General features: G+C 45.8%; 5 protein-coding genes and 1 long non-coding RNA gene across 15 annotated transcripts; 5 read left to right on the top strand and 1 right to left on the bottom strand.

The window, feature by feature from the left end:
* Positions 1 to 24,376: 24,376 nt before the first annotated feature.
* On the top strand, positions 24,377 to 58,659 carry LOC129050914 (RNA polymerase I-specific transcription initiation factor RRN3-like). 4 transcript variants are annotated; one of them, XM_054534713.1, is made up of 19 exons: positions 24,377 to 24,565; positions 26,097 to 26,202; positions 27,337 to 27,393; positions 32,244 to 32,333; positions 32,440 to 32,569; positions 32,660 to 32,761; positions 33,016 to 33,075; positions 34,025 to 34,088; positions 35,141 to 35,210; positions 38,540 to 38,638; positions 41,997 to 42,089; positions 43,791 to 43,929; positions 45,576 to 45,706; positions 47,407 to 47,537; positions 48,409 to 48,593; positions 50,392 to 50,500; positions 53,311 to 53,463; positions 55,394 to 55,481; positions 56,781 to 58,659. In XM_054534713.1, exons 1-19 carry the CDS (start codon positions 24,477 to 24,479, stop codon positions 56,940 to 56,942), a joined length of 2,058 nt encoding a protein of 685 aa, XP_054390688.1. In that variant the 5' UTR covers positions 24,377 to 24,476; the 3' UTR covers positions 56,943 to 58,659. The 4 variants fall into 4 exon arrangements, with proteins under 4 accessions (XP_054390688.1, XP_054390689.1, XP_054390690.1 ...); XM_054534714.1 differs by lacking the exon at positions 32,244 to 32,333; XM_054534715.1 differs by lacking the exon at positions 32,660 to 32,761.
* A 4,033-nt stretch (positions 58,660 to 62,692) lies between these two features.
* LOC129047377 (protein N-terminal asparagine amidohydrolase-like) lies at positions 62,693 to 96,431 on the top strand. Of its 4 annotated transcripts, none has more exons than XR_008514817.2 (11): positions 62,693 to 62,844; positions 70,384 to 70,486; positions 70,563 to 70,628; positions 70,932 to 71,040; positions 74,083 to 74,156; positions 76,806 to 76,859; positions 77,334 to 77,387; positions 78,389 to 78,486; positions 79,874 to 79,941; positions 85,182 to 85,255; positions 85,769 to 85,792. XR_008514817.2 is itself a non-coding variant. In XM_054534726.2 (11 exons), the coding sequence occupies exons 1-11, from the start codon at positions 62,764 to 62,766 to the stop codon at positions 96,179 to 96,181; spliced, it is 801 nt and encodes a 266-aa protein (XP_054390701.1). In that variant the 5' UTR covers positions 62,693 to 62,763; the 3' UTR covers positions 96,182 to 96,431. The 4 variants fall into 4 exon arrangements, 1 of the variants encoding a protein (XP_054390701.1); XR_008514816.2 differs by lacking the exon at positions 85,769 to 85,792 and adding an exon at positions 83,071 to 83,232; XM_054534726.2 differs by lacking the exon at positions 79,874 to 79,941 and adding an exon at positions 96,160 to 96,431 and having other exon boundaries at positions 85,769 to 85,834.
* Positions 94,113 to 123,829, top strand: LOC112131845 (uncharacterized). 3 transcript variants are annotated; one of them, XM_054534719.2, is made up of 14 exons: positions 94,113 to 96,159; positions 96,451 to 96,570; positions 97,633 to 99,351; positions 99,658 to 99,806; positions 102,049 to 102,136; positions 108,033 to 108,161; positions 111,542 to 111,641; positions 111,805 to 111,943; positions 114,903 to 115,004; positions 116,021 to 116,081; positions 116,191 to 116,363; positions 116,481 to 116,575; positions 117,737 to 117,810; positions 117,903 to 118,566. In XM_054534719.2, exons 3-14 carry the CDS (start codon positions 99,340 to 99,342, stop codon positions 118,014 to 118,016), a joined length of 1,236 nt encoding a protein of 411 aa, XP_054390694.1. In that variant the 5' UTR covers positions 94,113 to 96,159; positions 96,451 to 96,570; positions 97,633 to 99,339; the 3' UTR covers positions 118,017 to 118,566. The 3 variants fall into 3 exon arrangements, with proteins under 3 accessions (XP_054390694.1, XP_054390692.1, XP_054390693.1); XM_054534717.2 differs by having other exon boundaries at positions 94,114 to 96,159; positions 117,737 to 118,566; XM_054534718.2 differs by having other exon boundaries at positions 94,119 to 96,159; positions 117,740 to 123,829.
* On the bottom strand, positions 96,839 to 134,386 carry LOC129050917 (uncharacterized). 2 transcript variants are annotated; one of them, XR_008514819.2, is made up of 3 exons: positions 134,071 to 134,386; positions 127,661 to 127,767; positions 96,839 to 97,226 (listed from the first exon to the last, which is right to left on the bottom strand). It is a non-coding gene; the product is annotated as an uncharacterized LOC129050917 (long non-coding RNA). The 2 variants fall into 2 exon arrangements; XR_010137820.1 differs by lacking the exon at positions 96,839 to 97,226 and adding an exon at positions 125,076 to 125,357.
* On the top strand, positions 119,570 to 123,829 carry LOC129050912 (nuclear pore complex-interacting protein family member B13-like). The gene has a single exon (XM_054534711.2). The coding sequence runs from the start codon at positions 119,570 to 119,572 to the stop codon at positions 123,251 to 123,253; it is 3,684 nt and encodes a 1,227-aa protein (XP_054390686.1). The 3' UTR covers positions 123,254 to 123,829.
* On the top strand, positions 134,374 to 140,733 carry LOC129050916 (recQ-mediated genome instability protein 2). Its single transcript, XM_054534727.2, has 2 exons — positions 134,374 to 134,701; positions 139,572 to 140,733. The coding sequence occupies exons 1-2, from the start codon at positions 134,407 to 134,409 to the stop codon at positions 139,718 to 139,720; spliced, it is 444 nt and encodes a 147-aa protein (XP_054390702.1). The 5' UTR covers positions 134,374 to 134,406; the 3' UTR covers positions 139,721 to 140,733.
* The last annotated feature ends 320 nt before the right edge of the window (positions 140,734 to 141,053 follow it).

Raw genomic sequence — 141,053 nt, 5'->3', positions numbered from 1 at the left:
GGAATTGGCTCATACCAGCCCACAAGAACCAACCATTCTATTTTCTGGAATTTTGCAAGCCCGCTGGCATACATTGGTAGCTTGAAATTGGCCATCATGGGAATATTTACACCAAAGGAATCAGCAAATTGTTCAGCTTGGGCTTCAGTCCCTTGTAACTGCGTTGAATTTTCCTAGGTGTCCTCTGCACAGTTGTGTGATCTTGGGCATGTGTAGCAGAGGCTCTTGTTGTCCTGCTCATATCCAGAAACCCCATCCTTCAGTTACAAGGAACTGAAGTGAACATGGAACACTTGTAAGCAAACCCAGAACTTAGTGACTCACAGAAGGGAGGGAGGAGCTGCATGGACCAGCGCCTTGTGGCAGGAACTAGTGACTCAGTGACACGACACCAAGATGCTTTCTATGTCTGTTCATCTGTCTCCTCTGCTGGTGCCAGCATCTCTTTGCGACTTGGCTTTACTTTGTCTCACTACAGAGGAGCTACTCTGCAGAAGAAGAAGGAACTTGGAATAAGTAAGAAAAAAGCCCTTTGTTGCACTAAAGTCACTGACGCTTGAAGATTTAGTTGACATTGCAGCATAGTCATCCCATCCTGACTAATGTAGAGCTTTCCCTGTATTATGTATAATCCTCTTAACTACCTTACAAAGTAGGCATTGGTATTTTTACTTATCAGGTAAAAAAACTGGACAGGCGCAGTGGCTCACGCCTGTAATCCCAGCAGTTTTGGAGGCCTAGGTGGGCAGATCACCTGAGGTCAGGGGTTCGAGACCAGCCTGGGCAACATGGCAAAATCTTGTTTCTACTGAAAATATAAAAATTAGCCAGGCATGGTGGTGCCGCCTGTAATCCCAGCTACTTGGGAGGTTGAGGCAGGAGAATCGCTTGAACCTGGGAGGTGGAGGTTGTAGTGAGCTGAGATCACACCTCTGCACTCCAGCCTGGGCAACAGAGTGAGACCCTATCTCAAAAAAAAAACCCCAAAAAACAAAACAAAAACTGAGGTTCACAGAGGTTGAATAACTTTCCAAAGATCAGCCAGCTAGCAAGTGGCAAAGCCAAGATTCAAACCCAAATCTGATGGATTGTGAAGCCTGCTTTCTTGCCCCACCACCCTGGGATTCTTGCGGTGTAACTTAGGATCGAGAGGTGGAGGAAGAAGCCAGAGGAACTGACAAACAGAATGAAATGAAAGCGAATGTAAATTTAGCCCACCTCCTGCCAAAACTGCAACTGTGAAATGTAACGGATTACACAACGAGTCCTGAGTCCTGCGCTTTTTTCAGGCGATATTTTCAGACAAGCCATTCTGGAGCGTTTGCTAAACACCCTGGATGTGTCTTCAAAGGCCCCTTCCATATTTCATCCAGGCGGGCAGAGCGGGATGACAATGCAAGCTAATGCCCCTTCATGGGAGTCCAGGAGGATGGTTCCCTTTAGTCCCTTATTAAAGCTGCTTGCCCACTTCTGAGGGAGTGACGTTCAGCATCTGGACCAGAGGTCGAAGGGCCACAGCTGGGAGGGTCGCTCTGGAACCTTGGCCAACTGGCTTCTTCCCAGTGAGGCTTCCTGGCAAATTTCCCTTGCTTTCAGATGAAATAAATGCTAGTGTCCTCGCATGTGTTCTTTTTCATGAGAACTGCTTTCACCCCCTCTTCCTTCCCTGCCATGTTGACCCCTAGTGGGGTCCTACCTCTACCTACCATGGGTTGATTTTACCGCAAAGCCCTGAAGCCCTAGCACCCTGCACCCCGTCCACAGGTGCCTGGCCCAGAGATTGCCACATGACCCAAACAGGGCCAGATTTTGAACTTGGAATTGGAGAGACTGTATGTGGGTCCTTGTCTGTGGTGGAGGCTGCAGGAAATGAGGCTGGAGGCTGGAGGGACCCACATCTCCTGCCAACAGGAGGGAAGCTCATCTGCTGTGAGAAGGGAAAGGTGGGCAGAGGCAGAGATGAAGAGTCCATTTGAAACTCAAGAGCTTGGTTTCAGTTATACTTTACACTCTTGCTCTTCCAGTTACCTGTTCTTTGATTATAGTCTAATGGTGATGGGTGCAGACTCTGGGCCAGACCAAATACTGGGTTCAAATCCTGGCTCATTGACTAGGTGTGTGACAGCTGTTTTTGTCTTCTATAAAATGGGATAGACAGGCACAGTGGCTCACGCCTGTAATCCCAGCACTTTGGGAGGCCGACATGAGAGGATTGCTTGAACCCAGGAGTTCAAGACTAGCCTGGGCAATATAGTGAGACCATATCTCTACAAAAAAATTCAAAAAATTAGCCATATGTGGTGGTGTTTACCTGTGGTCCCAGCTACTCTGCAGGCTGGGGCAGAAGGATTGCTTGAGCCCAGGAGGTTGAGGCTGCAGTGAGCTAGGATCACCTCACTGTACTCCAGCCTGGGTGACTGAGGAAGACCCCATCTCAAATAAATAAATAAATAAATAAAATGGAATGAATAGGAATACCCACCTCAAAGGGTGGTTGTGAAGATTAAACGAGATACATGCAAAGTGCTGGAATAATACCTAGAAGGGATTAAATGCTTCATAAATGTTTCTAACAATGACAACAACAGGTTATTCTATCTAATAATAATATTAACAATAATTAAAGATCCTTTAGTATCCTTCCAATCAGTTGTGCTTCTATCACTTTCAACAAAAAGCATTAAGAGATGTTGGTGGGGCTGATACTCGAACCACCTCCATCATTCATTGGGTGCAGGGTCTGACTGTCAAATATACAGCACCAATGACCTAAGGGTTTACAGCTTCCCTCTGGGCAGGAAGTGAAGGCTCGTAGGGCCTTGTAAACAGGAAGAGGTGGGGCTTCGGCTTTAGCTTGGGGAGGAAGACAAGGCGGCCTCCTGGAGTTAAGAAGGTGGAGCTGGGAGCTGTGGCATAAGCGGAACCAGAGATTAAGAAAAGGAGCCTCCCTGCAGGGCTGAACAGGACAAAATAAGCAAAATGGTGGGTGGAGGTGAGGAGCGAAGGTAGAACTCCGGGGCCTATGCTCATGCTGTTCCGTGTAACTCTAGTTTTATTATGTCTGGAGGCATCTACTCAACTTTTATCAGCTGGAGCTCCCAGAAGCCACCACATTTCCCCACCAGGAGGAGAGCAGAATCAGGAGTTAGAGAAGTTGATCCCAAAGTATTGTTTGAGCTCCTGAATCCAAGTGTACTTGAAGCCAGTTCTACCCCTGGACTCTTCAGATATATGAACCAATGAATTCACTATTTGCTTAACTGTGTCCAGTTGGTCTTCTGTCTCTTTGCAACAGAAAGAGACCTGACCAATACCACCTCCAAAATAATCAGGCAAGAGGCAGGCGCCAGCTATATTTAAACATCTGAGACAATCCATTTGAAGCTTAAAAGGAAAAGATCCCAGGGCTGTGGAATCTGAGGACATGACACCCTGGAGAATCTTTCTGGACCAAAGAGGAGAATGGATTGCCAAGCTGCAGTCAGCAACCTCAATCCAAGTCAGGGCTGGGGCCCAGGTGGGAAAGGAGGGACATATACCACTAGGTGACAGTCAGGAATGGCAGAGACATAAATCAGGGCTCTAGGACAGGTACGTGTGTTTCCTTGGAGGAAGAAGAGCTGCACAGACTGACAGATGAGAAGGGCCCAGCCTGAGTCTGACGGACCCTGATTATTCAGGAGTGCTTTACTTTGTGTAGTGAGATTTTTGTTGAAAAGACGATGGAAAAAAGAAGAAAACCAGTTTTAGGCTGGGCGCGGTGTCTCATGTCTGTAATCTCAGCACTTTGGGAGGCTGATGCAGGTGGATCACCTGAGGTCAGGAGTTCAAGACCAGCCTGGCCAACATGGTGAAACCCTGTCTCTGCTAAACATACAAAAAATTAGCAGGGCATGGTGGCGGGTGCCTGTGCTCGGGAGGATGAGGTAGGAGGATCACTTGAGCCCACCAGGCAGAGATTGCAGTGAGCCGAGATCGTGGCACTGCACTCCAGCCTTGGTGACAGCAAAACTCCATCTCAAAAATATATATATATAAATAAAAGAAAACCAGGTTTTAGGTTGGAGTGCAGTGGTATGATTTCAGCTCACTGCAACCCCTGCCTCCCAGGTTCAAGCGATTCTTCTGCCTCAGCCTCCCAAGTAGCTGGGGCTACAGGCACATACCACCATGCCCAGCTAATTTTTGTATTTTTAGTAGAGACGGGGTTTCACCATATTGGCCAGGCTGGTCTTGAACTCCTGACCTCAGGTGATCCACCTGCCTTGGCCTCCCAAAGTGCTGGGATTACAGGTGTGAGCCACCGAGCCCGGCTGAAACTCCCATTTTTAAAACCATCCAGACCTCGTGAGACCCATTCACTATCATGAGAACAGTATGGGAAAGACCTGCCCCCATGATTCAGTCATCTCCCACCGGGTCTCTCCCACAACACATGGGAATTATGGGAGCTACAAGGTGAGATTTGGGTGGGGATACAGAACCAAACCATATCACTCATCTTGTATAGATGAGGGAACAGGCATACAGGGATCAGCCCAAGATTACACAGCTGATGGATGGGAGAACTTTAACGTGAACCCTGGTCAGATTAATTCACTTTCCATGATTTACAATGAGCATTTGACAAGTGCTTGTTGCACTGAACAGAGTGGCAATGCTCCCTGAAGAAGACCTTATCCAGGGGCCTGCACAGAGGAAGAAAGACTTGGGGAGTAATGGGCATTTTCTGGCTTCTAGTAGAAATAAATCCAGCAATATGCCTTGAAGTTGATGATGAAAGGGCTTTTTCTGCAGATATCACCAAACCTTGAGAATGCCTGGGGAGCTGTCCAGCGTTCTGATGGAGTACACAGCCAGGCTTGTCTGGCTACTTGGTGGAGACTTATTACTCTGGTGTATCATTCACTGCCCCTAAGATACCGTAGGGGCTGAACAATGTGTGCAAAATGTGATTCCAAAAGAATCAGATCTTCATTGAGAAATGCTTCTTTGAGATACTTAGCTGGATGAAGTTTGGGTCTGGGGATTGCAATCTAACCTGGAGATAGAAAAATTCATGGGTAAGACTCTACAGGAATTTGCTATTTCTTTCTGAAACTGGCCTTCAGATGAGGCTGTGTTTGACCTGTACATTGTTTTAAGTCAATTTGAGTTAAGACCAAATGTTTAAAAATTAGAAGTATTTACATTAAAAATGCTGATTTCAAGCTCCCCTTAAAAATCACAAGACAGGGCAAAGTGGGCCCACATTCCTACAGGACAACAAGCAGTTGAAAATGAGGAGCAGCCTCACTCTGTAGACAGAACCTGGGCTTTCTGGTTTACCACAGTCCCCACTACTCCCTATTGTGTTATGCTGAGGTGGCTTCTCTTATTTTTGTTGCTCACTGCGCATGATAGACATTCGAGTTTGGGATCCTTATTTTAGAGTCTAGGCTAAAACATCAGCCATTTTTGCTTATTATTATTATTGTTATACTTTAAGTTCTGGGATCCATGTGCAGAAAGTGCAGGTTTGTTACATAGGTATACATGTGCCATGGTGGTTTGCTGCACCCATCAACCTGTCATCTACATTAGGTATTTCTCCTAATGCTATCCCTCCCATTGCCCCCCACCCCTCGACAGGCCCCAGTGTGTGATGTTCCTCTCCCTGTGCCCATATGTTCTAATTGTTCAGCTCCCACTTATGAGTGAGAATATGTGGTGTTTGGTTTTCTGATCCTGTGTTAGTTTGCTGAGAATGATGGTTTCCAGCCTCATCCATGTCCCTGCAAAGGACACGAACTCATCTTTTTTTTTTATGGTTGCATAGTATTCCATGGAGTATATGTGCCACATTTTCTTTATCCAGTCTGTCATTGATGGGCATTTGGGTTGGTTCCGAGTCTTTGTTATTGTGAATAGTCCTGCAATAAACATATGTGTGTATGTGTCTTTATAGTAGAATGATTTATAATCCTTTGGGTATATATCCAGTAATAGGATTGCTCGGTCAATGGTATTTCTGGTTCTAGATCCTTGAGGAATCACCACACTGTCTTCCACAATGGTTGAAGGTAAAAGCATTCCTATTTCTCCACATCCTCGCCAGCATCTGTTGTTTCCTGACTTTTTAATAATCACCATTCTAGCTGGCATGAGATGGTATCTCATTGTGGTTTTGATTTGCATTTCTCTAATGACCAGTGATGATGAGCTTTTCTTCACATGTTTGTTGGCCACATAAATGTGTTCTTTTGAGCAGTGTCTGTTCATATCCTCTGGCCACTTTTGGATGGGGTTGTTTGTTTTTTTCTTGTAAATATGTTTAAGTTCCTTGTGGATTCTGGATATTAGCCCGATGGATAGATTGCAAAACTTTTCTCCCATTCTGTAAGTTGCCTGTTCACTCTGATGATAGTTTGTTTTGCTGTGCAGAAGCTCTTTGTTTAATTAGATCCCATTTGTCAATTTTGGCTTTTGTTGCCATTGCTTTTGGTGTTTCAGTCATGAAGTCCTTGCCCATGCATATGTCCTGAATGGTATTGCCTAGGTTTTCTTCTTGGGTTTTTATGGTTTTAGGTCTAACATTTAAGTCTTTAATCCATCTTGAGTTAATTTTTGTATTAGGTGTAAGGAAGGGGCCCAGTTTCAGTTTTCTGCATATGGCTAGCCAGTTTTCCCAGCACCATTTTAAATAGGGAATCCTTTCCCATTCTTGCTTTTTATTACAACTTTTTACCTAAACATTCAATAGGTTTCACTAACTTTTTGGAAATGAGGCAGTTGAGTCTAAGTAGGTTAAATCACTTATCTGAGGTCACATGGCAGGACAGTGCTTGTTCTGCAGTTAAGTGTGTTTCTTTTTGTTGACCATGAGAACATCTTCAACTGCCCTTTTTGACTTGGCCACCAGGGAACTTGGTGCCATGTTTTCAAATCCAGTTTGGTAACTGGCCTTCTGGCCTGTATATCTTTATTCTACCTTCCATCCTGCTCTGTTCTTCTGTTTTTACCTCTTATTCTAGATTATCTTTCTTAAGTCCTAATTTTAAATTTATATCTATAATCTTGTTATATATATTTCTTGGCATCTACTGTAAGTGGGTAGTGAACAAATAAACAAAATGTGATGAATTTTAGAGGACTAAGAAGCGCCTGAGTCACACCAAGCTTCATCCTGGATAATTTGTCATTGACCCAGACTGTGGTTCTGCACTCGCCAGTAACCAGGTTTTTTTTTTTTCTTTTTTTGCTTTTTGCCAACCATACATTTTGCTTTCGTGGTATCGAAGTGGTTTAAGCTTATGGCTTCCAGCCTGCAATGGCCATGAGGGGTCAGTCTGTCATCAGGAGGGGTTGGCAGACTCTGTTCTCAGATAGGCAGCAAGGATGGAGGTGGGGCAGGAGCAATTTCACTACCTGCCTGGCGTCTGGGTCTTGCTTAGAGAAATAATTCCAGGCTCTGCTGCTTTCGGCCCTGTGTCTCATGGTTCCACTGATTCCTGCAGAGATCTAGAGAGAAAATTTCCAGCTAGGAGTTTCTGGCTCGTTTGATTTTGAACGTTTTGAGTATTCCACCCTTACCCCTCCACCTCCACTCACTACTCTATAGTGTTTTGTTTTGTTTTGTTTTTTAAGAAAACAGTTTGAAAGCAAAAATAAATAAATAATTCAAAACAGAGGGGCCATTTTTATTTACTGTGGTTGTTTCAGGGTAGGGAAGGGAGCTTACACTTTTTTTGAACTCTTATTCTATACCAGCCAATGTGCTACATTCTTAGCTTAAAAGCCTGCTTCTCTTTGATTTCAGAATAACTTGGAAATAAATTATCAGATCCCGCATGTTCTGATCTTGGCTGTGAGCTCTAATTAAATCTCCCCTTCCTTGCTTCCTCCAGTGAGTTGTTCTCCCTTCACCTCCCAGCACAAGCTTTGCACATGTTGCCCTCTGTCCTACGAAGGTCCATCCCTTCCCAGTCTCCGTGTGACTCCGTCCTTCACACCCACGGTTCTCCACTGAAATGTCCTTTGAGTGCTTCTCAGATGCCTCAGTCTAAAGTAGATGATTCGGGGCTGGGTGCAGTGGCTCACGCCTGTAATCCCAGCACTTTGGGAGGCTGAGGCAGGCGGATCACCTGACATCAGGAGTTTAAGACCAGCCTGGCCAACATAGTAAAACCCCGTGTCTACTAAAAATACAAAAATAAGCTGGGCATGGTGGTGGGTGCCTGTAATCCCAGCTACTTAGGAGGCTGAGGCAGGAGAATCGCTTGACCCTGGGAGGCGGAGGTTGCAGTGAGCTGAGATCACGCCACTGCACTCCAGCCTGGGTGACAGAGCAAAACTGTCTCAAAATAAATAAATAAATAACATAAAGTAGATGATTCACAGAAACCTCTGTTCTTTTAGAGCACTCTTCAACACTTTTTATGCTTTTTATGTTTTATTTCTAATAAATATGTTTCTTTCACTATACCATAAGTATATTCCTTCTTCTAAGTTTCATTAAGGTAGAATCACGTAAGGCTTGTTTCCTGTTACATCCCTAAGTACCTAGCATGTAGTAGGCGTTCAATAAAAATTCATTGAATGATTGAACACTCAATCCCATGATTTGAGTGTTTTTTTGTTTGTTTGTTTGTTTGTTTGTTTTGAGACAGAGTCTTGCTCTATCGCCTAGGCTGGAGTGCAGTGGTACTATCTTGGCTCACTGCAATCTCTGCATCCTGGGTTCAAGCGATTTTCTTGCCTCAGCCTCTCAAGAAGCTGGGACTAACCACAGGCATGTGCCACCATGCCCAGTGATTTTTTTTTTGCATGTGTGTGTATTTTTAGCAGAGATGGGGTTTCACCGTGTTGGCCATGCTGGTCTTAACTCCTGACCTCAGGCCATCTGCCCTCGGCCTCTGAAAGTGTTGGGATTACAGGTGTGAGCCACCACGCCTGGCCTTTTGTAATTATTCTAACAGCTACTACTTATTAGGTGCTGACTGTATGCCAGGCACTGTGCTGATTTATTTATTTATTTTCAGGGATTGGGTCTTGTTCTGTCACCATGGCTGGAGTTCAGTGGCACAATCATAGCTCGCTGAAGCTTCAAACTCCTGGGGTTAAGCAGTCCTCCTGCTTCAGCTTCCCAAGTTAGCTGGGATTACAGGGATGTGCCATTACACCCAGCTAATTTAAAAAAATCGCTGATTTTTTTTTTTTCAGAGATGGAAAAAGAAAACAAACAGTTACTACTTATTAGGTGCTGACTGTATGCCAGGCATTGTGCTGATTTTTTTGTGTGTGTTTTTAATTTTTTTAGAGTTGGGGTCTAGTTCTGTCACCATGGCTGGAGTTCAGTGGCACGATAATAGCTCACTACAGCTTTGAACTCCTGGGCTTAAGCAATCTTCCTGCCTCAGCTTCCCAAGTAGCTGGGATTACAGGCATGCGCTATCACACCCAGCTAATTAAAAAGACTTTTTTTTTGTAGAGATAGGGGTCTTGCTATGTTTCCCAGGTTAGTCTCAAACTCCTGGATTCAAGTGATCCTCCTGCCTCCACCTCCCATGTGCTGGTGTTACAGACAAAAATTCAGAGACCATTGGCTCCCCAGGCCCAGATGCCCAGCCGCTGTCGATCGGTCAGCCGCCCCCCACCCATCCGGTGCGGCCTTTGTTGCCTCTGCACCAGACTGTGCCTTCCGCTCTCCACGCCTCTAAGAGCCTGGTTGTAGCCCCGTCCATCTCTGCTAGACACCCTGCAGCCATTTTTACTTCTAAGAGCCTGCCTGTAGTTTCTTTGGCTTCTAAGAGCCAACCTGCTGTCCCCTGGCCTCTCAGAACCACCTCCAGGTCCCCGCTGTCTCTCTGAGCCAGCCCCTGGTGCCTGTGGCCTCTCAGGGCCAGCCCCAGGATCTTCCTCGGGCCTCTCAAACTCAGTCTCCACCACCTGGTTTGGTTTCTGGAACCCAGTCACTGGCCCCCCAGGTCCATATGGGGCAGCCTGTATCTGCCCAGTCCTTTACTATTGTGGACCCACAGGCCTCTCAGGCTATCGAGGACTTGCAGGCCCTACTTCAAACGCAACAGGCCATCCCCAGCACCTCTGTAGTGCAGGAGAGTTCCCTGAGCCAGTCTTCAAGTGTCCTGAAGGTTCCTGAGATGCCAGTTGCTCAGGCTTTTGAGGCTCTGCCACGACTCAGCCAGAAACCATATCGGAAACCGTCTACCCTGGCCACCGCATTATCTGCCCCGATGGCTCAGCTTCAGCCACTGAGACCCAGCAGTCCGTCCCCACTGACAATGCTGCAGCCTCCGTGGCAGCAAAGAAAAGTCACCCTCTCTAGTAGGGACCAGATCCCAGCCATTGGCGTGGCTACTCAAACCTCTGCCAAGTAAGTGCCTTTGGAGGAAGAGTTACCTACATTCGTCCTTAATGGTTTCCCCATTTGTGTTCTGGTGGCTTCTTCAACCCTTCTTGTCCAAAAAAATAAAGTTAATGGAAGCAAAATGGTCCTGTCCTTTGGGGATTAGCCGTTTGGACATTGGTAGGTTTTTTAAACCTAGTACTCTGGATGAATGCTATTAAGGGTTTGCCTACTCTACCAGATAATGAAATCTGTTCTTTTTTATTTAGGCTTGAGAGAGAGAGTGGTGATTATATTCTTTTGGGAGCTATTAATATAAGATCTGGGAGTGGGTGAGGGGTTTGGGGTCTGCAGGATTTCTGAAACGATGATTTCAGGTGGCACAGGGATGTTGTGCCAGCATTAAATGATGTTGAGGCCTAGGGTGGGAAAGTTACCGGCTTTTCAAGTCTTTTTTTTAGTGCTCTTTATCTTAGGAAGAATGTCTTGGCTGGGTGCAGTGGCTCACACCTGTAATCCCAGCACTTTGGGAGGTCGAGGTGGACGGATCACCTGACGTCAGGAGTTCAAGACCAGCCTGGCCAACATGGCGAAACCCCATCTCTACTAAAAATAACAAAAATTAGCTGAGTGTGGTGGCAGGCAACTGTAATCCCAGTGACTCAGGAGGCTGAGGCAGGAGAATTGCTTGAACCCAGGAGGCGGAGGTTGCAGTGAGCTGAGATCGCACCATTGCATGCCGGCCTGAGCAACAAGAGCAAAACTCCATCTCCAAAAAAAAAAAAAGGAATACTCAAATACTCAACCTTTGCAATTTGTTTTTCTAAGTTTCCAACTCCCAAACTGAGATTCTACGTTTTTGGTGCCTGGCATTTCCCAAGCAGTGGAGCTCCCCATTGTGTAGATGGCCACGTCCTGGGCAGACTGCTGGCCAGAGAAGAGGCAGGCGCTAGGAGTGTTGGAAGGATTGGGGGTGGAAACTCATGCCCCAGCTTAATCTTTGAGGCTCGCATTGGTAGCCCACAGCAGCACAAAAATGCAGGGTGGTGAGGTGCTCCTGGCATCTAGTGGGTAGAGACTAGAGATACTGCTAAACCTCCTACAATGCACAGGACAGCTCTCCACAACACAGAATTATCTGGCCCCCCAAATGTCAATCGTATAAAGTTGAGAAACCCTATCTATATGACTCAGAAATATTTCCAAAAGAAAATAGAAAAACCCTGATCTATAATAATTAAAAATTGCTTTGTAGTGAGATACTTTAACAAATCTTACTTTGACCTTCAGATGACTCATTCCCTCTTAGATAGTAATGATATCTCCACTAGACCACGAGAATCTTACTCATCTTTGCTTTATTCTTCTTTGTATCTCGAGTTTGTATCATCTCTGAGTTAACACACACATATGGGGCATTTATTAATAATAATAATAGCTAACAATTTTTTATTGCATGTTTATAATATGCTACACATGGTACTAAGTGATTTTCAGGCATTTGTGCCAGCAGTCAAAGTTGGGCACCATTATTATCTCCACTTCAAGGATAGTAGATTTGATACTGAGAGGTAATTTTTCTAATGTCAGACAAATGGAGGAGCTGGAATAGATTATGTATAGTTGAAGTATAATATGTTCTAAGGGCCACACGCGGTGGCTCACGCCTGTAATCCCAGCACTTTGGGAGGCCAAGGCGGGCGGATCACGAGGTCATGAGATCGAGACCAGCCTCACCAACATGGTGAAACCCTGTCTCTACTAAAAATACAAAAATTAGCTGGGCATGGTGGCACTCGCCTGTAATCCCAGCTACTCGAGAGGCTGAGGCAGGAGAATTGCTTGAACCCGGGAAGTGGAGGTTGCAGTGAGCCGAGATCACGCCACTGCACTCCAGCCTGGTGACGGAGTGAGACTCATCTCAAAAAAAAAAAAAAAAGTTATAAGGTATATGTTTTAAGCTTTCCTTCTAAATTAAAGTTATTAATGAGTCTTTTTCTTAAGCCTGTTGATTGTACCTTGAATTGTAATATGCCAGATCGATCTTTAGGTAACTTCTCTAAAGCCTTACTGGCAGAAAGAGAATGAGAATCAGCAATTCTTCCACGTTCTTGTTTCACTCTAGATTACCATGTTTATAAATAACATCTCAGATATTGCCTTCCCCCCCACCCCAGAACTCACCAATATTTGTTTCTGCAGATTTAACTGCCAGCTTCATAAAAGCTCAAATCCTAAGCCGGGCGCGGTGGCTCACGCCTGTAATCCCAGCACTTTTGGAGGCCGAGGTGGGCAGATCACGAGGTCAGGAGATCGAGACCATCCTGGTTAACACGATGAAACCCCGTCTGTACTAAAAATACAAAAAAATTAGCCGGGCGTGATGGTGGGCGCCTGTAGTCCCAGCTACTCGGGAGGCTGAAGCAGGAGAACGGCGTGAACCCGGGAGGCGGAGCTTGCAGTGAGTCGAGATCGCGCCACGGCACTCCAGCCTGGGTGACAGAGCCAGACTCCGTCTCAAAAAAAAAAAAAGCTCAAATCCTTATCTTCATCTTGTTTTGGGATCCTCCATGTGGAGTCCTGACCTCTCTCAGATCAGTGGACTTACTAGACTGCTTCTGCCAAGTGTATCTGTTTCAGTGTTGGGACTATTTTCCAGTTTCGAATGATACATTATTCACTGCCAGAATTTTAAGCTGTAATAAACTGTGCTATTCCAAATGAATCTTGTTTTAAAATAAGTCGGTTTTTAAAATAGAGTTCTTTTGTGAAAGCATTCTAGCATTCCGATGGAAAATAATGTCTCACAGACTCTGGGTGGAATGTACATAAGTAATATTCTCATAAAAATGGACAGTGAAAAATGCAGCTCCTTGTAATTAAGGATATTTTCTTTTTTTTCTTTTCTTTTTTTTCTTTTCTTTTTTTTTTTTGAGATGGAGTCTCGCACTGTTGCCCGGTCTGGAGTACAATGGCGTAATCTTGGCTTACTGCAACCTCCACCTCCCGGGTTCACGCGATTCTCCTGCCTTAGCCTCCCGAGTAGCTGGGATTACAGGGACACACCACCACACCCGGCTAATTTTTTGTATTTTTAATAGAGATGGGGTTTCATTATGTTGGCCAGACTGCTCTCGAATTCCTGACCTCGTGATCCACTCGCCTCGGCCTCCCAAAGTGCTGGGATTACAGGCGTGAGCCACTGTGGCCAGCCTTAAGGATATTTTCTGAACTCATTATGAAATAGCTATTGGACAGTTAACACAATCAGTGCATTCTAATATGCTATAGTTTATATGTATATGCTCACAACTTCTGAGTTTTCTATTTTCCCAAAGATTTAAAATCTGATTTGGTTGCATATTTTCATGATAATCTAATAAACTTCATTTGGGACTGCCCTCCACTTATGATCTTTCTTTTTATATGTGGATTGTTTGTGTAAGATTGCTCTTAAAAAAGTAGCTGGGAGTGGTGGTGTGCACCTGTAGTCCCAGCTACTTAGAAGGCTGAGGTGAGAAGATCACTTGAACCTGGGAGTTCGAAGCTGCAGTGAACAGTGATTGCACCACTACTGCACTCTAGCCTGAGGACAGAATGAGACCATGTCTCAAAAATAAATAAATAAACAAAAAAAGATTACTCTAAAATAGTTTTAGTTTCCTTTTGAAATGTCCGATTATAGGCAAAAGTGGGTTTTTAAATGGTATAATACTTTGAGTGGAAACTTCCAAAATTTTTAGTTTTTTAAATATTTCTTCCCCTTTCTCTGTCTTTTACTTCAGTATTTCTGTATTTATAATTTTAATAACTCACACTGGAAGAATTTATGCATTGCAGATGCTTGGAATAAATAACTGGAAGGACATTCTAGGAGAAACAAGCCAGTCACAAAAAGACACATGCAGGACGAGTCCACTTGTGTGAGATACCTAGAATAATCAAATTCAGAGGGAAAAAGTAGGATGGGGGTTGCCAGGGGCTGCGGGGAGGGGGAAATGGGAAATTGTTGTTTACTGCCTGTATATTTCAGTTTCGCAAGATAAGAAAGTTCCAGAGGTAGATGGTGGTGATGGTGGCATAACAGTGTGAATTTACTTAACACCACTGAACTGTACACTTACAAATGGTTAAGAAGAGGGCCGGGAGTGATGGCTCACACCTGTAATCACAGCACTTTGGGAGACCGAGGTGGGCAGATCACTTGAGGTCAGGAGTTCAAGACCAGCCTGGCCAACATGGTGAAACCCTGTTTCCACTGAAAATACAGCCTGGGTGACAGGGCAAGACTCTGTCTCAGAAAAAAAAAATGGTTAAGTATATATTATGTTATTTGTATCTTACTGCCAAAAAAAATTGGGTTAAACTGGCAATTTATAAGCCATGTAACATTTAAAAATTTATTTCTGTTTTGTTGTTGTTGTTGTTGTTTTGAGATGGATTCTCACTCTGTCACCCAGGCTGGAGTGCAGTGGCTCGATCTCGGCTCACTGCAACCTCTGCCTCCTGGGTTCAAGCGATTCTCCTGCTTCAGCCTCCAGAGTAGCTGGGATTACAGGCACCCACCACCAGGCCTGGCTAATTTTTGTATTTTAGTAGAGACAGGGTTTCACCATGTTGGTCAGGTTGGTCTCGATCTCCTGACCTCAAACCATCTGCCCGCCTTGGCCTCCCAAAGTACTGGGATTACAGGCATGAGCCACCATGCCCAGTCTTGTAAATTTCTTTCTAAGTAATAATTCCATGCAACAGTTGAGCACATTCAAAGTGTACCAGGTGAGCACAGTTGTTTTAACTCTAGAACTACAGTTACGAACTTAGAGAAAAATCAGTTTTAATGCACAACAGAACAAAGACATTGTAGAGGATAGTGTGTTTGTATTTGCAGACACAGCCTACAGAAAAGCCTTTTCTCATGCAATGACTCATCAATACTAGTATGACTGGATTTTTTTATTATTATTATTTTGAGACAGAGTCTCACTCTGTCGCCAGGCTGGAGTGCAGTGGCACGGTCTCGGCTCACTGCAGCCTCCGCCTCCTGGGTTCAAAGGATTCTCCTGCCTCAGCCTGTATAGCTGGGACTACAGGCGCACGCCACCATGCCCAGCTAATTTTTGTATTTTTAGTAGAGACAGGGTTTTACCATGTCGGCCAGGATGGTCTCCATCTCTTGACCTCATGATCCGCCTGTCTTGGCCTATCAAAGTTCTGGGATCACGTGAGCCACCATGCTTGGCCATGTGACTGGATCCTATTTTGGGTGAATAGAGGTCATTTTTAAGAACTGTGATTAGTGAGTTTCAGGTGCTTCCTATGGTGTGCCTAGAAGCAGAAAATGCTTACCGTGAGAGAGAAATACAAACTGCTTTAATTTTCTGATTTTTTTTTTTTTTTTTTTTTTTTTTTTGGTAGATGGGAAGTTTTGCCATGTTGCCCAGGCTGATCTGCAACTACTGGGCTCAAAAGACCCACTCAGTCTGACTTCCACCTCCCGGGCTCAAGCAATCCTCCCACTTCAGCCTTCCAAGTAGCTGGGTCTACAGGCACATGCCACCACATCCACCACATCTAGTTTTTGTAGTTTTGTAGAGACAGGATTTTACCATGTTGCCCAGGCTGGTCTTGAACTCCTGAGCTCAAGTGCTCCACCTGCTTCAGCCTCCCAAAGTACTGGGATTACAGGCATGAGCCATCTTGCCCAGCCTGTTGTTTATTTAATACCTACTAAGTGCCAACTACCATAGAGGACATAAAGATGATTCAGTCTTTGCAGAAGTCATTTTCTTTCTCTCTCTTTCCTGTTATACAGCACAAAATTAATGGACTAAATAGTCCATCACTAGATAAACAAGCCCTAAGTAATCAGGCACTTGCTGCAGTTTTTACAAAGTTTAAAAAGCCATATGAAACACAGTATACTCCAAGTAATAAGAGGCAAATATGCGAAGTGTTACTGCTGGGGAATTTACGGACTATTCTCTTCTGTAATGTATCTGCTGTGGTCTGAATGTGTTCCCCAAGATTCATAAGTTAAAACTGAACCACCAGTCTGGTAGTATTAAGAGGTGGGGCATCATTAAGTCATGAGGGCATGGGATTAGTAACCTCATAAAAAGGTTGGCGGGAATGAGCTGGGCCCTTTCATTGCCCTTACATCCCTCTGTCACGTGAAGATGCAGCACTGGTCCCCCCAGGAGGACATAGCAGCAAGGTGCCGTATTGGAAATGGCCACCATGCCCTCACCAGATACCAACCTGCTGGTAACTTAATCTTGGCCTTCCTAGCCTCCAGAACTGTGAGAAAGAAATTTTTGGGGTTTTTTGTTTGTTTGTTTGAGACAGGGTCTCTGTCACCTAAGCTGGAGTGCAGTGGCACGACCTCGGCTCACTGCAACCTCTGCCTCCTGGGTTCAAGTGATTCTCCCACCTCAGCCTCCCGAGTAGCTGGGATTACAGGTGTGCACCACCACACCCAGCTTTTTTTTTCGTAGCGTTGTACAGACAGGGTTTCGTCATGTTGCCCAGGCTGATCTCGAACTCCTAAGGTCATACGATCCACCTGCCCTGGCCTCCCAGCATGCTGGGATTAAAGGCGTGAGCCACTGTGCCTGGCCAAAATTTCCATTTTTTATAAATAACCCAGTCTCTGGTACTTTCTTATAGCCACACGAACAGATAAAGACTGTACCTATCTGTTGGCTGGGCGCAGTAGCTCACGCCTGTAATCCCAGCACTTTGGGAGGCGGAGACAGGCGGATCACGAGGTCAGGAGATCGAGACCATCCTGGCTAACACGGTGAAACCCCGTCTCTACTAAAAATACAAAAAATTTAGCTGGGCGCGGTGGCGGGCGCCTGTAGTCCCACCTACTTGGGAGGCTGAGGCACGAGAATGGCATGAACCCGGGAGGTGGAGCTTGCAGTGAGCCGAGATTGCGCCACTGCAGTCTGGCCTGGGCGACTGGGAGAAAGAGCGAGACTCCGTTTCAAAAAAAAAAAAAAAAAGAAGACTGTGCCTATCTGTCTATCTCCCTCATAGGTCAGTTTCCACCTGATTGTAACCACATCAAGTATCCTAGTATATTTCCTATTTACAGAAAAATAAATGGGCAAATACTGTCATTTACAGAGAACCTGCTCTGTCCTGTACACTGTGACATATTTTGTGGTTTGTGATTATGTGCTGTGATCCTTACGATAGCTCTAAAATAGCTCAAAAAGTTATTCCCATTTTGTACATAAGGAAATTGAAGTTCTGGAAACATAAGGCAATTGCCCAAAGTAATAGAGTAAATGACAAAGCTAGGATTTCTTTCTTTTCTTCCATTAATTAATTAATTATTTGAGATAGGGTCCCTGTTGCGGGATGCAGTGGGGAGATCATAGTTCACTGCAGTCTCGACCTCCTGGGCTCAATTGATCCTCACGTCTCAGCCTCCTGAGTAACCGGGACTACAGGTGCACACCAACACTATGGCTAATTTTTGTATTTTTCTGTAGAGATCTGCCTAGGCTAGGCAGAGATTCTGGCTAGGCTGGTCTCAAACTCCTGGGCTCAAGCAATTCTCCTGCCTCACCCTCCCATATAGCTGGGACCGCAGGTGTGTGCCACCACTCCCAGCTGACTTGTTTATACCAGTGGTTCTTAATTGGAAGAGTTTTGTCCCCCAGGGACATTTGGCAACATCTGGAGATATTTTTGAATGTTACTGTGGGGAGGAGGGGAGTGCTACTGTCATCTGCTGGGTACAGGCCAGGGATGCTGCTGAACACCCCACAGTGCACAGAACAGCCTCCTCCCCACCCAACAGAGAAGTATCTGGTTGGCCCAAAATCTCAATGATGCCAAGTCTAAGAAACTGCTTTGTATTTCTCTGAGATACTGGGATGAGGAAAGCTCTAAATTAGTTGTCTTTGAGGATAATGTATGTATACATACACATATATGTGTATACATGTATATAACTAAAGATATATAGTTGAGATCTTGCATTTTTGTTAATGAATGTAGTTTTTATAAAGATAATTGACTCATACAATAATTGTTGACTCTTTGGAAAGGAAAAAGGACAAATGAGATACATGCTATTGGTTTTGTTATTTAGAAATTGTTCGTGTGGATCCTCCCTACCATTCAGCCATTTGCAAACCATTAGTTGAGCATAACTGAATCCCTTCTAGTTCACAGCAAAGATTCATCAAAAGCCATTTGGTATACTGTCACCTCATCTCTCTACCAGTGTTGATTAGATTACAGGAGGGTTACAGGAGGGCACCTTATCCAAATTGGCCAATGATAAATTCTTTTTTGGTACCGTACTATATATTTGTATCCTCAGAACAAATTCTCCTTTTCTGCTTAAGCTGGCTTGACTTCGTTTCTTTCACTAGCAAGCTAAGAGGCTTTGGCCAAGAGAACTACTCTAGGGGTAGTTGTAAAATTTCTCTCTAAGGAAAGGCTGCTGTTTTGAAAACACAGTTTAATGGGTCTTCTGGGTATATGATGATAGGAAAGCAAAATTCTGTTCTGGAATGAAGAAGCTGATTACATTGTTATATTACAAACAATATATTACTCAGTGAAGTGAAAGACCACACTGTGGGCAGAGTGGTGACTTTGCAGATAGCATGTTAATCCTTGCGTGCTTTTTGTTGTTTCTCTTTTTGGAGGGGGAGGGTCTTAATTTTCTTTGTCCCTCCCCCACCCCCTTTATTTTCTCTGGGGAAGGCAAGACTGGATAAGGAGGCTTTTATCCTGGCAAGATGAGTTGGCCCACAGGACAATTTGACTGAATAGAGGCTCCACAAAGAACGGACATGGCCAAAGAATTACAACAGGAAATTATGCTATTTAGTTTCAAGGTTTTCTTTTTCTCCTTTTTTTTTTTTTTTTTTGTTTGAGACTGACTCTTGCTCTGTTGCCCAGGCTGGAGTGCAGTGTTGCCATCTCAGCTCACTGCAAACTCTGCCTCCTGGGTTCAAGTGATTCTCCAGCCTCAGCCTCCCGAGTAGCTGGGATTATAGGCACCTGCCACCACACCTGGCTAATTCGTATTTTTAGTAGAGATGGGGTTTCACCATGTTGGCCCGGCTGGTCTTGAACTCCTGATCTCAAGTGATCCACCTGTCTCAGCCTCCCAAAGTACAGGGATTACAGGCATGAGCCACAGGGCCCGGCCAGTATTTTTCTTGTATAATGCTCAGAGTTTCCTTTAAATCTTTTTAAAAACTTGGCAGCCTTAGTCTTAGCTGTGCTTTGGGAAAATAAGGAGCTGCACTCAAGCTTAAGAAGATATTGCTGGAAGCGTACGTTGGCACAGCCTTCGAAAAGCTTCTTGGTGCCCTCCTGTAACCCAATCGGCACTGGCTAGAGAGATGAGGTCATATTGCATCAGATGGCTTCCAGTGACTCTTTGCTGTGGATAAGAAAGTCACTCTTTTTTTTTTTGAGAGGGAGTTTTGATGCCTAGGCTGGAGTGCAATGGTGGTGATCTCGGCTCACTGCAACGTCTGCCTTCCAGGTTCAAGTGATTCTCCTGCCTCAGCCTCCTGAGTAGCTGGGATTACAGGCATGCGTCACCATGCCAGACTAATTTTGTATTTTTAGTAGAGACAGGGTTTTCCCATGTTGGTCAGGCTGGTCTCAAACTCCCGACCTCAGGTGATCCACCCACCTTGGCCTCCAAAAGTGCTGGGATTACAGGTGTGAGCCACCACGCCCGGCCAAGAAGGTCACTCTTTATGCTCAACAAATGTATTGCAAATGGCTGAAAGGTAGGGAGGATCCAGATGAACAATTTCTAAATAGAAAAACTAATAGTAGCCAGACACGATGGCTCACACCTGTAATCCCAGCATTTTAGGAGGTCGAGGCAGGCAGATCACCTGAGGTCAGGCATTTGAGACCAGCCTGGGCAAGATGGAGAAACCCCGTCTCTACTAAAAATACAAAAATTAGCCAGGTGTGGTAGTGGGCACATGTAGTCCCAGCTACTCAGGAAGCTGAGGCAGGAGAACCGTTTGAACCCGGGAGGCAGAGGGTGCAGTGAGCTGAGCTTGTGCCACTGTACTCCAGCCTGGGCAACAGAGCGAGACTCTGTCTCAAAAAAAAAAAAAAAAAAAACCGTAGATATCCAATTTGTTCCTTTCTCCTTTCCTAAAAGCTTTTTGTGCCCCCCTCCAACCCAACAGTTCCACCCTAGAAAAATACTTGTACACATACATCAGGACGCGATACAAGAATCTTCAGGCTGGTCATGGTGGCTCACGCCTATAATCTCAGCATTTTGGGAGGCCAAGGGAGGAGGGTGGCGGGAGATCGTGCCACTGCGCTCCAGTCTGGGCAACAGAGGGAGACTCCGTCTCAAAAAAAAAAAAAAAAGCATAATGCTGAAAACAAACAGCAGTATAATATAGCATGGAGATAACTTTATAAAATGCAAAGACAAAAGTAAATATAGTGCATTGTTTAGGAGTATAAATATGGTAATTATGCAAAGAAAACTAAAATGACTTTTAAAAATCATGATGGTGACTGTTTTTGGGAGGAAAGCAGGTAGAGGTGGGATCCGAGAGCAGCACACAGTAAGTGTCAATTGTCCTAGTTAATGTTCGGCTTCTTAAATTGGGTGATATGTTCACAGGTGTTCATTATGTTTTTTTTGTTTTTTTTTTTTTTGAGACGGAGTCTCACTCTGTCGCCCAGGCTAGGGTGCAGTGGCACGATCTCGGCTCACTGCAAGCTCCACCTCTCGGGTTCATGCCATTCTCCTGCCTCAGCTTCCCAAGTAGCTGGGACTACAGGTGCCTGCCACCACACCCGGCTAATTTTTTTTTTTTTTTTTTTTGTATTTTTAGTAGAAACGGGGTTTCACCGTGTTAGCCAGGATGGTCTCGATCTCCTGACCTCGTGATCCTCCTGCCTCGGCCTCCCAAAGTGCTGGGATTACAGGCGTGAGCCGCTGCGCCCAGCCCATTATGTTCTTATAACTTACTTACATTAACATATTATTTTGTAAATGTCAAGCTTTTTTTCCCTTTTCTGTTTTTTAAGAGATGAGATTTTGCTTTGTCACCCAGGCCAGAGAGTGTCGTGGTGCAGTCATAGCTCACTGCAGCCTCCAACTCCTGGGTTCAAGTGATTCTCCCACCTCTGTCTCCCAAATAATTGGGACTACAGGCACGTGCCACCATACCTGGGTAAGTTTTTTAAAAGTGTTATTTGTAGAGACGGAGTCTGGCTGTGTTGCCTGGGCTGGTCTCACACTCCTGGCTTCAAGTTATCCTCCTGCCTCAGCCTCCCAAAGCTCTGGCATTACAGGTGTGAGCCACTGCACGCAGACTCAGACTTTTTTTAAGTGAAAGAATGGGGGTGTAGTGGGGAGACACACTTTGGGAGGCCAAGGTGGGAGGATCACTTGGGCCAGGGGTTCAAGACCAGCCTGGGCAACAAAGTGAGACCTTGTATTTACCAAAAATACAAAAAATTAGCTGGGCTTGGTGTTGTGGGTTTGGGAGGCTGAGGTGAGAGGATTGCTTAAGCTGTAGGAGCCCGAGGCTGCAGCGAGCCGTGATCGCGCCATTGCGCTCTAACTTGGGCTAGACAATGAGATCCTGTCTCAAACCAAAACAAAACAAAACAGATAATTGTCAAATTGCTGTTTTGCTATTGTTGCTTTTTGTTTTTGCTTTGCTTTGCCTTGGAAGTGAAGAAGAGATTCTCATTTAAACAGTTATCTTGAAGTATCTTTGTGAGCTAGGGTGCAATTATTTCCTCTGTCCTTGAGACAGATGATTCCCGTCCAACATTCCCAAGGAACTCAGTAAGGACCAAACAGAGACTCAGGAAAGACAGTTACTGATTTTACACTGTTGCAAAACAGAGCTATGGTTTATGTTTAACAAACTGCTGGCGGGGCGTGGTGGCTCATGCCTGTAATCCCAGCACTTTGGGATGCCAAGTCGGGCGGATCACTTGAGGTCAAGAGTTTGAGACCAGCCTGGCCAACATGGTGAAAATACATACTAAAAATACAAACATTAGCTGGGCATGGTGGTGCATGCCTGTAATCCTAACTACTGGGGAGGCTGAGGCACAAGTATTGCTTGAACCTGAGAAGCTGAGGTTGCAGTGAGCCGAGATCACGACACTGTACTCCAGCCTGGGTGACAGAGCGAGACTCTGTCTCAAAAAAAAAAAAAAAAAAAAAAAAAAAAAAAAAACAAATTGCTGTATTTTATTTTGTGAAATAGGGTCTAGCTCTGTTGCCCAGGCTGGAGTGCAGGGGTGCAATCACAGCTCACTGCAGCCTTGACCTCCAGGGCTCAAGCGATCCTCCCTCCTCAGTTTTCAAGTAGCTGGGACTACAGGTATGCACCACCATATGTTGCCCAGGCTGATCTTGAACTCCTGGAGAGAGATACATATAAACACAAACACACACACACACACACACACACACACACACACACACACACACCCTTTTTTTTTTTTTTTTTTGAGACACAGTTTCGCTCGTCACCCAGGCTGGAGTGCAATGGCACGATCTTGGCTCACTGCAACCTCTGCCTCCTGGGTTCAAGCTATTCTCCTGCCTCAGCCTCCCAAGTAGCTGGGATTACAGGCACTGCCACCATGCCTGGCTAATTTTGTATTTTTAGTAGAGACAGGGTTTTGTCATGTTGGCCAGGCTGGTCTCAAACTTCTGGCCTCAGGTGATCCACCTGCCTCGGCCTCCCAAAGTGTTGGGATAACAGGCATGAGCCACTGCGCCGGGCCCATACATATGCATTTTTAAAAATTTATTTATTTATTTCGAGACAGGGTCTCACTCTGTTGCCCAAGGAGGAGTGCAGTGGTGCTATCTCCCAGGCTCAAGCAATCCTCAGCCTCCCGCGTAGCTGGGACTACAGGTGTGTGCCACCACACCCAGATAATTTGTATTATTTTTATTTTTTAAATTTTTTGTAGAGATGGGAGTTTCACCGTGTCACTCAGGCTGGATATTTTTGTATTTTTGATAGGCCTGTACAGTTTCCAAAGTTGCAACCTTTTCCCCTCCCTGAGAGTAGGGGCAGCCCCTGCTCTCCGTCTACATCCTCCACAGTCCCGAGGTTTTGGCCTCTGTTTCCTCTGTTTCCTATGCTTGGAACACCAGTCGCTCTTTTGTTGGTCTGGCTGACTCCTGTTCCTCTTTTAAAAATTTAAGTTTGGCCGGGCGCGGTGGCTCACACTTGTAATCCCAGCACTTTGGGAGGCCGAGGCGGGTGGATGACCTGAGGTCATGAGTTCGAGACCAGCCTGGCCAACACACTGCAACCCCGTCTCCACTAAAAATAAAAAAATTAGCCGGGTGTGGTGGCATGCGCCTGTAATCCCAGCTACTCGGGAGGCTGAGGCATGAGAATTGCTTAAACCGGGGAGGCGGAGGTTGCAGTGAGCTGAGATCACACCACTGCACTCCACCTGGGCAACAGGGCAAGACTCGGTCTCAAAAGAATAAATAAATAAATAAATAAATAAATAAATAAATAAAGTCAAGGGGGTAACACCTCTTGGTAACTCTCCTGTTGTTTCTCATTCCAGCATCATCACAGCCTTGAGGCTCTGGGGTAGGTCACTTCGTGGAGCTCGTTTCCATGAGGATAACGTTATCTTGGGTGTCTATGAGAATGCTACATTGAGTATAGAGCCCAGGCTTCTGGGTCAGCCGGGTTCGAATCCCCTTTCTTCCGTGAAGATCTGGGTCAGTCACAAGTGCTTCAGTTTCTTCGATTTGACTGAGGGAGGCTTTGACTCCAAAAAATTAACACTCGAGTGTACCCAGCCACAGCTTAGCACATCCAGGGTGTTTCCACCCTTTCTTTGGGATCCTCAGGGCTGGATGGAGCCGGTCCTTCTCGTCTCTCCTTATACTCCTGCACTGGCGCTGGGTGGAACAAGTCCTCCAAGTAGACAGAGGAGCGGGTTTTGGCGGCGCTCTAGCCCGCCAAGAGCATACGCCCTCCCCACGCGGGGCTCCTGATTGGCTGAAGGTTGCGCTGGCACGCGCAACTTCCGGGACAGAGGCTGTGGCTGGAAGGAGCTGGGCATCCGGCGTGAGGCGCAGCGGTCGCGTTAGTTTGGCCCAATGGCGGCACCGTTGCTTCAGACGCGTTTGCCGGGAGATGCGGCCGCTTCGTTCTCTGCAGTCAAGACGCTGGGCGCGTCGAGGACTGGGTAAGATTCAGGCCGCTTCCTTCTGCGCGTCTGGGACCAGAGCTCAGGACCGCGCTTAGAGGAGTGGGTTGAAAGGATGTGGGACAAAGCTAATGGCGTGTAGTAGGAGCACGGGGTTGAGGGTCATCTCACGTTCGCAGAAATGAGTTCATTCCTCCTAACTGGGTAATAGACATGGATGGGGCCTGGAAAAATGAGTATGTTCTCTGTTCTGGAGGCCCCCTTTCCCGACTGTGTTTCCTCGTGATTTCCCAGGCCTGGGTGCTGCCTTCTGCGCCTTGACCCGTCTTCCTTCCCGCTTCTTCGTCCAAATTTGGAAGGGATTTCCCTGGGCTATTTGGTTTATCAACCGAACGTTGTCACTCATGGCAAATTGAATATTACATCTTTTTTGTTTGAAATTTGTTTCGACACACGTATTTGTTTAGCAGTCTTTGTTTTGCTCCACTTTTAAAATCCCTAACCCCCATAGCACTCTTGGCGTTTAACTTTCAGAGTCATTAGGATGCTATGTTTTTTCATTAATTTGCTCTGTGTAAGTGAAGCAAACCTTGTAAAACAATTAGCGTAATATGATTCATAATATTTATCGAGCTCCTGCTTACTGTGTTAAACACTGGGGACAGTGGTTTATCCAAAGACACAAATGTCCCTGCTTTCTACAGAGCTTACAGCATAGGGGGGAAGGCAGTACATAGGCCAATAAATAAACGAACACGATGATTTCAGTTATACAACAAGGTAATGGGGGGGGGGGGAGAAGGGAGAGAAGGAGTATTTGAGATTTCTCATGGGGAGGACATCTGAAATTTGAGCTTCCACTTGAATGAATACAAAAATCTAGGCCGGGCGCGGTTGCTCACGCCTGTAATCCCAGCACTTTGGGAGGCCGAGGCGGGCGGATCACCTGAAGTCAGGAGTTCGAGACCAGCCTGGCCAACATGCGAAACCTCGTCTCTACTGAAAATACAAAAATTAGCTGGGCATGGTGGCAGGTGCCTGTAATCCCAGCTACTCAGGAGGCTGAGGCAGGAGAATTGCTTGAACCCGGGAGATGGAGGTTGCAGTTAAGCCGAGATCACACCACTGCATTCCAGCCTGAGCAGCAGAGCAAGACTCCGTCTCAAAAAAAAAATCCAGCCACTTAGAGATATGGGAAAAGAGTATTACCAAGAGAGTGAACAGTAAGTGAAATGAGAAACAGCTTGGCTTGTTTGAAGAGCGGAAAAGACATTGTGGCTGTAGTAAAACAAGTTGTTGGAGATGAGGTGAGAGAGGTAGGCAGGGGCCAGATTAATGTAGGATCTTAAACATCACACTGAGACATTTGGATTTTTACTGTAAGTGCCGTGGGAAGACAGTTATTGGTTGCTGAGCAAAGGAGGGATTGTCGGTTAAGAGTGGAAGCAGGGAGACCAGTAAAGAGGCCTTAAGAATAGTCCCACTGAATTATGTTGGTTCAATAAATGTTGGCTATTATAATTTTTATTATTTTCATGAACTTAATAGCTTGTTAATCTTGGTTCCACAGGATTTCAAATATGCGTGCATTAGAGAATGATTTTTTCAATTCTCCCCCAAGAAAAACTGTTCGGTTTGGTGGAACTGTGACAGAAGTCTTGCTGAAGTACAAAAAGGTAAGAGAAGATAATGTGTGAGGTTTGCTTTTGGTCAGGTCAGAATACAACTATTGCTGTTATACTAAAGACCAACAGAAATAGCAAAATTAATTAAGATACCAGTTGAAATCAAATATTTAATAATAGCATGATGCCGTCAGTGCAAAATTAGAGTAGTAGAGTCGTTTTTTCCCCCACCGTCTCAAAAAAAAAAAATCTCTGGTCTTTGCTGAGGTTTCACCTCTTCAAATGCTTTATTTACAAAGCATCTTTTAACTTTAGCAAGTGCTAGAATTAAAAACAATTACAGCATTTTATTTGTTTATTTTATTTATTTATTTATTTGTGCCGGAGTTTCACTCTGTCGCCCAGGCTGGAGTGCAGTGGCGTGATCTTGGCTCACTGCATCCTCCACCTCCCAGGTTCAAGCAGTTCTGCCTCGGTCTTCTGAATAGCTGGGGTTACAGGCACGCACCACTACACCTGACTAATTTTTTAATTTTTTTAGTAGAGATGGGGTTTCACCATGTTGGCCAGGATGGTCTCGAACACCTGACCTTGTGATCCACCCGCCTCGGCCTCCCAAAGTGCTGGGATTACAGACGTGAGCCACCATGCCTGGCCTACAGCATTTTATTTTTTGTGGAGGAACTTACCTAAGCATTACTTTGGGACAGTAAACCAGTTCTCTGAATAGAGATTTTTGTTTTTGTGGTAGTTTAGAAGCATTTCTACTATATCTCAGCAATAGAGGGAAAATGGTAACTAACTGTATGTTTATATGTAATATCCATTTGTATCCATATTTGAGTGAATACTTTTTTAGATCCTCCTGAATTAGATCATTATAGCTGGCTGTTTTTTTCCCTCATGCTTTTTGAGAATTCGCAGGAGTGTCAACTAGTATATTCAAATGTCAATACAGAAATACAGCTAAATGTAGCTTATCATTTTCCTTTTTACAAGCCCTCTGGCTGCACTAACATGAGTGTTTAAATTTTTGTAGTCATTATTTTTTAATCCTCAATTGACATGTGAAAGTTAGTGTTCCTTTTATAATTTCATCTGATGTTAAGGTACGGTTAAAAGTCTTGCTGTTGATACTAAACAGGAAACAAAAGCATAACTTAATTCTTTCCCCTTCTTGTTAAGGGTGAAACAAATGACTTTGAGTTGTTGAAGAACCAGCTGTTAGATCCAGACATAAAGGTAATTAATTTTGTGTTTGATCATTAGCAAAATTATTGCCACTTTATACAGACATAGTTTGCTCTTTGGGTCGCATTCTGTCCTCCAGAACTTGCTCTCTCCATGGTCCTCCCTTATTTTAATCTGGTGGTTCTCAACCAGGGACAGTTTTACCCCCTAGAAGACATTTGGTGATGGCTGCAGATATTTTTGTTTGTCACAATTGGGAGGAAAGGGTGCTACTGGCATCTAGTGGGTGAATGACAGAGATGCTGCTAAACATCTCACAGTGCACAGGGCAGCCTCCCATAACCAAGAGTGATCCAGCCCCAAATGACAACAGTGTTGAGGCTGGGAAACCCTGCTGTAATGCTTCCTTTCTGTTAGATTACTACCTCTTTCCTCCATGCTGCATGCAACTCTCCTGTCTCTTTAAAGCTAAAACAAACCAAAGAAAAACCACTGATTCAGCATTTCCAGGTTCAAGATCCACCTATCGTGTAGTAAAACCTTAGTACATTTTGTTTCACCATTCTTCCTTTCCTGCCCAGTTTTGAAGAGAATAGTTCATTACCATGGCAGTGGTAGTTAGATTGCCTGGAATAAAATTCCAATTTTATTATCCAGTGTGTGATCTTGAGCAAATTGTTTTAACCTCTCTGCCTCTATTTTCCACTGTGTAAAACCAAGAAAACAATAGAGATTTAAAAAAATATGGAGTGTTCTGTTTTGCTTTTTAAGAGATGTGGTCTTGCTGTGTTGCTCTGGCTATTCACAGGTGTGATCACAGTGCACTACAGCCTTGAACTCCTGGCCTCAAATGATCCTTTCTCTTCAACCTTCTAAAAATCTGGGACTATAGGTGCATGCCACTGTGCCTGGCTTTAAACATGGAAATATTTAACAAGGATTCAATGAGCTAATATGCAAGAAGCACTTAGAACAGTCTCTGACTCAAAGTAAGGGCAGTAATTGTCATCTGTTGTTTTTGTTCCAGCTGACTGTGCTGTATCATTTCTCACTCACATTTAAGTACACTCTTCTTATCACTGTAGTAATTACCCTGACAGGTTACCCATGTTTTTTTTTTACATGCTGATTTCAGTAGACTTTTTTTTTGAGACAAAGTCTCATTCTTGTCACCCAGGCTGGAGTGCAGTGGTGTGATCTGGGCTCACTGCAACCTTTGCCTCCTGGGTTCAAGCAGTTCTCCTGCCTCAGCCTCCCAAATAGCTGGGATTACAGTCACCCGCCACCATGCCTGGTTAATTTTTTTATTTTTAGTAGAGACAGGGTTTCACCATGTTGGCCAGGCTGGTCTCGAACTCCTGACCTCAGGTGACCTGCCCGCCTCGGCCTCCCAAAGTGCTGGGATTACAAGTGTGAGCCACTGAGCCCAGCCTCAGTGGACTTATTTTTTTAAGCCTTGTATTCCTTGTATCAGCTGACACTTTTGGCCACCCACTTGTTAAAACTTCAGTGTTTCTGATCCTCCTGTCTTCTGATCCTTTAATCTCTTTTTTTTTTTTTGAGACGGAGTCTCGCTCTGTCACCCAGGCTGGAGTGCAATGGCGCGATCTTGGCTCACTGCAAGCTCCGCTTCCCGGGTTCAAGCGATTCTCCTGCCTCAGCCTCCCGAGTAGCTGGGACTACACGCGCCCGCCACCACCCCCGGCTAATTTTTTGTATTTTTAGTAGAGGTGGGGTTTCACCATGTTAGCCAGGATGGTCTGGATCTTCTGACCTCGTGATCTGCCCGCCTCGGCCTCCCAAAGTGCTGGGATTACAGGCGTGAGCTACCACGCCCAGCCAGTGATCCTTTAATCTCTAGTATCTCTCGATAGGTTCTTGATCTTAAATTCGGTGTTGATTGGGCTTCAAAACTTGACTCTTTTCTCACTCTGTAGAATCTTCTGTGTGATATCCTCATTTTCCTTCATGGCTTTGAAGTCTGCCTGTGTCCTAATATATTTGTGTCTGTAGCCAGGATTGCTCTTGTGGCCTCCAGACTTGTTTCATTTTTGTTTTTGGGGACCGGGGCAGAACAGAGTCTTGCTCTGTCACCTAGGCCATAGTGTAGTGGGATGATCTTGGCTCACTGCAATCTCTGCCTCCTGGGTTCAAGCCATCCTCCCACCTCAGCTTCCCGAGTAGCCATGCCACCATGCCCAGCTAATTTTTTTGTATTTTCAGTAGATTTGGGGTTTCACCGTGCTGGCCAGGCTGGTCTCGAACTCCTGACCTCAAGTGATCCACCCGCCTCAGCCTCCCAAAGTGCCTCAGCCTCCCAAAGTGAGCCACTGCACCCAGCCTAGACTTGTTTCTTAACTGTCTGTTAGATGCATTTACCCAGAATCATCATAGGTGCTCCAAACTTAGCATGTCCACTCTTGGCTGGGCTCCATCTTTAATGGCGCTTTCCCTGGTTCTCTCTAAGCACATAGTTGTTCCTTCATTGAGTCCGTTTCCTGCACTCCCAGATCTCTCTAGTTACAGATCTGGTTTACAAGGCCCTCCATGGTCTATTTGGTGCTTCTTTGTTCCCCAGATTTATTATCTGTTGGCTTGCTCACTATACATGCCAGCCATACTGAACGTCTTTCAGTTTTCTGAAAACATACTTTTCCTTCTGTAAGAAGTAGAACTTCCAGAAAAGACTCAACTGCGTTACTGTTTAAAGACAGCTGAAGCATCACTTTCTCTTTAAAGCTTTTCCTGACTCCTGCCTTCTTTCCCAGATACAAAGGGACATTTTCTTTGTGTTCCACTGTACTTTGTATCAGCAGTTCTCATTCTTGGTATTTTGACATACCAAGAATTGCACTAGTTGTGTGGAGTGTTGCAAGTAGAACTTTTTTCATCTTGAGACAGGGTCTTGCTCTGTCACCCAGGCTGGAGTGAAATGGGCCCGATCATGGCTCACTGCAGCCTCAACCTCCCAGGCTCAAGCAATCTTCCCACCTCAGGATCCCGAGTACCTAGGACCACAGGCATGTGCTACCATGCCTGGATAATTTTTCTAGAGACGAGGTCTCCCTTTGTTGCCCAGGCTGGTCTCAAATTCCTGGGCTCAAGCAGTCTCTTCCTGCCTTGGCCTCCCAAAAGTGCTGGGATTACAGGCATGAGCCACTGTTCCTGCCTGCTAGTAGAAATAATAATAGTTCAGTACTAAAGCATCAAAGTCTGCAACTGATTTACTTTTTTTTTTCTTTTTGAGACGGAGTTTTGCTCTTGTTGCCCAGGCTGGAGTGCAATGGCACGATCTTGGCTCACTGCAACCTCTGCCTCCGGGGTTTAAGCAATTCTCCTGCCTCAGCCTCCCGAGTAGCTGGGATTATGGGCATGCACCACCACGCCCGGCTAATTTTGTATTTTTAGTAGAGACGGGGTTTCTCCATGTTAGTTAGGCTCGTCTCAAACTCCCAACCTCAGGTGATCCACCCACCTCGGCCTCCCAAAGTGTTGGGATTACAGGCGTGAGCCACCACCCCAAGCCTGATTTACTTTTAAAAATGGTACAGTTTAAATGTTATCCTTATAGTTTTGTTGCAGCCTTTTTAGTGGAAAAGAGATAGGATAGATTATTTTATTTGCACACTAACTTAGCTTGTTTTCTACATGCCTTTGGCCTTAGTGAGCTACCATTAATGTTATCCTTAACAGTTGTGGACATGTGAAATTACCATAGTACAAATGAGTTGTGGTTTTACTTTATTTTACTGCCAGGCTACTCGGGATTTCATCAGAAAATGGTTGATCTGTGGGAGTTTGACACATGGATATGGCATAGTAAGCACTCAGTAGCTGAATTAAGGTGGAGAAAAGGGGACAGCTTCTTCTCCGCATATAGGGAGGCGTGTGGGACGGTGGACGGATGATAGCCTTGACCGAGATAGACAGGTTTGGACCTGCTTCTTTACTGGCCTCTTGGTTGGGCAGATTGCTTATTCATCGTTCTTAGCCTCAGCTTCCTGAACAGCAAAATGGGAATAACTAAACATCTTACAGAGTTTTTAGGATTAGAAGAAGATATATATGTAGAGTGTCAGATACCATGCCTGGCATATGGTGTATTCTCACTAAATGATAACTCCATATAAATATCCCTGTAGGTATGACCTTATGTTGCTTTTATTTATATGTCTAAGCCTTCCACAAATTAGGGGCTTTTTCTTAATGGTTTTTTTCCTGTGCAGTGTATATGCATGAATATAATTAATATAGTAATATTTTACATAATTGACACTGTATTTTATACATTGTGTTTCAAATTTAGCAGTTCTTCTCATGTCACTAACAATTATTATGAACAGTAATTTGATTGCCTGAAAAATATTTCATGGAGGAATGGGGCTCTCATTTATACAGAACAAACACATCATAATATATTTAAACTCAGCCACAGGTTTGGTTTAGAAAAGTTATGTTTATTCATGACCCCAATTGATCAGCCTAGACTGAGTTTTATCAGCATGCTTCCTGGTCAGCTTGAATATAGAGGAAATAGAGGTAGCTATTGTTCCTTTGTGATCTTCTAATATTTGAATCTGCTAGAGTTCTGCAGTTTTTAAAAGTCCCAGGTGTCAACATTTGAAGTGATTTCGCTTTTTCAGGGCAAACAAAAGTGATCAGGCTGAAGTATTGCATTTAAGTCTTTTTCCTGTGTATTAGAGTTACTAGATTACTTTTTTAAAACAGTTAAGTTTATTGTGACGTATTTTTCTGTTTTGATACCCAGTTTTGATTTCCTTCCAAGTTTGTGACCTTTTCCCCCCAACCTATTCTTGATAAACGATGGATATAAGCTAGCTGTAAATTTCTATTACCTTAGAGGATTTGTGATTTTGAAAGTACTCTTTGTTTAACTTAAGGATGACCAGATCATCAACTGGCTGCTAGAATTCCGTTCTTCTGTCATGTACTTGACAAAAGATTTTGAGCAGCTTATCAGTATTATATTGGTAAGTTCACCATTTATTTTACTGTCGAGTGTGTAATTCAGAACTTTGGTAATAGTATATGTTATATTAATAACATGCTGCTTTTATCTTTCTTCCCCCACTCTAGAGATTGCCTTGGTTGAATAGAAGTCAAACAGTAGTGGAAGAGTATTTGGCTTTTCTTGCTAATCTTGTATCAGCACAGACTGTTTTCCTCAGACCGTGTCTCGGCATGATTGCTTCCCATTTTGTGCCTCGTAAGTCATTAGTCTTTGCTTGCTTGGAATTTTCTTTTTTCTTTTTAATACTTCTTTACTAAAATACCACCTTCTCCTTATATATGAGAGACTGCTACGACGGAAGATTCCAGATGCATATTGGCACCAGGTGTGGTAGATATATGTTCCCCGTAATGACCCCTATGGAGGTGTCTAGATTCATTTGTTGCTGTGAGTTTTATGAGTTGTAATTTGCTTTATTGAACTCCTGGTGAAATCTAGGAATTTTTAGCTGTTTAAAAACTATAAAGTTGCTTTACTTTTTTTCAGATTGTGCGTTTAATTAATCATTGGGCTAACTTTGGATTATGGAAAAATAACTTTTTTGTATAGCTGTTCATTGTCTAGGTCAATAACTTTTTTTGTGTAGCCATTCATTGTCTAGATCAATGACAGAATAACATATTTTCTTTTTCCCTCAAAAGCCCGAGTGATCATTAAGGAAGGCGATGTAGATGTTTCAGATTCTGATGATGAAGATGATAGTAAGTATAAAAAGGTTTAAAGCCTGGGCACAGTAGCTTACACCCATAATCCCAGCACTTTGGGAGGCCAAGACAGGAGGATCACTTGAGGCCAAGAGTTTGAGACCAGCCTGGGCAACATAGTGAGACCTTGTCTCTGCAAAAAAAAACCATTTTTTTTTTTCAAATATTTTCTTAAAAAAGGCTTAAAGCAGAACTACGCAGGGTAGTGTGTGTCTTTAGTCACAGCGACCTGGGAGGCTTAAGTGGGTGGATTGCTTGAGCTCAGGAGTTCAAGCCCTGCCTGGACAAGATGGCAAGACATTGTCTTCTTTAAAAAAAAAAAAAAGTAAAGCACAGAATACCTGGCACCTATTCTAATAAGTAGACAGCAACAAATGACAACCTTTGATATAATCTTTTTGTTATATTTACCATTGATATGCAGTCAGTTGTCCTGAATGCATTATTTATATATTTAGTCCATTTAGTTTTCATTGATGGTTGTGGAGAAAAATCTTGAAATTATTATTTCTCTGATAAGTTATTCCGTTTTGGTTAGCATGTGTTTTTAGCTTCAAGTATGTCACTTTTTGTTTGTTTGTTTTTTGAGACAGAGTCTCGCTCTGTCGCCCAGGCTGGAGTACGGTGGTGTGATCTCGGCTCACTGCAGCCTTCGCCTCCCAGGTTCAAGTGATTCTCCTGCTTCAGCCTCCTGAGTAGATGGGACTACAGGCGTGTGCCACCATGCCCGGCTAATTTTTGTATTTTTAGTAGAGATGGGGTTTCACCATATTGGTCAGGCTGGTCTCGAACTCCTGACCTCAGATGATCCATCCACCTCGACCTCCCAAAGTGCTGGGATTACAGGCATGAGCCACTGTGCCTGGCCAGCATGTATTTTTAGTTTCAAGCGTGTCGCCCTTCAGTTTTGTTTTGATGCTCATACTCTCAACTTTTCTCCTTTCAGATCTTCCTGCAAATTTTGACACATGTCACAGAGCCTTGCAAATAATAGCAAGATATGTACCATCGTGAGTATACTTTTTCTTATTTTGAATGTTTAATTCTCAAGAAAATTGTACTTAGTAAAAATTATAAAATGTTAATAGTATTAAAGCTTGAGTCTTACATTGCATTTTTTTTTCTATCCACTTGAGGAAACATTACATTCTACAAAAAGTGGCATTTCCATTTTCTATTTATTCTCTTTAATTGTTTTCCAAAGTTTGTATGCGGATTCTCCCCCAATTTTTTATGGTGGTTGGAATTTTGCTTTTATCTTCAACAGATATGCTATCCAAAAATTTTCAGTGAGAAACCCCTGGGTGTGTTTGTGTCATGCCATATGAATAAAAATTGCACTTCTAAGAAAAGCTTTTCAGGTTTGTGGGTTTCTTTTGGAGGGGTGGACTTCTAGTTCCCTCTGTCCATTGATTATTTGTTAACTTAAAAAAATCCAACTTGATAATTTTTTCTGCTTTTAAAAATAATATACATGTGTAGTGGGAAATGTCAGCAAAAGTGCTGTTATGTTTCTGTGGGAGAGAAGCTCCCTCTTTGATTTGCTTTCGATATCAGAGTTAACAGAAGCTTATTTTCTCAAAGTCATTATAGATTTTCTCAGAAGCTATACATTGTAAGTTCCAGTTCTGGCCGGGCGCGGTGGCTCACGCCTGTAATCCCAGCACTTTGGGAGGCTGAGGCGGGCGGATCACCTGAGGTCGGGAGTTTGAGACCAGCCTGACCAACATGGAGAAACCCCGTCTCTACTAAAAATACAAAATTAGCTGGGCGTGGTGGCGCATGCCTGTAATCCCAGCTGTTTAGGAGGCTGAGGCAGGAGAATCACTTGAACCCGGGAGGCGGAGGTTGCAGTGAGCCGAGATTGCGCCACTGCACTCCATCCTGGGCAACAAGAGCGAAACTCTGTCTCAAAAAACAAAAAAGTTCCAGTTCTTTGAGACAGGGATTCCTGTTTGCCTCCTATATCTATCGATATTTGCTTTTAGAATGGTAGTTTTCCTTTTTATTCCTTTTCTAGAAAGTAAAGTTAACATGGATTGATTTAATTTTTTAAAAATAGGACACCGTGGTTTCTTATGCCAATACTGGTGGAAAAATTTCCATTTGTTCGAAAATCAGAGAGAACACTGGTAAGAAATCTTTTCATTGAGAATATCATGGAAAAGTTGTCTGTATGATTTCATTTTAGATGATATTAGGTCTTTTTCTTTCTTTTTCTGTCTTTATTTATTTATTTATTTATTTATTTTTTGAGACCGAGTCTCACTCTGTTGCCTAAGCTGGAGTGCAATGGCGTCATCTTGGCTCACTGCAACCTCGGGTTCAAGCGATTCTCCTGCCTCAGCCTCCCCAGTAGCTGGGACTGCAGGCGCCTACCACCATGCCCAGCTAATTTTTGTATTTTTAGTAGAGACAGGGTTTCACCATATTGGCCACACTGGTATCGAACGCCTGACCTTGTGATCTGCCTGCCTCAGCCTCCCAAAGTGCTGGGATTAGTGAACCACCATGCCCGGCTGATGTTAGGTCTTTTTCTTAAAGGTTACTTTGTCTTCTAGACTTTAAACTGATGTCTAAGAATTTGACTCAGATTCGTTTCTTATAAAGCGGCTACTGGGGATTCCCAGTGCCTTTTTCTGTTATTACGATGTGCAAGTCAAGGTCTGAGTTCATTTCAGGAATATCTGTAGTGGCTGCATGCTTATACGGACAAGAATTATTAGAAGATAATAGTTCATGTATTACTAATTGTACATGCCTTATTTTAACCTGAAAACAAAGCCTTCCATAGAAGAATTCTGCTTAAGTTTTTATACAATGTTCAGATCATCTGTGCAGTTTTTAATAATTAATAGTGGTTGCCTTAGTAGAATACCGAATCTAGTAGCATACAAAAAGAATTACGTACCATGACCAAGTGCGACTGATGCTCGGAATGCAAGATTGATTTTTTTTTTTTTCGGGGCGGCGGGGACAGTCTCTGTCTGTCACCCAGGCTGGAGTGCAGTGGCATCATCTCGGCTCGCTGCAGCCTCTGCCTCCAGGGTTCAAGTGACTCTCCCACCTCAGCCTCCCGAGTAGGTGGGACTATAGACATGGGGTACCACACCCTGCTAATTTTTGTGTTTTTGGTAGAGATGGGGTTTTGCCACGTTGGCCAGACTGGTCTTGAACTCCTGACCTCAAGTGATCTACCCGTCTCCACCTCGCAAAGTGTTGGGATTAGAGGCGTGAACCATCGTGACCAGCCGAGATTGAGTTAGTACCTGCAAATGAATTAATAAAATATTTTGTAGCAGCAGAACGAAGGACAAAAACCACATAATCATCTCAGTAGATGCAGAAGTGTGTGACAAACACCAATATCCTTTTATGAGAAAAACAGAAGGAAATTTTCTCAACCTGATAAAGGGCATCTGAAAAACCCACAGCTAACATCATATTCAATGGTGAGAGACCAAAAGTTTTTTCCTAAGACAAAGAACAAAACAAGGATGTCCGCTCTTGCTGCTTGTCTAGCCAAGGCAGTTAGGCAAGAAAAAGAATTAAAAGCATCCAGATGGAAAGGAAGGCATAAACTCTCTTTTGCAAGGTGATTTTGTATGTCATCCTAAGGAATTTACACACACACAAGAAATTTTAGAGATAATAAATGAGTTCAGCATGGTTACGGGACAGAAGACCAACATACAGTAACCAATTGTTCAAGGCGATTGAATAGGGGAGAATAGTCATTTCAACAAATGCTGGCAGAAGTGGATATGAACATGCAAAAGAATGAAGCATATGGATATCCATATACAAAAATGAACTCAATAAAAGCCCTACATGAAGAGTAAAAACTGTAAAACTGAGAAGAAAACAAGTACATTTTCATGATGTTGGATTAGGCAGTAATTTCCAGATTTGATGCCTAAGCACAAGCAACCAAAGAAAAAAATGCATCAATTGTACTTCAAAATTAAACGTTGTTATGCTTCATAGGACATCTTCAAGAAGATGAAAATAATCCCCAAATAATGGGAGGAAATATTTCTAAATTTTATGTCTGGTAATGGACTTGTATATGTAAAGAACTCTTATAATTGAATAATAAAAGGGCAAATAGCCCAATTGAAATGGGCAAAGGATCTGAATAGGCATTTCTGCAAAAAAAGCACATGAAAAGAAGCTCAACATCATTAGCCATCAGGGAAATGGTTTCACTTCATACCCACAAGGATGGCTATAATCCGAATGAGAAGACAGTAACAAGTGTTGACAAGGATATGGAGAAATGGGAACGTTGGAACTGTCATATGTTGCTGTGAGAATGTAAAATGGTGCAGCCGTTTTGGAAAATAGCCTGGCATTTCTTCAAGGTTAAATGTAGAATTAACACATGACTCAGCAGTTCCATTGCTGGGTTTATACCCAAGAGAAATGAAAATATATGTCCACAGAAAAACTTGTACATGGATGTTCATAGCAGCATCATCCATACTAGCCTCAAGTAGAAGCAACTCAAATGTCTGTCAACTGATGAACAGATGACAAAACATGGTACAATGGAATATTACTCAGCAATGAAAAGGAATGCTTTATATGTTACAACATGATTGGACCCTAAAAACATGCCAAAAGACTGTGTATTATATGACTCCATTGATATGAAAGGAATGGTTTACATGTTACAACATGATTGAACCCTAAAAACATGGATTATAGGACTCCACTTATATGAAATGTCTCGAAGAGGCAGATTCATAGACTAGTGGTTGCCAAGGTCTTCATTATTTAGGGGTGCACTAATGGATGTAGGATTTCTTTTTAGAGTGATTAAAATGTAACAAAATTGCTGGCTGGGCACAGTGGCTTATGCCTGTAATCACAGCACTTCGGGAGGCTGAAGTGGGAAGATCCAGGAGTTGAAGACCAGCCTGGGCAACATAGAACATGTCTCTCTAAAAGGAAAAATTAACCAGATGTGGTAGTGTGCACCTGTAGTTCTAGCTACTAGGGAGGCCGAGGAGGAAGGATTGCTTATCCCAGGAATTCAGGGTTGCAGCGAGCTATGATTGCACCACTGCACCCCATCCTGAGAGAGAGAGCAAGACCCTGTCTCTAAAAGAAAAATAAATGTTCTGAAATTGATTATGTTGATGGTCACATAACTGAATATATTAAAAACTTAAATTGTATACTTTAAGTTGGTGATTGTATGAGGTATGAGTTTTATCAATACAGCTACTTAAAAACCTAGTTATGCCAATTAAAAATTTCATTTACTGGAGATAATTGAAATGATTATACGGAACATAATACATGTAGAAACAGTATAGTTTTTGTATTGCTGGATAGTCTGTTTTTTTCTTTTTAAATATTTGAAACTAAAGGTCATGTAATTGATGTTTTGCTTACATAACTGTGAAACATTTATTCTCTGTTGAAATGTTTTATCTTATGTTTTCTGCTTTAGGAATGTTACGTTCATAACTTACTGAGGATTAGTGTATATTTTCCAACCTTGAGGCATGAAATTCTGGAGCTTATTATTGAAAAGCTACTCAAGTTGGATGTAAGTATTGAGTAATCTATTTTTATTTTTCATTTACTGACTTGAATTTGTTATAATCACAGTATGTGGAAACAATAGTCAGTGATAGAAAAGAATCCACTTGGCCAGGTGTGGTGGCTCATGCCTGTATTCCCAGCACTTTGGGAGGCTGAGGCAGGCACATCACCTGAGGTCAGGAGTTCGAGACCAGCCTGGCCAACATGGCGAAACCCCGTCTCTATAAAAATTAAAAAAAAAATTAGCCAGGCATGATGGTGGGTGCCTGTAATCCCAGCTACTCAGGAGGCTGAGGCAGGATAATCACTTGAACCCGGGAGGCGGATCTTGCAGTGAGCCAAGATCGCGCCACTGCACTCCAGCCTGGGCGACAGAGTGAGACTCCGTCTCAAAAAAAAAAAAAAGAAACCACTAGCACCATTCTTTGCTTCCTTTCTTTGAGTGTGTCTTGAACTCCATCTGTGCATGGGCTGGGCAGTTGTAGACAGTTCCTCCTCATGATTGGAGAACAAGGCGTTAAATACATAGTTATCCAAATGTAAAAGTATGGTTGTGGAAAATGCTATGAATGAAACATACATTATGAGTTAGAGAACCTGATAGAATCACAGTGGGGTCAGGAAGGGATTTCTAAGGAAGTGATTTTTCCTGTTTGGCCTTTCTTAAGGGCAGATTATAATTATAAACAGTTAAAACTTTGTTTAAGGAGGCCCGCACTAAGGTGCAGTGGGAATGAAAGGAAGTGGTAGATTCTAGTGACATTGTGAGGAAAGGTGAACTGGTCCTTGAGACTGGTTTGGAGGAGGGGAGGCAGACAGTAAGGGAAAGGAATCCTTCAAAGGTTGCTCACTGTGGAATCGAATCTTGGTGTTGCCATTAATGGTAGTTAGAAATATGAAGAGGAGGCTGGGCGTGGTGGCTCACGCATGTAATCCCAGCACTTTGGGAGGCCGAGGTGGGCGGATCACGAGGCTAGGAGATCGAGACCATCCTGGCTAACGTGGTGAAACTCTGTCTCATTAAAAATACAAAAACTTAGCCGGGTATGGTGACGGGCACCTGTAGTCCCAGCTACTTGGGAGGCTGAGGCAGGAGAATGGCGTGAACCCGGGAGGCGGAGCTTGCAGTGAGCCGAGATCGCGCCACTGCACTCCAGCCTAGGTGACAGAGCAAGACTCTGTCTCAAAAAAAAAAAAAAAGACATGAAGAGGAGGCAGATGGGAGAGTAGTTCCATCTTGGCCATGTTCAGTTGCTGGTGGGCAGCCTACCAGAGAATACTCACAGGCAGTCGTGGCTGCAGGTGGGGACCTGAGCATAAACCTTTGGAAAGATGCAGTTTAGGACAGGGGAGGAGAAGGGTGATAGAAGTATGGGGAAAACCAAGAGTCTGGATGCTCAGGAGGGATCTGCCGGAAGAAGGAGTTTGGTCAGCAGCATCAGATACTGCTGTCATTTTTAGAAGGATGAAAAGAGCAACAGTCCTTGGATTTAGTGGTTAGAAGGTAGTCTTTGTTGCTTTCTGGAGGACCATGTCAGTGAAGAGGCAGAAACTGCATTTCGGGAGAGGATGTGGATGGTGGGGAAGCAGAATTGGGGCTGTTAGAGGCCTTGGTGCAGGGTTGTGGTGGAAGGAGGGGATGGAGCAGGGCTAAGAGGCATGGTTTAGGAGTGGGGAGACGTGAGCAGGTTTGTGGACTGAGGGGAGAGGAGCTTTGGTGGAGGAAAACATTGATGCTATAGGAAAGCAGGAAGATGGAACAATAGAAGAGCTGGAGCTTGGGCTCACTGGTGCAGTGCTCACTTGGAGTTGCACCTCTCTGGCCAACTGTATATGTACTCTTTATAGTCTTTCTCTGGTATATACTTAAGGAACATTTTAGAATGTTTACAAAGAAGGTCAAGCATAGATAATAAAAAATGGCATGGTTTGAGTGGTATGTTAAGATATTTGAATGGTGATATACCAAAATAAATACTGCATCATGCACATTTGGCTTGCAGTTCATCATTTTTCTGCTCAATTGATTGACGATATGTTTATTACACAATGTGTCTGTGAGTGTCTTGTGCATAGAGATTGTATTAGTCCGTTTTCACACTGCTGATAAAGACATAGCTGAGCCTGGGAAGAAGAAGAGATGTTTTTGTTTGTTTGTTTGTTGGTTGGTTGGTTTGAGATGGTGTCTCGCTCTGTTGCCCAGGCTGGAGTGCAGTGGTGCGATCTCGGCTCACTGCAACCTTCACCTCCTGGGTTCAAGCAGTTCTTCTGCCTCAGCCTCCTGATTAGCTGGGATTACAGGCATGTGCCACCACGCCCAGCTAATTTTTTGTATTTTTAGTAGAGATGGGGTTTCACCATGTTAGCCAGGATGGTCTCAATCTCTGGACCTCATGATCCGTCCACCTCGGCCTCCCAAAGTGCTGGGATTACAGGTGTGAGCCACTGCACCTGGCCAAAAAAGAGGTTTAATTGGACTTACAGTTCCACATGGCTGGGGATGCCTCAGAATCATGGCGGGAGGTGAAAGGCACTTCTTAACGTGGTGGCGGCAAGAGAAAATGAGGAAGATGTAAAAGTGGAAACTCCTTATAAAACCATCAGATCTCGTGAGACTTATTCACTATTACGAGAACAGTATGGGGGAAACCGACCCCATGATTCAAATTACCTCCCACCGGTCCCCCCCCCAACATGTGGGACTTACAGGAGTACAATTCAAGATGAGATTTGGGGCCGGGCGCGGTGGCTCACGCTTGTAATCCCAGTACTTTGGGAAGCTGAGGCGGGTGGATCACCTGAGGTCAGGAGTTCGAGACCAGCCTGACTAACATGGAGTAACCCCGTCTCTACTAAAAATACAAAATTAGCTGGGCACAGTGACACATGCCTGTAATCCCAGCTACTCGGGAGGCTGAGGCAGGAGAATCACTTGAACCTGGGGGGCGGAGTTTGCAGTGGGCCGAGATCTTGCCATTGTATTCCAGCCTGGGCAACAAGAGCAAAACTCCGTCTCAAAAAAAAAAAAAGTGAGATTTGGGTGGGGACACAGAGCCAGACCATATCAGAGCTAGAATAAATGTTGAATTTGTTGAGGCTACCTGGCATAGAGCATCATGTGATAGTTGTCGATTTTATATAAGTATGTAGTGAAAGGGGCTTGGTTTATTATATTTAAATTCCTTCATGTCCTAGGTCAGTTTACAGGCTTGCACCAGAATTGTGTATTGTATTGGAGTGCGATATAAGGCACTAATCTGGACACCTTGAATGTGTGTATATCCGATGAATTTCCATCCCAAAATAACATAGTCATATTTTTAAAATTCTTTTATTCTTTTTTTTTTCCCCCTTTGTTATAGGTGAATGCATCCCGGCAGGATATTGAAGATGCTGAAGAAACAGCAACTCAAACTTGTGGTGGGACAGATTCCACAGAAGGATTGTTTAATATGGTTAGCAGTTTATTAATGAAAGTGGAGATGAAGTTTATCATAATCAAAGGGTGGAAACAGCTAGTGCTGCTCATCTTTGTTAAGGCTTTAGATTGAAAGAATTAAAATAGTTTAGCAAACTTGAAAATGATTCCTTATATGAGTAATTTGCTGCCGTATCATTTAGCACTTGGCGTAATTGGTTTATTTCCAAGGCTTTGAATTTGGGTTTGGTGAAGTACGTTTCACTTTTGTTCTTGTAACTTTCAGTGTTTGTTTTTGTAAGCCGGATGCTGTTTGTGAGGGCGTGGTTAATAGAAAAGCATACCTATTTAATTTCTGCATTTTACCACTTGTACACTTTGTAGCATTACTTCTTTTGGGTGGTATCTGAAGTTGGGTTCAGTGGAAGGAGAGTCTGAGACAGGGATTCAGGTGCCCTTGGGACAGAGGGTGTCAGGGAGCAGAAGAGGGCAGGGGAGCTAAGCGAGGGCCGGGTCTCACTTGAGAGGTCGCTACAGCCTGATCCCACCGGGTATTCTGGGGCATGGATTGGTCTACAGAGTTTGCTCCCAGCTTGAGACCAAGGAGATGTCCTTTTCTGATGCCTTGTCAATCAGTCATTGGTTCTAAGAGGGTGGGGCTGGAAAGAGTGCAAGGGTGGTCCTGGCTCCTTTCTGCTCAGGGCAGTTCTAGAGAAAGTAGGCAGCTGTGAGCTGTTGGCTGCCAGTACTCACAGCAGCGGGGAGGTGGATATCCTGACCTGTAAAAGGGGGCCTGGCATCAAAAGCACCTGCCATGGTGGGCACCAGGAGCAGAGGTAGGGGGCATCTGTGATGTTTGCATGGATAGCTCTCGTTGGGTCTTCTCAATGAGAATCAGAAGCTGGTGCTCTGAGTCTTGGCTTTTATTTTAAATTTCACAGGTGGTTCTGGTTCACATCCCTGAGTGAGACCCCTGCCTGGAAAGGTGTCTGCATTTCTTTCTTTCTTTTCTTTTCTTTTTTAATTTGAGACAGGGTCTCACTCTGTTGCCCAGGCTGGAGTGTGGTGGTGTGTGATCGTGGCCCACTCCAGCCTCGACCTCCTGGGCCCAAGTGATCTGACCACCTCAGCCTCCCCGAGTAGCTGGGAATACAGTGCCGCCGCACCCGGCTACTTTTTTTCTATTTTTGTAGAGATGGGTCTCACTATGTTGCCCAGGCTGGTCTCAAGTTCCTGAGCTCAAGTGATCCTCCTGCCTTGGCCTCCCAAAGTGTTGGCAGTTATAGGTGTGAGCCACTGTGCATGGTCCATTTCCTTGTTTTAGTTCTTTTTTTTTTTTTTTTTTTTTGGTGGGGCACAGAGTCTTCCTCTGTTCCCCAGGCTGGAGCACACAAACTCGGCTCACTGTAGCCTCCTCCACCTCCCTGTTCAAGCTATTTTCCTGCCTCTGCCTCCTGAGTAACTGGAATTACAGGCGTGCGCCACCATACCTGGCTAGTTTTTGTATTTTTTGTAGAGACGGAGTTTTACCATGTTGGCCAGGCTGGTCTCGAACTCCTGACCTCAAGTGATCCCCCCAACCTCTGCTTCCCAAAGTGCTGGGATTATAGATGTGAGCCGCTTTCCCCAGCCTCTTTGTTTTATCTTTTAAGGGAAATAATCACTTATGATGGTTTTCCTACTAAACCACTTTCACATTGAATTTTTTAACGTTAGTATTTACTTTTTTTCTTCAAAGGATGAAGATGAGGAAACTGAACATGAAACAAAGGCTGGTCCTGAACGGCTTGACCAGATGGTGCATCCTGTAGCCGAGTGCCTGGACATCCTGATGTCTTTGGTTTTGTCCTACATGAAGGATGTCTGCTATGTAGATGGTAAATCACAGTAGCTACTGTTTATTGAACACCTGCAGTGTACCTGGCTTTGTGCTGGGCATTTTCCATCCATTATGTCTAGTACTAATAAAAATCCTATAAAAATATCTATTGAGTATGAGTTTAAGATGATTTAAAGAGGTCAAGTTACTTGCCAGTCACATAGCTTGAAAATGGGACTGGGATTCTGGCTGAGTTATATTTGTCTTCTGTCTTTTCACTGATTGTTGTATTGAAAGATTATATATGGAGTTTGGCCAGTTTTAGATCAAATTACACTCAAGTTGCTGAATGCATTTAAGAATGATGTAGGGGGCACTAATATGTGGTGCTCTGTTATGTATTGAGTTTAGAGGGTCTTTGCCTGGCACCATTGTTGTGCTAGTGTTAGTACTATATGTGCTTCTTGCCTTCATGGAACTTTAAAGGCTTTGCCAGGCAAAAACAGAATTTTTTTCCGTTCACATTGCTAAGATTTAAGATGACCTCAGTGAGTCAGAATAATAGAACTGGAATCTGAGTTGACTGCATTACTGTTTTAACGGTCTTGCTGTTATAAAAATAATACATGTTGATTAGAGAATTTGGAAACTACAGGAAAGGATAAAAACAATTTAAATGGCCACATTTCTACTATTCAGAGAACCATTATGAGCATTTTGAAGTTTGACTTTTTTCCCTTTTCTGTTAGCGTCTGTATATGTAGGAGAGTATTTTTTAGGGAATTTGGGTGTCACACTAAACGTAAGTGTTTCATAATCTGCCCTTTACATGGATGCTGAAGATAAACATTTTCTCATATCATTGCCTGTTTTAAAACAATTGTTATTGAATCCCAGCACTTAGGCCACGGTGGGAGGATCGCTGAGGCCAGGAGTTCAAGACTAACTACCTAGGCAACATAACAAGACCCCATCTCTAAAAAAAAAAATTGTAATAATAAATGTTACTGATCACGTGGGTTTAACTGTCTTTTACTGTTTTCACCATGATAAGTAACAGTTGTAATGAACATCCTTGTGCCTATATATTCAGCTGTTTACTAACAGTAAAATAATTGGATCAGAGGTCTTTTGCTACACGAATTATAGACTTGCCCTTCAGAAGGATTTGCATTTCTGACCTTGCCACACTGTGTGAGGTGAGGGCCTGCTTCCTTGCAGGTGTTAGATTATTATATTCAGAGGAAAATCTGTGTAAACTAAAAGTAGCATTTTGTTTTAACCATATTTTAATGGATAATGTCTTTCTTTCTTTCTTTCTTTTTTAATAGACACGGTCTTACTCTGTAACCCAGGCTGGAATGCAGTCGCACAAACATGGCTTACTGCAGCCTTGACCTCCTGGGCTCAAGCGGTTCATCTGCCTCAGCCTCCCATGTAGCTGGGATCACAGGCGTGCCACCATGCCTGGCTAATTTTTTGATTTTTTGTAGAGACAGAGCTTCCCTGTGTTGCCCAGGCTGCCCTTGAACTCCTGGGCTCCCTCCCACTTTGGCCTCTCAAAGTGCTAGGATTGCAGGCAGGAGCCACTGTGCCTGGCTGGATAATGTTGTTTTTTAATGGTGTTGTGTTTATAAAAAATATGGCAGATGAAACTTGAAAATATGTCTTTATAAAAACTGAGATGCCAGATTTTCTCCATAGGTCAGGTTGATAACGGCAAAACAAAGGATCTATATCGCGACCTGATAAACATCTTTGACAAACTCCTGTTGCCCACCCATGCCTCCTGCCACGTACAGTTTTTCATGTTTTACCTCTGTAGTTTCAAATTGGTGAGTAACAATGTGATTAACATTATCTTAGCTTATTTTGTTTTTGCCCGAAAATTTTCCCTAAAAACTGGGGTGGACGGAGACCATGAAGTCAATAATTCTTTTCCTTGAACTTACTTGCTAGTCTGCTTAATAAAATCGCATTCTCCTTCCTTTTTTTGTTTTTTTTTCCTTTCTTTTTTGAGACACAGTCTCGCTCTGCTGCCCACTGCTGCAACCTCCACCTCTTGGGCTCAACAGACTCTCAGTCCTTACCCTCTCAAGTAGCTGGGACCACAGGTTACCATGCCTGGCTAATTTTTGTATTTTTAGAAGAGGCGGGGTTTCGCCATGTTGGCCAGACTGGTCTTGAACTCCTGACCGCAGGTGATCTGCCCGCCCCCTGCCCTGCAAAGCGTTGGGATTACAGGTGTGAACAACTGTGCCTGGCCCACGTTCCCTTCTCAGTACACTTGGAGAGAAAAGAGATTGCCGCCTGCCAGCCCAGCTAGGTGCTCCGAAAATGTCATCCTGCCTTTTGGTCACTAGGTGGTGCCCTTCCCTTAAGCCTTTCTCTATTAAACTCTCACATGGGGTAATTAACTGTATTTCCTTTATTCTTTCCAAGGGTCGAGTTGTAACTAGCCCAAACCAACTTATTAATCTAGAGTTTTAAAAACTTTACACTTTGTCTTTTCTTCTTTTTTTTTTTTTTTTTTTTGGTGGGGGAAAGAATGTAGAAGGCTTTTCCTTCTCTGCAACGATTTTGTGTCTTCCTAGAGGTCAGGAGAGTGTTGGCATGGGAAAGAAGGTTGAATTCATTCTGCCCAAATGGGTGTGCCTAGGTTTAGACCAGCGCTATTTAGGAGAAGTTGGAAGTCACACCCTTTGGTGAGAAGCTGTGTCAGTTTTTTTCATGATTGGCATAATTAACTCAAATACCAGCTGTACGTTAGTCCGTATTTCTGTTCATGGTTGAGTTCAGTGTGTCCAGAGACTGGAAGGTGCTTTGCACTCACAGGAGTGCCCATTTGGAGCTCCATGGGATGTGAATTATTGTTGGTCACCAGTTCTGGCTGACATTGGAATCACTTGGAGAGTTTTTGTAATATGTGGATTCCAAAGCCCTATCACAAACCTATTGAATTTGTACCTCCCAGGTTGAATTTTTTGTTGTTTTTTGTTTGTTTGTTTGTTTGTTTTTTGAGATGGAGTCTCACTCTGTCACCCAGGCTGGAGTGTAGTAGCATGATCTCAGCTCACTGCAACCTCTGCCTCCTGGGTTCAAGCAATTCTCCTGCCTCAGCCTCCCAAGTAGCTGGGATTACAGGCACCTGCCACCACGCCTGGCTAATTTTTGTATTTTTAGTAGAGACAGGGTTTCTCCATGTTGGCCAGGCTGGTCTCGAGCTTCTGACCTTGGGCGATCCACCCGCCTCGGCCTCCCAAAGTGCTGGGATTACAGGCGTGAGCCACTGTGCCTGGCCCCGGGTTGATTTTGATGCTTAGCTAGGTTTGGGATCCATTGAATTATTTAACACCCGAGGTGCCTTTTGTTTTTAATGTTATTCTCTCAACGTGTTTTAAAAATGAAGCCCATGAGATACTTATGAGGTAGTAGAACTTTTCCCCACATTGGTGAAGTAAAAATCTTGGGATTTTGATAGCCAGATTATCTTAGGCATTAAAAAAGATCACACCGACGCCCTCTCTTTTTATAGGGATTCGCAGAGGCATTTTTGGAACATCTCTGGAAGAAATTGCAGGATCCAAGTAATCCTGCCATCATCAGGCAGGCTGCTGGAAATTATATTGGAAGCTTTTTGGCAAGAGCTAAATTTATTCCTCTTATGTAAGTAGCCTAATTTTCCGAGTACTTTTTAATATCATGCTTAAAAAAGAGTATAGCATTGTCTCAAGTCAGAAATATCTCCCTTATTTTTTTGGCATGTTTTTAAAGTGAATAAAATCCCTACTCTGTGCAAGATGTTTATATTTCTAAGTGGTGATTTTAGAATAAAGTGTCTCCTTTTTTATATATAAAACCCTGTATGTAAGGCTTTTGTCATCTCTTTTGTGTGGTTGTACTTAAAGATCCATTTGTTTTATGGATAGAGGACAGAGTTGTATACTGTTTTGATTCTTTTTGTAGGTTTGTCATTTTTTCATTTGCATTCCGAATCTATTGTATCTGTTAGAGCTGAAGAAAAACCCTTTTAAAGGTAATAGACCTATCTAGGAGGCCAGTTTCTTCCAGTGGCCCATGAAGATATCTTTGGACAAGGATGCTGTTGAAACCCTTCCCCAGCCACAAAATTATTCACCATAGGACTTGACTAGGATGCATCGGGGAATACTGAAGTCCACCAGACTGTCTTTCTCTTGAGAGGTGTTGGTGAACGTGTCCTATTTGGCCAGTCACCCTAAGAGGGGTACCTTTGAGATGGATAGGAGAACCTGCTTTCCATCCCTTGGGACGTTCTTAGGGGCTCACCTGTTCCTAGAAGGTCAGAGCTACTCTGCCTTGTAATTGGAAGGTTGTCTTCTTACGCACCCATCCTTATCCTTCCTTTCTTTGCTTTTCCTCTGTACCCATGAGTATTATTTAAAGAAACCTATGAACTTACTTAGCATGGTTTGTAATGAAAGGCAGTTATGTGTTTTTATGTTATTCTGGTTTTTTTATGAAGTGTAAAGTTGACTTGAATTTTTCTTTTCTCTAGTACTGTAAGATCATGCCTAGATCTTTTGGTTAACTGGCTGCACATATACCTTAATAACCAGGATTCGGGAACAAAGGCATTCTGTGATGTTGCTCTCCATGGACCATTTTACTCAGCCTGCCAAGCTGTGTTCTACACCTTTGTTTTTAGACACAAGCAGCTTTTGAGCGGAAACCTGAAAGAAGGTCAGTGTTGTGGGAGTGCTGGACTGGATTTTCCTTGTGTTCTTGTCACCCTTCAGAATGGTGATTCATTACTTTTTTGAGATTTTTATAAAAACTGGATTCAGAAAACTGCATGTACACTCAAACTTTTAATAATAATTTCAAGCAGCTCATAGGCCCCTACAAACCCCTTAAGATAGATTTGAGCTGGAGAACCCTACAAACCCCTTAAGATGGATTTGAGGTTAAGAAAGAGGTTTCTGCCTTTGAAGGTTTGAAATGTGAAGATGTCTCCAGAGGTGAGGCTGAGCCCTGGGCTGTGCCAGCGCCCTGTACAAAACTTCAGTTGGATGCACCTTCTCTTTGTTGTCCTTGTAACAGCCTAGTAAATGGCAGGTATTCTCCCTTTACAGACAGCACCAAAGCACAAGAAAGTCATTTTCCCAAGATCACATGGTTACTGGCAGGATTAGAAAACTGAAGCCAGGTTGGGCTGACCCTAAAGTTTGAGTTTATGTAGATTAAACTCTGCCTGGAGCCTTGAGACTTAATTGACCATTATTGTTTTGCTAATTTCTAAGAGTTACTTATAATTCAAATCTATCAGTTGAAACTTACTAGATTAGTGTATTTTAGTTGAAGAGAGTCTCCAAGAACAGTATTTATAAGTCATTGTAAATTGTTCTGTTTATGTTTATGAATAATTCACATGGTTTGGTGGGTCACTTCCTCTATAAACTGGGGTCTCTCAACCCTGCACGATTGCCATTTGGGCTGCATCATCCTTCATCGTTGGGGGCTGTCCTCTGCACTGTAGGATGTTTAACAGCCTCCACCTACTAGCTGCCAAGAGCAGTCCCCGACCACCCCCAGCTGTGACACCTAAAACTGTCTCCAGATACTGCCAGGTGTCCTCTGCGGGGGTCGCAGTCTCTTTGGGTTAACAGCCACAGCTCTAAACTGAAAGTTGTACGTGTTGCATTATATATGTTTACCTACATCCTACATGCTTCTAGAAGATGTTGTATGAACTAGTAGGATGAGGTTTTATCACAAGGTAAGTAAATACAAGCTCTGCTTTTCTTTGTATAAATTAATGCCAGGAATCTGAATTAAATATCTTGTTTTTGTAAGCTGTGACATCCCATTTAGGTAATTTTTATTGAAATATGCATCAAAGAAACTCCTAAGAAAATACACTTAAGTACAAGTTGGTCAGCTTGCCTCTTAAAATAAATGTGATGTCTTTATTTTACTCATGTAGGAAAGAATTATATTCATTAAGTCTAAGAAAGTGGTTTCTGTCTAAATTTGCCTTCTGTTGAGGTAGAAGGCAAATTTGGAGTTTTCTTGTTTAGAAAAAAAACTAGAAATGACTACTGTGCACCTGAAAATAGCACTCAGCTTCACTAACAAGACTTGCAAGCTAGAATCAAATTGCTGTTTTGTTTTGTTGCCTGTCGTGATTGTTAGCTGAAACCAAATCACAAGATCTTTTTCTCCCTCTGTATTAACTCAGCCTACACTGAGCTTACAAGCGTATGAACTTCACATTGTCGTGGAATCTTACAGCCTGCTACTTCCTAAGTTTTCTTTAGAGAAGCTGCCTTGGTGACCAATGAATGTGGTTAGCCTAGTGATATTCTTCTGGGCCATATACTGTGTGACTATCTGCATGGACCTTTATTTAAAGCATTTCTGCAAAAAATTTTTTTAAGTTTTTTTTTTAATGTGTGATAATTTGTGCTTTTAAAGATATCTTACACTTTTCACTTATTTGTACCTTTAAAAAAATCTTTTTTTTTTTTTTAAACCAAAGGTTTGCGGTATCTTCAGAGTCTGAATTTTGAGCGGATAGTGATGAGCCAGCTAAATCCCCTGAAGATTTGCCTGCCCTCAGTGGTTAACTTTTTTGCTGCAATCACAAAGTAAGTTATTTACGCTTTCTTGATGGGAGTTATTTAAAATATTTTTATTTATGTTTATCTAGTATTGTAAGAGTCTGTTAAATTTCTATGAAATTAGTAACATTATAAAAGGCCAGGCGTGGTGGCTGACGCCTGTAATCTCAATATTTTGGGAGGCTGAGGTGGGAGGATTGCTTGAGGCCAGGAGTTAAAAGACCAGCCTGAGCAACATAGTGAGACCCTATCTCTACAAAAAAATTTTAAAAATTAGCTGGGTGTGGTTGCCTGTGTCTGTAGTCCCAACTACTCAGGAGGCTGAGGTAGGAGGATCACTTGAGCCCAGGAGGTCAAGGATGCAGTGAGCCCTGATTGTACCACTGCACTCCAGTCTGGGGTCCAGAATGAGACCCTGTCTCTTAAACAAACAAAAACAACCCAGTCCTTGCAGGAAATACTGTGATACAGCTATTGGTTTTATACTTTGATGGCAATGGAAATTGCTACTACTTCTTATCCAAAGGGCAGCACTTTGAAATAAGTATGGCAACCAGTAAGCTGAGAGGGGCAAAGCCATAGATGCTTACTAGAGTGACTGCTGTAATAGTAATAGAAATAAACTGGACATGAGGCAAATGTTGACCTGTAAGAGATTGGTTTAGAGAGTTCTGTTCTCTCAGGTCTGGTAGCTATGGCTAATCCATAGCCTTTCCTCTGTGCCAGGCAGTTCTAAGCACTTTACATAGAACTCATTTGATCCTCAAACAGCCCTCTAGGATGAAACCCTGTTTATCAATGGGGAGGTGGAGGTACAGAGAGGTGAAATCACTTGCCTAAAGTCATAGAGCTAGACTGGCAGCACAGATTTAAATGTAGTCTGGCTCCTTTGTAAGCTTTCACTAAGTTATTCTGCTTTATGGAGAAAGCGAATTGGAGAATTGAATATTCAATGAGGATATTTAGGCCGGATCATAGCTTAAAATCTTCAACAGATAAGAGCCAGCAGCTTGCTGAGCTCCGTCAGCCTCTTTAGTTCTCCTTTGCTAGGCGTCTGGTTCAAGGTGTCCTCTCTTCTGAGTCTCAGTGATAGTAAAGGATTAGGAAAAGGCATAAAGAGACCAATAAGCAACGGCGGTGAGTGGGTGGAGGCTTCAGCACGTTGGTTATAAGATGGTGAGCAGCTCGAAGAGTGAGGATGGATGAAGCAAAGCAGAGGCTGCTGCCCCTGGTATGTTCTCAGGGTGGGGTCAGAGGACTGCATTTGTGAACCATCTGGTCCAGGGGCTCTCGATTTGGGGTTGGCATGTGCATTGGAGGCACAGAGTGTGATGCGATGTGAGGCTAAGAGCAGGGGATTGAAATAAAAGTCTCTGCCTAGGTACGGATATGGTAAATAAAGGTGTGTACCATTCTGTAGCTGTTGCTTTTGCCTGCTTGATGGTTTTGAGATTGAACCATACTGACACAAAGCTTTATTTTGATTTTAACTGCTCTGTTATGTTCTGGGAATCTTTTTTATTGAGTCTTTGTTGGGATTTCATCTGTTAGTTTTTGTCTTTTTTTTTTTTTTTTTTTTTTTTTTTTTTGAGACAGGGTCTTGCTCTGTCACCCAGGCTGGAGTGCAGTGGCGTGATCTTAGCTCACTACAACCACCACCTCCCAGGCTCGTGCAGTTCTCCTGCCTCAGCCTCCCGAATAGCTGGGACTACAGGTGCCTGCCACCACGCCCAGCTAATTTTTGTATTTTTAGTAGAGACGGGGTTTCACCATGTTGACCAGGCTGGTCTCAAACTCCTGAGCTCAAGTGAACCGCCTGCCTCAACCTCCCAAAGTGCTGGGATTACAGGTGTGAGCCACCGTGCCCAGCCGGCTGTGTTAGTGTTTTAGTGCTCAGGAACATTCTTGTATGTGTGTCCTTGTGTGTGGGCACACGCTTCCTTGTCACACACCCAGAAGTGCGGTCAGCTGCGGGGTTGTAGGAGATGCAGATCTTCAACTTTACCTGATAGTGCAAATCACCCTCCAGTGTGGTTTTGCTGATGTGTCCTCCACCAGGAGGAGGGGTCAAGTGCTGTGAGCCTGGGCTAACAGGACAGAAATCAAAGTATGTGGCTTGAAGTTGCCACGGTGACCTGAGAACCTGAGATGGAGAGTGACAGAAGTGAGGTCTAAGTCCTCATCTTGGAGAAGCTGTCCAATAAATAATTTTTCAAGTTGCTCAATCATTTAGAGACAACTACTGGAAAAATTAAAAACATAATTGTCTTTTTTTATTTTATGTTTTCTTCTATGCATTTAACTGTTCTCACTCAGCATGCCCAGTCCTTTCTGTGCCTGTTTTTGAGGTCATGACTTAGTCAACCCCGTGTCCCTCCTTCAGTAAAGGCTTATTTCTTCTTCAGTGCTTCTTCAGCAAGTCTCTTCACCAGCCACTATTTCCTCCTGAGTAACTCCTGAATCCCTCTTCCACCAACCTTCTAATTCTTTTGCAAACAGTAAAAATAAAGACACCTATAGTTATGTAATCTAAAAGTTTTGCCTTGCAAACATTTATTTTTAATGAATAATATCTATTACTCATTAAAATATAAGCCCAGTTTTACATTCTGAGTGATAGCCACATTTTCTTTCTCCTTAGCAAACTTGCAAATAGGGTACCCACAGAACGGTACCCTAAAAGTGGTACTTTCTGCTTTATATTGTTATTTTTACTAGCACTTGTTACATTCAGCAATTTCTCTGTGGTAGGTACAGTTGTCACACGCAGCTCACATCCCCACAGAGTCACTCCAGCATGTTAATGCCTCTGTCTGTGTTGTTTTTTTGTTCCACAGTAAGTACCAGCTCGTCTTCTGCTACACCATCATTGAGAGGAACAATCGCCAGATGCTGCCAGTCATTAGGAGTACCGCTGGAGGAGACTCGGTGCAGACCTGCACAAACCCGCTGGACACCTTCTTCCCCTTTGATCCCTGTGTGCTGAAGAGGTAGGTACTTTTAAACATTGACACTGGAGGAGGTGGATTTTTTTTTCTTTTTGAGACGGAGTCTCACTCTGTCGCCCAGGCTGGAGTGCGGTGGTGTGATCTCGGCTCACCACAAGCTCTGCCTCCTGGGTTCACGCCATTTTCCTGCCTCAGCCTCCCGAGTAGCTGGGACTACAGGCGCCCACTGCCATGCCCGGCTAATTTTTTTGTATTTTTAGTAGAGACGGGGTTTCACCTTGTTAGCCAGATTGGTCTCGATCTCCTGACCTCGTGATCCGCCCGCCTCAGCCTCCCAAAGTGCTGGGATTACAGGCGTGAGCCACCACGCCCGGCCAGGAGGTGGATTTAAACGTGATACATGTTTGCTTTTCCCAAAATTGGCCACTCTTCACCAGAAGTGGCCCTTCCTCGCTGTTGATGAGCGTCTCGTGGTCTCCCTGCGTATATTTCACAGATGCAAAGTAGAGGATGCCTAGCAGGACTTGCCGAGTGGCGCAGGCACCCCAGAGTGGGTAGATCTTTGCCTCACTAGGAGCCAGACTGACATCAAGGGTTTTTGGTTTTTTTTTTTTTTTTTTCTTTAAACTGTTATTTAAACATGTAAGGTTATGGGGATAATGGTGCCAGGATAGGGGAGGGTGCTGTCTTTTCTTGCTTCATAATTTTGTGCCAAGTGTCTTGTTCCTTCCTCTAGAGACCACATCCCATTCTGTTGCACAGGATAAACAAAACACAAATGATTGGCTGGGCGTAATGGCTCATGCCTGTAATCCCAGCACTTTGGGAGGCTGAGGCGGGTGGATCACTTGAAGTCAGGAGTTCAAGACCAGCCTAGCCAAGATGGTGAAACCCTGTCTCTACTAAAAATACAAAAATTAGCCGGGTGTGGTGATGGGCGCCTGTAATTCCAGCTACTCGGGAGGCTGAGGCAGGAGAATCGCTTGAACCCGGGAGGTGGAGGTTGCAGTGAGCTGAGATTGCGCCACTGCACTCCAGCCTGGGCGAGAGAGTGAGACTCTGTCTCAAAAAACAAAAAAAAAACAAAAAGCGATTTATCTAGATGAGTTGTTCTAGAAAACCACTGGGCCAGCCTTAACTTGGCACTTGTATAAGGAAGCAGGATTTTTGCTTATTATGTTTTCTAAAATAACTAGCAGCATCATGACCATCTGGGATTGTCTGGTCCCTTAAGTCTTGGTTGACTGAAACCAGATTAGTTGTTTTTCCTAGACTTACTTTTCAGCAAATTACTATAGAAATATAAAAAAGAGAGTTCCAGAATATTACGGTTTCATTTCCATTTGGATATACTATATCTAACTGACTTGTCAGTCTTTGTAAAGTTTAGAAACAATTTCACGTGAAAATGGAAAGATGAAAAACAGTAGTTCAATACTCCATTGACATGAGTGAATGAACTCTTATACAGAAAGAGCCACATTAGTTACAGCATTTACATACAGGGTTGTTTTTTTGTTTTGGTTTTTTTCTTTTTTTTTTTTTTTTTTTTGAGACGGAGTCTCGCTCTGTCGCCCAGGCTGGAGTGCAGTGGCGTGATCTCGGCTCACTGCAAGCTCCGCCTCCCAGGTTCAGGCCATTCTGCCTCGGCCTCCCGGGTAGCTGGGACTACAGGCGTCTGCCAACACACCCAGCTAATTTTTTGTATTTTTAGTAGAGACAGGGTTTCACCGTGTTAGCCAGGATGGTCTCGATCTCCTGACCTCGTGATCTGCCCACCTCAGCCTCCCAAAGTGCTGGGATTACAGGCATGAGCCACTGCGCCCAGCCAGGTTTTTTTTAATGTAATTATTTAAGCTGTAGTTTTCACTTCTTGGTTTTGGGTAATAGATCTTGTGAGAAAAGATCCAAACCAATTTTGACTTCTGCTGAAGTATTTAACTTGACTTTGAAATGTGATCTTTGTTGACAGGTCAAAGAAATTCATTGATCCTATTTATCAGGTATGGGAAGACATGAGTGCTGAAGAGCTACAGGAGTTCAAGAAACCCATGAGAAAGGTCAGTTTGTGATTGATTGAGCACACTCTCGGAATCTCCTTTCTGGCTCCGGGTCACAGTCAGATAGTAAGTGGCAAGTCGCTCATGCGTGTCATCCCCGCACTGTAGGGGGTCAAGGCCAGAGGATTGCTTGAGACCAGCCTGGGCAACACAGTGACACCCTGTTTCTACAAAAATTTTTTAAATTAGCTGGGCGTGGTGGTGCACACCTGTAGTCCCAGCTCCTCTGGAAGCTGAGGTGGGAGGTCAAGGCTGCAGTGAGCTGTAAATGTAGCACGGCACTCCAGCCTGGGCAACAGACAGAGCAAGACCCTGTTTTCTTTAAAAAAGCACACCGAAACCGTGCCTTACTCATTCTACCTTTATAAAATTCCAAGCCCAGGTTTTGGTGTTATTTAAAGAGTCTGTGGCTTTTTTGGATAAATTGCTTAACCAGACACTTCACATACTGACATGTGAGAAGCGAAGGTTAATTACAAATTAGCTGAACAAATTTAGATCTTTGCCACTTGCGCATTCTCACCAAGTAACAATCTCCAGTTGACTCATGTTGAAATTGACCCAGCAGTTTACATTAGTTTTATAGATCTTCATGAATGGCTGGTGAAGACGCAGGTTGCAACATACCCTCCAGGTCACATGAGGTGGAGCTGAGACAGTTACAGTTAGAGAGGAAAGTTAGAATCCAGTAATAAAGAATTTCGCTGCTCTGTTGCTTGGGAGCACATTTGTTTTCTTGTTAAAAGCAGCTTCAAGATGGCTTTGTTGTTGTTGTTTTTAGTAAGTAATCATTGGAAAGCACCTTTCATCTTTTTCTCTATGTTTTGCATTTGTTGAGGGGCGTGTAATTCATTCACGTTGTGTTAGGTACAAGAGCTCTAACACTGGGCAAGAATGACTCGTCGTGTTTCCTGTCCCCATTGAGCTTCAAATCTGTTTGCAAGTCAGACTTGAAACAAATGATTACAATGTATGATGAGCAGTTATGTGGGTATGTTGGTAAGAAGGAAGTGCTTATCAGAGGGAGCTTTTGTTCTGTTCTGTTTTGTTTTTTTAGAGACATGGTCTCGCTATGTTGCCCAGGCTAGATTCGGAACTCTTGAGCTCAAGCAGTCCTCCCACCTCCGCCTCCCGAGTAGCTGGGACTAAAGGCGTGTGCCACTACACTGGCTTTCTTTTGAAATTAAGATATTTTCTTCACCATCTTTACAAACGTTAACACCTTCCTGAGGAAGGAATTGTTGAAAGCTTTTCAGTCAGCAGTGGTGACGTTACTGATGATTTCTGATGTTTCTACAGGAGATAGTGGAAGATGAAGATGATGACTTTCTGAAAGGCGAAGTGCCCCAGAATGATACCGTGATTGGGATCACACCGAGCTCCTTTGACGCGCATTTCCGAAGTCCTTCGAGTAGTGTGGGCTCCCCACCCGTGTTGTACATGCAACCCAGTCCCCTCTGATGGCAGAGATTTGTGACTGAGTGTGACATTTGGGATTCCCCATCACTTGTCATGCCCTCAGCACCCAGCTCGTGCCATTGGGCATTGATGGCATTGAGCTGGAGCGAGTGCCTGCCTCGGCTGTGGCACTTCCAGGTTCGACTGAATCAAGCATCTGAAGACTGGGTTTTTTTGTTGTTGTTGTTCCCCTTACAGACAAAATGAAGACTATCATGTGCAATCTTTTACAGTGGGGTTGATGATATATTTGGAAGGATTTCCTTGTTTAATATGTACATTTTTTGTGTTAACAGCTTTTTGACACAATTACTGGGTAATTTCTAACATAGGTAGCAGACTGTTTCACGGGTTGCTGTTTTAACATGGGTTTTTGTCAGATCCATGGTCATAGGACTTTGCTGATCAGCTTTCAGTGAAGAATCCTCTAAGTTAAAACTTCTACTTAAAGACTTTAACTAGAAAGTGTTTATTTTGGCTACATTGTTCACCTTCTGCTGTATTGGTATTTGTCTGTTGGGATTTCAAGGGAGTGTAGAGAAGATAGAAAGCCAAGAGCTGGCCCGACGTGGTCTGGGACACAGAGTTGGAGCTGGCACTGAAGATCTCCGGGGACTTCAGAGACCAATAAAAGCCCATAGGGAAGAGAGAGAGGATATAGAGAAACAGGATCAGATGTGTAATATACTTGGCACAGCGAAAAAATGGATTTAAAAGACAGAAATGGAGGTCCAGGTAGATGTAATTCACACGGACTGAAAGTGAGCCTGGGCTTGTGTGAAACACATGAGATTGGATTTGACCCCTTGGCTCTCAAGTGTCCCCTTAGATCTAGAACTGCTCCATGGTGGCCATCAGATCGAGTCAGTTTTGATCTGCATCAGTTAGTTATTGAGAATTTCTTTGTTCAAACAGGAAAAATTTTTTAGATTATTTGGTGTTACGGTTTTGCTCACAACAATAGGTGGAAGTTTCTAGTGCAGTCTTGGTCTGATGGCTGTGCGTATCGTACATTCGGCTTGGTGAAATCCTTCTCTAAAGCCTCTTTGTATTTTTATAACTAAACAGAGGAAGTCTTCAGAAGACGGCTTTATAACAAATTTGTGCAAACACTGCTAGAGTCATTTTGAAGCTCAAGCATTTTCACTTTGTTTCTTACATGTGTACTTTTTTGTTTACTTGTGAAAATGGCCATCTTTAAGCATATTTATTTTCTGCCACTTCTATTTATTTAAAGGCAAGCAATATTTTCTTGATCATAAATATTTTGTAATGAAATACGTCCTCTTTCTCAGGGCTTTGTATGCGCTTGTATAATTACATTGATGGCAATGTAGAGTTTGAATTTCAGTCTGTAAATACTTTTTTGGAAAATAGAAATTTTTATTGCTTTAAAGTTTTGGATATGGGTGGTTTTCTTTTGGGGGCTTGGTGGAAAGTCATTTGAGAACTTTAAGGTTCTCTTTTTAACTGCTGGCAAAATGTTGATTTTTTAATATTAGATAAAATGAGTAAATGAAATTCCCCAGAAATTAATAGTAAGTGGGGTCTTTGTGGGTTGGGAAGTAGTTTTAACGTAGAAAGATATTTACAAATAAGTCTGTTTAATTTCAAAGAGTTTGTGAAAAAAAATCCATGGTGAAAATAAAACAATGACATGGTTAATCTGGAACTTTCATTCTTATACCAATAAAAGGTACCTCAATACATGTTCTTTCAATTTCTGTTTTTTTTTTTTTTTTTTTTTAATGTATTAAAGCATTTTGCAGTGGAAAACTCCTGAGGCATTGCTGTTGAAGAGGGAGAAATAGTGCTGGTGTGGTGGGGAGCTTGATGAAATTCATTGCATGCCAGGGTGAGGATGGCTTCCGTGTGCACCGTATGAAGTATCCGCGACTCTCCTTAATCACACCCAGCCAAGAGTGATTGAGGCTTGAGCAGGTCCAAGGGAAGCAGACACTTCTTTCAAAAAGTTACATGCTTTGAAGGGACATCTATGGGGAAAAATACTGTGAAATCTCCTTAGAAATTGCATGCCAACAATGGGAATTTTTCCTTTCACTAAAAAGCAAGCTGTCAGTTGTAGGAGTCTCCAGGGTCTGTCCTTTTGTCTGTGTGCTCTGGTTTGGTCTTCCTTGATGAGAAGTGGCTGAATTTTTACAAGTCAACTTACCGAGTGCCACGGGCTTCCTTTCCTAACTAGCTGTTTGACCTTGAGCAAGTTACCTAACCTTTCTGAGCGCTAATTAAACTGTAAAATGGGAAAAAGATACTAGCGTAAGGCTTTAAGGATTCGATGCATGTACAAGTTAACGGCCGTTATTTTCTTGTAAGAAAGGAAGCACTTTCATGGGAAGTTTTTTTCGGTTAAAGATAACTTCCATTTCTTCCATAATACCTACCTCCCTGGTACCAACTTAGATCTGAACTGGAGAGGAGGAAGCAGCGTGTTTCCCTTGCCAGGCAGTGCTTATGATGGTGGTTCTTAACCCTAGCTGTGCCCTAGAATCAGTCCCTCGGAGTGCTGAGAAACTAAGGATGCCCAGGCTCACACCACACACCAACTCAACCTCTGATTGAATCAGTCTCCAGAAGAAGGGTCTGGATGTGGATGGTTTTTAAAGCTCCCTGGTGATTCGAAGGTGCAGGCTGCCTTGAGAACTGTTCATTGGTTTACAACTGCATACTTTTCTTGTTTCAACTAATTGAACATCCAAAGCTCCACCATGTTTTGTTCCATCAAATGCTTTCCTTTTGTGTGTTTCAGTCTGACTCTGGATCGTTGAGTAGGATTTATAATGTATCTAAGAATTTGGGGCCAGGTGTGGTAGCTCATGCCTGTAATCTGAGCACTTGGGGAGGACAGTGAAAGGATCTCTTGAAGCTAGGAGTGTGAGATCAGCTGGGGCAACATAGTGAGACCCCCATCTCTACATTAAAAAATTTGAAACACAAATTGGGATCCTTTCACTAAATATTTACTAAGGTTCTGTATAATGTTCATCATTCTTTTTTTGAGACAGAGTCTCACTTCACTCTATCACCCAGGCTGGAGTGCAGTGGTGCAATCACGGCTCAACAACTGCAACCTCTGCCTCCTGAGTTCAAGTGATCCGCCCACCTCAGCCTCCTGAGTAGCTGGGACTACAGGTACGCACCACCATGCCTGGCTAATTTTTGTATTTTTAGTAGAGATGGGGTTTCACTATGTTGGCCAGGCTGGTCTTGAACTCCTAACCTCAAGCAATCTGTCCGCCTCGGCCTCCCAAAGTGCTGGGATTACAGGCGTGAGCCACCATGTCTGGCCTCAAAAAAGTGTAATTTAAAAAATATTTCCCTGTATATATTCTTTGAAGCTTGCCATCAGCCATCTTGTGAGGCAGGTTGGTTTCCTATCTTAAAGAAACAGGCTTTCCAACATTGTAATTAGTGCTTTCTTTTTCTTTTTCTTTTCTTTTTTTGAGACGGTCTTGCTGTAATCACCCAGGCAAGAGTGCAGTGGCGCAGTCGTGCCTCATTGCAGCCTTGATCTCTCGGGCTTGACTGATCCTCCCGAGTAGCTGGGACTACAGGCCTGCCACCATGCCCAGCTAATTTTTGTATTTGTTGGAGAAGCAGGGTTCCCTGTGTTGTCCAGGCTCGTCTCGAACTTCTGGGCTCAAGTGAGTCCTCCTTTGGCCTTTCAAAGTGCTGGGGTTACAGGCATGAGCCGCAGTGCTGGCCACACACCTGCTATTGCTTCCTCATTGCCTGTAGACCAAAATTTGTGGAGCTGGGGTGGGAAGAGAGGTAGGGGAGTGGTTTCCTGCTTGTTATCTGGCTCATTTAGTCCTTTAACACAGGACTCAGCCTAGGAGATTGATAACCTGAGATTACGTGAAAAAAGATCACCCAAAAGTGAAAAACCAGTTAGGCAAACTGCACCAGCCCCAGGCAGAACCCACAGAACCTTGTTCTTCACCTTTGCACTTCCAAATGCCTCACTTTGATTGACTACTCTTTGCTCCGCAATTCCAATAATAGCTATCTTTAGAGTGTTTAGTATGTACCAGGTGAAACAAACATGCTATTCTACAAAACCAGTTCAGGGAAGTTAAGTAACTTGCTCTAGGCCAGCCTGCTGGTCATTGATCACCCTGGATTCAAACCCTGTTTTTAGCTCCGAGCTTCCTAGTTGGGACTTACTTAATGTTGCCTGCGTTAGAATGAGTTGTTTACAGTCTAGGAGCATCTTATAGTGATGGAGAGCACTGCCTTTGGAATCCTGCAAAGCTAGGTTCAGTCTTCGTTCTACTATTTATTTCTACCACTTTGAGCAAGTTACTGTATCTGTTATAACGGAGGTGTTAATAGTAGCTCCTACATTTGTGAGGACAAATGACAAATGAGGTGTTGATAGTAGCTCCTACATTTGTGAGGACAAATGAGAAATGTAGGTGTAATAATACAGAGAAATAATTTCCTGGTAGCTAGAAATAGAGTTATTTTGGGTGAGAAGTTGGGTAACCTGGCGATGGGAACACCATCTTCTACAGTCTCTTCTTTACTGTAGTAAATTTCCTGGTATTTTTGTTGAACGGGGTGTGTAAGCTGAGGGGGAGATTTATGAAAGAAGACGATGAATATGGATGATAAAATTCTAATAAAGTTTCTGCTCTATCATGTGGCTCCTCTGTATCTTTTGTAAAATTACTTTTTGTTAATGTGCTGCAGAGTCGGATGAATTTGAGCAATATTTCCAAGTTTTAGAAGAGAGCTCCACGGTGAGACGCCTCTCACCTTGGGGACCTGTCCTCAGATTAAGGGCTCTGCAGTCAGTATCCGCAAATCCTTCCCCCACGGTTCCCAGCCCACCTGTGAGTGGCCTATTGGATTCCAATCACGACGTGTTAATCGACGATCTCTTTAGTACGTGGGGCTAGCACAGTTCAGGATATATTTTCTCAGTTTAAGACCATTTACATTTATTTTTATTATTATTTTTAGAAACAGTGTCTTCCTCTGCAGTGCCCAAACATAGCTCCTTGCAGCCTCCCACTCCTGGGGTCAAGAGATCCTCCCGCCTCAGCCTACAGAGTGGCTGGGATTACAGGTGCATGCCACCATGCCCAGTTAATTTTTAAATTTTTGGCAGAGACGAGGGTATGGGGGAGGGTGGGTCTCACTAGGTTGCCCAGGCTGGTCTCGAACTCCTGGCCTCAAGCGATCCTCCTGCCTCGGCCCCCCAAAGTGCTGGGATTACAGGCGTGAGCCACCGTGCCCGCCTGATTAGGTTTATTATTACTCATTGAATGCAATCCTACGGAGCTGCACAGCAGGGTCCCAAACTCAAGCCTGTGGAAGGTCGCACACCTGGGAAGCGTGGAGCAATGACCTAAAGCGCAGCAGTCGGAGCCAGAACCCGCCCAGGGAACTCGCCTGGCGGCTCTCTTGGCTGGTGCAGCTGCTCCCTGGCCGCTCCCCTTTCCCCGCTCCTTCACTCCCACGCTTTTGGGACTACACTTCCCAGCGCCCCTTGCGGAGGAGGCGGGCCGCGCGCTGCTTCCGGGGCCGCTTCCTGTCTTTGGACTACATTTCCCGTGAGGCCTTGCGACCCTGTCCTGGATTTCTCCAGTCTCTTCGGCCGGCTCCGCCTCCGCCTGGACTCCACTTCCCGGTAGCGCCCGCGGTGGGGCGTGGCAGGACGAGGCGGGACGCGCGGCCCGAGGGGCGGGGGCGGCGGGGGCGGCGGGGGCGGCGGGGGCGGCGGGGGCGGCGGGCGGCTCGGGGCTGCGGTGGGGGAAGCCGCCTCCTCCCAGGGCCTGCCTGGGCGGCCGCCTCCGCTATGCCGCTGCTCGTCGAGGGGCGGCGAGTGAGGCTGCCGCAGTCAGCCGGGGACCTCGTCCGAGCCCATCCGCCTTTGGAGGTGAGTGGGGCGCGGCGGGGGGCTTCGGGGCGGGCCCGAGGGGAAGCTGCAGGGCGGGCGAGCGCCCTCCTCACCCCACCGCTGCCCGCCTCACGCGACACAGACTTGAAACTTGGCGCTGTTGGCACATCCGGAGCCCCGGCCGTCGGCTCGCGTCTTCCCCTTGAGGGGTGCGGGAGTTTTCGCCTTCTTTAGACTTCAGCAGGCTGCCGCGGAGGCCACTGTCTGACAGGGGAGGGGACGGGGGCCCAGAGAGGTTAGGTGACTTGCCCAAGGTCGCACAGCACTGCGGCTCGGGGACACGCCGGGACCTCCATTCCCAGACGGGGCGGCTGCAGCCCCCAGAGGGCTCGGTCCGTTTAGGCAAATCCGTCCGCCCGCCTTCGGGGACCCGCAGCCTGCGGTGAACGTTGCTTCGTCCTTGCGTCCGCGTGAAGCAGGAGGTTATTCCAGGGCGGGCTTCGGAGAGCGTTTGGCCTGGGGGATCTTGGCGGGGACCCCCAGTCCTTCCTCTTCTCTCTCCCCTACCCCCGGAGCCTAGGGCGCCGAGTTATTTTTAGCCGGAAGAGAGAGCCCTGCTTTCCGCAGCTGGGCCATAGGACCACGCCCTGATGCACGGGTTTTGTTTTTGTTTTTTCTGCTTTTGTGCTCAAATAGATTTCTGAACTCTTGTCCACGCTTCTGCAGGGACTGTCGGCAAGGGGGTTCTCAGGTTTTAAAAAGAGCGGGGCGTGGCGACGGGGGGCAAACGTCCTACTTGCCATAGATCCTGTTAAAGGGGAATCAATCATTTCGTTGATTTGAGAGTCAAATATCGAGCCCCTAATATCTGTTGGGCACCGTACTGATCACTGTCCCTGCCCTCGAAGTGTTTGTAGTCTAGAAGGCAGAATGGTTTCTGATGAAGAAGACTCAGATACTATAAACTGTTAAGTGCCATAAAGAAAAAGCGTCCCCTTTCACTCTGAATGGGAAGCACAGGAACCTGACCAAGTGTGTTGGGTTGGGGAAGGCATTTAGAGGTTTCATCTGTCACAGCTGTACAGTTTGTGATTATTTTGTTTGCTTGTTTGTTCTCTATTTGATCTGTCCCCAGAATGTAAGCCTCCTGAAGGCAGATAAGAGTAGTGTCCTCACTTTTGAATCCTCAGAGTGTAGGACGGTCCCTGGCATAGAATTGGCGCTCAGTAAAGATTTGTTGCATAAATGAGGGCACAAAATGATCCCTGAACGTGTTCTGAAGGGTGACAAGGATTTACTGACGGGGAGAAGGCAGACAGCTCTGTGTGATTCTCAGCTTGCATTTCAGGACCGACCATCGTCTGTTAGCCAACATGCACCGAGCTAGGCGTGGTGGCGTGTCACTTTATCCTTGCATTGTGTTACTGTCCTGTTAACTAGCGAAGTCGAGAGTAGGACTCACCAAGGAAAAATAATTTCAGCCGCCTGAAGAATTTAGGGGATGCTCTACTTTTATGTCTGTTTGAAAATGTCCGTGATAGAAAGTTAGATGGGTGTCTTGGGCTGCACACTTAAGTGTGGAGGGGGATTTGGTGACACATTGGGGCTGCTCCTCTCGGAGGAAGGTTTTGGCCTATTTAAGAAGACGTGTCCTAGAAAGGCTATGTACTGGTGACCAGTTTGTGTTACAGGAACTTTGGAAAGGGGCGATCACTTTGATTTGCGGCAGTGTAAGTGAAGAAGGATGCAGGCACGAGAGAGATTTGAAAAGGAGAAGAAGGGTGAGGGCATCGCAGCTGGGCAAGCCGCCTGGGGCGCGGTGGGCAGGAGGGGAAGGGCCCAGTGGGTGGGTGGCCTGGCCAGTTTCTCCGGAGCAGCCAGGGTGAGGAGGGGAAGCATGGAAAGTAAAGCTACAGGGGTGGATTGTACCCAGATGACCAAATGACCAAGGGGTTTAAATGGACCTTTCACCTACTTAGCAACAGGGAGACATTAAAGGTTGGGGTGTTTTTGTTTTTGTTTTTGTTTTGAGACTTAGTTTTGCTCTGTTGCCCAGGCTGGAGTGCTGTGGTGCAATCTCGGCTCACTGCAACCTCCGTCTCCCAAGGTTCAAGCGATTCTCATGCCTCAGCCTCCCAAGTAGCTGGGATTACAGGTGCATGCCACCACGCCCAGCTAATTTTTTTATTTTTGGTAGAGACGGGGTTTCACCGTGTTGGCCAGGCTGGTCTTGAACTCCTGACCTCAAGTGATCTGCCCGTCTCGGCCTCCCGAAGTGCTAGGATTACCGGTGTGAGCCACTCCACCCGGCCTGGATTATTTTTATATAATAAAGCAGGATGTCCTCTTTGTAGGAAAGCAAAATATAATAATACAGAAAAGAAAAAAAAATGTATGACTACAACCATTCTTCAGTTTGGTGAAAGTCCTAATGAAGGTTTTTCTTTGTATATACTTTACTTTTTTTAAAAAAATGATAGCTTACTATATGTTGTTTTATAATGTGTGTTTTTCATGTAACGATGTGTTCTGAGTATGGAGTACCAACAGTTAGAAGCCTGTGTGTAACTACGACTAGCAAATAACAACAATAACAGTAATACAGCGGAAGCTGCCAAGCACCACAGCAAGAGTTACTGCTATTCCCATTTTACAGATGAGGACTGTGAGGCACAGAGAGGCTGGGAAACTGGCCCCAGGCCCCACATCCTGGGAGTGGTGAAGCCAGGATTGGAACCCTGGCAGCCTGCCCTTGACTCTGGAGCTGCGCTATTCAGTACAGTAGCCACGACCCATGTGGTTACCTAGGATTTAAATTAAAAATCAATTACAATTAGATAAAATTGCAAACTCAGTTCCTCAGTTGCAGTAGCCACATTTCAAGTGCTGAGCAGACGGCATGGCTACTAATGAGACAGTGTGAATATAGACGGTGGCCATCCCTGCACAGAGTTCCTTTGGCCAGAGCTGTTTAGAGCCCTCCCTTAGTCACTCTTAACCAGTCACTGGGTACTCGGTAACCAGTCCTGCAACATCTTGGGTAATATAGTTCCACAGTCTACAAGATGCTCTCAGCGTAGCTTAGTTCCTGCTTTTATTATTTATTTATTTATTTTTTTTTTTTGAGAGATGGAGCCTTGCTCTGTCACCCAGGCTGGAATGCAATGGCGTGATCTTGGCTCACTGCAACCTCTGCCTCCCAGGTTCAAGCGATTCTCCTGCCTCAGCCTCCTGAGTATCTGGGATTACAGACATCCGCCACCATGCCCGGCTAATTTTTGTATTTTTAGTAGAGATGGGGCTTCAACATGTTGGCCAGGCTGGTCTGAAACTCCTGACCTCAAGTGATCCTCCCACCTCAGCCTCCAAAGTGCTGGGATTACAGGCGCTAGCCACTGTGTTGGGCCTCATAATTTCTTATATAGCATTGTGCTTTACAGTTCACAAATCATTTTCATGCCCCTCTCCTGTTTGTAAAGGAAGAATTGACAAACAGGACAGCAGGCGTGAGGGTCACATGATCATCCCCCAGGTCACAGCTAGGTGATTGGCTAAGACACAGGTCAACAAGCCACAGCTCATGGGCCGGACCCTGCTTATGTATAGCCTATAGGCCAAGAATGGTCTTTATATTTCTCAAAGGTTGAGAAAAATCAAAATAGTATTTTGTAACATGGGAAATGGTGTTGAAATTAAAACTTCGGTGTCACCTATAAATAAAGTTTTATTGGAACACAGCCACATCTGTATTGTCTATGGCTGCTTTCACTTCATAACAGCAGAGTTGAGCAATTGTGACAGACTGCGGCCTTGCAGAACCCCAAATATTTCCTGTCTGGCCTTTTTCAGAAAATCTGCCGGTCACTGGGTTAAGAGAATACTGCCATTGAATAGGAATTGGGAAATAGGGATGAGGGACTGAGGGAAAAGTTTTTTTTTTAAAGCAAATATTAGTATCTAGAGAATATTAGAGGTTAAGAAAAGTGGGACTACTTGCATATGAATTTATAAAGTAGGACTGTGTGTTTTTCCAAAGAAGGGAAGTTTGGCTAAACTCTTTTCACTACTTAAAAGAGCAAAAATTAGCCAAGTGTGGTGGCGTGCGCCTGTGGTTCCAGCTACTGCAAAGGATGCTGAGGTGGGAGGATTGCTTGAGCCCAGGAGTTTGAGGTTGCAGTGAGCTATGATCTGGCCACAGCACTTCAGCCTGGGCAACAGAGTGAGGCCTTGTCTCTGAAAAAAAAAAATTAAAAATAAAGTAGTGGCTGGGCACAGTGGCTCATGCCTATACTCCTAGCACAAGTGGGGTGGCGTGCGCCTGTGGTTCCAGCTACTGCAAAGGAGGCTGAAGCAGGAGGATCACATGAACCCAGGAGTTCGAGACCAGCCCGGGCAATACAGGGAGACCCCATCTCTCCAAACAATACAAAAATTAGCCAGGTGTGTTGGCTCATGCCTGTAGTTCCCAGCTCCTTGGGAGGCTGAGGTGGGAGGATTGCTTGAGGCCAGAGGCTGCAGTGAGCCACGATCTCGCCGCTGCACTCCAGCCTGGGAGACAGTAAGACCCTGTCTAAAAAAAGAAATTAAAAGATAGAGCAAAGCAGTCTACTGTTTTAGTTTTCTGGCATTCTCTCTTCTGATAATTTTTGCTTTTATTTCTTTGGGAAATCATAGGAGCTGTGTTGAAGAGAGACATGATTTTTGGTCTTTGTGAAAGCAGTAATTAATTTCTCACAAATAGCTTTGCTTTTGAGTGGTGACCCAATTGTGAACATGAGTGTTAAAAATTCGCCTTTGCGCCCTCCCTTCTCTTCCCTTCCCTCAAAGAACAAAGCAGAAGGTAAGTATCTCAGGAGTAATCAAGAGGGAATTCTGAATTCTCCCCTGTTATTCTGAACTAAGGTGAGGTAAGACGTGGAATGAAAATGAGAGGCTTTCACCTGTAGAGGTGTTCTGAGTTTTAGAGCAGTCACACCTGTTTCTCATTGACTTCTGGAGCCAGCAAGGCTGTCTTGCCCATCTAATTTTACACTGCAGTTCATTTAATCTTTAGTTTGTTTCTTAAATTAAGGGGCTTGTCTCATTTTCATTGATACCTTGCTTCCAGTTAATGGAAGTTTATAAACAGAAGAAAACACCATGTAAGTAATCAAGCTGATCATTGTGTTTACTACATCTCTTCTTTTAGTTTAATCTTAATTTTTTTTTTTTTTTTGAGGCAGGGTCTTGGTCTGTCACCCAGGCTGGAGTAGAGTGGTGCAATCATGGCTCACTGCAGCCTCCACCTCCTGGCTGCAAGTGTTCCTCCTACCTGAGCCTCCAGAGTAGCTGAACTACAGGCACATGCCACCACACCCAGCTAATTTTTGTAGAGACAGGATCTTCCTTGTTGCTCAGGCTGGTTTTGAACTCTTAGGCTCAAGCAGTCCTCCCTCCTCAGCCTCCCAAAGTGCTGGAATTACAGTTGGGAGCCATCGCACCCAGCTGCTCTTATGTTTTATTAAGGGAGCACTAACCTAAATTAGCACCAGTCATGCGAAATGGCAAGAAGCTGATAGAAGACTAAGACTGCAAAACTGTCTTCCCGTGTAGACAATACATACATACATTGTCTAGACATTTGAGGAAGATTTTGTTCATCCAGGAGTTTGTTGCAAGTAAGAAGGAAATTATGATACATTGTAGTGTTGTATCAATTTAACATTTTTGAAAAAGTTTTTGTTAAATAACCACTGAATTTTTAACCACTTAATTTTTTTTACAAGCTTACTAAATAAGTTTGTACAAATACTCAGATTATTGACACTTAGTATTAACATACCTTTCGTGAATGTGCCTTATCCATTTTGTTCTTGTACTCTAATAATAACTGTGTGGTAGAGCGTTGAGAAGAGAGGACGACAGCCGCAGGAATCACTCATGTTTGCTCTTTTGGCGCAGCCATGCTTGTATTGGTGAAATTTCCTTCCAGTGTTTTTCTCTATGGGGATAAGCATTTAATCATTGTTGTATTAACGGCACATTTATAGCTCTTTAAAACATTTTTTATACTTTTGTATCTTGCTTTGCAATTAGCATTTCAAAACTCTTTTTCGCATAGTTTTCATTTCTCACGACGGTGCAGTTAGTGGTTGTGACTTGGTTCTGTGCCTAATGTACTTACCTTTTCCATTGTTGCTCCCAGCTTTTTGCCATTACAAATTACACAGGGGGCTGGGCATGGTGGCTCTTGCTATAATCCCAGCACCTTGGGAGGCCAAGGCAGGCGGATCACTTGAGGCCAGGAGTTTGATACCAGTGTGGCCAACATGGTGAAACCCGGTTTCTACTAAAAATATGAAAAGCCGGGCATGGTGGCACACGCCTGTAATCCCAGCTACTGGGGAGGCTGAAGCATGAGAATCACTTGAACCTGGGAGGTGGAGATGGCAGTGAACTGAGATTACGCCACTGCACTCCAGCCTGGGCAACAGAACGAGACTCTGTCTCAAAAAAAAAAAAATAAGATAAAAGAAATAACACAGGGATGAACATATTTTGAGTTATTTCCTTAGGACAGATTTCCAGAAGTGAAATTACTAGGTTAGGGACTAAGGTAAAAAAGCGGAGGCCAGGTATGGTGGCTTATGCCTGTAATCCCAGCACTGTAGGAGGCCAAGGTGGGTGGATCACTTGAGTCCAAGAGTTTGAGACCAGCCTGGGCAGCATAGGGAGGCCCCATCTCTACAAAAAGTATAAAAATCAGCCAGGTGTGGCGGTGTGCGCCTGTACTCCCAGCACTTTGGGAGGCCGGGGTGGGTGGATTGCTTGACCCCAGGAGTTTGAGACCAGCCTGGGGAGCATAGGGAGACCTCGTCACTACAAAAAGTATAAAAATCAGCCGGGTGTGGTGGCGCAGGCCTGTAGTCCCAGCTATTTGGGAGGCTAAGGTGGTAGGATCGCTTGAGCCTGGGAGGTGGAGGCTGCAGTGAGTTGAAATTGTACCACTATACATCAGCTTGGGTGACAGAGTGAGAGACTGTCTCAGAAAATAAAAAAGAGGGGATGTGATTTCAGAGCCATCCATCCACTATTCCTGTGTAATCTGATTCTCTTTACAATGGTAAAATTGTTAAGAGTCTCACACTCTTTAGTAAAGAACTGTGATAGCTGGGTGTGGTGGGTCATGCCTGTAATCCCAGCACTTTGGGAGGCCAAGGCAGGAAGATTGCTTGAGCCCAGGAGTTCAAGACCAGCCTGGGAGACATAGTGAGGCCCTGTCTCTTTAAAAAAAACAAAAACAACAACAACAACAAAAAACAAACTATAATAAAGGGTTTTTGCATCTCATTTCATAGGTTACTATGACATCTGATTTCATAGGTTAAAAAAACCACCGCGCAGAACCTCATCGTTTTCTCTGCATTGTTCTGAATGACCGTGGCTGCTGCCTTTTTCTTTGAGCCTCTCTGTCCGCTGACACACTCCCCACACACTAGTGTGCTGCCCACGCAGAGCCCGCTTTGGCTCTCTCCACATCTTTAGTTTTTCCATCCTCACTAATTTACATCACTGTTTTATTTTTTTTTAATTAAACAGGAAAGAGCCAGACTTCTCAGAGGTCAGTGTGTTCAACAAGTGGGACCCCAGGGCCTTCTCTATGTTCAGCAAAGAGAGCTTGCAGTGACCTCCCCAAAGGATGGTAGGTTAGGAAGCAGTGAATTGGGCGCTATCCCAAAAGGTTATTGCATATTTTATTTTATTTCTTTTTTAAACAGGCTCCATCTCCATTCTGGGTTCTGATGATGCCACTACTTGTCACATTGTGGTCCTGAGGCACACAGGTATGATGAGAGAGGTGAAGGAAACCATTACTTAAACTGACCCAACCTTTGGGAGCATTGAATTTCTCGCGTTGAGTTTCCTGGTGTCTTGTTGGAAGCGGACTCCGCTTACCTTTTTTCTGGTCTGCATGGTGTCTCCCTGGTGTCCTGGTCAGAATGGGTTGGCTGGGCAGCACAGACCTTTCCGTTTTTCCCCTACAGGATATTCAAAGACGAGGCGGTCCGGAGGGACAGGCGGAGTCTCGGCCTGCGCACTGCACTCCCATCAGGAATAACTTGAGTCCTTTCACCCTTGTTCTTCAGGTAATGGGGCCACCTGCTTGACACATTGTGACGGAACCGACACCAAAGCTGAGGTCCCCTTGATCATGAACTCCATAAAATCCTTTTCTGACCACGCTCAATGTGGAAGGTGAGATCCACGCTGCTCTCATAGGTGAATTGAGATCTTGGAACCGTTGCGTACAGGACGTGGCCGTGGAAGCTGTTAGGGGAACACAGGATGCCACCGCCGTCGTGTCTGCCTCGTTCCCCTGGAACAGAACCTGGCACGACGTGGGCACTGCGTGAGCAGTGGTTGAGTGAATGACTGGGTGTTGGGCACAGGCAAGGAGTCCGTGCTGGATTTGAGATGGAAGGCTTGACTTTGAACTTGATGTCGCCTCAGGAACGTCGAGTTTGCGATTTTCACGTCGTTTTGCTCTCCCCCGGGTGTGGTAGCTCTTCATGCAGTCATTCCTCCCGCAGTTGCTTGTTAAATGCTTCCTCTCACCTACACCTTGTAGTTTCTAGGGACACAGCAGTGAAGACTAGACAGAAAGCCTGGCCCAAGATGTTTGTATTCCGAAGCCGAGAGACTGTACACAAGATGGGGTGTTGGGTGGTGAGGCGGGGCTGTGGAGAAAACCAGGCCAGGAAGATGTGGGGACCGCTAGGGGGCGAGGCATGTAGTTTTTTTTTCTTGTTCTCTTTTTGTTGTTGAGATAGGGTCTGGCTGTGTCGCCCTGTCTGGAGCGCAGTTGTGTGATCTCAGCTTACTGCAGCCTTGACTTTGCGGACTCAGGTGATTCTCCCACCTCAGCCTCCCAAGTAGCTGGGACCACAGGTGTACACCACCATACCCAGCTAGTTGTTTTTTTTTTTTTCTGTAGAGACAGGGTTTTGCCAAGTTGCCCAGGCTGGTCTTAAACTCTTGGGCTCAAGTGATCCTCCCAGCTGAGGGGTATAGTTTTAAATTCCAGCAGATTGGTAGTTTCCCCAAGGATTGCTGGATAAGAAGCGGCCTCTAGCCTGGGTGCCCCCACAGCACCTCATCCTCTCTCACTGCAGTAAAGTATCTGCTGCCTCCATTTGACAGAGACCGGCACTGAGGCTCAATGTGCTGGAGCACACAGGAGCTAAGTGGAGGCTGATGACACAGGCCTGCTGTCAAGACCACTGTTCACACACCCGTCCCCTCTCCTTGCTCTGTCTTTGTGTAGACCTGGCAGGCATTGCTCTCATTTTATTTGAAGTCTAAGGCAGCCATTGAGTGAACTATTCCCATCATATACAAAGGCTTAACAATCCTAGGAGTCAAAAAAGGAAAGAGAGAGTTCTCTGGGAGAGATTTGCCAGTCAATACCGATCGATTCTAAATTCTCCCTCTGCGGTCTGTGCCGAGGCTGGGCTGGCTTCATGGACATGTGACCCGTGCAGGCCCAAAATGGTATTTTCATTTTCCTGTCATCTTGGCCCCCGCAGGGGGACATAATCGATGCCATTATGTTGCCACACACTCTGCTTCATGGTTCTCAGAACGTGCCTGTCAGCTCTTCCTGCTCTGTTGTAGAACTGCGATCGCTCAGGGAGTCAGAGGCAAACCTGGTGGCCCAGTGGCAAGCACAGCCATGGTGGCCACAGCTCTCCTTACTACTACTACTTGGAGTTTATTATGAGGCCCCTTGAGGCTGTGCCCTGTGTTAGGTACATCCAAGGTTCTGGTTCATCCCTTAGGAAGATTTTGTGTCTGAGAAGGCAGCGTGAAGTCTGGCAACACTTTGCCGAGCGTGAATTCGCCCAGTTGACGGGCTGTGGAAAAGGGGGTTAGTAGATGAGTGTGGGAAACACTGGGTTCAAGAAAGTTAGTTGGATTTTTTCAATCGCAGGACTTCTCAAGAGCTTCACTGTGCTAATGCGCAGTGTGACTCCTAAGGAGGGCTTCCAACAGGCAGTTGCCCAATCTTTTTTTTTTTTTTTTAATTTGTTTTAGAGCCAGGGTTTCACCCTGTCACCCAGGCTAGTCTCAAACTTCTGGGCTCAAGCAATCCTTCCACCTCTGCCTGCCAAGTAGCTGGGAATAGAGGTGTATGCCAGCACACCTGGCCCCAAACCATTTTTTTTTTTTTTTTTTGAGACAGAGTCTGGCTCTGTCGCCCAGGCTGGCATACAGTGATGCAGTCTTGGCTCACTGCAACCTCTGCCTCCTGGGTTCAAGTGATTCTCCTGCCTCAGCCTCCCGAGTAGCTGAGATTACAGACGCCCACCACCACACCCAACTTACTTATTTATTTTTTCCCCGAGATGGAGTCTTGCTCGATTGCCCAGATCTGGAGTGCAGTGGCGTGATCTCGGCTCACTGAAACCTCTGCCTCCCAGGTTCAAGCAATTCTCCTGCCTCAGCCTCCCAAGTAGCTGGGATTACAGGTGCACCACCATGCCTGGCTAATTTCTTTTTTTTTTTTTTTTTTTTTTTTGAGATGGAGTCTTACTCTGTAGCCTAAGCTGGAGTGCAGTGGCACGATCTTGACTCACTGCAACCTCTGCCTCCCAGGGTGAAGCAGTTCTCCTGCCTCAGCCTCCCAAGTAGCTGGGACTACAGGCGCATGCCATAATGCCCAGCTAATTTTTTTTTTTGTATTTTAGTAGAGATGCAGTTTTACCTTGTTGCCCAGGCTGGTTGCAAACTCCTGAGCTCAAGCAATCTGCCCGCCTCAGCCTCCCAAAGTGCTGGGATTACAGGCGTGAGCCACTGCCCCCGGCCTAATTTTTGTATTTTTAGTAGAGATGGGGTTTTACCCTGTTGGCCAGGCTGGTCTCGAACTCCTAACCTCAAGTGATCCACCCACCTCAGCCTCCCAAAGTGCTAGGATTACAGGTGTGAGCCACTGTGCCTGTCTTGTGCCTGTGTTCTTCTAGAGCAAAGCTCCCCACTGGTGCATGGAGGCGGCATCACATTTGTGTTCAGATACGGATCCCCTCAGTCATCAGGGCCCCTGGGCAGGGTCCCCAGAAGCTCGCCACTGGCCTTGGCAGTGTGCTGCCGATACTTTCTTTTGCGGTGGCACGAAGATGACCTGAAGCTCTGCTGTAGAGCAAGTGTTCATGGAAACTGAGAATGAAAATTCAAAGTGAGACCAGCGCACGCACCGGTGTCTTCTTCTGGCCTCTGACCCCTGTCTCATCTCTTTGCCAGGCTGGAAGTGCACCTTGTTGGAGGCTTCAGTGACGACAGGCAGTTGTCACAAAAACTCACTCATCAACTTCTTAGTAAGTTCATTTTTTTTTTCTTTCCCCCAAATTGGACATAAATATGTACCCATATTTGCTTGGGTTAAAAATCCCAACTGGTACAAAACCTGAGAAGGGCACACCCACTTGGAGCAGCACAGAGAAACAGACTGCCCAGCTTGGAATTTCACAGAAAGACTGAATGCGTGGAGCTCATGTGTAGGGGTAGCAGGGCTGGGGATAAGATTTTCTACTAAAACAGCAGTGAACACATTCCAAAATAGTAAGTGCTCTGAATTGTGTGAAAACAGAGCCACCCTCCCTCCTGGCAAAAATGTCCATTTTAATCTGCAGAAAATTAAAACACTGATGATACCATTTTTTCCCTATTAGCACATTTTTTTTTCTTTTTTCTTTTTTTTTTTTTCCAGGGGTGGAGTCTTGCTCTGTTGCCCAGGCTGGAGTGCAGTAGCATGATCTCGGCTCACTGCAAGCTCTGCCTCCTGGGTTCAAGCAATTCTCTTGCCTCACTCTCCTGAGTAGCTGGGATCACAGGCGTGCGCCACCACACCCACCTAATTTTTGTATTTTTGGTAGAAATGGGGTTTCACCATGTTGGCTAGGCTGGTCGTGAACTTCTGATCTCTTGATGCACCTGCCTTGGCCTCTCAAAGTGCTGGGATTACAGGTGTGAGTCACCACACTTGGCCTAAATTTGCAAGTATTTTCAAAAAAGAAAGAAACAAAAACAACATTGTCGTGTGTTGACTAACCACCAGGCCGTGAAGTAAGCTTACTCATATGATGGTACAGCCTGTCTGGGAAGCAATTTGGCATCATGACTGAAGGCCTCACTCTGCCGCCCAGGCTGTAGTGCAGTGGCGCCATCATGGCTCACTGCAGTGTCAACCTACTGGGCTCAAGTGATCCTCCCTCCTCAGCCTCCCAAGTAGCTGTGACTAGGTGCATGCCACCATGCCCAGCTGATTTTTAAATTTTTTGTGGAGACAGGGTCTCGCCATGACTTAACTCTTAAAAAAGGTTCATATCCGGCCGGGCATGGTGGCTCATGCCTGTAATCCCAGCACTTTGGGAGGCCGAGGCAGGTGGATCACCTAAGGTCAGGAGTTCAACACCAGCCTGGGCAACATGGTGAAACCCTCTCTCTAGTAAAATTACAAAAATTAGGCCGGGTGCAGTGGCTCATGCCTGTAATCCCAGCACTTTGGGAGTTCAAGGCAGGCCGATCACCTGAGGTCAGAAGTTCAAGACCAGCCTGACCAACATGGAAAAACCCCGTCTCTACTAAAAATACAAAATTAGCCGGGCATGGTGGTACATGCCTATAATCCCAGCTACTTGGGAGGCTGAGGCAGGAGAATCGCTTGAACCCGGGAGGTGTAGGTTGCGGTGAGCTGAGATGATGCCATTGCACTCCAGCATGGACATCAAGAGCGAAACTCCATCTCAAAAAAAAAAAAAAAAATTATCTGGGCATGGTGGCGCACGCCTGTAATCCCAGCTATTCAGGAGGCTGAGGCAGGAGAATCACTTGAACCTAGGAGGTGGAGGTTGCAGTGAGCTGAGATCACACCACTGCACTCCAGCCTGGGTGACAGAGCGAGACTTCATCTCAATAAATAAATAAATAGTTCATATCCTTTGACCCAGTAATTCCCCTTGTGGAAATATATGCTAAGAAAATAATCTGAAATGTGCATAGAGATTTGAGCCTGAAGATGAGCGGTAGAACATTACTTATAACAGGAAATGTGATGTTATCAGAATAATAATTATGTAGTTGCTAAAAAATAACACATATAAGGGTGAGAATTACATGGGAAAATACCTGTGCACAAGCAAATCAGGATATAAAATTGTCGGCTGGGCGCGGTGGCTCATTCCTGTAATCCCAGAACTTTGGGCAGCCAAGGCAGGTGGATCACTTGAGGTCAGGAGTTCGAGACCAGCCTGGCCAACATGGTGAAACCCCATCTGTCTCTACTGAAAATACAAAAATTAGCCAGGCATGGTGGCGCACGCCTGTAATTCCAGCTACTCGGGAGGCTGAGGCAGGAAAATCGCTTGAACCTGGGAGGTGGAGATGACGATGAGCAGAGATCGCTCCACTGCACTCTAGCCTGGGTGACAGAGCAAGACTCCATCTCAAAAAATAAAAGATATAAAATTGTCTTTATGGTCAGCTCTGCTGAGCATAGAAAAATATGGAAGAAAATCCACTAATTATTAACAGTGCTAGGATTATGGACATTAAAAACCGACTTCCTTATGTTCTCCTGTATTTTTCAAATCTGTTAGAGTGGCCAGATTTTTGTTTTTGTAATTCTGATAAACAGGAAAACAGTTTACTTAGGAGAAAAGTAAAAATCTTATGAATCCATGGGTCCCCGCAAAACCCTCAGAATGAAGAGAAAAATGGGAAGGCTCAGCCCAGGCTCCTTCGGGCCTGAGGCTGAGAATGTGGCCGTCTCCTGGCGGTCAGGGTTCTGTGGTGTCAGCTCCCTAGCGTCTGGCCCCATAGGCCAGGCTGTGGCAGTGTGGGTGCAGGCTGTAGGGTGGAGCACACTCAGTTGGCTGCCGTCCCTCCCTGTCCTTGGCTTGCTCAGCAGTTTGTTCTGGTAACTAGAGGAACTTTTCTGACATCCGGTCTTAAAATTCTCATCATAGGTGAATTTGACAGGCAAGAAGATGACATTCACTTAGTGACATTATGTGTGACAGGTAAGTTCTGCCATTTGCCCCAAAGCGAAGATGTGGGTCTCAGGACCGTTTTGTCCCCAGTCTTGCAGTGGGCCCAAGCACCGGCACACACTGCTGTCACTGCTTGGCCACCGTCTGTCCCGGCTCTTCCTGTGGTGGGATGGCCTTCCCCTTCCCCTTGCCCTCGTCCACCATCTGCCCGGCCTCAGTTCCAATGCGGCCCCCTTGTCTCCCAGGAAGGAGGGCACTGGATCTCAGAGGAGCTGCCACCCGTGTGGCAGACAGGGTGCACAGAGAAGGTGGGGTGGGAGTGGGGACCGATTCTGCAGCTGCCAGTTTGTTCAGTATAAACCCCCCTGCCTTGGGACAGGGTAGGGAAACAGGGCCACAATCCCTTTCATTTTCTGGAATTTTCCTCCCTTTCTGCATTGAGGAGCTCCTCCTTCACCTTTATTATACAAAGTAAAGTGTATCTTAAACATTTTTATTTTGTAGAATTAAATGACCGGGAAGAAAACGAAAACCACTTTCCAATAATATATGGCATTGGTAAGTAGTGTGCATCTTTTGTGGGTTGGAGGCTTGGTCACATGTGCAGTTAAAAGTCTAATTTAGCAAACCAATGACCCCACTGCTGTCAGGATGGGACAGCCTTGGGTTCAGATCCCAGCTACTCCGAACATCTGCCATGAGGCCTTGGGCAAGTAGCTTAACTTCTCTAAGCTTTACCTATAAAACTGAGATAACATTCACTTCTTAAGACTTTGAAGAAGCAACGTGGTAGCAAATAGAAAGCATAGGCCATGCCCACCCTTCCCAGGAGCTGGGAGAGTGCCTGGTTTTGTTTCCCTCTCTCCCCAGCACCCCAGGCCCGGCGTGCTTTTCTCCTGCCAGTGCTCTGGGGTAGGAAGGCAGGCACTGGAATCCTTTTATACATCAGGAACTGAGGAAGGTTTTGCTTGAGAACAGAAATCCTCCAAAGTGTAAAACTCTCAGGCTAGAGAAAACCTAGAACCATCCTCCCTGCTTGGCAGCCCCAGGACTCCCACGGAAAAGGCATCATGGAATCGGCTCTATTTCAGAGGGCTTCTGCTGTAGCGGTGATACTTGATTGATTTAGCTGGGTGGTAGGTACACAGTGTTCACTGTTCTATTCTCTGTAACTTCGTGTATGTATAAAATACTAAATTGTGAAGATTCAAACAGAACGATCACAGTTCACCCACCCACCCCGGCCGTACACCAGTAGGGCTGACCAGAGGTTTTGCTACACGTCCGACTGAAGGAATGGCTGCCTCCCAGGTGGAAAGCAGCTCTTGGTTTAGAACAAAATCTCACCGAGTCCAGCTCGGGCCTCAGCGATTTTCACCGAGATGCTTGGGGTAAAGGTTGCATTTTCCCCCTCCAGGGAGGGGGAAGTCCAGGTACTTAGGAGCCATTCTGTTCACTTTCCGGTCTTTCTCTTAGGAGTGGTGGTAGAAATGTAAGACTGTGCAGACTTTCCACTTTGGTCTTTTGTCAATTCAGAGTCATCCTTTTGTCCCTCACAGCTGTCAACATTAAGACTGCAGAGATTTACAGAGCCTCCTTTCAAGATCGGGGTCCGGAGGAGGAGCTGCGTGCTGCGCGAACTTTAGCAGGAGGACCAGTGAGTTTCAAATCATCTTTGTTAAGGGGTTAAAAGAAAAAAAAAAAAAAAAAAGCATCAAATGTCAAGGCCTTAAGTTTTCGGAATCTTAGAAAAGTTTATGCTGTCAGCTTCTTTATAGCTGTAAATGATCAGGGACCAGCACATACATACACCCGTCCCCACACTCACTGTCTCAAAATAGTAATGAACATCTTTAGGTCATCAGCTCCAGTTCTCTGCCTAAAAGGTGTGGGAGGTATGCGTGAACCCCAGCATCCGAATGCAAAGAGAACAAACTTCTGTTACTTCGTAAGAGCTTTTCCTATAAAGTTCTACAAAGAGAGGAGAACTGGGACGCGGGAGAAGTTTCTCCCGTCTGCACTCGGGACTATGCATTCTTTTGGACCGGGTCACTGAAGAGCAATTTGCTGGAACAATTTAATTAACCCAAAATAATGATCAAATTCATTTAAAGTCTGATTCCCTTAGGGTGCTTAATTAAATTATACTGTAATTTTAAAAGTTAGAAAACCGAAAACCCAAGGTTTATATGCCATTTGAGGAATGGGTGAAAGAATTCTTTAAAAATGCTCAAAGTGTGAAAAAACAGAAATCACATTCAGGCCACCCCAAAGAAATCTTCTCGTTTATGAAATGCTGATGTTTTTCACTGGAAAATGTGTTTGGATTCAGAGCCAACCCTTTTAACATTTTTAGGACTTCTCAAGGAGTGTAACAGGCCTAGTTTAGTTGATATTCAGAACATATTTCAGTGTCAGTTACCAAAGTGAATATTGCTAGGTAAGCTGAGGCTGCCATTGGCAAATTTGGGAATTCAGGGACTGGATCATTTGGCAAATTAGCTTCTTCTTTTGATGGGGCAGCAGGTACTGTATGCTTTTAAATTGCAAGGTGATCAGTTGTTTGGGGTATAAATAATGAGGCAGTGAGGAACACAGACTTTAGTCAGACGCGGCTGGGTTTGAGGCCCAGCTCTGAGGCTTACTGGACACATGACCTGGGAAATGGGCCCCGTTTCTCTGAGCCTCAAGTTTTCACCCCAAATGGGAAAAAACACCCTCGTCCTGTGGGACTGCTGTTGGCACTCAACAGTCATGTGTGTGCCCCACAGTGTGCAGCACATTGTCCCCATAAATACAACCAACGTTGTCAAGCAACAAGTCTAGATTTTTGGTTTAGGAAAAAAGGCATCAGTATCATTAGAGGGGATGGGAAAGAGCAAAAGTGGCTTTATCTGTAAAGGCTTCCTGGAATTATTGACTTGTAATTGAATAGGTGCTAGGCGAGAGAGAGAGAAAAGTCATGAGGATGTTTCAGACAGGATGGTCGTTGGGAGCATGAAGGTGTGAATCAAGCCAAACTGTTTATCTTTTCATTTGGCCAGATGGTAGGGGACACACAGGAGTGTCACAGGAGTGAGGATCGTCAGGAGCATCACCAGCTGACTCAGGGGTGAAGATAAATTCTCTTGACCATCATATGCCTCATTCTCTTCACTGTCAGCACTGAGGCCTTTTTCGAGTGCTTTCTGAACCTTCTCATAGTTAAAGTGGTGAATTTTATTGAAAACACTTGTTTTAAAATTTGTCTGTTTTATCTAAAAATTTGGTTGTGTCTAAATGATTACCTTGTAAGCCCTTGTGGGAGCCAGTGTGGTATAATAGAGGTCAGAAACAGGAGTCAGGGACCCCAGGTTTTGGCACCTCATTGTCATTTATTAGCTCCATGACCGTAGGCAAGTCGCTTAACCTTTCTGCATCTTAGTTTCCTCACCTCCAAAATGTTAGACCAGAATCAGACGTTTTTATGCTATACATTTTTTTTTTTTTGAGACAGGGTTTTACTCTGTTCCAGGCTGGAGTGCAGTGGCACAATCATAGCTTACCGTAGCCTCAAACTCCCAGGCTCAAGCGATCCTCCTACCTCTGCCTCCCAAGTAGCTAGGACTACAGGTGTGCACCACCACACCCAGCTAATTTATTTCTCACTGTGTTGCCCAGGCTGATCTGAAACTCCTGGCCTCAAGTGATTCTTCTGCCTTGGCCTCCCAAAGAATTTTATTTTTCTTTTCAATGACACTTTAAAAAAAAATTTTTTTTAAATTTTTTAAAATTATACTTTAAGTTTTAGGGTGCGTGTGCACAACGTGCAGGTTTGTTACATATGTATACATGTGCCATGTTGGTGTGCTGCACCCATTAACTCTTCATTTAACATTAGGTATATCACCTAATGCTATCCCTCCTCCCTCCCCCCACCACACAACAAGCACCAGTGTATGATGTTCCCCTTCCTGTGTCCATGTATTCTCATTGTTCAATTCCCACCTATGAGTGAGAACATGCGGTGTTTGGTTTTTTGTCCTTGAGATAGTTTGCTGAGAATGATGGTTTCAAGCTTCATCCATGTCCCTACAAAGGACATGAACTCATCATTTTTTATGGCTGCATAGTATTCCATGGTGTATATGTGCCACATTTTCTTAATCCGGTCTATCATTGATGGACATTTGGGTTGGTTCCAAGTCTTCGCTATTGTGAATAGTGCCACAATAAACATACGTGTGCATGTGTCTTTATAGCAGCATGATTTATAATCCTTTGGGTATATACCCAGTAATGGGATGGCTGGATCAAATGGTATTTCTAGTTCTAGATCCCTGAGGAATCGCCACACTGACTTCCACAATGGTTGAACTAGTTTAGAGTCCCACCAACAGTGTAAAAGTGTTCCTATTTCTCCACATCCTCTCCAGCACCTGTTGTTTCCTGACTTTTTAATGATGGCCATTCTAACTGGTGTGAGATGGTATCTCATTGTGGTTTTGATTTGCATTTCTTTGATGGCCAGTGCTGATGAGCATTTTTTCATGTGTCTTTTGGCTGCATAAATGTCTTCTTTTGAGAAGTGTCTGTTCATATCCTTCACCCACTTTTTGATGGGGTTGTTTGTTTTTTTCTTGTAAATTTGTTTGAGTTCATTGTAGATTCTGGATATTAGCCCTTTGTCAGATGAGTAGACTGCAAAAATTTTCTCCCATTTTGTAGGTTGCCTGTTCACTCTGATGGTAGTTTCTTTTGCTGTGCAGAAGCTCTTTAGTTTAATTAGATCTCATTTGTCAATTTTGGCTTTTGTTGCCGTTGCTTTTGGTGTTTTAGACATGAAGTCCTTGCCCATGCCTATGTCCTGAATGGTATTGGCTAGGTTTTCTTCTAGGGTTTTTATGGTTTTAGGTCTAACATTTAAGTCTTTAATCCATCTTGAATTAATTTTTGTATAAGATGTAAGGAAGGGATCCAGTTTCAGCTTTCTACATATGGCTAGCCAGTTTTCCCAGCACCATTTATTAAATAGGGAATCCTTTCCCCATTTCTTGTTTTTGTCAGGTTTGTCAAAGATCAGATAGTTGTAGATATTCGGCATTATTTCTGAGGGCTCTATTCTGTTCCATTGGTCTATATCTCTGTATTGGTACCAGTACCATGCTGTTTTGGTGACTGTAGCCTTGTAGTATAGTTTGAAGTCAGGTAGCATGATGCCTCCAGCTTTGTTTTTTTGGCTTAGGAGTGACTTGGCAATGCGGGCTCTTTTTTGGTTCCATATGAACTTTAAAGTAGTTTTTTCCAATTCTGTGAAGAAAGTCATTGGTAGCTTGATGGGGATGGCATTGAATCTATAAATTACCTTGGGCAGTGTGGCCGTTTTCACGATATTGATTCTTCCTACCCATGAGCATGGAATGTTCTTCCATTTGTTTGTATCTTCTTTTATTTCATTGAGCAGTGGTTTGCAGTTCTCCTTGAAGAGGTCCCTCACATCCCTTGTAAGTTGGATTCCTAGGTATTTTATTCTCTTTGAAGCAATTGTGAATGGGAGTTCACTCATGATTTGGCTCTCTGTCTGTTATTGGTGTATAAGAATGCTTGTGATTTTTGCACATTGATTCTGTATCCTGAGACTTTGCTGAAGTTACCTATCAGTTTAAGGAGATTTTGGGCTGAGATGATGGGGTTTTCTAGATATACAATCATGTCGTCTGCAAACAGGGACAATTTGACTTCCTCTTTTCCTAACTGAATACCCTTTATTTCCTTCTCCTGCCTCATTGCCCTGGCCAGAACTTCCAACACTGTGTTGAATAGGAGTGGTGAGAGAGGGCATCCCTGTCTTGTGCCAGTTTTCAAAGGGAATGCTTCCAGTTTTTGCCCATTCAGTATGATATTGGCTGTGGGTTTGTCATAGATAGCTTTTATTATTTTGAGATACGTCCCATCAATACCCAATTTATTGAGAGTTTTTAGCATGAAGGGTTGTTGAATTTTGTCAAAGGCCTTTCTGCATCTATTGAGATAATCATGTGGTTTTTGTCATTGGTTCTCTTTATATGCTGGATTAGATTTATTGATTTGTGTATGTTGAACCAGCCTTGCATCCCAGGGATGAAGCCCACTTGATCATGGTGGATAAGCTTTTTGATGTGCTGCTGGATTCGGTTTGCCAGTATTTTATTGAGGATTTTTGCATCGATGTTCATCAGGGATATTGGCCTAAAATTCTCTTTTTTTGTTGTGTCTCTGCCAGGCTTTGGTATCAGGATAATGCTGGCCTCATGAAATGAGTTAGGAAGGATTCCCTCTTTTTCTATTGATTGGAATAGTTTCAGAAGGAATGGTACCAGCTCCTCCTTTTACCTCTGGTAGAATTCGGCTGTGAATCCATCTGGTCCCGGACTTTTTTTGGTTGGTAAGCTGTTAATTATTGCCTCAATTTCAGCTCCTGTTATTGGTCTATTCAGAGATGCAACTTCTTCCTGGTTTAGTCTTGGGAGGGTGTATGTGTCGAGGAATTTATCCATTTCTTGTAGATTTTCTAGTTTATTTGTGTAGAGGTGTTTATAGTATTCCGTGATGGTAGTTTGTATTTCTGTGGGATCGGTGGTGATATCCCCTTTATCATTCAATGAAACTTTTTACAAATAAAAACTTTACTCAAAACCCTGTTATACAAGACAGAGCTGATCTGCTAGGGAGTTAGAAGCCCCAACTGCTTACCTAACCCTTCCTTCTCAGAGTCCTCCCAGGGACCTTAAGGCTCAGGAGGACACAGTTGGAAAATCCCTGGACTAGATCCCTTAGGTCCCTTCTAGAATGTAACAATTTCTGAATCTTATATTGATAAATGGAGTGGAATTTCTTAAAAACAATTTTGAGGAGGCAATGCAGTTTTAAATACGTACGTGTTGTATGCCATGCCGTAGGATATTGCTAGATACAGTGAGCAATAGGAAAAGGTAAACACAGCTCTTCCTTTAAGCAGCACACTTAGAAGAGTAAGAGGGGAACAAAAGAGCTATAACTTATATATGATATTATATGTATTATATGTAATATAATATATAATAGATAATTTATTGTTATAACACAACTCATGCTACATAGAGATTGAAGTCAACAAGAATTTTCTCCCTAAAAATAACTACAGAGATTAAGAATAGAGAAAGGAAAATGAATGTGTATGTTTTAATTCTGCAAAAAGTTTGGGCACAGTGGCTCAGCCTGTAATCCCAGCAGAAGGATAACTTGAGCTCAGGAGTTCGAGACCAGCCTGTGCAGCATAATGAGACCTCGTATCTACAAAACAATTTTGAAAATTAGCCAGGCATGGCGGCGAGCACTTGTATTCCCAGGTACTCAGGAGGCTGAGGTGGGAGGATCACTTGATCCCTGGGGTCAAGGCTGCAGTGAGCCACGATCAAACCACTGTACCCCAGCCTATGTAACAGAGCGACTGTCTCAAAAATAATATTTGTCAAAATAGCATGTCTTTGTATCACTGCCACATTGCTTGTCTGAAGCGAAGCTGACTCACTTTGTTATCAGAAGTGATCTCACCAAAGACCAAGTTGTCCAGTTGCCTTGGAGTGTAGGTCATGCGTTGCCGGTACCCTGGGGCTGTGTACAGTGGCCAGGCTGAGGGGACCTTGTGGTTACCCCCATGGGACTTGTAACTTGTCAGGTGGGAAGGTGGCACCAAGTGAAGAAGGGTAGGGTCCTTGGGTTTGGCCTCACGTGGTTCCTCCCAGAATGAATGGTGAAAAAAGAATAATTCTGCAGAAAAATTTAAGTTCTATTTTGTTTACTTTTTGGATGGGAGATAGGTATACACATGGCACTAAAATTCAAAAGGAACTTAAGGAGGCCAGGCACAGTGGCTCACACCTGCAATCCCAGCACTTTGGGAAGCCAGGGCGGGCAGATCACTTGAGGTCAAGAGTTCGAGACTAGAATGGCCAACATGGTGAAACCCCCCGTCTCTACTAAAAATACAAAAATTAGCTGGGCATGGTGGTGTGTGCCTGTAATCCCAGCTACTTGGGAGGCTGAGGCAAGAGAATCACTTGAACCCAGGAGGCAGAGGTTGCAGTGAGCAAGGTCATGCCATTGCACTGTAGCCTGGGCAACAGAGTGAGACTCCATCTCAAAAAATAAAAATCAAAACAGCGGCTTCCTCTGGGAAGTGGGGCTGGAAGACTTTTACTTTTTCTGTTATACTTTTGTACTATTGCAAATTTTAAAATCATGTATTTTAAAGTAAATCCAGAAGAAATTATGCACTGAATTTTTCTGGGTGAATTGTGTTATAGAGGTAATAGAGGATTATTAAAATTTCTTTCTTTTTTTTTTGTTTCCCAGATAGCAGACCCCATGTTAGCTGAAATGGGGAAAAACTTGAAGGAGGCCATGAAGATGCTGGAGGACAGTCAGAGGTGAGTAGGACAGAGGTGACCCTGTTCAACGAGTTCAGCCTGCTGTGAAGCCAGTGGCTGCGGTTTCCTTCTGTTAAAGGTGCCTCTTGGCTTCGCAGTGTCACACACAGCTTCGGCTCACTTGAAAATTGGTATTTGTCTTGGGTAAAAGGTGCCTTGTAATTAAAGGATTTTGAAATTGAGAGGAAAGACTTATACTATTTAATTCTGTCTATTAAGAGTTTCATTTACTTAATATATTGATTTGACTCTATAAATACTTATTATATATTCAGGTCATATAGAGCACCAAGTAAACAAGAAGTGGGTGGAACTTTTTTGTCGCATATTCTTGTCTTTTCCAGAAACTCAAACGATACCTGAAACTGGAGGCAGGGAGATGTGATAAATGTGTTTGAAATCCTGCCTCAGTCACTGGGAGGTTATAGGCAACATGGTCATGTTTGCATGTTCAGGAGTTAGAAATTTGGTATGATGAAACAAATGAACAGCTTTTTCTTTTCTTTAAATTAGAAGAACAGAAGAGGAAAATGGAAAGAAGCTCATATCCGGAGATATTCCAGGCCCACTCCAGGGCAGGTAGGTGGCAATGAGGATCCATACCTTTAGTTAAGGTGTAAATTTTTGTTTGTTTGTTTCTGAGACGGAGTCGTGCTCTGTTGCCCAGGATGGGGTGCAGTGGTGCAATCTGGGCTCACTGCAACCTGCGCCTCCCGGGTTCAAGCAGTTCTTTCTCGTGCCTCAGCCTCCCGAGTAGCTGGGATTACAAGCGTGCACCATCATATCTGGCTAATTTTTGTATTTTCAGTAGAGACGGGATTTTGCCATGTTGGCCAGGCTGGTTTCTAACTTCTGACCTTGACCTCAGGTGATCTGCCCACCTCGGCCTCCCAAAGTGCTTGGATTACAGGTGTGAGCCACTGTGCCCGGCCTACATTTTTCTTAAACCGGTGTCTTATCATCATTGATTTATGGTTTTAGTTTGAATGAACACATAGCAAATTTAAATAGACTTATGTGCAGTATAACATTAGAAAACTGAAGTGCCGTTGGCTGGTTGGTGATATTGCTGCACCTACTGGCTTCTCTCCCTCTCCCATTTGGAATTTAATAGAGGCTGAGTACAGTGGGTCACACCTGTAATCCCAGCACTTTGGGAGACCAAGGAGGGAGGATCACTTGAGCCCAGGAGTTCAAGGTTATGGCGATCTGTGATTGTACCACTGCACTCCAGCCTGAGTGATAGAGACACTCTCTAATTTTGAGACAGAGTCTCGCTCTGTCGCCAGGCTGGAGTGCCATGGCGTGATCTCGGCTCACGGCAACCTCTGCCTCCCGGGTTCAAGCGATTCTCCTGCCTCAGCCTCCCGAGTGGCTGGGATTACAGGCACCCACCACCATGCCTAGCTAATTTTTGTCTTTTTAGTAGAGACGGGGTTTCACCCTGTTGCTCAGGCTGGTCTCCAACTCCTGACGTCAGATGATCCACCTACTTCAGCTTCCCAAATTGCTGGGATTATAGGCATGAGTCATGGTGCCCGGCCCCTTATTTTATTTATTTATTTTTTTGAGTTTTTCTCTGTCACCCAGACTGGATTGTAGTGGCACGATCTCAGCTCACTGAAACCTTCGCCTCCTGGGTTCAAGCAATTCTCTGTCTCAGCCTCCTGAGTAGCTGGAATTACAGGTGTCCGCCACTACGCTGGCTAATTTTGCATTTTTAGTAGAGACGGGGTTTCACCATCTTGGCCAGGCTGGTCTTGAACTCCTGACCTCATAATCCACCCGCCTCGGCCTCTCAAAGTGCTGTGATTACAGGCATGAGCCATTGTGTCCGACCCCTTACGTTTTTTAAAAGCAACCTTATTGAAATAGAATTCACATAACATACAACTTCCCCATTTAAGGCATACAATTCAGTGGCTTTTAGTATATTCACAAATCCTTTCTTTTTGTGTATATGTACCACATTTTCTTTGTCCATTCATCTGTTGATGAATACTTAGGTTGATTTTGTATTTTGGCTGTTTTGAATAGTGCTGCAATAAACATAGAAGTGCAGATGTGTCTTTGATATACTGAGTTTCTTTCTTGTGGGCATATACCCAGCAGTGTGATTGCCGAATTATACGGTACTTCTATTTTTAGCTTATTGAGGACCCTCCATGCAGTTTTCCATAGTGGATAAACTATTTTACATTCCCACCGGCCGGGCACGGTGGCTCACGCCGGTAATCCCAGCTCTTTGGGAGGCTGAGGAGGGAGGATAACGAGGTCAAGAGATCAAAAACATCCTGGCCAAAATGGTGAAACCCCATCTCTACTAAAAACACAAAAAATAGCTGGGCGTGGTGGCAAACGCCTGTAGTCCCAGCTACTCGGGAGACTGAGGCAGGAGAATGCTGGAACCCAGGAGGCGGAGGTTGCAGTGAGCCCCCCCCGGGAGGTTGCAGTGAGATCCGCGCCCTTGCACTACTCCAGCCTGGGCGACAGAGAGAGAGACTCTGTCTCAAAACAAACAAACAAACAAAAAACATTCCCACCAAGAGTGTTTGAGTGCTCCTGTTTATCTGTGTCCTTGTCAGCATTTGTTGTTTTCTGACTTTCTGATAGTCGCCATTTTAATTGAGGTTAGATGAAATTTTACTGTGGTTTTGATGTGCATTTCTGTGATGATTAGTGATGTTAAACAAGTTTGCATATACCTGGTAGCCACTTGTATGTCTTCTGTTGGAAAATAGCCATTGAGATCTTTTGCCTTTTTTTTTTTTTTTGCCAATGCTGTCGTTTATTTCGCGGAGTCGGGGTGTGGGGGTTAGTGGGGTGTGGTGGCCGTGGTGGGGGCACTGCTGCCTCAGTTTGTCAGTACATTAATCACGGCAGCGGGACCCCAGCCTTTGCAGCCTCGCCCCCGCGCCCTGCGCAGCCAGGACGGCCCGCCCCTCGGCGCAGGTGCTGGAGGGAGCCAGGGTGCTGCTCGCGGAGGTCACCGCGGGACGCGCGTCGACGGCTGCTGGGCAGGTTATTGCGTGAGCGCGGTGGGGGCAGCGGGAAGCCGGCGGGCCAAGTATTGCGCTTAGAATAACAATCCTCGTCAGAGGCTACCTAGGGGGCAGGGGGCGGGCGGGGCTCCACAGCTGGCTCCTCTCTGCCACTGGGTCGCTCTGTCCCTATTTTACAGCTGGGGAAACTGAGGCACGGAGGTGAAGGGAGCCCCCTCGCACGCGAGGCCGCCGCCGGGGGCAGGGGCGATGGGGGTGGGTGCAGGGCGAGGAGGGGGGACGGCCGGGGCTCGGAGGGGGCCGCTCCACAGTGTGAGCCACTGTGCCCAGACTGTCGTTTTTTACATATAAGTTTTTAATTAATTTTGATTTGATTTTTATATATGGTGAAGCATAGGGGTCTAGTTTTATTCTTCACACATAGATATATCTCATTTTCCCAGCACCACTTATTGAAGACACCATCTGTTTCCCCACGGTATGTTTTTGGGGCCTCGGCGCAAAATGAGCTGGCTGTAAACGCATGGATTTATTTCTGGGTTCTCTGTTGTGTTCCACTGGGCCATGAAATCCTTCCTTTCCAATATTATAAAGTTACCATTTTCCCGTTTCCCTCCTGTCACCCTTGCTGTGTTTGGGCCAAGCAGGGCAGGCAGGACCCAGAACTTGATGTGGACAGGTGAGGCCAGAGCCTCTCTAGGCTGCTCAAGAAATCTGCGCTGAGGTCCTTGGTCTGCAGGGAGAACCAAATCCCTATCGATGACCCCCAGAAAAACACTGTTAGGTAAACCACAGTGTGAAACAGCTTGAGAAATAGAATCTGTGTGATATCCAACATTTACTCACACTCATGATTGCGCGACTGGGATACCTAAGCAGGAGGAGCCAGAAGAGCACCCTCTTCATCTGCATGTACAGGTCCCCTTTAGGTCACCTAGGGCATGTGGCTGGAAGCAGGGGCTTCTGGGATAGGGGCAGGCTATGGTCGGGGGCAGTGGGGGTGGTGGTCCCTGGGCAGTGGGGGTGGTGGTGTTAGTGAAAGGTCTGAGGCAGGGCAGAGATCAGGAGGAACGGCATTCCAGCGATTCAGAGACAGGCCAGTAGGTCGGCAGACACAGGAGCAGGTGGCCCAGGACTCAGAGGAGCAGCTGGAGTTGGAGGAGAAGGGCCCTGTTTTCCTCCAGTCTTCTTCTGTTTGGGTGCTGCATTAGCACCCCACTGCACCCCCAACCCCTGTCCCTCCCCTTCCCTCACTCCCTGAGTCTTAGAACCCATTCCTTCATCACCAGCATACACCTTCTTTTTTCTTTTTCTTTTTTTTCTTTTTTGAGACGGAGTCTCACTCTTGTCGCCCAGGCTGCAATGGAGTGGCACAATCTCAGCTCACTGCAACTCCCACCTCCCAGGTTCAAGCAATTCTCCCTGCCTCAGCCTCCCAAGTAGCTGGGATTACGGGTGCACACCACCACACCTGGCTAATTTTTGTACTTCTAGTAGAGATGGGGTTTCGCCATGTTGGCCAGGCTGGTCTCGAACTCCTGACCTTAGGTGATCTGCCCGCCTCGGCCTCCCAAAGCGCTGGGATTACAGGCGTGAGCCACAGTACCCAGCCGCAGCATGCACCTTTTTAAGGACAGTTCCTTTCTGGATCTTTCCTAAGGTTCTGATTTCTAATCCTTCCTAACCGGGTTCACTGCCCCCCCCCCCTCCGTCCACCCATTCTGCCTCACTTTCTCCTTTCCTGATTCCCACAATTTCCAACAATCAGTCTTGGCCTCAGATTCCTGCCCTTCAGCTTCCAGTGTTCCTTGGGTCCTCTCTCTCCCCTGATCCTCTCTGATTAGGGGTGGGGGGTGTGAGCTGCAATGAAAGCCAGCCTTTATTGGAGTCCTAGGGCTGGATTCTGCATTGTGCTCCGTTGTGTCATTGCACCTTCTCGTTTCTGCTCTTTCTGCCCTGCTGCTTCCTCTTCATACTCTAAGCCCGGCCAGCGCATGTTGACCCCACCGGTGGAGCGCCGCTCCTTCCCACCTGCTGCTTCTCCATCTCCATCTCTCCATCTTCTGTTCCTAGCCTTTCCTGGCACGGGGGCCCTATTTATGAGCTCTTGCCTTTTTCTGGGGCACCGTCCTGCCCCTTCTTGTCACCCCAGGCAGTGGCCCTGGGCTCCTCCTCCGGCTGCTGCGGGCCTGGGCCGCCCAGGTCAGCGTGGCCAGGCCGACAGCGCAGTTCACGTCCCGGGGCCGCGGCGGCAGGTGCAGTGTGAGCGGCGCCCCCTGTAGGCTGGTGTGGGCGCTGCCTGGAGGCTGCCGCGGCGCCGCCTGGAGGCTGGTGAGGGCGCCGCCTGGAGGTTGCCCTGGCGCTCGTTGGTGCCCAGCGCCCCACCCGGGGCTTCCTGGCTGCCTGGCTGCTGCCCCCTCCCAGGGCCGCGGGGCCGGGCTCCACTTGGTGGCGCCTTGTCGCGAGTAGCCTTCGCTGCTCCGAGAAGTCGGCGGCGCAGCAGCTGACGCTCACCTCGCCGCAGGTCGCCATATTCTCCACGGAGGCTGGCTGGGCTGTCGCCTCAGGCCACCCACCCTGCTCCGGCCGCCGCCGCCTCTCCATTCCCGCAGCCAGAGGAGGCGAGGGAGCGACCTCCAGGCCCTGGGCGGCCGCCGCTTCCCTAGCAGCCGGCGGGACGATGGAGAAAGAGGCCAGGAAGCGGAAGGTCCCCACTGGCCAAAGGGTCGCCTGGGGCTGCGCCCCATGGTTCCTGCCCACGAGCAGCTGCCGGGACCCTCCCTGCCAAGTTGCTCCCCGAAGAGCTCTAAGGTTCTCAGGCCTGCAGGGAGTGACAGTTTCCCCCTGACTGTAACGTAAGGCTGCAAACTCGAAGCCAGGCATTTTCTGCATTTTCTTAAATAGGATGTTTCAGTCAAAGCCTTGATAATATAACCAATCTTTCTGATTATAGACTGCTTATAAAGAGAACATGTGTACATGAAAATAAGAATATTCATGAATAGTTTCCAAACTTTGGAAGGATCAAGTAGGGAGGAAAAACAAACGCTTCCACCCATCTTTGTTCACAAAAGTGTGCTTTACCAAATCGGTGTAAATTCTAGATAACTTCTGAGAAAAACATTTCTTCAATCTAGAAAACAAAACGGGCCGGGCGTGGCGGCTCACGCCTGCAATCCCAGCACTTTGGGCGGCCCAGTCGGGGGGTGATCACCTGAAATCAGGAGTTGGGGACCAGCCTGGCCAACATGGTGAAACCCGGTCTCCACTACAAATACAAAAACTAGCTAGGCGTGGTGGCGGGCGCCGGTAATCCCAGCTACTCGGGGGGCTGAGGCAGGAGAATGGCTTGAACTCAGGAGGCGGAGGTTGCAGTGAGCGGAAATCCCACCACAGCACTCCAGCCTGGGTGACAGAGTGAGACTCCGTCTGAAAAAAAAAGAAAAGAATGAATCAAGAATCAACAATCAACAATGTTTTAAATACGAGTTATAAAAACATTATCAATAGATTTTTTTGTTTTGCTTGATCTCGCTTAGCAGTTTTTTGAACCATTGTTTTCTTATTAGAAGCCACTAGAAATTGGTTTTTAGTTCATTGGTTTTTATTTTTTTTTATTTCTGAGACAGAGTCTCAGTCTGTCGCCCAGGCTGGAGTGCAGTGACACAATTTTGGTTCACTGCAACCTCTGTCTCCCAGGTTCAAGCGATTCTCATGCCTCAGCCTCCCGAGTAACTGGGATTACAGACATGCACCACCATGCCTGGCTAATTTTTGTACTTTTAGTAAGACGGGCTGGCCAGGCTGGTCTGGAACTCCTGACTGCAAGTGATCCGCCCGCCTTGGCTTCCCAAAGTGCTGAGATTTCAGGCGTGAGCCACTGCGCCTGGCCCATTGATTTTTTAAAAAATATTTAGTTTTAATGTATTGAGGGGGCATAAGTGCGAGTTTCTCACATGCCTGTAGTGGTGAAGCCTGGGTAGTTCATTGATCTGGGTTATCAGAAAACCGTGTTGAAGAGGATTTGTTAGAGTTTTCTCCATGCAAAGCAAATTTGGGGGCCGGGCGCGGTGGCTCACGGCTGTAATCCCAGCGCTTTGGGAGGCTGAGGTGGGTGGATCACGAGGTCAGGAGTTGGAGACCAGCCTGGCCAACATGGTAAAACCCCGTCTCTACCACTGGCAGTTAGCTGGGCGTGGTGGCGGGTGACTGTAGTCCCAGCTACTTGGGAGGCTGAAGCAGGAGAATCGCTTGAACCCAGAAGGCAGAGGTTGCAGAGAGCCAAGATGGCACCACTGCACTCCAGCTTAGGCGACAGAGCCAGACTGTGTCTCAAAAACAGGAAAGAAAACAAAAGAAAATTTGGACTATTGTCAATTACAAATATTTTTAGAGAAGAATTCAAAACAGTAACTGTGGATGATGAAAACAATAGTTATGATAAAAGTCTGATGAAACTTTCCAGTTCACAAGGAAATTTAATTACTTATCTTTTTTTTTTTTTTTTTTTTTTTTTGAGACGGAGTCTCACTCTGTCACCCAGGCTGGAGTGCAGTGACGTGATCTCCGCTCACTGCATGCTCCACCTCCTAGGGTCACGCCATTCTCCTGACTCAGCCTCTCAGCCTCCCAAGTAGCTGGGACTACAGGTGCCCGCCACCATGCCCGGCTAATTTTTTTTTGTATTTGTAGTAGAGACGAGGTTTCACCATGTTAGCCAGGATGATCTCGATTTCCTGACCTCATGATCCACCCGCCTCGGCCTCCCAAAGTGCTGGGATTACAGGTGTGAGCCACTGTGTCCAGCCAATTACTTATCTTACGGGCAGCATTTTAAGACAGTAATCAGAATTATGACTGACAGCATCACATCAGGACCACCAGTGTTTTATAAATTTCATATAATCTTCAGAAATAATTAATAACTTTTTTTTTTTTTTTTTTAAAAGATAGATTCTAGCTCTGTCGCCCAGGCTGGAGTGCAGTGGCGCGATCTCGGCTCACTGCAACCTCCGCCTCCTGGGTTCAAGCAATTATCCTATCTCAGCCTCCGAGTTGCGGAGACTACAGGTATGTGCTACCACGCCTGGCTAATTTTTGTATTTTTCGTGGAGACAGGGTTTCACCCTATTGGTCAGGCTGGTCTCGAATTCCTGACCTCAGGTGATCCACCTGCCTTGGTCTCCCAAAGTGCTGGGATTATAGGCATGAGTGATGGTGCCCAGCCATTCATAACATGTTTATGCAAACATAACTTTAGCAAATATTTAACATATATTTAGCATAATATTGCTAAAGCTAAACTTCAGCAAATATTTAGCATAATAATCAAAATTACAAATCATAACATATTAAATTTGTATAAATGTATGTAATTTTTGGAACATGTTTATCAACAACATACCCATAAATATAACTGAGATGAGATCTAATGTCACCTCACTTGACAATGCCCTCCCATGCAGTATCACCACATTTGACGATGCCCACCCATATAATCTACCAAATAAATCGAATCACTTAATATCTCTACAAGATGAGAGATACATTCTTTAGACTCCCCAAGGGACCTAGCTGAAAAATCCCAAAGTTAATTTTAAGCCAAAAAGACTTGATTTAGGATTTTGACACTGGAGAAACCCATCAAAGATGTCAAGTTTGAAAACACTTGATCAAAACAGAATCACAGGTCACTATTAAAAGAATATTCATGCCAGGTGCGGTGGCTCACGCCTGTAATCCCAGCACTTTGGAAGGCTGCAGCTGGCGGATCAAGAGGTCGGGAGATCGAGACCATCCCGGCTAACACAGTGAAACCCTGTCTCTACTAAAAATACAAAAAAATTAGCTGGGCGTGGTGGCGGGCACCTGTAGTCCCAGCTACTCGGGAGGTTGAGGCAGGAGAATGGCATGAACCCGGGAGGCGGAGCTTCCAGTGATCCGAGATCCCACCACTGCAGTCTGGCCTGGGCGAAAGAGCGAGACTCCATCTCAAAAAAATAAAAAAAAGGGTATTCATTTAACCAGAGACTTCCAAAGCAATACGGAAAGTTACATGAATATAAAAACCTTAACCCTTTTAAAGCTCCGTTTTGCTAAGTAATCAAAAGGGGTACTTGAATTGAATCAGACACAGGAAGAGTGTGTACAGTGTTATGAGTGTAGACAAATGATTACTTTGGTCATATCTCCATTTGCCACCTGATTACACATGAGAATGGCATCTTTGCTCACCAGAAAGCCAGTATTATAGGAGGTGTAGGAGGCCTTCTTGGACTTGAGACAAGAACATTGTTGTGTAGAAATTGCATTGGCTGTGTTAAAATTATTCTCCATGGGCTGGAGAACACATAACATGTCCTTTAGAATGAGATGGGCATTAATTGGATGCAAGGTCTCCACACTTAGTAGCTGTGTGACATTGGACAAAGTGCTTCATCATTCTGAGACTCAGTTTTTAAGGGAGAAACAGCTAACTACCTTGGAAGCTTGCTAGCATGTTTAAGTGAAATAATGTGTGGGAATGACTGCACTGTGACTAACATGTAGTGACAGCTTAATTAATGTTAACCCTTATCATTATCGTATAAGAATGTGAGTTACATAAGAGAGGAACCCCGTGAGTTTGTTCTCTGCTATATCCCCAAGACCATGAATCATGGCTGGCATGTAACAGGCATTTAATAATATTTGTTCAACAAGAATTTGGCAGTCTTGGAGGGCAGAAAGGAGGTGGGGAAGATTTTTAAATAACATTTTTTAAAAGTCACATTGTCCTATAATACCAATTTTTCATGCATATTTAGGAAATTGCGGGTTTTTTCCTAAAATATGTGGACATTTGGGAAATAGGATGCAAAATTTGCACAAATGTTTCTGACACAGTTAGATGTTTCCAAGAGATTTTGTGCTGGGGAGACTGCTTGCTACAAGCTCCCAAAGCTCTGGGAGGACATAGTATTCATGCATCCTCAGCAGAGGCGGTGAGGCAAGAAGCTCTGGGGAGCACCCCAGCCTTGGACTTTAGCATAGTGTGTTAGGTCTTTACAGTTTGGGCCCAGGGCACAGAGAAGTCACAGGTCTCTGGCTTCCTGTGACTTTTACCTTCTTTTCCGAGGGAAAATGTGGCCCTCCAAAGCAAGAAACTTGAGGGCATGGTCACCCCAACCCTGGCATCTGCCCAGAGCCTGAGAAGGAAGGAACAATGATCCTCCAGCTACCTCACAGGGCTGGCACAGGTGGCCACTGCCCTGGGATCACTCAGCTGTGTCGGGCAGTCTGAACCCCGTCTGCGGGGATGTGAGGAGGAAACCTCCAGGCCGGAACTACCCAGTCTTGGACCTATGGTGGAGACAGAGCATAGCTGGCGATCATGTGTACTTACACTCTAGGGTCACCAGGTGGCACTGTGGCCTCATCTGTGGCTCTGAAAATGAAGATTTGGAAGGAGATCATCACAGCTAATGTTTAACCCGCCCCTCCTATGTGCCAAATCATTCACCCCTGGCAACAACCGAATGAGCTAAGCATTCTTATTCTATATATTTTATGGAGAAGGAAATGCAGACATAAAGAGGTGAATTATCTTACCCAGATCACAAGCTAATAAGTGTTGGAGGCAGAATAGAATCTAAACAGTGTAGAATCTAAACAGAATAGAATCTAAACATGCATTGGTTCGACAAGTGTTTATTGAGCACCTGCCATGGACAAGGCCTTGTGTGATTAAATAGGGTTATAATTAATAATATAAAAATGATGAATCACTAACACTTTTTAGACTTAACATTTTCTTTTTATGTAGGTTTCAGGCACAAAACTGTATATCCAATAATAGTGAAATGGATCCCACTAATTATGACAGAAATGATGATACATTTCAATGACTTGGATGTTTTCTAGGTATGATCTCGTGAAACCTTGAGAGAAACTGAATGACGAATGAAACTTTATTGTTCCTGTTTCACACAGAAGAAAACTGAGGTTAAAAGGGGGAAAGTAATTTTGCATGCCATGAAGTAGAAATTCAAAGTACAGGAAGTTGAACTTGGTTCTGTCCTTTTCCGAAGCCCCCATGCTCTTGACCACTATAGACTCAAACATCACCTTGTTTTTCCACTCATTCGACACACTTTTTTTTTAAATTATCTAATAGGTTGGCACTCATCATGAGCCCCTGTTCTCATTCTGCAGGTGGTGAAGCTCTCTATTGTCCTGACCCCACAGTTCCTGTCCCATGACCAGGGCCAGCTCACCAAGGAGCTGCAGCAGCACGTAAAGTCAGTGACATGCCCATGCCAGTACCTGAGGAAGGTGAGTGAGTGCAGACAGATGGTGCCTGGTGCCCTTGAACAGTCAGTGACATCCCCCATGCGAGTACCTGAGGAAGGTGAGTGAGTGCAGACAGGTGGGGCCTGGTGCCCTTGAGCACTTCCTGGGTCTCAGCTGCCACACGTCTCATAGCGGGCGTTGCTTGGGGAAGCTTACACAGTCACAGTACTGGCTTCTTCTTCTTTTTCCTTCCATACAAGTGGCTTAGGGATGGGATAGAGTAGTTGACTTATTTGGATAAAAACCACTATCTTCTGTCAGAAACTCAAAAGGAATCATTGCTGGCATGTTAGCCTAAAGAAAAACAACCAGACAAGTGCCCAGTGATACTTAAAAATGTTATTTATTATCTTGCCAAATTTAGGCTGGGCATGGTGGCTCATGCCTGTAATCCCAGCACTTTGGGAGGCTGAGGCAGGTGGATCACCTGAGGCCAGGAGTTCGAGACCAGCCTGACCAACATGGCAAAACCTCATCCCTACTAAAAATACAAAAATTAGCCGGGCATGGTGGTGTGAGCCTGTAGTCCCAGCTACTCAGGAGGCTGAGACAGGAGAATTGCTTAGACTCAGGAGGTGGAGGTTGTAGTGAGCCGAGTTCATGCCATCGCACTCCAGACTGTGCGACAGAGCGAGACTCTGTCAAAAAAAAAAAAAAAAAAAAAAATTATCCTGCAAAATTTGAAAAGGAAATCCAAATCAACAGCTTCTAAACTATTTTTTAACATGACTCATAATAAGAAATACATTCTGTATTTACATATATATGTTCTATATTTTTGAAGAAAAGAATTAACCAAATCATATTTATTTTACATGTAATACATATTTTTTATTTTCCTTCATTTGTTTTGAATGCTCTGTGCAATCTACAAAAAGTCCAATAGTAATAAATTATTCATTAAATTGAACATTATCTTGTCTTTTGAAATGATAATCTCAAAAATGATCTTTTATTTTTGAGATTTATATATATATGTATATATATACATATATACATATATATATATTTTTATTTGAGACAGAGTTTCACTCTCTCACCCAGGCTGGAGTGCAATGGCACAATCTTGGCTCACTGCAACCTCCATCTCCTGGGTTCAAGCAATTCTTCTGCTTCAGCCTCCGAGTAGCTGGGACTACAGATGTGTGCCACCACGCCCGGCTAATTTTTGTATTTTTAGTAGAGATGGGGTTTCACCATATTGGCCAGGCTGGTCTTAAACTCTGGACCTTGTGATCTGCCCGCCTCAGCGTCCCAAAGTGCTGGGACTATAGGTGTGAGCCACTGTGCCCGGTCCGAGATAAAATTATTTTAACAATATGCTATGAAGAGAAAAACACTGGCTATGAAAGAATATACATAGTTTTACCCTATCTGTTTAAAAATAAATATTGAAAAAATACATATGCAAGTAAGCTTACTGTTTTTTTGGTAATACTTTACTGCATTGTCTGAATATTGACAGTCAGTATGCATTATGAAGCTACATGGCTAACACTGAGTACTCACTGTGTGTGCCAGGCCCTGGGTTCAATGCTCTACATGCATTTATATTTCGTTTAATTCTCTCTGCAACCTGAGATGGTATAGCCACCCCATTTTACAGAGTTGAAACTGAGGCTCAGAGAATGAAAGTTAAGCATGAGGTTGCAGTCAATAAGAGGCAGAGCTGGAACTGAAACCTACGTGTGTCTGACCACCAATTCATGTTCTGACGGCAGGCCAGTCTGCTTCACAGAGTGTGGAGTAGACGGTGCATGCCTGCTAGGATGGGCTAGGTATCACTGTAGGTAACAAACAGCCCCAAACAATGGAAATGTACAACACTGAAGGCTCTTTTCCTGCCCATGCTGCACGTCCTCCATGGCTCTCCTGTGCCCTGTGCCCCACATCCCCTCATCCTGCCACGAGAATAAAGGAGCAGCCTCCATATGGGAGCCGTCAGCTGCTCTAAGAGATGAAGGAGAGGGTGGCCAGTCTCAATGCCTCCCAACTCTTTTGTGTCGAGGTGACACGCTTCACTTCCACTCACATCTCCTGGGTCAAAGCAAATCCCATGTGTACATCCACTTTCAAGTGGCCCAGGAGAGAAGCTGAAATACTCGGTGGAGTATTTCATTAAGGCCGTCATATGGTGTCAGCCTGCACGGGAGACTGTGGAGGGGCAGAGGAGGAGAGTGGGGAATTGATGGGAAATGACAGCAGGACTAAGTCACCACGGATTTGCTTTATCGTCAACCAGGTGAAGTTTGTCCCAGAGCTGCACTAAATCATCACCAGCATGATTAAACGGGGTACACTTCAAAAAAGCAGTTTGGTCAGATGTAATCAGCAGTGAACTCAGAATCAACTGAGTGACATTGAGTCAGTAAATCTCTGACTGCCTCAGTTACCCCATATGATAGTTTTGAGGATGGGAACATTGAGAGAGTTGATTTGGAAGGATATCAAGAGTGAAAATTCTAACATTTTAGTTCCTTTAAGTTAAATCCAGGCACTATCTTTCCTGCAAGTCTCCTGTTCCTTTCAGATTGCACAGGTGAGAGTGCTCAGATTAGGGCTGGAGGTTGTAAACTATCGCTCCCACACCGACGGTGCCCCCGTGTCGTGCATGTATTCTGTGCATTTTCCTGTGCTAAACACTCTCCCAAAACATCGTGGGGCCTGATTCTTCCTCTTTGTTCCAGTGGCCCTGGGTGACTCAAGTGCCCATTCAATGACCAGGACACAGAAGTTTTAGAGAGATGCTCCATGAGGCCCCAGGTGGGAGCCTGTACCCTGCCGGAGCATGAGGCAAGGGACAGGGCATCGTCTGTGGGCGGAGTGGGGGGAGTGGGGATAGTGGTCAGCCAGTCTTGGTGACTCTACTTGCTCACCAGAGGCTCCTACACCTGTCACCTCCGATGGATCCACTGCCTCTGTGCCTGCCTGTACTGCTGATGCTCCAGTGGCTAACTCAGCATCCCAGCCTAGGCCCAATGCCACTGAAGTTGGACCTGCCCCCTGGGGACCCAGGAGTCCTACCACTCAGCTGTCCCCAGGAGTGCCCAGACCCTCATTCTTATCCAGGACCCAGGAGCCCTACCCCCTGTCCTTCCCTCGTCAGCCGTACATGATGATTTACTGCTGTTACCATCATCACTGCCCTTAGTGGCCAAGGGCCTTCCAAGGTGCCAGCTCTGCAACGAAAGATGCCCTTGGGAGATGATGACACTCAGGTACACGGGTGCTCAACAGATTGCTTCCTCCTATCCTCAGACAGTCTTTGCATGCATGCAGCCATTGGCACTCCCATTGCATGGAAGGAAACCAGCCCAGGGTCACACAGCTGGTCAGCAGCAACACAGCTGGTCTCAAATCTAAGGTGCCTGGCCGTGCCTCCACGAGGGACTGGCCTGCAAGGGAGGTTGATCCTGGCTTTGGGGAGCCTTTCCTGGGCTGCACGAATAACCCCCCCTGTTTGAGGCCCCAAACTCTGCTCACATCTTCCTTTCCCTGTCTCTGCTTGGGCTCTAATGAAGGTGACTCTAGCAACCCTTCATGGGCATTATAGTACTCTCTGCCATTCACTTTTGGTCTAATCTGACTTCATCCCCCACTTACCTGGTCTCTCCTTTTACAACCAACACAACTGAAATCTAGGGCTTCTTTTTTTCTTTTCTTTTCTTTTTTTTTTTTTTAAGACAGAGTCTCATTCCATTCTGTCACCCAGGCTGGAGTGCAATGGTACGATCTCGGCTCACTGCAACCTCCACCTCCCGGGTTCAAGGGATTGTCCTGCCTCAGCCGCCTGAGTAGCTGGGATTACAGGCATGTGCCACCATGCCTGGCTAATTTTTGTATTTTTAGTAGAGACGGGGTTTCACCATGTTGGTCAGGCTAGTCTCGAGCTCCTGACCTTGTGATCCGCCTGCCTCAGCCTCCCAAAGTGCTGGGATTACAGGCATGAGCCACCACGCCCAGCCAAATCTAGGGCTGGAGCATGGCTGCAGCATACAAATAGAATTGAATTCCATAGTTTTGTTAACCCTGTTTTTTGTTTGTTTATTTGTTGTTGTTGCTGTTTTTGAGACACTCTCGCTCTGTCGCCTAGGCTGGAGTGCAGTGGTGCAATCTCCGCTCACTGCAACCTCTGCCTCCCAGGTTCAAACTATTCTCCTGCCTCAGCCTCTCAAGTAGGTGGGACTACAGGCGCCCACCACCACACCCGGCTAATTTTTGTATTTTATTAGAGACGTGGTTTCACCATATTGGCCAGGCTGGTCTGGAAGTCCTGACCTTGTGATCGGCCCACCTCGGCCTCCCAAAGTGCTGGGATTACAGGCATGAGCCACAACACCCAGCCCCTGTTTTGTTTTGTTTTGCTTGTTTCTTAGGGTTGTTTTTCTATTTATGGTAAAGGCATTGGCTTTCCATTTGTAGCATCAATAGAATATTTCCTGCTTATAATAACCTTATGTCATAGTAAATGGTAAAGGGATTTAAAGCAGTGGTTTTCAGCTGCCAGAGGCCTGAGTGAGTTTGGGCACACTCTGTGTGATCGGGCAGAAGAAGGCCTTTGGGAAGTTTAGCTGAGGACAGGGCCTGCAAAGGTGATGGATAGTGGGGGTCTGTCCTGGTCACCAGGCTCTGGGTCCTGCCCACCTGCTTGGTGCTCCCCACCCATCACTCATGATGCTGCCAAGCCCTCTGGGTATTGTGGCCAAATACCCTAGGAGAGAAGCTGATGAACTTTGTTTCTTGAAATGCAGATTTCTTGGACATCCCTGAAAGGTCAATCATGAAAGTCAACTTGGTTTTCTCCCCCTCATTTGGGTTCAGAATTTAAAGTCCATGCACACAGGCAGTAAGATGATAGATAAGTGACATCATCACTCTGTTTAGGATGTTAACATGTCTAGGTGGGTTAGGGGTGATGTGAGATCACACAACCTTGTGCCACAAAGTGGAATTCCCAGGCCAGAGGGAGACATTTTCTTGCCATGTTATGATCTTATCATTGAGTTTAAAGGCAATCTTGTTTCATTTTGGATTCTTTCTTATGTTTATATCTTATAAGGGCACTTTGAATTTCCAAGCAAATAATAATTTGGAGTTAGCTTTTAATCATTGACTTCTAGCACAGTTATATGATCAGAAACATGCTGTGTGATTTGATTGCTCTAAAATATATTGAGATTTGCTGGAACAAAATAAGTCAGGTTAATTTTTGTAAATGTACCATGCATGCTTAAAATGAGTGTATCTACAACATTTGTCCCTGAGATACAGGTTGATGGCCTGATGGCTACGTGGATGTGATGGAGATGGTTTACTATTGGGACCTTCCGCATCCTGCTGATGTTTTGTTGCTTAGGATATGAATGGCTGAGCGGGGGCTGTAAAACCTAGCACTCTGCTTGGGTATGAGGTTCTTCTTGCCGTCCTGCCATCATTTGTTTTTTATGTTTTGTCGCCAAGAGTGACCTTGAGGAATCCTGGGAGCTCAGGAAGGAAGGAGTGCCCAGAAGCAGGGACAGGGAGCTGGCTGGGGAGGACCAGAAATCAGGTTTGTGAAGGTTCCAGAGAGGACGTGTCCTTGGGAGGAGCGTGGGGGGCTGAGATGGGGGAGGGGGCATTGGACTGGCGGGGCGCGCACAGACCGTCCATTGTGAGGCGGCACCACCGGCATCAGGGATTGGTGGAGAGGGAGTATAAAATCCCAGGGTTGCTAAGAGAGGGCCCAGACCGAAGAAGGTTTGGCGGTTTGGCGGAAAGCAGAACCTTGGTCTCCATATAACTGCTCCTAAGCCTCACGCTCCCTTGCCCTGCGCGTCCTGTTGCTTCCCTGATTGAACTTCTCCGTGACCTGTAGCTAAACCTTCCACCAGCGCTTGAGAACTTAATTTGAACCGGATCCTTTCCCAGACCCCTTTCTCCTCCTCCTCCTCCTCCTCTTCCACCTCCAGGTGCCCAACAGCCCCCTTCTCCTCCTTTCCCTTCCCTTCCCTCCCCTCCCCTCCCCCTTCCCTCCACCTCCCCGTCTCTGTCCCCTTCCGTCCCCCCACCCTAAGCCACCCCTGCCTCTGTCTTGGCCACCTCAGGGCGCCCTGAGAGGACCAGGACATGCCGGTGTGGTGGCTGCTCTTTTGGCTCCTCCTGCTGGGATTTATCAGCCATCACCCCACCTATGTGAGTAGACGCTGGACCCGCGGGGTTTCTTCCTTGTTCCCGGGCTGTGTCACGCGGCGTGAAATTACACAGCTCAGGCCTGTAATCCCAGCACTTTAGGGGGCCGAGGTGGGCAGATCACTTGAGTCCAGGAGTTGAAGACTAGCCAGGGCATCATAGCGAAACCCCATCTCTACAAAAAATTCCAAAAAAGATTAGTCGGGCCTGGTGGTTCGTACCTGTTATCCCAGTTACCGGAGAGGCTGAGGTGGAAGGATCGCTTGGGCCTAAGAGCTGGAAGTTGCTGTTAGCCGAGATGGCCCCACTGCACTCTTGTCTCGAAAAAACAAAATGGACCAAAAGAAACTGAAATATCATTTGATTTGTGTCATCTGGCTTGACGACTTTTTTTTTTTTTTTTTTTTTTAAAGACAGAGTCTCACTCTGTCGCCCAGGCTGGAGTGCAGTGGCAAGATCTCGGCTCACTGCAACCTCCGCTTCCAGGGTTCAAGCAATTGTCCTGCCTCAGCCTCCTGAGTAGCTGGGATTACAAGCGCAGACCACCACGCCTGGCTAATTTTTGTATTTTTAGTATAGACGGGGTTTCACCATGTTCGCCAGGATAGTCTCCATCTCTCGACCTCGTGATCCACCTGCCTCAGTCTCCCAAAGTGCTGGGATTACAGGCGTGAGCCACCGCGCCCAGCCAAAATATATAACCTTAAGTGTAAGTTTACTAACTTTGGAAAGTACGTACACCAGCATAACCCAACCCCCGTTCAAGATCTACATTATTTTATTTTTATTATTTTTATTTTTATTTTCTTACTATTATTTTTTTGAGACAGGGTTTCTCCCTTGTTGACCAGGCTGGGGTGCAATGGCACAATATCCCTTGTTGCCCATTGGGGTGCAGTGGCACAATATCAGCTGACCGCAACCTCTGCTTCCCAAGTTCGAGCAATTCTCCTGCCTCAACCTCCCGAGTGGCTGGGATTACAGCCGTGTGCCACCACACCCAGTTAATTTTGTATTTTTAGTAAAGATAGGGTTTCTTCATGTTTGACCTTGAGGAACCCTGGGAGCTCAGGAAGGAAGGAGTGCCCAGAAGCAGGGACAGGGAGCTGGTTGGGGAGGACCAGAAATCAGGTTTGTGAAGGTTCCAGAGAGGACCTGTCCTTGGGAGGAGCTTGGGGGTTGAGATGGGGGAAGGGGCATTGGAATGGCGGGGCGCTCGTCCAATGGCGGGGCGCTCATGGGATGTCCATTGTGAGGCCGCACCACCGGCCCCAGGGATTGGTGGAGAGGGAGTATAAAAATCCCAGGGTTGCTAAGCGACAGCCCAGCCCTAAGAAGGTTTGGTGGAAAGCAGAACCGGTCTCCATCTAACTGCTCCTAAGCCTCACGCTCCCTTGCCGTGCGCGTCCTGTTGCTTCCCTGATTGACCTTCTCCGTGACCTGTAACTAAACCTTCCACCAGCGCTTGAGAACTTAATTTGAACCGGATCCTTTCCCAGACCCCTTTCTCCTCCTCCTCCTCCTCCTCTTCCACCTCCAGGTGCCCAACAGCCCCCTTCTCCTCCTTTCCCTTCCCTTCCCTCCCCTCCCCCTTCCCTCCGCCTCCCCATCCCGTCCCCTTCCCTCCCCTCGCCCTAAGCCACCCCCGCCTCTGTCCTGGCCCCCTCAGGGCTCCCTGAGAGGACCAGGACATGCCGGTGTGGTGGCTGCTCTTTTGGCTCCTCCTGCTGGGATTTATCAGCCATCACCCCACCTATGTGAGTAGACGCTGGACCCACGGGGTTTCTTCCTTGTTCCCGGGCTGTGTCAAGCAGCATGAAATTACACAGCTCAGGCCTGTAATCCCAGCACTTTAGGGGGCTGAGGTGGGCAGATCACTTGAGTCCAGGAGTTGAAGACTAGCCAGGGCATCATAGCGAAACCCCATCTCTACAAAAAATTCCAAAAAAGATTAGTCGGGCCTGGTGGTTCGTACCTGTTATCCCAGTTACCGGAGAGGCTGAGGTGGAAGGATCGCTTGGGCCTAAGAGCTGGAAGTTGCAGTTAGCCGAGATGGCCCCGCTGCACTCTTGTCTCAAAAAAACAAAATAGACCAAAACAACGTGAAATGTCATTTGATTTGTGTTATCTGGTTTGACGCCTTTTTTTTTTTTTTTGACAGAGTCTCACTCTGTCGCCCAGGCTGGAGTGCAGTGGCAAGATCTCGGCTCACTGCAACCTCCGCTTCCAGGGTTCAAGCAATTGTCCTGCCTCAGCCTCCTGAGTAGCTGGGATTACAAGCGCAGACCACCACGCCTGGCTAATTTTTGTATTTTTAGTATAGACGGGGTTTCACCATGTTCGCCAGGATAGTCTCCATCTCTCGACCTCGTGATCCGCCTGCCTCAGCCTCCCAAAGTGCTGGGATTACAGGCGTGAGCCACCGCGCCCAGCCAAAATATATAACCTTAAGTGTAAGTTTACTAACTTTGGAAAGTACGTACACCAGCATAACCCAACCCCCGTTCAAGATCTACATTATTTTATTTTTATTATTTTTATTTTTTTATTATTATTTTTTTGAGACAGAGTTTCTCCCTTGTTGCCCAGGCTGGAGTGGAATGGCACAATATCCCTTGTTGCCCATTGGAGTGCAGTGGCACAGTATCAGGTCACTGCAACCTCTGCTTCCCAGGTTCGAGCAATTCTCCTGCCTCAGCCTCCCGAGTGGCTGGGATTACAGCCGTGTGCCACCACGCCCAGCTAATTTTGTATTTTTAGTAGAGATAGGGTTTCTCCATGTTGATCAGGCTGGTTTTGAACTCCCGACCTCAGGTGATCCGCCCACCTCGGCCTCCCAAAGCGTTGGGATTACAAGCGGAAACCATCGTGCCCAGCCAAGATCTATCTATTACATCACCCCAGAAAGTGAACTCCCACTGTTCCCAGCCAGTCTCTTTCTTATCATGGGTTAGCTTGCTTATTGTGGAATTTCGCGTATACAGATGCATGCCATGCCATAGGTACTCTTTTGTGTCTGCCTTATTCTGCTCAACACCATGTTTCTGAATCATTACCATTGTTGTATGGTTCTCTAACTCCATCATTTGCATTTCAGACTCAGCATATGCTGAGTTCACCCTGTTGAAGGGCTATCTCTGTTTAATTCACCATCTTGAAAGAAACATTTAAAATTGAGATGTTTTCAAAAATATATAGTTAAATCCTGAGGAATCGATGTAGAAATGCTATCACAAGCTGTCTGAACTTACTCAGGGGAAGTCTTCGTCTTCACTCACATAAGAGTCTAATGGAATGAATATGAACAGTCTTAGAGAAATCCCACACTCTTCATGCCATTTGCATGATCTCCACCTTGGTCTTTTTTTTTTTTTTTTTTTTGGAGACGGAGTCTCACTCTGTCACCCAGGCTGAGTGCAGTGGTGCAATCTCGGCTCACTGCAACCTCTGCCTCCCCGATTCAAGTGATTCGTCTGCCTCAGCCTCCCGAGTAGCTGGAACTATAGGCGCGTGCCACCAGGCCCTGCTAATTTTTTGTATTTTTAGTAGAGATGGGGTTTCACCATGTTAGCTAGGATGGTCTCAATCTCCTGATCTCGTGATCCACCCACCTCGGCTTCCCAAATTGCTGGGATTACAAGCATGAGCCACCGCGCCCGGCCCACCTTGTTAATTTTTAAGCACTAAAATTTGATACTTATTTGTGAATGAAGTAATCCCTTCATTGTATTTTTTTTTTTTTTACTTATGCTGAGCTTTAAATTACAAAGATTCACATAATCCAAGAGAGAAGTATTATTTAGAGGGATTCTTTTATCATGTGATATATAATAAATGCATCCAATGTTACACGTCAATTTAAAAAACAAGTAAATAACTTTAAAGAAAAGATAACTACTGGCCAGGCGCGGTGGCTCACACGTGTATTCCCAGCACTTTGGGAGGCCGAGGCAGGTAGATCATGAGGTCAGGAGTTGGAGACCAGCCTGGCCAACATGGTGAAACCCTGTCTCTACTAAAAATACAAAAATTAGCCGAGCACGGTGGCAGGCACCTGTAATCCCAGTTACTCAGTAGGCTGAGGCAGGAGAATCGCTTGAACCCGGGAGGCGGAGGTTGCAGTGACCTGAGATCATGCCACTGCAATCTAGCCTGGGTAACAGAGCAAGACTTTGTCTCAAAACAGAAAAGAAAAGATAAGATAATTACTTTATACTTAGCTTGTCTTACCCATGAGTGATGCTCTGCCTGTGGCCCAGGACAGTTTTGAATGCAGTTCAACACAAATTTGTAAACTTTCTTAAAAGATGATGAGATTTTGGCCAGGCGCAGTGGCTCTTGCCTCTAATCCCAGCATTTTGGGAGGCTGAGGTGGGCAGATTACCTGAGGTCAGGAGTTTGAGACCACCCTGGCCAACATGGCAAAACCCCATGTCCACAAAAAATACAAAAATTTGCTGAGTGCACTGTCAGGCACCTGTACTCCCAGCTACTCAGGAGGCTGAGGCAGGAGAATCACTTGAACCTGAGAGGCAGAGGTTGCAATGAGCCGAGAGCACGCCACTGCACTCCAGCCTGGGTGACAGAGTGAGACCCCATCTCAAAAACAAACAACAAACAAAAACAAAAGCAAAAGGCCGGGCACGGTGGCTCACACCTGTAATCCCAGCACTTTGGGAGGCCGAGGCAGGCAGATCGCCTGTCAGGAGTTCGAGACCAGCCTGGCCAACATGGTGAAACCTCATCTCTACTAAAAATACAAAAATTAGGCATGGTGGCAGAGACCTGTAATCTCAGCTACTCGGGAGGCTGAGGGAGGAGAATGGCTTGAGCCCAGGAGCTGGAGGTTGCAGTGAGCCAGGATTGCACCACTGCACTCCAGCCTGGACGACTGAGCGGAGCGGAACACTGTCTCCAAAAAAAAAAAACAAGAGCTTTTTTTAGATCATCAGCTATTGTTAGTGTATGTTATGTGTGGCTCAAGACAACTTTGCTTCTTTTAATATAGCCAGGGAAGCCAAAAGATTGGATATCCCTGCTTTATACCAAGAGAGACGACACCCCACATTTGCAATGCCTAAAAACACTACCAGCCATCTGAAAAACATGAGACTTCTAACTTCTGTTCTTTTTTGTAGCAGTGGAATCCCACGGTGATATCTGAGGGATGTGGTTACCTTTTGGAGGAGGTTGACAGTTTCTAAGGATGATTCTTTCTGAGTGAAATATTGTCAGTGTCATTGACCTTTTCATTATTTCAACTATTATTATTCCAGGTTATCAATTCTCTGCCTGATGATTTTCATCCTGGGACTGACTTTTGTGGAATTCCTTGGATAGTTATCATTATTGTGTTTCTGGGAATTTCTACACTTGCCATTTTCCTCTGGAAAACTAGCCTTTGTGTGAGTATACTAACTTTCTGTAGAGGTATACTTGTAATCACAAATAAGAATAAATTATTTAAAACAATTCACGTTTCTGGACTTCATTATGAATATGTGGTTTTACCCAAAAAATCAGGGAAATGATTTATTAGCATAAGAATTATGAAAACATCTGCCATTTACATTATGAAAATTAAATAGGTTGGTGTTTGTTTAATAAAATGTCAACAGAGCTTTTGGTCAAAAATAACTTTTTTTAACCTTAGTGTTATTTATCAGAAATGGAGTATGAGGTTTCATCACTTAAATAGGAAATTCTTTCTAAACTCTTCTGCTTTATAGTTCTAGCATATGGGTGGAAGGAAAGCTTCCAGTCTCCTCTCTGAAGATTCACTGCAGAAATGAGCTGACAACAGACAGCTTAACAGGAGAAGAAAAACATAGAACAGGCATAAACATGGGAACCAGCTGAAAAATGAGACTGCTAGAAGGGCCGGATGGTTGATGCTTAAAGAGCACCCTCTTCTGAGGGGAGAGGGAGATAGATGGAGATGTAGGCCATTTAGAGGGGCAGCAAATGATTTTTAGGGGAAATGGAAGAGCTCAAGGAACAAACAATTGGCCTGAGACAAAGTTCCTCTGAGGTCACAGGGATGAGGTGACAAACTGCCAGAAGGTGAAGGGCAGAACTGCACTGCGTCTCATGATGCAGAGAAAGCCCCAGAGAATCTCTTAGAACTGCCCTCCAGAGAATCAATGAAAAATGTGTCTGGGCAGGGTAATTTTGAATGACATCATTCAAAGTGCATGTTCCCAGTTGCAACTGGAGAGAGATCAGTATGTCAAAAGTCTGTACTTGGTAAGAATTTGGCTGCTAAGTTCTGCCATAATTTGTCTTTTGAGCCTTTTTTCCATTGGGTAAGTTGAGCTCTACATTTTCTCTTGCCATTCATGGCAGTAAAAATGTGGTTGTCTGGGGGCTGAACCTCCTTCTGAACAATGATCCAAGATAAAAGTACTAATACCACAATGCTTTTTTATATTCAAGGGAAGAGGAAGTATGTTTCAGTTTTACCACCTAGATAATTACACGTCATTTGGCACTGCCTTTCAAGATATGTAGAAAACAGAAAATATATGAGTTATGAAGATATCGAGGCACATTTAACATTCTCTATGCCACTTAGTCCTGAAGAGAGAATTTTCGGTATAAATTGGAGGAATTTTTTTTTTTTTTTTCCCAGCCCCGAGACGAGTCTCCCTGTGTTGCCCAGGCTGGAGTATAATGGTGTGATCTTGGCTCACTGCAACCTCCACCTCCTGGCTTCAAGCGATTCCCCTGCCTTAGCCTCTCAAGTAGCTGGGATTACAGGTGCCCACCACCATGCCCAGCTAATTTTTGTATTTTTAGTAGAGTCGGGGTTTTACCATGTTGGCCAGGCTAGTCTCAAAACCCGACCTCATGATCCGCCCGCCTCAGCCTCCCAAAGTGCTGGGATTACAAGCGTCAGCCACCACGGGAGCCGGGGGAAGGTTTTAAATTTACCGCTTTTTAAAAATTCCATTGAGGAAAGTTCAGTTGAGCTGGTGGACTTGGACAACTTCACACCTTCTCATCTTTGTCCTTATCATCTAGTCGTCTATACCACTACCTCCTAAGCAGGGACATCATGGGTGCCATGAAGCATTCATGCATGATGGCATTTCCTTGCTTCTCATTTCTTCATGTGTTTGACATTCCTCCTAGCTCCAAACTGGGCCAGCTACCTTTCCTATGAAATCTAGCGGTAGCTGTGGGATAGATGTGGTTGTTCTTTCATCTTTTTAGATTACCCGTGCTTCTCTCAAAATCCTAGTACATGTTTTGCTTTTTATCCTATGTGCAGAAATCAGAAAAGAACAAATTCTGCAAAGAATTTGAAAGATATTATTTCAGGCCAGGTGTGGTGGCTCATGCCTGTAATCCCAGCACTTTGGGAGGCTGAGGCAGGTGGATCACTTGAGGTCAGGAGTTCAAGACCAGATGGGCCAACATGGTGCAACCCCATCTCTACTAAAAAGACAAAAATTAGCCAGGCATGGTAGCGGGCACCCATAATCCCAGCTACTTGGGAGGCTGAGGCACAAGAATCGCTTGAATCTGGGAGGTGGAGGTTGCCGTGAGCCAAGGTAGCGCCACTGCACTTCAGCATGGGTGGGAGTGACACTCCATCTCAAAAAAAAAAAAAAAAAAGTTATTTCAATAACTACCTCAGGAGATTCATAGGTATCTGACCCATTTCTGGGATGGGATTTGCATTGCATTTTAGCTATGATGAGAACAAATATTTAATATCTTAGAAGATTGAAAGCATACTGTGATAATATGGAAATCTTGGTGGGAATTCAGTCATTAGTGAGAATGTTTTGCGTTAGGTTCAAACCAGCCTCAATGAAGCTGATGTGAGGGAAGGGAAAGTGGACTCTGAGTAGAGCAGGGATAGAAGGAAGATGCTCCAGTGCAGATCAGGAAGGAGCAGGGGGTGAAATGTTACAAATTCTAGAACTCGGAGAGCTGAAGGTAATTACTTCCTTTTCAAGTTGTGAAACATGTTAACCTGTGGTAAAATACTTATAACATGATAATTACCATCTAACTGTGTTGAAGTGTACAGTTCAGTTGTGTGAAGTATAGTCATGTCTTTTTTTTTTTTTTTTTTTTGAGAAGGAGTCTCTGTCACCAGGCTGGAGTGCAGTGGTGTGATCTCGGCTCACTGCAACCTCTGCCTCCCAGGTTCAAGCAGTTCTCCTGCCTCAGCCTCCCTAGTAGCTGGGACTACAGGCGTGCGCCACCATGCTCAGCTAATTTTTGCATTTTTAGTAGAGACAGGGTTTCACCATGTTGGCCAGGATGGTCTCCGTCTCTTGACCTTGTGATTCACCTGCCTCGGCCTCCCAAATTGCTGGGATTACAGGCGTGAGCTACCGCACCTGGCCTATTTTTTTTTTTTTTTTGAGACAGAGTTTCAATCTTGTTGCCCAGGTTGGAGTGCAATGGCACAATCTCAGCTCACTACAACATTTTCCTCCTGGGTTCAAGCGATTCTCCTGCCTCAGCCTCCCGAGTAGTTGGGATTACAGGCATGCACCACCTCCCGGTGATCTTGGCTCACTGCAACTTCCGCCTCCCGGCTTCAAATGGTTCTTTGCCTCAGCCTCCCGAGTAGCTCGGATTACAGGTGCCCGCAGGCATGCCCGGCTAATTTTTGTATTTTTAGTAGAGACGGGGTTTCACCATCTTGGCCAGCTGGTCTTGAACTCCTGACCCCGTGATCCACCCACCTCGGCCTCCCAAAGTGCTAGGATTATAGGCATGAGCCAGCGTGCCCAGCCGTCATTCTTAAATTATTATTTCCTAGGTGTCTTTCCTCAAGACTGTCTTAAAGTCACAAAATGTACATGACGGATCCAAGGATGTACAGCGGAAAGCCTGGAGGTCCAATAGCCGTAGCCGGGAAGGTATGGCTCTGTTGGAGTCCCCATAGTGTGGAAATGAGTTTGCCCTGGAAAGGGAAAGAACAGCTTCTTGCCCTCAGGTTTCTCACCTTCTCCTCTCCTCACCCTCACCAAGGGCCGAGGTCCATTTGTATGCACACAAAGAAAAGGGTTTCTTCCTTTCCAGGAATTAAATTTGGCCGGGAAGACCTCTTTACTTCATGGAGACATATGGAAGCCAAAGTTCGAGCTGAAGTCCGTAAGGTGACAGGGAAGGTCAACAGTCATTACAAAATCAATGGACAGAGGAAGACTGCCGAGGAGGAGTAAGATGTGCCTTGACACAAATACTGTTTTTATGAACCATGTGCCAATCAAAGTAGACAACTGTAAAGTCCTTGAGAATATTTTCTACAATATTTGTGGCAAATTCAGTGGGTTCAAAATTGAGTTTGTCCTTTCTGCTTGATTAGTTTAATCCACATAATTCCTTTCCCTTCCTACATTCTTGTTTGTAATTTTTTCGGGGGAAGAGGAGGTGCTAGTACTGGCATTGGTTTTCCTTTCTCTTTTTTTTTCCTGAGATGGAGCTTTGCTCTTGTTGCCCAGGCTGTAGTGCAATGGCAGAATCTCGACTCACTGCCTTTTGGGTTCAAGCAATTCTCCTGCCTCAGCCTCCCAAGTAGCTGGGATTACAGGTGCCCACCACCATGCCCAGCTAATTTTTGTATTTTTACTAGACATGGGGTTTCGCCATGTTGTCCAGGCTGGTCTCGAACTTCTGACCTCAGGTGATCCACCCGCCTCAGCCTCCCAAAGTGCTGGATTAGAGGTGGGAGCCACCATACCCAGCCTTTTTTTTTTTTTTTTTTTTTTTAAATTTTGAGATAGAGTCTCACTCTGTCGCCAGGCTGGAGTGCTATGGCGCAATATTGGCTCACTGCAACCTCTGCCTCCCAGGTTGAAGCATTTCTGCCTCAGCCTCCCGAGTAGCTTGGATTACAGGTGTGTGCCACCACAGTCAGCCAATTTTTTTTTTTTTTTTTTTTTTGAGACAGAGTCTCACTCTGTCACCCAGGCTAGAGTGCAGTGGTGTGATCTTGGCTCACTGCAACCTCCGCCTCCCAGGTTCAAGCAATTCTTATCCCTCAGCCTCTTGAGTAGCTGGGACTGCAGGCATATGCCACCATGCCCAGATAATTTTTGTATTTTTAGTAGAGGTGGGGTTTCACCATATTGGCCAGGCTGGTCTAGAACTCCTGACATCATGATCTGCACACCTTGGCCTCCCAATGTGCTGGGATTACAGGCGTGAGCCACTGTGCCCAGCCCAATTTTTGTATTTTTAGTAAAGACCGGGGTTCACCATGTTGGCCAGGCTAGTCTTGAACTCCTGACCTCAGGTGATCTGCCTGCGTCTGCCTCCCAGCGTGAGCCACTGCTCCCAGCCTGGATTGTTGAATTCAATGCTTGGCTCACCTCCAGATTCATTTTCAGTCTTTCACGTTTTGGTCGTATTACATTGTATTTTGCTGCCATATGACTGATATTTTTTTGTTAAATGTGAGATACTTGTTAAAAAATATTTAGCAATGAATTGAGGCCGAGTAGCATGTTATCTTGTTGCAGAAGAGATGGGAGTCTACTTCTGGGGGATGGTCAGGGGTCCTCCATACAGGCTGCAATTGAGGTCGTCAGTGCAGGCGCTTAGTCCCTACAAAGGCCAGGGTATTTCCTATCCACCTCTGTTCTGATGTGTGACTCTTCTGGGTCTCAACCAGAGCCAGTGGACTTCAGTACGGGTCGCTTTCATTGGCAGACCCTCAATCCACTTGTTTTTCATCTAATCGCATGCATGTATACAAAAGCTGCTTTGCTTCTTTGCATCTCAGTAGTCCCTTCTGGAATTCAGCAATGAAACTCAGGGAAATGGGTTCCAAATGCAAGGCTGACTTTCGTCCTGGGTTTCCTTCTTCTCCATCTTGACCTCATGTCTGTTTACTGCCATGTTAGCAATTTGATGTATTCAATCATGGGTTTTATATTCTGTTTGGTGTCCCCCATCGTTCTCATCGGAGATCGGAAGCTTCAGATGCACTTATGTCAACTCAAGATTAGAATGCTTCCTTAGCTTCCCTCCAGAGTCAGGTTTTGTGTTTGTAGTTCCCAAGTGCACAGCAGGAGTAGTGAGGTCCTCACTGGCTTCTCATTTGCATTAATCTGTGAGCTCATTTAGCGTGGGGACAGGACCCTGCTCCCATTGCATTCTCAGCACCTCACCACACACTCCTTGTTTGAGGCCACTCCAGACAGCATGTGCTGAAGGATGCCCTGTGGTCAGAAACAAGTTCATTAACTTTCTCTTTGAAGTGTTTTTGTCCCTGTTTCCTAGCATTCTGGGAATTTTACACATCCTTCTTATAAAACCAAGTATCAGGTGAGGTCCTTAGGATCAGGAGCATGAATCAAGTGGTGTGAGGGCAACACAGCACACTTATCTTTTTAGGCCATTTCCTTTTTCTGCCCTCACTCTCTGTGAACTGAACCTTGTTAAAGTCAGTCATCACCAGGGTGGATGGTTTGCAGTTGTCATCTATTTTCAGGACATAACACCCTGACTTAGGAGCCATTCCGATCATTTCTAATTCAATAGATGCGCCCAGCATTCAGATTGCCTTTTCTCTCAACCAGGATCTTTAAAGTCGATGACAAGAGTTCCAGTCCTGAATCATGGCAAAGTGCAGTAGTGAACTGCAGGGTTAATGACACCATATTCTGGAAGGATCTCTCTATGGCTGATGGTCTCAGTTCCGGCATCAGCCTCTGACTGAGAATCAGGTCTCCCACAGGAGGAGGCAGATGAGGAGCAATCCTCTGCTTCCGATGGAGTTAGTTGTGATGAGTTGGTGAGGTCTGGTTTTTCACACTGAACTAAAATGAGCTTTCGCTGTGTCAAGCACAAGACTGACCCCAGAGACACACATAGTGCACCTCATAGAAGCTTTTAATAGTCTTTATATTTACTAAAGAATAGGACTAACTACAGAACTATGAAGATGAGCTGGAAATGACAGGTGACTTGCCAGCAGGCCAGAGTGTGATATTTCTTTGTCCCTCAATGAGAGGGGTCAATTCTCCCTTTGGTTGTGAGAATCAGTTGGTTCATTTATGGGAAGGTTGCAGGGGGGATCTTTGAATCACAGCCTTCAGATGCCAGAAGGGCAGAGGGAATCCCACACGGGCTGGTGGATCATGTGTGTGCATTTCCCTCCCTTCTAATCTCAGGAAACAAAACATGAAAGAATGTGAGCAAGCAGAAAATGAGAGGCAGCTATCAGAGGCAGAGGAGAATGGGAAATTGGATATGAAAGAAATACACACCCAACTGTGAGTTGAGAAACTGAACCCCACCCTCTTAGGAAACCCCCATTGGAATGTTGTTTTTAACCTTTGTACGATGTTTAGACCCAGTAAATGCAGAAATAGAAACAAATGGTCAGAAGACATATCCAGAGAGAGAGAGAGAGAGAGTTGACAAAACAGAAAACAAAGTACCTTAAGATTTACCAGTGACCAAAAGATGTGAAGTAGCAAAACGTCTCCTGACCCCGTTGCCAGCTAGACTGTGTGGAAACTCGGTTACCAGCTATTCTAGGGGTGGAGTGAGTTGTTGTCATCCTTAGGAAAGTGTGTTGTTGTAGGATCAACCACATCCTTCAAAAGGACTATGCCTGTTTATAAGCCCAGCTGTTTCTGCCCTGTGAAACACGGAAAGGATATTAATACAAAGAGAATGGAGCTTTATGATAAAAGATGCTCAATGAAGGATGAATTAGGGATATACTGAGAATGGGGAAGGAAATTGTCAACTCAGAAGTCAGCAGGCAATAAGCAAAAGAGGAGGAATCAATATAGCAACAGTTTGGATCAGACTGTACTGTTTTTGTTTTTGTTTTTGTTATTTTTTCTGAGGTGGAGTCTCACTCTGTCACCCAGCCTGGAGTGCAATGACGTGATCTTGGCTCACTGTAACCTCCGCCTCCCAGGTTCAAGTGATTCCCCTGCCTCAGCCTCCCGAGTAGCTGGGATTACAGGTGCCTGCCACCACGCCCGGCTAATTCTTTGTATTTTTAGTAGAGATGGGGTTTCACCGTATTAGCCAGGATGTTCTCAATCTCCTGACCTCGTGATCCACCCGCCTCGGCCTCCCAGAGTGCTGGGATTACAGGCGTCAGCCACCGCGACCGGCTCAGACTGTACTCTTACAGCCATCTGAAATACGTTTTCTAGGTATAGATAGATTGTGTAAGGGTACAGTTGTGAGGATAACAGAAACATGGCAGATTATTTAAAGTCATCCTGAAAGTGGTGCTTTATCTGATGAAAGTGATTGTAATCCATAGGCAACCGTTTCAACGCACGCAAGAGTTGCAGCGGCGGGCAGAGGACTACTACAGAGGCAAAGTAAGGAGCTTCCTCCCCGCAGTTGCAGGATAGTTCAGTGCTGATGCAGATGATGCCACGGCCCTTAGACTCTCTCAACATTCAATTTCTCATGTGTTGGCTTTTTCAGATCGCCCCTTCTGCAAGAAGGCCTCTTGCCAACTCAGGAAGTTTGTTTGTTTTCCTTGCTTTTGGACATAGTCTGCCAGGTCAGGACATGGATGTATTTTTCTCCCCACACCTCTGTGCTCAAGCCTTGCAAAGGTGGATGGCAGAGAGGAAGGCTGCCTACAAGCGGCACAGGTAGGTCATTGTGATGGACATTTTAAAGGATGTTTTTGTTTTGAGATACAGCTTTGAGCATCTAGTAAAGAACTTGGTGTTTTAATTCTTCAAGTCAATTCTTTCTATGTCTTCTAGGTGTGAAATGAGGCAAAAGCAGAGAGTGCCAGAGAGACACATGAGTCAGGAGCCAGTCCAGGGACGACCGGGCCTAGAGAACCCTTTCTGGAGGGGTAGGAGCTTGCTGTGAAGGCAGCTGCTTAATTGGTGCTGCACAATCCACACACCTTGCTTCTCCTTTTGGGGATGAGGGCTCGGGTGGGGTGATTGTTATGTTTCCTGGAAACAATTCCAAGCACTTATAAAGAGAACAGTTGTCTCGCTGGGTGGCAGGAACCTATTTTCCTCAGGTGCCCGAGCTGAATGGCTCTTGGCTAGTCCCCTGTGAATGGTGGAGCTCAGGCCTCTCCACTGACTGTGGACGTTGCCCCACTCTGATGTCTTGGTTACTTTTAACTGAGGAGATGAGCCTAGAAGGCGGATGGGCCAGCTTGCCTTTCCACCTTCACTCAGTGTGAAGGATTTATTTTTCTTTCACTTGAGAAAACAACAATAGCACTTTAGAATGGGAGCCACATGTGCTGATGAGAGCACAGATTTTCTGGCCGTGTCTTCATGGATCAATATTGTAGCTTGAGATCTGCTTTAAGAAAAGAAGCATTTATTTACACTTTTTGGAACTTCCTTCATTCTTTTTAAGTTGTTTATTGTCAACTATATAACTCCATTAGTAAGTTAGATTTCTATGTAATCCTACTCCTCTAACATTTGAAGTGTAACCCTAAAACTTTCCAGTTAATTTCTGTAGCTCTTACCTTTTCTCATGACTGTTCATCTCTTTATGTCCATTTCTGTTCATAAGTATTGATAATACCTGGCCAGGTATGAAAGTTAGATTAACTATGAATCCACAGAATTTTAAATGTCCCTATGGCTTGAAGAAGAGGAGCAGTGCTGTTCCTGTCCAGGGTTTATTGATATTCTTCCAACCATGGCTGTTCCTATTTTAATTTTGAGTCTGTGCTCACATGATGAGTGATTTCCTCTGATATGTACTGATTTAGAGCTCATTTCCAGCTGGTTAGAGCCCGACCTGTTCACAGCCTGTTGAGAGTTAAGAATACCCCTGGACCAGGGCTCTGTGGTATCTTCCTCAAGGATGAGGGTCCAGAGGGCTCCAGAGTCCTCTGAGGCATGTGGTCAATAAACCCTGTGCCTCTGGTAAGGGACCTGTGTGGCAGAGAGTGAGATGGCATTGGAGGGTGTGGAGGGTTTCTTATTCTGCACAGAACATGCAAGCCAGATTTAGCCCCATTCCCTTCTCTGGCCCTTAGCAGATTCAGGACCTCATTGGGTTCCCATGAGGAACAGCAGCGGCGTCCCAGCTGAAAACACAGAGAAGACAAAGGTAAATGCTGGGGACGTTTTCACTCTTCCTATATCAGGACGCTTTGGTCTTTTCCGACAATGCCCTCTCCTGGCCTGGCCTCTGTTCTGTAGGTTCTGTGGTGCCTTTTCTGTCTCGACTTCTTGAGAAGCAAAATCTTCTCCATGAGCTTTCAGGCTTCTCCGTTCCCAGCTGATCATCGTTGGTGGCACCTCCAGAATCCATAAAAGCTCAGGGACCGAGGGCTGAAGGGCTTTTACTGTTCTGTTTCCAGAAATAACACGAGGAGGCACCACTGACCTCCAGTACTGTAGGTCTCATGGCGCGGTGAACTCTGACTGATCCACCTTACCCAAGATGTTGTGGGGTCTCATTTCCGAAATATGTGGGATTTTCTTTTGCTGTGATTTTGTTTGCATTCTGCCATAATGTAGGTGATTAACGTTTGAAATATCTGCTGTATTCCCAGAAGTGAAAATAGTGAAAACGCATTAATCTAACATTAATTTGTGCTTTGTGCAATTTTGAATGCTCTTTGACAAGGCCAATTCCATAGTTCGTCACAGTCCCATCCCTGTTGGTAACCATGTTGTGCAAAAACACCTTCATACCCACCCAGTGGGGCCCCTGATCTAATATTCTAAGTGTCAGAGGTTCCATATTTGTAATAGCAAATAGGCCCTGACTGTAAATTAGTGAAGAGTGAATGTAACTTATTACCTACAGGGACAATTCCAAATGAAGGCCTTAAATGATGCTCAGCTAAGCTGATTCTTGTGTGGCCTCTGTACCTTCAAAAGCTGCCGAGTCCTATGATTACACATGATGGGACTTGTACACTTGAAGTGAAACACAGTTTTAAAACTTGCTTTCTTTAGAATTCCCACCTCATTTTTCCATGGGGTATTCTTTATGTCGTAGTGCACTTACAATTTGGTATTACCTGGGAGTGAAAAGAAATATTACAGCCATGTCTAACTGACTTCTTGAGATAAGATTGTTCTGTCAGAAATCCCTCTCCCAGTTCCCCTGAAGCTCTTCAGGAATCCACATCTCTCCAGAACTCTTTGTTCTCATGGGTGGCACCTCCAGAGTGAAGAAGATCCTTTGTCCAGAAGGGAAACAGAGGGGAAATGAGAGGGTCCCGCAGGCAGAGCTGGAATCAACTTCCACTCTGCCTCTTGCAAGCTGTGTGACCCTGGGCACAATTTCTCCTTCCTCTGGAAACCTCTGTTTTCTTCGATTTGGAGCAGGGTGGTCACACTGACCTTGCAGAGTTCTGAGAATCAGAGACAGAACATAAAAGGCCTGGAAAACATTCTCCAAAAAGAAGCTGCAACATGTGTGGACAATGGGCTTTTCATGCCTCTCTTACTCTCTGTTGACCTGGTGCAAGAAACGTGCTCTGGTGCTGGCTGTGAGGGAGGAAAGAGGATAGACATAGACACTCCTGTGTCTCAAACATGCTTCTTTATTACCCTGTTATGACTCTGTCTTCCCTGGGGCAGGACCCCAGCCTGCCTCCATTTGCAAACAGACACAGTGGCATGTGGAGACAACAGTGTGTCCCAGTGACTTTTCTTTACTCCCCAGCTGTGGGCAGTACTCAGTGGAAGGGTGATATTATGACACTGATACTGCTATTTTGACACCTGGAGGAGGGAAAGGTGCAAAAATCTATCACCAGCAACAGAAGGTGCAGCCTGTGTTGGTGGCGGTAATTTTGTCCATCAAATGAATATGTGTGAAAACATTTCCTCCTTCGGCCCTACAGGTCAGGATGGCGGCAGTGGAGCACCATCATTCCTCAGGGTTGCCCTACTGGCCCTACCTCATGGCTGAAACTTTAAGAAAAAGGATGGGCCACAAGCCAACTCCTCCACCTCAGTGTGATCTGAGAGGTCAACCACATCCATCAGTTAAAGGGTGTCTGAGACTGCTGACTCTTTCTCGACTACAGTGTCTACTAGGACCTCAACCACATTCAACAACTGATGATTTTCTGAGAAGAGAGACACCTCAAGACGAGTGTGCCCTGGGACCTGAACCACTTCCTCGAGCTGATGATTTTCCGAGACTCAAGACACCTCCCGAGGGTCTTTTCATACCAATTTCCCCTTTTCCAGTTGATGATTCTCTGAGCCTGAAGACACCTCCCGAGTGTCTTCTGGTACCCCTTCCACCTTCTCCAGTTGATGATTTTCTGAGACCACAAACACCTCCCGTCCAGTGTCACCTGAGACCTGTACCATTTCATCAAGCTGATGATATCAGGAGACTCAAGAAACCTCCTGACTGTTTTTTCACACCCCTTCCACCTTCTCCAGTTGATGATTCTCTGAGCCTGAAGACACCTCCCGAGTGTCTTGTGGTACCTCTTCCACCTTCTGCAGTTGATGATTTTCTCACACCAAAAACACCTCAACTACAGTGTCACCTGAGACCTGTACCATTTCATCGAGCTGATGATATTAGGAGACTCAAGAAACCTCCTGACTGTTTTTTCACACCCCTTCCACCTTCTCCAGTTGATGATTCTCTGAGGCTGCAGACACCTCCTGAGTGTCTTCTGGTACCCCTTACACCTTCTCCAGTTGATGATTTTCTCACACCACAGGCACCTCCCATCGAGCGTCGCCTGGGACCTGTAGCATTTCCTCGAGCTGATGATTTTAGGAGACCCAAGGAACCTCCCGAGTGCTTTTTCGCACCCCTTCCACGTTCTCCAGTTGATGATTCTGTGAGCCTGAAGACACCTCCCAAGTGTCTTCTGGTATGCCTTCCACCTTCTCCAGTTGATGATTTTCTCACACCACAGGCACCTCCCATCGAGCGTCGTCACCTGGGACCTGTAGCATTTCCTCAAGCTGATGATTTTAGGAGACCCAAGGAACCTCCCGACTGTTTTTTCACACCACTTCCACCTTCTGCAGTTGATGATTCTCTGAGCCTCAAGACACCTCCCGAGTGTCTTCTGGTACCCCTTCCACCTTCTCCAGTTGATGATTTTCTGAGACCACAAACACCTCCCGTCCAGTGTCACCTGAGACCTGTACCATTTCATCGAGCTGATGATATCTGGAGACTCAAGAAACCTCCTGACTGTTTTTTTGCACCCTTTCCTCCTTCTCCAGTTGATGATTCTCTGAGCCTGAAGACACCTCCCGAGTGTCTTCTGGTACCCCTTCCACCTTCTCCAGTTGATGATTTTCTCACACCACAGGCACCTCCCATCAAGCGTCATCACCTGGGACCTGTAGCATTTCCTCGAGCTGATGATTTTAGGAGACCCAAGGAACCTCCCAACTGTTTTTTCTTATCACTTCCACCTTCTCCAGTTGATGATTCTCTGAGCCTGAAGACACCTCCCGAGTGTCTTCTGCTACCCTTTCCACCTTCTCCAGTTGATGATTTTCTCACATCAGAGGAACCTCCCATCAAGCGTTGTCGCCTGGGACCTGTAGCATTTCCTCGAGGTGATGATATCAGGAGACTCAAGAAACCTCCTGACTTTTTTTTTGCACCCCTTGCACCTTCTCCAGTTGATGATTCTCTGAGCCTGAAGACACCTCCCGAGTGTCTTCTGGTACCCCTTCCACCTTCTCCATTTGATGATTTTCTCACACCACCAGCACCTCCCATCAAGCGTCATCACCTGGGACCTGTAGCATTTCCTCAAGCTGAGGATTTTAGGAGACCCAAGGAACCTCCCGACTGTTTTTTCTTACCCCTTCCACCTTCTCCAGTTGATGATTTTCTCACATCAGAGGAACCTCCCATCAAGCGTTGTCGCCTGGGACCTGTAGCATTTCCTCGAGGTGATGATATCAGGAGACTCAAGAAACCTCCTGACTTTTTTTTTGCACCCCTTGCACCTTCTCCAGTTGATGATTCTCTGAGCCTGAAGACACCTCCCGAGTGTCTTCTGGTACCCCTTCCACCTTCTCCAGTTGATGATTTTCTCACACCACCAGCACCTCCCATCAAGCGTCATCACCTGGGACCTGTAGCATTTCCTCGAGCTGAGGATTTTAGGAGACCCAAGGAACCTCCCGACTGTTTTTTCTTACCCCTTCCACCTTCTCCAGTTGATGATTTTCTCACATCAGAGGAACCTCCCATCAAGCGTTGTCGCCTGGGACCTGTAGCATTTCCTCGAGCTGATGATATCAGGAGACTCAAGAAACCTCCTGACTGTTTTTTCGCACCCCTTCCACCTTCTCCAGTTGATGATTCTCTGAGCCTGAAGCCACCTCACGAGTGTCTTCTGGTACCCCTTCCACCTTCTCCAGTTGATGATTTTCTCACACCACCGGCACCTCCCATCAAGCGTCATCACCTGGGACCTGTAGCATTTCCTCAAGCTGATGATTTTAGGAGACCCAAGGAACCTCCTGACTGTTTTTTCTTACCCCTTCCACCTTCTCCAGTTGACGATTTTCTCACATCACAGGAACCTCCCATCAAGCGTTGTCGCCTGGGACCTGTAGCATTTCCTCGAGCTGATGATATCAGGAGACTCAAGAAACCTCCTGACTGTTTTTCTGCACCCCTTCCACCTTCTCCAGTTGATGATTCTCTGAGCCTGAAGAAACCTCCCAAGTGTCTTGTGGTACCTCTTCCACCTTCTGCAGTTGATGATTTTCTCACACCAAAAACACCTCAACTACAGTGTCACCTGAGACCTGTACCATTTCATCGAGCTGATGATATTAGGAGACTCAAGAAACCTCCTGACTGTTTTTTTGCACCCCTTCCACCTTCTCCAGTTGATGATTCTCTGAGCCTGAAGACACCTCCCGAGTGTCTTCTGGTACCCCTTCCACCTTCTCCAGTTGATGATTTTCTCACACCACAGGCACCTCCCATCGAGCGTCGCCTGGGACCTGTAGCATTTCCTCGAGCTGATGATTTTAGGAGACCCAAGGAACCTCCCGAGTGTTTTTTCGCACCCCTTCCACCTTCTGCAGTTGATGATTCTCTGAGCCTGAAGACACCTCCCGAGTGTCTTCTGGTACCCCTTCCACCTTCTCCAGTTGATGATTTTCTCACACCACAGGCACCTCCCATCGAGCGTCGCCTGGGACCTGTAGCATTTCCTCGAGCTGATGATTTTAGGAGACCCAAGGAACCTCCCGAGTGTTTTTTTGCACCCCTTCCACCTTCTGCAGTTGATGATTCTGTGAGCCTGAAGACACCTCCCGAGTGTCTTCTGGTACCTGTTCCACCTTCTCCAGTTGATGATTCTCTGAGTCCACAAACACCTCCCGTCCAGTGTCACCTGAGACCTGTACCATTTCATCGAGCTGATGATATCAGGAGACTCAAGAAACCTCCTGACTGTTTTGACCGTTTTTTGTTTTGTTTGCTTTTGTGTTTGTTTTTTGTTTTATTTTTATTGTGTTGGAGGAAGGCGTCTGTTATGTTGTTGATTCTATTTATTCATCATTTTTGCAACACATAAATTCATTTAAGTATTGATTGTGCACCTATCATATGATAAGCATTTTTTCATCACTCCCCCTCTTCCAGAACCCTAAGCTTTTCTCACTGTTAGAACTGCTAGTTTATTTGTATTTCAGTCACTTTGACTATAAACTCCTTGAGTGTAGGTGCTTAGATTTTTTTCACTGCTTAGCCCCCAATGCCTGTATAGAGTAAGCTCTTTTTTTTTTTTTTTTTTTGTACCAAATGCCCAATGGCCAATTTATTCTGTTTCAATAACAACTAGGCATCATTTTCAAAGGGCCATATACTGACAACAGACTGCCCAGAAATTATCTCCCTGTAGGAAAACTACAGAAGACAAGTTCTTAGACTTTTAATGCCCATTACAGTAGCCATTAATGACAGGTGACTACCGAGCCTTGAAATGCGATAGTCCAAATTTAGATGTGCTATAAGCTTAAATTATACACCACATGTCAAAGCCATAAGACCAAAAACTGTAAAAGAGTCTAGTAATTTTATATTTATTATATATTGAAATGATATTTGGTATTTTAGATATATTGAGTTAAATAAAAGTTAAATTCACCTGTTTGGTTTTTTATTTTTAAAATGTGAATTCCAGAAATTTTTTTTTTTTATGAAGTATTTATTGGTGATTCTTGGGTGTTTCTCGGAGAGGGGGATGTGGCAGGGTCATAGGATAACAGTGGAGAGAAGGTCAGGAGATAAACACATGAACAAAGGTCTCTGGTTTTCCTAGGCAGAGGTCCCTGCGGCCTTCTGCAGTGTTTGTGTCCCTGGGTACTTGAGATTAGGGAGTGGTGATGACTCTTAAAGAGCATCCTGCCTTCAAGCATCTGTTTAACAAAGCACATCTTGCACCGCCCTTAATCCATTTAACCCTGAGTTGACACAGCACATGTTTCAGAGAGCAGGGGGCTGGGGGAAAGGCCATAGATCAACAGCATCCCAAGGCAGAAGAATTGCCCTAGTCAGAACAAAATGGAGTCTCCTATGCCCACCTCTTGCTACACAGACCCAGCAATAATCTGATCTCTCCTTCCTTTCCCCACACTTCCCCCTCTTCTCTTCAACAAAACTGCCATCATCCTCATGGGCCACTCCCAATGGTCGCTGTCTCTTTGGAGCTGTTGGGTACACCTCCCAGACAGGGCGGCTGGGCAGAGGCGTTCCTCACTTCCCAGATGGGGAGGCCGGGCAGAGGCGCTCCTCACTTCCCAGATGATGGGTGGCCGGGTAGAGGTGCTCCTCACATCCCAGACAGGGTGGACGGGCAGAGGCGCTCCTCACATCCCAGATGATGGGTGGCCGAGTAGAGGCTCTCCTCCCCTCCCAGACGGGGAGGCCGGGCAGAGGCGCTCCTCGCCTCCCAGATGGGGCTGCCGGGCAGAGGCGCTCCTCACTTCCTCCCAGACGGGGTGGCAGCCTGGCAGAGGCGCTCCTCACCTCCCAGATGGGGCGGCCGGACAGAGGTGCTCCTCATCTCCCAGACGGGGCGGCCGGACAGAGGCGCTCCTCACTTCCCAGATGTTGGGTGGCCAGGCAGAGGCTCTCCTCTTCTCCCCGACGGTGCGGCCGGGCGGAGGTGCTCCTCACTTCCCAGACGAGGCAGCCGGGCAGAAGCGCTCCTCACTTTCCAGACAGGGTGGCCAGGTAGAGGCGCTCCTCACTTCCCAGACGGGGCGGCCAGGCAGAGGTGCTACTCACTTCCTCCCAGACAGGGTGGCGGCCGGGTAGAGGCGCTCCTCACCTCCCAGACGGGGCAGCCGGGCAGAGGTGTTGGTGGTAGGGAGGAATGGGAACAGATTGCTTAAGGGGAAAGGGATTTTTCGAGGTGGAGTGATGAAAATGTTTAGGTGGTGGTTGGATGACATTGTGAATATACTAAGTATCACTGAATTATACACTTTAACATAGTTAATTTTATGTTATGTCTATTTTCTTTTTTGTTGTTGTTGTTTTTGAGACAGAGTCCCACTCTGTTGCCCAGGCTGGAGTGCATTGGTGCAGTCTCAGCTCCCTGCAACCTCCACCTCCTGGATTCAAGCAGTTCTCCTGCCTCAGCCTTCTGAGTAGCTGGGATTAAAAGCACCCACCTGTATTTTAGTAGAGACATGGTTTCACCATGTTGGCCAGGCTGGTCTGGAACTCCTGACCTCGTAATCCGCCCACCTCAGCCTCCCAAACTGTTGGGATTACTGGTGTGAGCCACCACGCCCAGCCTCTTTTTGTCTTTACTCTTTTTTTTTTTTGAGACGGGATCTCACTCTGTTGCCCAGGCTGAAGTGCAGTGGTGCAATCTTGGCTCACTACAGCCTCAGCCTCCCTGGGCTCAGGTGATCCTCCTACCTCAGCCTTCCAAGTAGCTGAGACTACAGGTGCAAACCACCACACCGTGCTAGTTTTCGTATTATTTGTAGAGATAGGGTTTCACCATGTTGCCCAGGCTGGTCTTGAATTCCTAGGCTCAAGCCATCTGTCCGTCTTGAGATTACAGGAGTGAGCCACAGCACTGAGCCTGTTATGTCTATTTTCAAGTAACAGAAAATAGAAAAAAAGGGATGGAACTAGTGGTCTGGATCATGACTAGCTCTTCAGATAACTTTGAGTCTCGCTGCTGAAACTCAAGCCTTATCTACATTCTCCCTGTACCATTACTCACTTCCTAGTTGTTTTCATTGTTTTAGCTTTCTTATTTATTTGAAGGGAAACTATAAATGGAAAATGCCATACATCAGAATGGAATCTATTTCTTTTTGTTTTTGTTTGAGATATCGAGTCTCACTCTGTTGCCCAGGCTGGAGTACAGTGGTGCGATCTCGGCTCACTGCAACCTGTGCCTCCTGGATTCAAGTGATTCTCCTGCATCAGACTCTCGAGTAGCTGGGATTACAAGCATGCACCAACATACCAGGGTAATTTTGTATTTTTAGTAGAGATGGGGTTTCACCATTGAGGATGCTCTCAAACTCCTGGCCTCAAGTGATCCACCTGCCTTGGCCTCCCAAAGTGCTGGAACTGTAGGTGTGAGCCACAGCACCCGGCCCAAAATGGAATCTTAAAAATAAATACCACGGCCAGATGCAGTGACTCACGCCTTTAATTCCAGCACTTTGAGAGGCTGAGGCGGGTGGATTGCTTGCGGTCAGGAGTACAAGACCAGCCTGGCCAACATGGCGAAACCTCATCTCTACTAAAAATACAGAAATATTAGCCAGGTGTAGTGGCGGGCACCTGTAATCTCAGCTACTCAGGAGGCTGAGGCAGGAGAATTACTTGAACCCGAGGTGGAGGTTGCAGTAAGCCAAGAACACGCCATTGCACTCCAGCCTAGGCAATAGGAGTAAAACTCTGTCTCAAAAAAAAAAAACAAAAATATCAAAAAACAAACAAACCCACACTCCAAAAACAAACAAACAATAAATAAATAATATAAAAATAAAACACTACAGTCCTTATGTTATTGCTTTGTTTCAAAATCTGGTAAGATTGCCCTGAGGGACCTGAGGTTTTTAATTGCAGGGGTTTTTTTTTAATATCTTTAGAAGTGGTTGGTTAAGTAAAATTTTTTTTTTTTTTTTTGAGACTGGTTTTGCCCTGTTACACAGGCTGGAGTGCTGTGGCTCGATCACAGCTCACTGCAGCCTCAACCTCCTGAGCTTCAAGCGATCCTCCCACCTCAGCCTCCCAAGTAGCTGGGATCACAGATGTGTGCCACCACGCCTGGCCAATGTTAAAAAATCCTTTAACTTTTTTGTAGAGATGCACTCCTGGCCTCAAGCGATCCTCCTTCTGGTCCCTACCCCCAGCCCCTTTCTGATAAACATTTACATTGTTTATTATCTGATGCCATTTCTGTCTTCTTCCTTGTCGTCCGGACATCAAAGAATTAGGTTTCTTCAGGGTTTTCTTTTTCAAGTGCTCAGTGTTAAAGATCACTCACATTAGGGCCGGACACTATGCCTCACGCCTGTAATCCCAGCACTTTGGGAGGCCGAGGCGGGCAGACCACTTGAGGTGGGGAGTTTGAGACCAGCCTGGCCAACTTGGTGAAACCCCACCTCTACTGAAAAAAATACAAAAATTATCTGGGCGTGGTGGTGCATGCCTGTAGTCCCAGCCACTTGGGAGGCTGAGGCATGAGAATCGCTTGAACCCAGGAGGCAGAGGTTGTAGTGAGCCAAGATCACACCACCACACTCTAACCTGGGTGACAGAGCGAGACTCTGACTCAAAAAATAAATAAAATAAATGTCACTTACATTAGATATACCCAAGGGGTTGTCTATAGAGAGTTGGAAGCAGTAGTTATTGCAACAGGGGCACGGAAGTCATCTGGCTATGCCAGGATGCCCAGGGGATACTTGGGGTGTGTGGCATGGTGGTGCTGGGGACTCACCGCACAGGACGCTCTGACTGACGCACTGCCAGGAGTAGCGCTCTGTCTTGGGGCTGCAGCCGGCCTCCTCAGCTCGAGTGTAACAACAGTCGTGGCCATGGCAGCACCTGCGGATGTCACATGGGCAGGACAGCAGGTGGGTGAAGCTCTCTCCTGGCCCTCCTCTCTTGCCAGGACCATGGGTGACTGAAGACCCCCAGGGAGGCACAGCATCCTCTTATCTAAGTTTTCTTTCTTTCTTTTTTTTTTTTCTTAAGAGACAGGGTCTTTCTCTGTCACCCAGGCTGGAGTGCAGTGGCACAATCATAGCTCACAGCAGCCTTGAACTCCTGGGCTCAAGCGATCCTCCCACCTCAGTGTCCCAAGTAGCTGAGACTACAGGCACACGCCAGCATGCTCAGCTGGATTTTTTAATTTGTATTTCCTTTGAGACAGCATATCTCTCTGCCGCTCAGGCTGGAGTGCAATGGCTCAATCATCTCACTTTAGCCTTGAACTCCCGGGCTCAAATGATACTGCCACCTCAACCTCCAAAGTATGCTACTACAGGAACACAAAGTCCTTTTTTAAAGTTTTTGTAGATATGGGGTCTCACTATGTTGCCTAGGCTGGTCTCGAACTCCCAGGCCCAAGCAGTCCTCCTACCTCAGCCTCCCCAAATGCTGGGATTACAGGTGGGAGCTACTGTACGCCTGGCCTTATCTAAGCTGTTTCCCTGAAAATCCCCGTCTTGGGTAATGATTCCATTGGCCCCACCATGCCCTGTCCTGCCTCCCTGGCTGTGCCCAAACTTGGTCCCTGCCTGCCTGCCTCACTGTCTGGATCTCGAGCTCCTGTGACACGACTCCTCTCTCTTCCTGGAGTGATCCAAGCCCTGTCACTTCCTGACTTTGCCCACACTGTGCCCTCTGCCTGGGGCAACTTCATGTCTGCCCTTTGTCCCTTAGGTCTCAGCCCAGGCACAAGCCCCTACCTCCAGAGGTCATCCAGGCCTCACCAGGCTATACCCTCTCATAAAATCAGATTCCCTCCCTTCAGGGTAGGTTTATAATGAAACCCTCCTTAGAGGCCAGGTGCGGTGGCACCCATCTGTAATCCCAGCACTTTGGGAGGCTGAGGTGGGATGATCACTTGAGGCCAGGGGGTCGAGACCAGCCTGGGCAACATAAGGAGACTCTTGTCTCTCTTGTCTCTATAACAAATTTAAAAATTAGCTCACCAGGCCAGGCTCCAGGGTGGGGATGGGTTCCTGGCTCTACCTCCTCCTAGCTGTGTGGTCTGGGGTAGGTCACATCACCTGTCCAAGCCTCAATGTCCTCATCTCTAAATTGGGCTGAAGTAAAGTATCTACTTCTTAGGGTTGTCATGAGGAATAACTGAGTCTCTGCACATGAAGTGCCTGGCATGGTGCTTGGCACATAGTAAGGGCTCAACTAATAACAGCTTTTGCTATTTTGAAGATGTCACTGTATGGATACCCTTCCAGAACAACCCATTTTATTTTATTTTATTTTTTCCTTCAAGACTGAGTTTCATTCTTGTCACCCAGGCTGGAGTGCAGTGGCATGATCTCAGCTCACTGCAACCTCTGCCTCCTGGGTTCAAGTGATTCTCCTGCCTCAGCCTCCCAAGTAGCTGGAATTACAGGCACGTGCCGTCATGCCCAGCTAATCTTTGTATTTTACTTTGTATTTCACTGCAACCTCTGCCTCCTGGGTTCAAGTGATTCTCCTGCCTCAGCCTCCCAAGTAGCTGGAATTAGGGGCGTGTGCCATCATGCCCAGCTAATCTTTGTATTTTTACTGGAGACAGGGTTTCACCATGTTGGCCAGCCTGGTCTCGAACTTCTGACCTCAGATGATCCACGCACCTTGGCCTCCTAAAGTGCTGGGATTACAGGTGTGAGCCACCACGCCCCACCCAGAACAACCCCTTTTCTTAGTGCAGTAGGGTTGTTTCTGGAAACCAGAAGCATTTTTGGCCTGATTGGCCTGGGAACTGGTGAATGGGCAGATTGAGGATAAAGCCAAGGCCTACAATTCCTCTCACCTTACCTTTGTCCTCACTGGTGCAGGTGGTAGGAAACCCCCTTCCAAGGATCTTTTATCTCACTGGGAAGCTGGAGTTCGGGGAGGCTGGCACAGGGGGTTGCTTCAGGCCTGAGTGTGAGGGTGATGGATTGTGGTGTGGGGGAGGGGGGATAATCCTCCCTAGAGGGGAGGCTTACCCAACATGTGTCAACAGACCCCAGTTGTCTGCTCATGACTGTAATTTAAAATGCCGATTTTGCAACTCCTGGAGCTGGTGAAACACTACAGCCCCTTGGCTATTTTGCAGGAAATTTAAGGAGCTGCACATTAGTGAACATGCAGGCTGCCTTGGTGCCTGGAGCAGAGGTCACGTTCTGAAGAGAGTTTGCAGATTGGAAGCCCACAGGCCAGAGTCAGTCCATGGATGACTTTCAGGGGCACATGGTTTGTTTTTGTTCCTTTGTTTCAGAATTGAATTGGTTGCCAGCATTTTTTTTTTAAACATGGAAATTATACACGAAAATGTCTTGAGCCGGGCGCGGTGGCTTACGCCTGTAATCCCAGCAATTTGGGAGGCCAAGGCAGGTGGATCGTCTGAGGCAGGGAGTTCAAGACCAGCCTGGCCAACATGGTGAAACCCCATCTCTACTAAAAATACACAAAATTGGCCGGGCGTGGTGGCAGGCACCTGTAATCCCAGCTACTTGTAAGGCTGAGGCAGGAGAATCACTTAAACCTGGGAGGCAGAAGTTGTAGTGAGTTGAGATTGTGCCATTGCACTACAGCCTAGGCAACATAGTGAGACTCCATCTAAAACAAAACAAAAACAAACGAAAAAAAGAAAATGTCTTGAAAAATCAGATCTAGCAACAATGAGCCCACAGTCCTGCGTGACAACCACTGGCTGAGTGTGATGGACCCCTGTTGCCAGGACATCAGCAGGCCGGTTTGCCCCTGCTACACCAGGGTTACCTGTCTGTCTGCTGCTGACAACTTAGTTTGAGAACCCAGGCTTTACTGGTAAGACAGACACAGACACAACTATTTATGGTTCAAAACAGAGGGCAGTGAGTATTGTAGCTTAGGACAGTGGTTCTCCACAGAGGTGATTTAGTACCCTAGGGGACAGTGGCAATGTCTGAAGACATATTTTGGTTGTTGCAACTTGAGGAGGGTGCCATGGCATCTAGTGGGTGGAAAGCAGGGGTACTGCTCAATATCCTGCAGTGCAAACAACAGCCCCCACGACAAAGATTATCCAGCCCCAGTGTCGGTAGGGCTGAGGTTGGGAAACCGTGGATTAGGAGCACCAGCAAACTGGTCTGGAAGGAAGAGGTTAATTCCAGTGGTGGGGCTCAAGAAAGGCTCCCTGAACAGAAGAAGTCTTGCTGGTGAGCAGGCACTTGATGACTAAGCCAGGTTTCAACTGAGAGTGATTGAGGGGGAGGCATGTCAGGCAGAGAACAAACAACACAAGCAAAGGTCTAGAGGCACCTCTGATGGGTGGAGGTGGGTGAGAGTGTGAACAGTGAGATGGAGCCTGTAGTTCAAGATACATGAAGTTTGGGGTCAGATGGATTTGGGTTTGAGTTCTGACTCTACCATTCACTAGCCATGTGGCTTCAGGCTTGTCATTGGCTTGAACCTCAGTTTCATCATGTGTAAAATGGGGATAATGCAGGTTATGTAGGGCCAGACTCATCTATCCCCAGTCCTCCATTTCTACTCTGTGTCCCAGCCATTCTTAACTACTGGCAGTTTGCTACATGCTTCTTGCTTTCTCTCCCCTGTCTGGCCCCTCCATGTGCAGTTCCCTCTGCCTGGAATGCTCACATTCCAGATGTGTGGATTACATCATCAAGGTGTTATAAACCCGGTGCTGACATGCTAAGACTTGTGTTTTGAAAAGATCACTCTGCCAGCAACATGGTGTTGGGCTTGTGGGAGCGGGTGCAGGGAATCTGGAGGCCAAGGGAATGATGGGGAATTCCCAGGCTCATACAAGAAGCCTGGGAGCTTCTGCCTTCACCCTAACTCCCTTCCCCATCACTTCTCTGTCCTTAAGGTACCGTGGGGGAAGGTCAGTGAGGACCCACCAGGCATGAACGGGTTGGATTCTCTCTTGGTTAATGTTCCTGCTCCCTTCTCAGCCTAGGAGCCTGGTTACTTTATAGGTCAGGGTTGAGGTGTTGTATTAGTCTGTTCTCACACTGCTCTAAAGAACTGTCCAAGACTGGGTAATTTATAAAGGAAAGAGGTTTAATTGACTCCAGTTCCGCAGGGCGGGGAGGCCTCAGGAAACTTACAATCATGGCAGAAAGGGAAGCAAACATGTCCTTCTTTATGTGGCAGCAGGAAGTAGTAGTGCTGAGCAAAGGGGGAAAAGCACCTTATAAAACCATCAGATCTTGTGAGAACTCACTCACTATCACTAGAACAGCATGGGAGTATCCGCCCCCATGATTCAATTACCTCCCACAGGGTCCTTCCCACGATATGTGGGGATTATGGGAAGTACAATTCAACATGAGATTTGGGTGGGGACACAGCCAAACCATATTAGGTGTAGAGGCCAAAACCTCATAGAGGCTACTGAGAGTCTATGGGCCAGCCCTCTAGCTTCCTTAAGCCTCAGTTTCCTCACCTGTGTAGAACAGACTTTTCAGGGTCTGTGGGGGTACATGGGGTACTTTCTACAAAGTTCTTACAATAGGACCTGATTCAATTTTATAAAAATGAAGCTCTTGGCTGGGTGCGGTGGCTCATGCCTGTAATCCCAGCACTTTGGGAGGCTGAGGCGGGCAGATCACGAGGTCAGGAGTTTGAGACTAACTAGCCTGGCCAGTATGACGAAACCCCGTCTCTACTAAAAAATACAAAAATTAGCCAGGCGGGTGGCACCCACCTGTAGTCTCAGCTACTCAGGATGCTGAGGCAGGAGAATCACTTGAACCCGGGAGGCGGAGGTTGCAGTGAGCTGAGATCGCGCCACTGCACTCCTGCCTGGGTGACACAGAGAGACTCTGTCTCAAAAAAAAAAAAAAAAAAAATCAAGCTCTTGCTGAATACTCTCTGAATGCCTGGTACTGCAGGAGGCCCTGGGAACTCAAAGTCTCTCTTAAGAACTGACCTTGACTTTAAGGATTGCCTGATTTAGGATTTGTGGACTTTGCTGACTGGGGACATCCAACTTTTAGGGAGAGATTCCTGGGAATTTTATTTGAAAGATGTGCACAAAGATTTAGCTTTTACGGGTGGATCACGAGGTCAGGAGATCGAGACCATCCTGGCTAACATGGTGACACCCCGTCTCTACTAAAAAAAAAATTAGCCGGGCATGGTGGCGGGTGCCTGTAGTCCCAGGTACTTGGGAGGCTGAGGCAGGAGAATGGCGTGAACCCGGGAGGCGAAGCTTGCAGTGAGCCGAGATCGCGCCACTGCACTCCAGCCTGGGTGACAGAGCGAGACTCTGTCTCAAAAAAAAAAAAAAAAAAAAAAGATTTATCTTTTAAGTAGGTCCACAGTGGCTATATTTATAAAGTGAAAAATTGGAAATAGCCTTAATGTCGAACTACAGGATATTGGTTTAATATGTGATAAGATAAATCGAGTATTATGCAGTTATTCAAGTGGAAGCAGACGGATATTTGCTGATACAGAAAAATGTTCATTATTAAGTGAAAACAATATACAAAACACTATTTGTATATCAGTAATAGGTCAGGTGTGGTGGCTCACACCTGTAATCCCAGCACTTTGGGAGGACAAGGAGGGAGGATTTCGTGATCCCGGGAGTTCCAGACTACTTTGGGCAACATGGTAAGTCCCTGTCTCTACAAAAAATACAAAAATTAGCTGGACGTGGTGGTGCACGCCTGTAGTCCCAGATACTCCGGAGGCTGAGGTGGAAGAATCACCTATGCCCGGGAGGTGAACGCTGTATTGAGCCGTCACTGTGCCACTGCACTCCATCCTGGGCAACAGAGACCCTGTCTCAAAAAAAATACACACACACACAAACACACACACAACACACACACACACACATTTTAAAGCCTAAAAGCTAATATACCCCAAAATTAACAGTGGATATCTATAAGCGGCTTTTACAATTATTTTCTTATTCTACATTTTTTCCCTTTCTATTTTTTTTTACAATAAATGTGCATTTCTTTTCTGAAAAATAGCAATATATTTTATTAACCTTAAAATTATGTGATGCTATTAAAATATAAATAAAAATAATAATAAAAGAAAGGGCAGGTTTGCCAGCTCTTCCCGTCGCCCCTCTTATCTCCTGACTGGAGCCTTATCTCCTGACTGGATTCCTGATCACTCCCAATAAAGACGGACTCTTAATTCGTTTCAGTATTTACTAACCTCAAAACAAGGCAATGTAAAGATGAATAATCATACTCTGCAGGTGATCTGCATGCACGCCAAATTTTGAGATGCGTTGAAAGAGGAAGTTCTTTACCTCTCTGCCTTCAATTATTTATTCTCGTTTAACCCATTTCCTCCGTTCATTCCTGAGGGCGTTTATTTACTTTTATCTACGCATGCGCACTCCTGGCTGCTAGAGAGGGCCGCTTCGCCCGGCGGTCCCGCCTTCTGACGTCGACCATTGGCCGGCTCTGCCAGCGCGCTCCTGATTGGTGGCTGCGGGCCGGGCCCCACTGTTTCTCAAAGTTGGCGGGAAAGCGGTAGCTAGGCGGAATGGCGGCGGCTGCGGACTCCTTCTCAGGCGGCCCCGCGGGGGTGCGGCTGCCTAGGTCGCCGCCACTCAAGGTGCTGGCGGAGCAGCTGCGGCGCGACGCGGAGGGCGGCCCGGGCGCGTGGCGGCTGTCGCGGGCGGCGGCGGGCCGCGGGCCGCTGGACCTGGCGGCCGTGTGGATGCAGGGCAGGGTAGTAATGGCGGACCGCGGCGAGGCGCGGCTGCGGGACCCGAGCGGGGACTTCTCGGTCCGCGGCCTGGAGCGGGTGCCGCGCGGGCGGCCCTGTCTAGTCCCAGGTAATGCCCGGGCCTCACTGGGCGCCCTCTTCCCTGCTGTCCGCCGAGAAGTTGCCGAGGCCAGATTCGATCTCGTTCTTGACACTCGAAGCGGGGCGGGGCGGGGCGGGTCTAGCCCTCCTCCGGGCCTCTGCCCCTGCGGGTCCCCGCTTGGGTACCCTTGCTCCGGTCCCTCCTTGGTGAAGTTGATCTGATGATAAGCACCACCTGCCGTCCCTTTAACAAATACAGATTCCTGGGACTCTCCCACCCCTAGTGGGAATCTTCCGGGGAGGGACTCGGGCACCTGCATTTGTCACAAGCCCCCTCTCCCAATTGATATCCTTGTTCTCCATCAAGTTTTGGGAAATACTTTCCTGGGAAACTTCTGCTCATCCTTAACGTCTCAACTCAAATGTACCTTTCTCAGGGAAGTCCTCCCTGGCCCCTAGGAACGGTAGACCCTCCTGTACCTCTGCTTAATTGAACTGTCTTGGGCTGTAGCTCACTCATGTTTGCCTCTTCTCTCTTTTTTTTTTTTTTGAGACGGAGTCTCACTCTGTCGCCCAGGATGGGGTGCAGTGGCGCGACCTCAGCTTACTGCAGCCTCCACCTTCTGGATTCAAGCGAGTCTCATGCTTCAGCCTCCCGGGTAGCTGGGATTACAGGCATGTGCCATCACACTCGGCTAATTTTTGTATTTTTTAGCAGAGACTGGCCATGTTGGCCAGGCTGGTCTCAAACTCCTGGCCTCAAGTGATCTGCCCACCTCAGCCTCCCAAAATGCTGGGATTACAGACGTAAGCCGCTGCGCCCTGCCTGCTTCCTCTCTTAAACCACCGATGCTCTCACTTGAGCCAGCATCAGTCTCTCCTGGAGGGCTTGCTAAAGCTGGGATGGCTGGGGCTCCACCCTCAGGGTTTCTGAGTCAGGAAGTCTAGTTGGAGCTGGAAATTTGTATTTCTAACCAGCTCCCAGGTGATGCTGATGCTGCTGGTCTGGGGACCATAATTTCGACTTGTTAAATGTTTTATTTATTTGAGATAAGGGACTCACTATGTTGCCCAGGCTGGCCCTGAGCTCAAGCAATCCTCCTGCTTCAGCCTCCTTGGGTAGCTGGGACTACAGGCCTGCACCACCCACCACACGTGGTGTTTGGGGGCCATACTTTGAGAACCACTGGGCCAGACCAAGCTACTGGAGGTCCAGAGCTGTGTGGTCCTGACAACTGTATCCTCAGCATTTGGCCCAGTGTCTGACACGTAAGTGCTCCAAGAACCAATTGTCTTGAGTGACAGGCAGTGGGCATCCATCTCACTTGTTCCCTGGGATGTCAATTGAGCACGTGTTGTACATCAGCCCCCCATGTGCAGTGTTGGGCTGCAGCCCAGACCCAGATAAAGTCTGCTGGGAGACAGGCGGTGAGCAAATGTCCCAGAGGATTGCTGATCCCTGGGGACCCATGAGGATGTGCAAGGTGCTGAGTGGCCCAGGGAGGCTTCTAGAGGATGTGCGGTCTAAGCTGAGGAGGTCTGAGGCTCCCTCCCCTGGGAAATCAGGCCAAGATCACTTCATTCCTAAGGGCCCTTCCTGTTCAGTCTTGGAGTCTAACTAGAGGCAGATAGGTCAGTGGTCTGGCCTGAGCTGCTTTGGACTTGGACAGGCTTAGGTCGAATTTCTGGTTCCACCCCTTCCCAGCTGAGCTACCTGGAGCACTTTTGTTAACTTTTCTGGACTTGTACTGTTTTGTAAAAAGGAGCTAATCATTCCTGCCTGTTGTGTGGATTCAATAAGTAAACAACTGCCTTAGTACTGCGCCTGGCTCACAGTGAGAGTGCAAAATATGGGGACTCATTTACTGCCACATGCTCCTGTTCCCTCCCGACAGCCTTACCCTTCAGCCTTCCCTCTATGTATGCCTGCCCTCAGCCCCAGCGTTGGTCTAGGACAGGGTCAGCAAACTACAGGCCTCCTCTTTTCATGTGTCCTGCGAACTAAAAATGCTTTTAAGATGTTTATTTATTACTATTATTATTTTTGAGACAGAATCTCGCTCTGTCTCTCAGGCTGGAGTACAGTGACGCAGTCATGGCTCACTGCAATCTCCACCTCCTGGGTTCAAGCGATTCTCATGCCTCAGCCTCCCGAGTAGCTGGGATTACAGGCGTGCACCACCACACCCGGCTAATTTTTGTAGTTCTAGTAGAGATGGGGTTTCATCGTGTTGGCCAGACTGGTTGGTCTTGAGCTCCTGGCCACCTTGGCCTCCCAAAGTGCTGGGACTGCAGGCATGAGTCGTTGCACCTGGCAGGATTTCACATTTTTAAATGGTTGAAAAAAAAATCATGACATGTGAAAAGTATATGAAATTCAAGCATCAGTGTTCATAAGTTAAGTTTTATTGGAATACATTGGTAATTTACAGAATGTCTCGGGCCGCTGTCCCAACCACAGCTAGAATTTTATTTGGGACAGGGACCCTATGGCGGGAAAAGCCCAAAATATTTATCTCGCCCTTTACAGAAAAAGTTTGCCAACCCTTGGCCTTAGCCTTGGCCCAGCAAGTAACCCGTGCTGCTTGGTGTGTTGGTTTGCAGGCAAAGCACCTTGCAGGCAGGCTGGGGCAGTCTCCTATCTGGTCTCAGCCCTGGCATAAGCCTGGCATCTAGTAAATACTTCAGTGTTTGAACCCATGGGCATTGGTGAATCTGTCTGACATACCCACTGGCCTGAATGCCAGCTGGCAGGGGCCGTGTCATTTCCTCTTGTTAATTAATACTGAGTCCAGCTTGACAAAATTGAGTCACTGCCATCAGGGAGGCAGGGAGGTAAGCAGTCCACTAAAACACAAAGTAACATTGCAGGCAAGAGTGAGGTGGCGCAGAGGAGGGACAGCTGATCTAGGTTTGAGGGCTCAGGGAAGGCTTCCTGGAAGAAGCAGCCCTGAAGGATGCATTGGAATTATCTGTAAGGACCAACCCTCCTGGGTTGCCTGGGACTGAGAGGGTCCTGGGACACGGGACTTTCAGTGTTAAAACTGGGACACTTGGGCACTCTCTGTCTGTGTGCAGTGGCAGGAGATTGTGCAGCTCCATGGAACAGCCTGTGCAAAGGCTTGAAGGCGATAGAGCCGCATGCCTTTGGGGAGCCTGGGGCAGTGGTGGAAGGTAGGAGGGCTCTATCCTGATGAGCCTCAGTGGCTGTCTGGAAGGACCTGCCTGCTTCAAGATGGCCTTGAACTCTGCTCACTGCACTGCTGCTCTAGTGCTGTTCCTCCACCGCCTCTTCCTCTGGAACATCCAGGAGTTTGTTTCCATAAACCTAAGGTGCTGAAGAGGCAGAGTTGAAGGAGAAGCTCTTCCTGCCCTCAAGCTGCTTTCTGTCTGCAGGAGAATCAGAGAAACCATGCTTACCTAGATCGCGCTTGGATCAACTGAGTTCTGGAGGCAGGAGGAGGATTCGAGAATGTTGACTGCAGCAGTGGGGTGGGGATGGTTTCTAAGGGGAGGAAGCTGGCAGGAGATGGGCTGGAGCCATTGGAATGGTCATGGCAACCACGGGGTGGGGATGCGGGAAGGAGAGGGAGAGACAGTGGAGAGCTGCTTTGGAGTGGGAGAGGGTATGGGTAGAACCTACAGGGCCAATTTGTCCCATCGCATGCCTTTGAGTTCATCCGGCTGGCTGTGTGTGCCTTCCCAGTAGAGCTCCTGTTCCCCTCCCCTCTCCCGGTTGGAATGCCCTTGGGCTTGTTCTTCTCTTCCTGGGCCTTCAGTCGTTCTACTTCTGTGTGTTCCAACCCTACCAGCACTTTAAGCCCATTCAGAGGGGATGGCAAGTGCATTTTCAGAACTAGCCTCTGTCACAGAGGGACCCAGTTGGAACGTGGGGGGGAGTTCTGAGATACTTGAACACATCCTGCCTGGGGTTGAACAGCAGGATCTGGGGTCAGCTTGCCTGGCTTCCTTCAGTCAAAGCCCCAGGCCCCACGTGCAGTGCAATGAAAGCCTCACGAGGCAGGCAGCGGGGCTGGCACCAGGCCTGTCCTTCATGCAGCGTTTGGAGTTTTCTTTTACACAATCAGGTTTTGTGTGGTTGAGACTGGCCAAGTTTCAAGTTTTGCTTTCAAGGAGAGTCACTTCCTCAAGGGAATGGGTAGAGAGTCACAGTTAATATGTCATTAGATCATCCTGGTGGCAGCAGGCCCTTATGTGGATTTACTTGTATGTGCTGGAGGAGGTGGCAGGGATAGGTCCCAGCAGTTGGAACAATGGGGCGGGGGGCTGCCTGCCCAGCCTTTTCGGCAATGTGGAGGGAAAATTGGATTGCTTAGTAACTGTCAGAGGGTGTCTGCAGAAAGAGGATGTGTCCTGTGCACAGAAACCAGTCACATACCCTAGCATTGAGCAAGGAACGGGATTAGAGGAAAGCTGAGGTTTTCTGCCCCTGCCTCAGAGCCACTTAATTATAACTGGCTCTGATGGGAGCATCTCCTCCATTCCTTGGGCATGGTTACATTTTACATGACAGTTTTGTTTGGTCTAGTAAAATCAGAAACCAAAGAAGATGGCCGGGTACAGTGGCTCACACCTGTAATCCCAACACTTTGGGAGACCAAGGTGGGTGGATCACCTGAGGTCAGGAGTTCAAGACCAGCCTGGCCAACATGTGAAAACCTATCTGTACTAAAAATACAAAAATTAGCCAGGCATTGTGGCAGGCACCTGTAATCCCAGCTACTCAGGAGGCTGAGGCACAAGAATCGCTTAAACTCAGGATGCGGAGGTTGTAGTGAGCCGAGATTGCACCACTGCACTCCAGCCTGGGCGACAGAGCGAGGCTCTGTCTCAAAAGAAAAAAAGAACATTACTATGGGCTTTTCTTCTTTTTCTAGGAAAGTATGTGATGGTGATGGGAGTGGTTCAGGCCTGCAGCCCTGAGCCCTGCCTGCAGGCTGTGAAGATGACAGACCTTTCTGATAATCCCATCCATGAAAGTATGTGGGAGCTGGAGGTAGAAGATTTACACAGGAATATTCCTTAGATAATGTTGGAACTGTCGTTAAAAACAACCAAAATCCTGAAACTATTTAGAGGCTTATAATGATGTGGATTTCATGGACATTTTTCAATGCGTATTTTTCAAAAGTTTTTCAGAGAGCCTTGCTTTGGTTGACCAAGGAGTCCGGATGTAGGAATGTTTAAATCCTGGGATACTTCAGTGACACAGCCTCTGCTGCCCCTTGATTTGCCTGTGTTTGCTGTGAAAAGCAGATGTTTGTGTTTCTTTTTCCTTCCTGGTGTGTGTGTGTTAATTCTCTCTCTCTCTCTCTCTCTCTCTCTCTCTCTATCTCTCTCTCTCTCTCTCTCTCTGAGGCACAGAAGTCTCATGTTGCATTTTCCAAATTTTATGAGTGATGATACTTTTTCCATTACTGCTGCGTCCCTGTTTTACAATGCAAAATTTAAGTACGGTCATTGCCCATGGTGATTAAAGTGTGGTTATGGGCAGGAAGACAGACTGTGTAAAAAAGGAATGACATCCTGGCTCCTCATCTTCTTCATCAGCAACTACCATAACCAGTGTGCAAGTCAAATGGCATTTCCTAACGGCAGGCATGGCGGCCCCTGAAAGACAACAGCTCCCTTTCTGCTTCGGAAGACCACTCAAACATTTAGATGCAGCTCTATCCCTTTTCCTAGCTAGAGAAGGTGATACCTTCTTCCATTACTCAGAGATATTGAGACGTTTTCAGAATTTCTTGTTGAAATGAAAAGCATCAAGATAAAGGATGCCTTTCAGGCATTAGCTAAACTTCTGCTTCATAACTTTGGGCGAGACATGGTGAGCCTCCTGGTGTTCTAAGAGTTCTTTTGTCTTTGTATGGAATGACTTTTTGCAGTGATTGTTTTGAATGTTGGGTTTCTGCTGTCTGCTTAGTACCCATGCCTGAATTTTTTGAGATTGTAAATATCAAAGGAGTTAGATTATGTTCTGACATGGTTGTAGACTTTCACCTGGATTATTGATATTCTACCTCTAATAAATTTTTTAATAGGCTGTATGGTTTGTTTTTTTTTTAATAGACTTTTAAGAAAACAGTGTTAGGTGTTCAGGAAAATAGAGGAGAAACTACAGTGTTCCCATATACTCCACACTCACACCCCACTCCCAGTTTTTGCAGCTGTGAACATCTTTTATTAGGATGGTACATTTGATAAACCAACATTACATTCTTATGAACTAAAGTTTAGTTTACATTAGGCTTCATTCCTTCTCTTATACATTCTGTGGATTTTGCCAAATGCATAATAACGTGTATCCACCACTACAATATCATCCAGAATAGTTTCACTGCCCTAAAAATCCTCTGGGT

The sequence above is a fragment of the Pongo abelii genome, chromosome 18 (assembly GCF_028885655.2).
Source record: "Pongo abelii isolate AG06213 chromosome 18, NHGRI_mPonAbe1-v2.0_pri, whole genome shotgun sequence".
Lineage (NCBI taxonomy): Eukaryota > Metazoa > Chordata > Mammalia > Primates > Hominidae > Pongo > Pongo abelii.
Note: the sequence above shows the minus strand (reverse complement) of the source record. Positions and strands in the feature narration are given on the sequence as shown.

Excerpts from the sequence above, each read along its gene's own strand:
- LOC129047377 (XM_054534726.2), top strand. The coding sequence starts at position 62,764 with ATGCCGCTGCTCGTCGAGGGGCGGCGAGTGAGGCTGCCGCAGTCAGCC. Across the intron at positions 62,845-70,383 it reads GAGCCCATCCGCCTTTGGAG|GAAAGAGCCAGACTTCTCAG; the intron begins GTGAGTGGGGCG and ends TTAATTAAACAG. Across the intron at positions 74,157-76,805 it reads ACTCACTCATCAACTTCTTA|GTGAATTTGACAGGCAAGAA; the intron begins GTAAGTTCATTT and ends TTCTCATCATAG.
- LOC129050914 (XM_054534713.1), top strand. The coding sequence starts at position 24,477 with ATGGCGGCACCGTTGCTTCAGACGCGTTTGCCGGGAGATGCGGCCGCT. Across the intron at positions 26,203-27,336 it reads TCTTGCTGAAGTACAAAAAG|GGTGAAACAAATGACTTTGA; the intron begins GTAAGAGAAGAT and ends CTTCTTGTTAAG. Across the intron at positions 34,089-35,140 it reads ATAGCAAGATATGTACCATC|GACACCGTGGTTTCTTATGC; the intron begins GTGAGTATACTT and ends TTTTAAAAATAG.
- LOC129050916 (XM_054534727.2), top strand. The coding sequence starts at position 134,407 with ATGGCGGCGGCTGCGGACTCCTTCTCAGGCGGCCCCGCGGGGGTGCGG. Across the intron at positions 134,702-139,571 it reads GCGGCCCTGTCTAGTCCCAG|GAAAGTATGTGATGGTGATG; the intron begins GTAATGCCCGGG and ends TTCTTTTTCTAG.
- LOC112131845 (XM_054534717.2), top strand. Across the intron at positions 102,137-108,032 it reads TGGGGAGGACCAGAAATCAG|GTTATCAATTCTCTGCCTGA; the intron begins GTTTGTGAAGGT and ends TTATTATTCCAG. Across the intron at positions 115,005-116,020 it reads AAAGAAATACACACCCAACT|GCAACCGTTTCAACGCACGC; the intron begins GTGAGTTGAGAA and ends TGTAATCCATAG.
- LOC129050912 (XM_054534711.2), top strand. The coding sequence starts at position 119,570 with ATGGCGGCAGTGGAGCACCATCATTCCTCAGGGTTGCCCTACTGGCCC.